General features: G+C 29.6%; 2 protein-coding genes across 2 annotated transcripts; one reads left to right on the top strand and one right to left on the bottom strand.

Annotated features, from left to right (window-relative positions):
* Nucleotides 1-24,386: 24,386 nt before the first annotated feature.
* LOC135954959 (organic cation transporter protein) lies at nt 24,387-31,829 on the top strand. The gene is made up of 6 exons (XM_065505218.1): nt 24,387-24,816; nt 27,553-27,799; nt 27,870-27,973; nt 30,526-31,295; nt 31,372-31,553; nt 31,625-31,829. The coding sequence occupies exons 1-6, from the start codon at nt 24,590-24,592 to the stop codon at nt 31,799-31,801; spliced, it is 1,707 nt and encodes a 568-aa protein (XP_065361290.1). The 5' UTR covers nt 24,387-24,589; the 3' UTR covers nt 31,802-31,829.
* Nucleotides 31,830-34,517: 2,688 nt separating this feature from the next.
* Nucleotides 34,518-116,646, bottom strand: Chs2 (Chitin synthase 2). The gene is made up of 13 exons (XM_065503070.1): nt 116,422-116,646; nt 116,181-116,347; nt 113,312-113,438; nt 110,508-110,708; nt 107,699-107,877; nt 95,980-96,561; nt 92,844-93,072; nt 51,409-52,490; nt 49,904-50,051; nt 45,531-45,679; nt 44,798-45,328; nt 35,363-35,621; nt 34,518-35,293 (listed from the first exon to the last, which is right to left on the bottom strand). The coding sequence occupies exons 1-13, from the start codon at nt 116,513-116,515 to the stop codon at nt 35,121-35,123; spliced, it is 3,921 nt and encodes a 1,306-aa protein (XP_065359142.1). The 5' UTR covers nt 116,516-116,646; the 3' UTR covers nt 34,518-35,120.
* Between the last annotated feature and the right edge of the window lie 5,339 nt (nt 116,647-121,985).

The raw sequence follows: 121,985 nt of genomic DNA, 5'->3' as shown, positions 1-121,985 counted from the left end.
TTTCATTTTTACAATGTCTGCAGTCTCTTTAGTGTATTCAACACTTATCGGACGGCAATAACGAGTGGATGATGGACAAGGATTTTCCCAAATAACTCTTTCTCTAACACGTAATTTTAAAGGAACTAATGTTGTTAATAAGACGTGAGAATCAGTATCTGTTGCATTTAAATAAGACTGTTTCCACTGATTATGTCCAGTAGTTCCATCAAGACCCCATTTACTATAAAGATTCAAGCTATTTTTGATATCTTTAACATCAATACTTTTTAATAGCCGTTCACTAGTGTGCTGCAGTAAAGACTGGAGATTTACAGTTGCGCTTGTTTCGGATACTATTATATTATTTGGGTAGCACAGTTTTTTGGCTTCTTGCACTAATTTATATGAGGGAAAGGATTGATTGGCCTTTGAACGTATTAGCTGATAGCTCTCCCAAGTAAGCTTTGCGTCACCCATTATTAATTACACCCAAGGCTTCTTCTGGTGACATCATGGAGTTTTTATCAGTTTTTAATGTTTTATAATTACTTGCGAAATTTTCATCTGTCACAAGGTTCTTCAAGAAGTTCGCATCATTTATTTTTCCATCGGCACGTAAATTCATTTCGGTAGCAAACCTGAGAACTTCTGTTTCGTTTTTAGAGCGCAAATCTTCAGTCTTTTCACGTTTGCGACGTGCCGAACATTGATCAAATGGTAAGGATGGACGACCTTTATTTTGAGTTTTAATTTTAGGAAACATAATTGAAGAATTTAACCACATTTTATTATTTTTAACGAACGTGTCTCCTTTCCTATTCGCATCTTTAAATTTTTTTATGTATTGAACTTTAAAATTATTAAATTTTCTTAAAAATTTAACACTTTTCACTGCCACTTTAAAGTTTTTCTCTAGCTTGTTCTTTAATATTTCAAATTTTTTATTTAGTCTTGAAATCGGAATATTTTTTATCATATTGTGAATGTCTATTTTAATCACTTGGACTGAACTTGAATTTGTCTTAGCTGACATTTTGATTTGTTATGAAAACAGCGGTCAAAATTAAAAATAATTTATAATGGAAGCCTTCTTTGAGAAATGAATATTAACAAAAATTACGTTTTTCAAATTTTGCCGATATAAAAACTGGTATTTTTAGCGTTAGTTTAAAAGTTAAACTAATGCTAAAAATAGTTTAAAAATTTTCAAAATCTTATTTGCTAATAAAAAATTTATTGCTATATATTATTTAAAACTATTTATCAAAGATTTATAAAACAACTTTTCATACAAAATTTGTACTTCAAACTTTTGATAAACGTTTTTGAATAAAGGCCCAAAATTTTAAAAATTTAATAAAATCGAAAACCGCAAAAATCCGCAAAATGTTAAAATAGAATATTATTCTATACATTCCCTTCTTTAATCAACATAAAATAGTTATGGGCATTTTTGCTCATTTATGCTACTTTTTTCCTTCCAAAGAACTTTTTCATGTAAAAAAAATTATAATAATAGTTTGTTCGGAATTTACCAAAATTTAAGTACGTGCATTCATAATTTCTTTAAAAAAAGATCTCAAATCAGTTCCCAACAACATATATCAATATTATTATTACAAAAAACTATTTTATTCAATAATGAATAGGACATTTTAATAATCAAGTATACACCTTAATATTCCATTTTTAATAGATATTAAATGTTGTATTTTTTTCTTACGTTTGGACTGCTGCTACTCTTAAACCAAAGCCTTGAAAAAAAATGTTCTGAACAAACTATATGTAGAAAAGTGTCCTCTTTCCAATGACATATCATTTGTTTTGTAAAACGCATTTTTCATTTTTCATTTATCGCCACAAGTCACCATATAGCTGCCCCTATGTGCAATGCATCGTTTTCATAGGATTTGGAGAAATCTCATTTTCTAATCTTTGTAGCCATATTGCTTCTTGTATAGCTGCAACCATTGACATGAACTCCGCTTCAGTTGTGGAAAAGGCAACAGTTTTCTGACGCTCGGTGCACCAAGATATAGCACCAGATTCAAGAGTAAATAGGTACCCTGCCCAATCTGCATCACAATACCCAGTCAGTTCATCATCACATTTAGTGTATATAAGACCTTTATCTAAACTACCCTTGAGATATCGCATTACACGTTTTACTGCTTCCCAATGTGCATTTCCTGGATTCCCACCATATCTGCTTAAAATATTTACTATATAGCAGATATCAGGACGTGTTACTTGAGCAGCAAACAGTAAACACACATTTGACATTTGTTTTTTTTCATCATTGTTCTTAGGACAAAGTTCAGCTGATATTTTCTGATTACAATCGACTGGTTTATTAACAGGGTTACAATCTTCCATACCAAAACGAGTCAATACATTAGAAATATATTGAGATTGATCTAACTTTATTGAATTTGAGTGCGAGTTACTCGAATTCCTAATATAGATGAAGCTTCTCCCATATCTTTCATTTTAAAGTTGCTCATTAATTTTTGTTTAACATCGTTGATTGTTTTATTATCATTTGCAAATATTAAAATATCATCCACATAAATTGCAACAAATAAGATTTTGTTTGCTGTTACATGATAATAAATACACTGATCAACTTCACTTCTTTTAACATCCAAATCTAATAAAACTTTGTTTAGTATATAGATTTCTGAAGTTTACATACTTTTCCTGAGTCATCATATACCTTCTGGTTGCTTCATATAAATTTCTTCTTTTATTTACTTCTTTTTTATTAGATAGATAACTTGCATTAGTTGTCATATGTGATGTTGATTCCGAATCTACATACCATTCGTCTGAGTTTTTACTATTCGAAAATAACGCCGCAAATAATATCGAACCATTGTTTTTTAAACAGTTTTTTTGTTTTTTCATTGTTCACCTTAAATTTTTCTTGTTGGGACAATTTTTACTAAAATGACCAACTTGATTACACGAATGACAATTAAACTTTTTATTTTAAAATTTATTTTTTTATTAATGCATTATCACTACTGTTGTTATCAAACTTTGCATCTTGAAGCAACAAGTTCTTGATTGCATCCATAAGCGTAGCTAGACTATTATTCTGGGGTGGGCAAGTGCCCTTCTCAAATAGTAAAAATAAACAATTTTTTTATAAAAAAAAAAAATTTTTTATTAAAACAAAACTAAAATATCACAAAAAATCAGTTTGCTAACATAACTTATTCATTTTCAATATTTAAAACTGTTAATTTATTTTATAAAATATTTTTATAATTTTTTTTATATTTAAATGCGGTTTTTTTAATTTACCTCTTGATCTAAACTGTTATTTGTTCCTTATTATATTAGTTAGACAAAATACTATTTTTGAGTTGAAAAGATTTATTTATATCTAAACTCTCTATATTTTAAAAAGGGAATATTGTATACATATGTATATATTAGAGTTTATTTGTGACCAGGTCACTTCATTTGTTTTTCGGGTATCATCACTTTCTGAAGGTTTTTGCGTAAATAAAAATAATGGCGTCATTTTTTTTGGAAAATTTTCACTCCTTGTGGTGGTTCAACGCATCTAAAGACGCGGATTTTGAGCACATTTTTCTGTAGACAAAAACGGTTGAATATATTGCAAATCTGATTTCATCAATGGATTCTACATAAAAAATGTATACAATTGATGTTTTTTGAATCCTTATAAATAGTTCCAAAAACCCACAACAGGCAGCGCAAATCAAATTTTTGAAATTAACTCTAATATATATACAGTAGCCCATGAAAGTCTACATACAGGAAAAATTATTATGTTACTTTAATTTAAAGCAGTTTTTTTAAGTTTTTTTTTATATGATATATATAATAATACATATCTTATGTCGATATGTAAATAACGCCCAAAAGTTCACCGTTATTAGATTTAATAACTAACTTTTTGGTGGGCGGGGCTATTAAGTTTCATAATATTTTGAACATTAAAGCCCAAAAAAGCAAAAATTCTAATAACGGTGAAATTTTGGACGTGATAGGAAATGTTGCTAAACCCGCCTTAAGTGATGTTGTTTCAATCTTTTTTAGTGTGAATTTATTTTTTTAACAAATATATTTCATTACTTTTAACTTACAAATACAGCTTTCAACGAAAGAAATTTAATTTTAATTCCTGTATGTAGACTTTATTAGGCTACTGTATATATATTAGAGTTAATTTCAAAAATTTGATTTGCGCTGCCTGTTGTGGGTTTGTGGAACTATTTATAAGGATTCAAAAAACATCAATTGTATACATTTTTTATGTAGAATCCATTGATGCCTTTGTACAAATAATTTTATAAATAAAAAAAAAACTGTTAAAGTTATGAACAGAAGTGAAGAAAATTTTATTAAACAGAATTCATATACATATAATTTTATATTCAAAACATATTTAATTTGAAATTAACTAAGTAGAAAATAACAAGTTAATTTTCAACAATGCGTATGAAAACTGTCAGTATAACTATTAGTTAACACATAACCAGACTTCGTATTACTGGGGGATAGAGATATTTATAAGAGTAAGGAAGTGGCCTTTAGGTAAATAGGGACCGATATTCACAAAATCTAATAGTATGACTTGAGAATTAAAATTACGGATCTCTGTAAAATTTTAGTTCGATTTTGATATTTTTCAGATATTTATGAAGATTAATGTGTTTTTTGGAAGTGGTCATTATATGGGATGCGCATTTATATATCATGGCACTATATTTCGAGAAGATATTGCTATGGGTGCTAGGAGAAATCATGGACCGATTCTTACCGTTTTCAACAGAATTTTCCCTTTTGGCGAGTGCAAAATTTTCTTTGAAATTTTCTATAAATGTTATTAACAAGGGCCAATTCTTAGAAACATGTTCTCTAATTGAACTCAGGACATTTGGCCAAGCTAGTAATATTAGCCGATACAATATTAAACATACTATGGTTTAATTGGTTACATTATAGAACCGTTGGTTCTCTAATGGGGGTCGCTATCAACATTCCAGGGTGGCCGCGAAAATAAAATTCTTTTTTGTCAACATTCGATCAAAAATTTAAATTTTTGAATCTTAACTCTTCAGAATTCGATAATATTTGGTATACGTGTTTTCCATGGCCATACACAATTTAAAGTTCTCCATAATTTCAAAATTCACATATTTGTAAAAATTTATTTACGTTCTTTTGTGTATGTACATACAGTGTTGGCCATAACTAAAGCACCCCCTCAATGGATTTTTTCAAATCATATTTTTTTTGATAAAAACGGCTTTTTTGGGATGTATTTGTATATATTTTATTAACTAATACTGTTAATGTTCATTTAATATTCATTTAGTAAAAGATAAATTTATTAAAAATTAATTTAAAATGATAAATCATATAAAAACTCAAAACGCATCGGACAAAACAAAAGCACCCTCTTATAAGATGTTTAAAAATTTGACTCGGTAGTGCAATGTGAGTTATCGGGAATCACAATGAATGGACTTAAAAATTCCAAAAGGTAAAAATATAGGAAGACGTAGTGAGCAAAATTTAAGTTTTGTACAGTTTATTGTGAAAAAAAAAAACAATTACAAGGAACAAGTACTCCAGTAAATTTAAAATTAAAGTTATTGAAGACTGGAAGACGGGCTTATCACTACATGAATTTAGTAAAAAATATTCAATTAACAGATCAGTTATTTCCAGGCTCGTTTCAAAATTTTTTAAGACTGGTCGAAAATCTCCGGTGCATTCTGGAGGTCGTTCGTGAAAAAAGACACGATATTATGATTTCTTGATCAAAAGAGCAATACAAAAAGATCCTGCAGCATCAGCTATTCAAGTACGAACAAGTTTAGGATTATGCGTTAGCGAAAAAACAATCCGTAGAAGAGTAATAGAAGCCCGATTATTCAGCTGACGACCAGCAAAAAAACATTTCTATCAGCTAAGAACAAGAAAGCTAGACTGAAATTTGCCAAAGCCCACATCGACTGGAGTGTCAAAAATTAAAGACAGTACTGTTCCCTGCCGAATCCAAATACAACTTAAAAAGTTCCGCTGGAATAAGGCGTGTACGCAGACCAAAAGGAGGAAGACTGAATCCTAAGTATTGTAAAGGAACAATTAAACATGGAGGAGGTAATGTAATGGTCTGGGGTTGCTTTTCTGGTCAAGGATTTGGGCCAAATCATAAAATTGATGGGATTATGGATCGGTTCATGTACCGTGATATATTGAAAGCTGTAATGTTGCCTTATGCCCGTCAAGAGATGTCAATTATAGGGAGCTTCCAACAGGATAACGATTCTAAGCCCCCTCCAAAGTTTGTAAGTCTTGGCTACACAGCAATAAGATTCGAGTTCTTCATTGGCCTGGTCAATCTCCCGATCTCAATCCTATTGAGAACTTGTGGCACATTGTTAATATGAAAATAAATCGTGAAAATTGTTGAAATAAGGATCGGAAATTTTCACGATTTATTTCATGCCGTTAAAATAGCCTGGGAAGGAATATCGCAAAACGCCATAAAAACATATTATCTTCTATGCCAAGAGATGTTCTTGTGCCATCCAAAACAAAGGATTTGCAACAAAAAATTAACTAAAATTTTTTTTATAGTATATCCTTGAAGGGGTGCTTTAGTTTTGTCCGTTTCATTTTCTACCTTAAAATATTTTTTGATTTTAAGTTACCTCTTATAGAAAGGTTAACTTTGAAAGTATTTGTTTATCAATAGTAAACATATTAACAAATGAAAATAATACATAATTGCTGAATTCACAAAACCCCTTGTATCATTGTATCGAGTGTATTATTGAATTCAAATACAATAGTGTAAGCTTGTTGTTGGAAATTTTCATACAAAAATTAAATACACTTATACACTTTTATTTTGTATGTTTTTAAAAAGTTGCATTGGTTTACAGCCGGGATCGGCAGACATATACTACTACATTTTGCACTTGTATAAGTGTAAGAGCGAAAAAACAAGAAATGAGAAATAGTTGTACTCTCATCTTCACTACAAAACAGGCATGGAAAACTGAACATGTTAACTAACATATTTGTCTAGCAATTATTGTGTATTAAAAAATAATAATTTACAAGAAACTTCTAAAAACCCAATTAAGCATCTAAAGGTGAGAGAAAAAACATTTCAAATAGTTTATAGTTCTAAAAACTACTTAATATGTAGTGTAGATGCTAAAAAGGGTACAACAATAATATGAATTATCCACCTCTGCATTAACATTTATTCATAAACAAAAGCAAGAAGCGAGCGACAACACAACCTTCTTCTGTGACAACTCATATGAGACTGAATTGTGTTTTCTATGCGTGTGAGTAGTCTGTGTAAATTTAGTAACGCCCACAATGCACAGTGCATAGGAGTTGCCGATCCCGGGTTTACAGCTATGAATTTCTCTGAGCACACATAGTACCCGTATATGTGAGAGAGTAATTTGAAAAAATGAGAGTCGGTCTACTAAGTGACTCTACTTGTTATACATACTACGCTTTCAAAAACATTCATACGATATACAATGGGTGTTCACAAAATAATAAACAAAAATTGTATTTAATACAAGATACACGATACAAATTGTTGTGAATTCAGCAAATATATATTTAAAACTTTGATTTTATACAAAAAAATACCATATGAAAAAATTCATTGAGGGGGTGCTTTAGTTTTGGCCAATACTGTATGTTTATAACTAACTGTCCAATTTTTATAACATTTTCTTAATCTCTGATTATTTTTTATCGCGACGATTGCTGACAGTTCTCATAAAAAATTATATTAATTGGAGTATATTGTTACGAAAACCAGAGATAGGAAAAATGAGGCTTAGTTCCATATAAATCCTTGAAAGTTTATTATTACTAAAAAAAGGATAATAATCAGATAGAATAATTAGTACGATTAAGGTTCTTCGAAGAAGAATATCTCAAAATTCATGTCCTTGATTTTTGCTTTTTATTTTCAGAAAAATTAGCTTATACTGCTGGGAAAAACAAGCAAAAATTGGATATTGGATTCAAATACAATTTTACCTATGAAGGCAAAATATAAAATATATTAAAATCTTTAGATCTATTATAATAATATACATACATATGTATGTATGTATAATTCATCATATTTTAATATTATTTGTCTGCTTTTACACACAGCAAGTTTACTTGAAGCAAGTCTCTTCGATTCCCTTTTAAACTTGCTCGACTGTTTACACACAGCAAGTCTGTGTTCAATTTTGTATGTCAAAACCTAATAGGCACCATAGTGAAAATGAGAAAACAAAAGAGAATTGAAGAGACTTGCCAGTACAAGCAAGTGTGTACCCTTCTTCCATAGACAACAACTAGATAGGTATGTCTCGGTTAGAGAGCAGGTAATCGGGACTGCTTTTTGAAAATCCCGGGGTTCGGGATTTGGTAAAGAATCCCGACCTGGGGTTTCGGGATTTTCGGGAAATCTAACATACCGAAAATTATAAGAAAGAAACATACATAATCATGTCTTTACAATTGAAAGAACATTTTTTATTTAGCAATTAATTTTTATTAGACGTTAAAAAGCATAAAATACTTGCATGAGTACATTATATAAGAAGAAATTACAATAATGTATGTACATTAGGGTGGGTAGATTTTTTCACGAAAAATCGAAACGCATTCTACAGAAAATTCTAAGAAATTTTCCCCAAGAAACCATAGGTCTAAAATCAAATCCTATCTTGCGCATTTCGTCTTTTAACCAATGATATTTCAGTTTTTACTTTTTTTTAATAGTTTTTTATTGGATAAAAGACGAAATTTCTTATAATTTTATATCACTTATTCTAAATAATATCTCAAATGTCACCCAATAAGAAAAACATGAAACATTTTATTAATTCTATTGTTGAATAGTGTTCAAATAAATTTGATTAATTTCACTATGCGACAAATGGTAGGGGTCAGTGATCGGCGGGGGTTTTGGCCACCGGGAAAAGTTATATCATTAAAAATAAGTTAGACATGTCCCGGCGTTTCGCTGGGTCAGGTCTAGGAATCGAGATATATCGATTTAAAGTTAGTAAGTATTTTGGCCATCTAATGTCCGAATATCGCAAAAGTTATGTTCAACAAAGATATTAAGCTCAACGCCGGCTACAATATAGTCAATAAAGAAAAGTATTCTGTTTTTCATAATTTTTTCGTAAGTTTTCTTACAAAGCAAACTAAAATCTAATACTATACCCAGAGAAAAAATATAGTTGTACATGTTAACCATAACCATTTAAAATTGTTTACAAGTTATTTAACAATATTATGGTTACTGCAAATGATTAACTTCTTGAAAATTAATGATTAACTTCTAAAATCCCGAAAATTATAAGAAAGAAACATACATAATCATGTCTTTACAATTGAAAGAACATTTTTTATTTAGCAATTAATTTTTATTAGACGTTAAATAGCATAAAATACTTGCATGAGTACATTATATAAGAAGAAATTACAATAAAGTATGTACATTAAAATGTACACGAAAAATCGAAACGCATTCTACAGAAAATTCTAAGAAATTTTCCCCAAGAAACCATAGGTCTAAAATCAAATCCTATCTTGCGCATTTCGTCTTTTAACCAATGATATTTCAGTTTTCACTTTTTTTTAATAGTTTTTTATTGGATAAAAGACGAAATTCCTTATAATTTTATATCACTTTTTCTAAATAATATCTTAAATGTCACCCAATAAGAAAAAACATGAAACATTTTATTAATTCTATTGTTGAATAGTGTTCAAATAAATTTGATTAATTTCACTATGCGACAAATGGTAGGGGTCAGTGATCGGCGGGGGTTATATCATTAAAAATAAGTTAGACATGTAGGAATCGAGATATATCGATTTAAAGTTAGTAAGTATTTTGGCCATCTAATGTCCGAATATCGCAAAGTTATTAAGCTCAACGCCGGCTACATATAGTCAATAAAGAAAAGTATTCTGTTTTTCATAATTTTTTCGTAAGTTTTCTTACAAAGCTAACTAAAATCTAATACTATACCCAGAGAAAAAAATATAGTTGTACATGTTAACCATAATCATTTAAAATTGTTTACAAGTTATTTAACAATATTATGGTTACTGCAAATGATTAACTTCTTGGAAATTAAGTTTTGCTTTTAGATCCCTGTTATCAGAATTAAATTCATCGTGTTCTTCTTCGGCGTATAATTTTCTAATCTTGCTTGTTTTCTCTTTTTTGAGATACCATGGTGGTGATATGCATAGGTGGTGAATTATTTTAGATAATGCCTTGTCTGCAACTTATTTATAAATTATTCTATATGGAACTAATGATTTTACTAATTGTAGGTCTTGGTTGGATTCCAGGGCTTGTGGTATATTAATTATATCAGTTAATCAGTTAATGAATATTGATCCATTAAAATATGTACATACATATATATTTTGAGCATAGTTGGGGGTAGTGCACTAAATGTTGATCGAAATCAGCATTGCACTATCACTCACTAAAATTGCAAAAAATTTAGTTTGCACTATTTTTTATCTTTAGTGATAATGCTTAATTCTTAACAAGCACTAAAAAAAATAGTGATAGTGATAATTTTTTAACTATCACTAAACGAAGATTTAGTGCAAAAATCTGCACTACAATTAATTAGCAATCAAAAAAAGGCTGCATTAAACATACTATCACTAAATTTTCAGAAATGAGTAGTCATGAAATTGTTGAATCCAAATTCGAAAAATAAAATTTTTAAATATTTTTTGTTATTTTTAATGAAATATTAGTCTTATGTTTTAAATTAGTGTACAGGAATAAACTTAAACCATTTTGAACTTAAAAATTTAGTGCGCAATTTGAAGTTGCACTTAAATTAGTGCATACAAAAAAGTAGCAATAAACTGATGATTGCATTTTTTTAAATCAACTAATTTAATTTTGAGTGCAAAATTTTGCACTATCACTAAGTATTAGTGCAAACTGCAAAATTAGTGCACTACCCCCATCTATGATTTTCTGGCAATAAATGGCTTTTGCCATCCATCTGGCATGATATAGTTTCAGGTACTCTAAAAGTGGTAGACGTCCTTGAATAAATTAGGCAAAGTTGGATGAATTCTTTATAATCATCCCTGGGCTGGCGAATTTTTAATTGTTCAAATAGATAATTTGAAATTTTGTTCCGGATTACTTATTTTATTTCTAAAATTTGTATATTCTATAACTGTTTTGTCTAGATTAGAACACACAGTCTGGAATTTTCGAAAAATGTCTGGTTGAGGAGTGGTGGATCTGCCCATTTTGCAATTAAAAACTTCCTAACAGAATATGGTGGCGACATGCTAAATAAAGACGTTTTTTCTCTAATAATTGTTCTCGCACAATGCAGGTTCCCCTATGGCGACCAGCATTTACTGCCGTGGTATTAAAACACATTGCCTGAATTTTTCCAACTACTCCCCACTGCTCAATTATTGATAATACAGCTTTTGCCTGAGTAATCCCCATATTATTTTCAAGGAACCCCTATAAACTGTTTTCATCGCGACAAGTAATTAAAATCGCTAGCCTCTCTACATTTTCTTTGCGATTTGAGAGAATTTTGACAGAAGTAACTGACAGATGCCTGTTGACATAAGAAGTCGTGCCTTTCAGTTAATAGCCGGGAAATTCAAAAAGTCGCGGACTTATTGACCCACCCTCGTATCTTCCATTATGACATGAGAACATTTATTTAAATTTATTCAAAATAAAATTCTGTTTAAATAAACATTTTCCATTGTAGGGGAAATACACTAACGTAATTTCATGTGTACTTTTACAATTAGTTAATTACTACTATTTTTATTTTTTGTTGTCATTTTTTATTGTGTTTGTAAAATAAGTCCCATAAATATTAACTAGTTTGAGTGAATATTTTAGAGAATTTTGTAATGCAGCAGCAATTCAATAAATAATGAATCAAATTTAATAATGAATTAAATCTAAATGAATTTTAAATACATACATATACATATTGTACATTGAGCGAAATTTTAAGGAAATTTACTATTTACTACTTCATGCAAATTTCGGTATCTCTGCAATACAAAGTATTTTTGCTAATATTTAAATTCAAATACATATGTAAATCAAAACGTAAGTGAAAGTACGTTTGCTGTGAAACTGCTTGTGCTGTGTGATTTGACATCTTCTGTACAATTTTGAAAATTGTATGTAAAACCGAAATTAAAAAACGAACATGAGTTATTTTACAAGTGTTGCCAGTGAAGGATATTTCATAAGAAATTTGGTTCAGTGTACACATATCGTTACACTAGAATACGAAGCAAATCTATTGTTGTGAAAGTTTGGTTAACAATGTTTTATATTTATACTAACGATATAGTTTTTTTCTCTTTTCCTGCAGAGATCAGATGGGCCTTTGATTTTAATCAATCAAAAAGCACAGAACTGGAGTTCAGTGTTGCCATTTTAGCACTTTCGGTGGTAGATTTAGCAAATTATTTAAAAAATATTTTGATTAAATAATTTTGATATTATAAAAGAGCTTTTAAATAAGTTGTGCCTCTTGATATTTATAAAATCTATGTTTACATCATTTACCAAAATTCAAACGAAATATGATTCGTGATTTAATGATCTCAAAATAAAATTGTAAACTATTTCTTAAATCAACTTTAAATCCGATTTTTGGATTATAACAAGTACGAATTCGTACTTAAATCTAGTTCAGAATTCATGAAACAAGTTCATTTTGGGATTAATTCAATCTAGGACATTCTTAAATCAATCCGATTTTTGGATTATTTCAATTACGAATTCGTGCTTAAATCAAGTTTAGAATTCTTGAAACAAGCTCATTTTAAGATTAATTCAATCTCGGCAGTACTTAGGGAGAGTTAAAATTAAGATTTTTGTGCTCGATGAATCCGTACATGAATCAAGTATTTTGTACTCGGTATAAGAAAATCCGTACTTACCGTAGTATTGACACCGCTCCGGATTGATTTAAGTACGGACTACTCAATTTTTTTTATGAGTGTATATTAGAGTGTCCCTTAAAATTAAATGTTTGAAATGTTGAAACGGTACCCGTTGAAAACTTTCGTAATGTCCTAAAATACCACCAAAAAAATACCACCAACTCGTGCCGACTTTCGATTTAGTTTTGAGGTGCATTTACAAGGGGGAAAATGCATTTTTTCAGTGTTTTTTTTTTTAAATTTTACCATTAAATAATTACTTTTGCAATTTAATTTAAAAGAATCGAAATATTAAAACAAAAGTTTATTTTTACTTAAAATATATCCATATTTACTAGAATATTAGTTTTTATCTTCATAGGATACAGTTAACCTATTCACAGGTATAACCAAACGACAGTTTTTTAAAGACATATTTTGGCGAATGAGCCCAATTTCCTTACTGATATTATACCCTCCACCACCATAAGTGGTGAATGAGGGTATATATAAGTTTGTCATTCCGTGTGTAACATTGAGAAATATTCATCTGAGACCCAACAAAGTATATATATTATTGATCCTTATGAAGTTCAAAGTCGATTGAGCTATGTCCGTCTGTCTGTCTGTGTAAAACACGCTCACGTCCAAAATAGACAACGAAGATTAGTAAACATGCAAGAAAAATGTTTATTGTTCTCCTGCAGTTTGGTATTGAAAATCAGAAAAATCGGTTCAGTGGAACCAGATTTATATACCAAAATGTGAGACAACTTAAAAAAACATGATAATTTTAAAATAGTTTTTGTTTTTTGTGCAAATATATTGCAGATAATACCATCAAATTTTACACACGTTATTTTTATCTTAAAAGGACTAACTAACTCTGGTAAAAATTATAGGAATCGGTCCATGATTTCTCCTAGCCCCCATACAATTTTCTTCCCGAATTATGGTTATATGGTCTATAAATGCCTACAAAATTACAGTATCTCCATAAAATTCAGGAAAAAATAGTTTCTTGCTTAAAAAAATCACAACACCTAATCGGCTCATATTTGACCATAGCCCTCATATACAGTTCACTTCCGAAAATCACTTAAATAAGCATAAATGTCTTAAAAATATAGCTATTAACTTTAAATTCGTCAGAAATAGTCCCCATATATCGCTATACCTAATTCTATGAAGATCGGCCAATAATTGGTTATAGCTCCCATATAAGGACCACTTCCTAAAAACACATTAACCTACATAAAAATTTAAAAAATATCAATATCAAAACAAAATTTTATACAAATCTCTAATTTATATTTAGAAATCATACTACAGGATTTTGTGAATATCGGTCCATATTTGACCATAGCTCCCATATGAGGTCCACTTCTGAAAATCAGTTAAGTACTCATAAATATCTTATAAATAGCTTTATCATGATAAAATTCTACACAAATAATAAGCAGATACATAGAAATCACTGTACCAAATTTTACGAGGATTGTCCGATAATTGGTCATAGCTCCCCGATAAGGCCCATTTCCAAAAAAGATATTAACCTTCATAAATATTTTAAACAAATCGATATCAAAATGAAATTACGCACAGATCAGTAATTTGTATCCAGTAATCATACTACTGGGTTTCGTGAATATCGGTCCATATTTAACCATAGCTCCCATATAAGGTCCACTCCTGAAAATCACTAAAATCCTCATAAATTTCTTACAAAAATAGTTATCAGGTTGAAATTCGAAACAAATTTATTCAATATATACAAAAATCGATGTACCAAATTTTATGATGATAGGCCCATAATTGGTCATAGCCTCAGTTGATTACTTGATCTCATCAAGTGCAGTTGTCTTGTGCGTAATCGTCCAATTTTGTTTAAATTATTGTGAGACTAGTGTAAAACAGATCAGTAATTTGTATTCGAAAATCATAATACTCAATTTTGTGAATATTGGTCCATAATTGGCCACAGCTCTCATATAAATACATAAAAATCACGTTAAAATATTTTATGACAATCGAATCATAATAGGTCAAAGCTCCCATATAAGTCCCACAACCAAATATTCTGAAATTTGTCTAAATATATTTGTATACCCTTTTTTATAATCTTTTACTTCAATTCAGGTTAAAAGGGAAAAATGTTGATCCAAACGTATTAACTAATTATTAAGTATATAAATTCTTAAATTTCATACGTTCTAATAGGGATTTCAGTTATAAATTGCTGAATTAGATACAATTATTTGTACATTTGAATTAGAATGTCGTCTGGGTAAACTAGTCTTTCTAACTTCTAATTGTGATATTATTTCAGTTGTTATACCATCATATTTAGGTGGAGGGTATTTAAGATTCGGCACAGCCGAATATAGTACTCTTACTTGTTAATTTTAAGTAAAATCTTTTCAGAATATTATAGTCCAGGTAATTTTAAATATAGTCTGAAAATTTTCCTAAAATCGGAAAATGTTAACCCTTAAATCGTCAAGGTCAAATTTGAAATTTTTCAATATTTGGAATTTCTAATGGAAAGATAGCGATATGTTATATATTTTTGGGCCGATTTTGATGAAACGGAAGAAAAATATAACATGAAGTCTAGTATTTACAATAACAGCACAAAAATACTAATTAACCCTTAAGAGAACTCGGGGTCAAAATGACTGTTTTTCTGGATTTAAAAGTTCACTAAATACTAAATAACAAATATTTCGTACCTTTATTTTCATTGGTTTAAGTCCTAAATTAAACATTTTGAATGACTTTTTTTTTAGAATTGTAACTTCTCGAATCACTCATCTACAGCAAGGCGTATTAATCAGGTGAGAGCGTCTCGGCAACAAATACAACAAAGACAATATTTCTTAGTTGTCAAGAGACTGAGAATGTCAAAAGTAATATGGCATATGAAAAATATAAAAATCAAACAAATAAAAAAATAAATGAATTACTGGTAGTTTTTTATATGAAAAATATAAAAAACCAACAAATAAAGTATCATTTATTGGTAGTTAGCTCTAACACGGTATTTTTTGGAAGATTCAATATTAAAAACGTCGAACGGGAATAAAAAGTTTGGTGATTCCAGTGGAACTATCCAGCTATCCATTTAGCTATGTCCGTCTGTCTGTGTAAAACCCTCGCACGTCCAAAATACACAACCAAATTCTTCCAAGGAATTTGGTATTGAAAATCAGCAGCAAAACAAATCTCATGGACTAAAATGGTAGTCAATCTGTAAAAAATTTGATGAATTTTCACCAAAAAATTTCAATATTGCTTATTTTGTTTACTTTTTAAAACAATTTTCATTTTTTTTATTATTTTCAATTCAAATATTGTGAATGTCAACAACAAACAGTAAACAACTTTTTGACACTTTCAAACACATCATAAATAAATAAACAATAATCAGCTGGGCCCGTAACTTCACCTTATTTAATACACCTTGATCTACAGTAATCGAAAGACTCCCTTTATCTTTAGTTATTTGTCGAATTTCAGAAACAATACAATTTTTGTAAATCACACTGTGACACAAAATCGAACGTTTCGATTCGGAATGGGATGAAACCAAAAACAAATAAAAGCTTACGTTTTCCATAATAAAACCCTCAAGGCTTTTTTTAGTTCAGCGCTAGATTTTTTTTACACGCATTTGAAGTTAGTGATTTTGGAACGCTGCACAGTGGGTTCGATGGTACCCAAAGTGGCGATTAATTCATAGAAGCCGTAGTTTTAAAATATAATATTTTTTTATTGATGAGTTATTATAAGAACATAAAAACACAACATTTTAGAAAAAAAAAGTCAAACAAATTTTTTTTAACCCTTTATTATTTTTTGGAAAAAAAGACCTTTGTTCACAATTTATGCTGTAAGTTTGGAACGGAAAGCGATAAATTATTGAATAGAATTGGAAATTAAAACATGCTTAACGTGCTATTAAAAAATTTAAATTATAAATTTATTGTATGTATTGTTATTAGTATAAATTTAATTTAAAATCCAATTTTTGTTTTACACAAAATTGTATAAATTTACAAATTTTTTCAAAAAAGTCACAAAAGAGAATATTATAATTTTTTAGTAATGAATAATTATAAATACATAAAAACACAGCACTTTAGAAAAAAAAAGTTTAAACAAATTTTTTGTTTAACCCGTTATGTATTCCAAATAGTATACATTTGTATCCAGTTTTTCTTTCACTAAATTCAGTAAATGTAAAATTTAATCTGAAAAAAAAAAAATTCAAAAGTTTTGGTGAAATTTTTGGTTTCGTTTTACCTTCTTAATAAAAAATATATTCAAATATTTGTATTATTCTGCATTCTCAAATTCACCACAAATATCACAATTATCATAAGCTTCATTATAATCATTATCTTCATCATCATTATTATAATCTTCTTCATCATTACTATCTTCATCATTGTTATCATTTACTGGTCTTGTTAAATAAATGACATCCATAGTTTTTACACAAAAATGAAAATATGTATAAACAAATGGGCGGGCATTGTCTGGACTATTCTAAAATCTATAAAACTAATTTCAACTATTACTAACTGAATACTTGTGGCCCATTAAATTCGGAAATTATCCCAATTTTGGATATTTTTTAAAAAAAATTATTAAAAATATATACACATAATTTTTATAAAAAAAAAATTTTACTATATACTTAAATACCTGATGTTGAAGGTTCCATTATAAAAGATTTACTTTTAATAGATTTAACACCAACAATAATAGCTTGAATTGTAAAAATTTCCAATTTTTTCACTTTTTTTAAAAACAGCAATAATTTGTTAACTTTGACCGCTCACTGAAAAGAAAGTAAACAACTTAGTTGATTTATTTTTACAGCTAGTGATGTAGAATTTTATCTACTTTTACCCTATATCAAAATTTATTATAAAAACATTATTTCTAATTTTCAATTAATCGCCACTTTTATACCTAACAAGAAAGAATCATTAAACAATTGATAAAACAATGCCTATTTATTTTTATTAGCCTGGAAAGTTGTGGTATCTTACTATTTTTGGGGTCGGGGAAACCATTTGTGATATTTATTTTTACCTAAAGCTCACGCTAGAGGGCGCTGCACAGTGTTTTAGGAAATAAAAGAGGGAAATAAATCTATAACTTCTAAACGGTTGGTCCGATTTTAATGAAATTTTACATGCGAATAGAGAAAGTGTTGTCGAATTAAAGTTTTGAATTAGGACCTCATGGGCCCACCTAGGACGCGGGTAGCGGTTCCCAAAGTAGGACACCTTGGTATGTTAAATATTTAATACAATGCTAATTCTTCGTTTGCTGTCTAATTTAAAAGAAAAATACATGTGTAGAATCTCCTCGTCGAGCACTACTTTGTCTTAACTATCATTTAGCTCTTATAGCTTAGGAGATATTCGCATTTGAAAATTAAATTTTCTACATTTTTACCTACCCTAATCCGGTTTTTTGATAACAGCGAGTCCAAATATTTCCCGATTTTAGATATTTTTCTTTTATTAAACTGGAAACAAACATGTATGTCAAATAAAAAAAGAATTGTTTCAAAATCATTACCGAGTCTAACTTTGGACTCGGTAATCCATTTGAATTTGAAAAATAGAAAAAAGGTAATTTTTCGCTAGTTTTTTGGGATAAAAGTACTTTTTATCTTTTTAATTTATCTAAAAAATTTCTTAGAAGTTGTATCACAAATTTATACTTTTTGAAAAGCTAACTTTACATCAAATATCATAAATGAAAAAAAAATTTGAAAATTTTGTATGCCGAGGGAAACAGGTCCATTCAAAATACAGCTATTTTTATACCCTTCAGCTTCGTGAGAAGGGTATATATAAGTTTGTCATTCCGTTTGTAATTTCTACATTTTTCATTTCCGACCCTATAAAGTATATATATTCTGGATCCTTATAGATAGCGGAGTCGATTAAGCCATGTCCGTCTGTCTGTCTGTCTGTCTGTCTGTCTGTCTGTCTGTCTGTCTGTCTGTCTGTCTGTCTGTCTGTCTGTCTGTCTGTCTGTCTGTCTGTCTGTCTGTCTGTCTGTCTGTCTGTCTGTCTGTCTGTCTGTCTGTCTGTCTGTCTGTCTGTCTGTCTGTCTGTCTGTCTGTCTGTCCGTCTGTCTGTCTGTTGAAATCAATTTTCTGAAGGCCCCAGATATCTCCGGGATCTAAATCTTCAACAATTCTGTCAGACATACTTTCGAGAATTTTGCTATTTAAAATCAGCAAAATCCGTCCATAAATAACGGAGATATGAGCAAAAATCCGAGACAACCTCTGAAAATTTCATCAAAAAACACAATGTATTGCATGCTTTGACAAAAAAACAACAAAACGTATGTTTGGATGTGCAAGTTTTGTGTATTTTGCTTTTTTTAGTGTTTTGTTTCTTTTGGCGTTGTTGTTGTTTTTTATACAACTAAACGTTTGTTTGGTTGTGTGTTGGTTTTTTTTACAAAAAAGCAACAAAACGTATGCTTTGCGTATTTTGTTTTTTTTTTGTGTTTTGTTTCTTTTGGCGTTGTTGTTGTTTTTTATACAACTAAACGTTTGTTTGGTTGTGTGTTGGTTTTTTTGTCAAATAAGCAACAAATCGTATGTTTGGATGGAAGCATATGCCTTGCGTATTTTGTTTTTCTTTTGTGTTTTGTTTCTTTTGGCGTTGTTGTTTTTTATACAATTAAACGTATGTTTGGATGTGTGTTGGTTTCATTGGCTTGCATATTTTGTTTTTTCTTTTGGTGTTTTGTTTCGTTTGGCGTTGTTGTTGTTTTTTGTGTTCTTGATAAATTTAGGATGCTGTACGCTGAAAGTGGGCAATGTACATACATACATATATACTAATTATAAAAAATAATAATGCATCCACAACAAAGGTGAAGGGTATATAAGATTCGGCATAGCCGAATATAGCACTCTTACTTGTTTTATATAAAATTAAAATTTATGGCAAAAATTCTCAAATCGCATAGTCGGTATTAAAATATAGTAATCCATTTTAGATAGCCCAATATGTTCTTAATTATTTTGTAAAAGGGTTTCGATTTCCCCACCCCTATTGTGGATAATATAGATAAAAAACTAAAAAATCCCATTTTTGGTATTTTTCAAGAATTTTTTTGTGAATTATATTTAAACAACGCGTTGTTTAAGTATAAGGTGGACTACATGTTGTCAAAGCTGGAAAAGAATAAAAAATAAACAGAAAATTTAGATCATTTTAATTAGGATTTATTTTAATCGGAAATTGGTAGTATCTATATTAAAAAGTTTCAGTTATTTTAAGTCTTAAAACCCAGTTTCGGCCGTCTTTGTTATGATCTTGTATTAAACTTCACATTTGTCTTATTCGTTGTATAAAAATATCGTTTTATTCATTCAAATACTCAATATTTTATGGATATTTGAGAGTTTAATAACTCGTATAAGATACCACTTACTAGTACATATGTGCATACAGTAGCCCAATAAAGTCTACATACAGGAATTCAAATTAAATTTCTTTCGTTGAAAGCTGTATTTGTAAGTTAAAAGTAATGAAATATATTTGTTAAAAAAATAAATTCACACTAAAAAAAATTAAAACAACATCACTTAAGTCGGGTTTAGTAACATTTCCTATCACGTCCAAAATTTCACCGTTATTAGAATTTTTGATTTTGAGTCAAATAACGATCTTTTATTTTGTTTTTTTGGGCTTTTATGTTCACAATATTATGAAACTTAATAGCCCCGCCCAAACAAAAGTAGGTGTGACCGAGAATAAATTTTTCGTTATTTTACTCAGAATCAATAAGTCTAATAACGGTGAACTTTTGGGCGTTATTTGAATTTTTTTTTTGCTAGAATCGACATAAGACATGTATTATTATATATCTCATAAAAAAACTAAAAAAAACTGCTTTAAATTAAAGTAACATAATAATTTCTAATATATGTAGACTTTCTTGGGCTACTGTACATAAGTGCAATTTAAAATATACGATTCAATCGTTTTACGTTTTAGTCTCCGTTGATACGAGAAAGAAGTTGGAATAACTATCGGTCGTGCTATCGAAATTGTGAATATTCGGTCTTTTTTTTAAAGAATTTCAAATATTAAGAGTATAAATATGTAATCATTTAATTACAAAGTTTAATCACAAAATAAGTATTGTGCACTAATAGTATTTTAATCAATATATATTAATCATATGTGTTAACCTAAAAATCCACTTGTTGTATTAACACAACAACAACAAATCTGTGAGTCAGTGTTGCCGATTTCTGTGGAATTATTAAACAATTGGACAACATATGAATAACAAATTTCATGAAATATATTGGATGTTGTTTATTTTTAAGTAATTTAATTTCATAGACACAATTATTTAATTAACTACTTATGTTGATTATGAAGAAGAAAATGTGCTGCAATTATTCAAACATGTCAGCGACTCATATAAATCTTTGAATTCTCCCAAATTAATTTTTCTGTTTAGTTAATTGACGTTCGATGTTTACACATTGCAAAACTTTTGAAAAATTGGTAAATTTCACCAATCACGACATCAACATGCTGGTGCAATCAAAACATATCAAATAAATTTTTATACTACACCAGCAACAGGTAAAATCACACCACAAGCACACACACGTTTAATTGAATATCGCCTTCACGTCATTGCGCCTGCAAGATGGTGCCATCTTTTTGGACTATTAGTTGAGTCCACTTTCTATAAATTCGCCTTGATATACATACATCCATATACATATGGGCTTTTCCACCGAAAAGTCCACCCAGACCGAAAATTAAAAGTTAATCAATTCAAAACAAATTTCGCTCCAAATAAGTTTTATATATGCGGTAATCATGGCACCTACTTTTATGATAATCGGTCCATAATAATTCGTAGCTCCCTTATAAGGCCCGCTTCCGAACATAAATTACGTGACCTAATTCAATGGCGATCGGTCCATAATATAGCTCCCATATAACACCAACTTCCGAAAATCATTTACCAAAATAAATTAGTGGAATTAAGAAAATGTTTCTCAGTGTAGGGTATATTATATGATCATGCTTGACCGACCATACTTTCTTATTTGTTTTCTTTTTCTTATTTCTTAACCAAAAAATATATCAAATGGAAATTTAAATAACGTAATGTCATGTCATGTCATGTAACGTCACGTCAGATTTAATATTTTATAATTTGGAAAATAAATTTATATTATTCCAAATCCTACTACAAAAGGTTTTTTTGCCCAATTCGAAGTGCTATGCAATTTTATAATGAAAGTCAAACTGCACTTTTGTTTTTGGTAAAGTCACGCAATCGCATATTTTTTGCTAATATCTTCAACTCAAATTGTTGCAATATTTTTTCTGAATAAAGTGGTACTTAATTACTTCGCAAATATAAAAAAACTTTTCCCAAATTTAAATTTTTCATTATATCGCACTCGTTCAACAATACTGTATTAAGTCAAAATTTTAAAATGTTCAGTAGAGGGCAAAAACTGTTTGTGATTACATTTTAAGAGAATTTGAAAATCCGAAAACATCATATTAAGCAAACTCCATTTGAAAATATATTTACATTGTTTTTCTTTAAAATTTTTGCAATTAGTGCAAAATAAATCAATTTTTTGAGTTAATACCATTTTTCTGAAACTTCTCGATATTTTTTTGTATTATTTTATCAACAAAACAGTATCAACTCAAAATACAACCAAATTTAAATAAAAAAATTTGATTATTTTTAACTTGAATAAAGGCTCAATTCAAAATAATACATTTTTTATGAAAATATACGATGTATTTCTATTTAAATTTTTGTATTAACTCAAAATAATACCTTTTTGTTGATACAAGGTAGTCACTAATTATCACGAAAATGGTCTCATATGTGGTTTTCGAGATGAAAGAGTAATCGGAATACGTTGAAATTTTTACAGTAGATAGATAGATATTGATGTTGTTAGTTGATTTCTTGCAAAAAGTGAATTTTTAAAAATTTTGAGTTAATACAGTATTGTTGAACCCATATTGGATTATTATTTTAGGTCACTTCCGAAACTTCATTATAATTTCTGATCTTATGGAAATCTTTGAATTTACACAATTTTCAAAACGTGCACAATTTTATTTCGGTCCCGGCAACACTGCAGTGAATAAATTTACACACATACTTAATTGTAAATGGTAATACATGTACTTGTATATCGTTACCTAAAATGAAAAATATCTTATAAAGAAATAATATAAGTGTCGAATCTTATATACCCACCAATATAATACGGGATCCGATTTTTTATAAAAACATTTATCTGGTTCACCCGATTTGGTTTGTTTTATATTTTTTATTACTAGAAAATATCAATGATAAATTTCACTTTGCTAGTAGATTCATGAGTCTTAATCTTATTGAGAACAAAATATGTACTGTGGTAAGCCAAAACTTTTTACCGGTTCAACCTATTTTGTTCATATTTGGACATATAAGTTAGCTATTACCAATAACTATTTTTGCAAAATTGTCAAGGTCTCTATATTTATACATATGGGCTTGTATTGTATTTATTTACATACGATCTAACATTTTTGAATACCAATCATTTCTGATAAACAAGGAAAGTTTGGCGAAAATTTCATTCATCTATGTCTTTCTCTAGGCCCTATCGTACCTTCAATAGACAGACGAACAAAGCTAGATCGTTGTGGGTCTACGTTTTTAGTTTTATTTGAGACTGTTTGCTTCGACAAAACATTTCAAAGAGTAAAAGTTTCAAATTTGTGCCAAAAATGTTTTTGTTTCCCGTATAAAATTATTCAAATGTTTGTAGGCCTTTTCCCATTTTAAGTAACGTCATGCTCTTATAAATGTAAGTATCAGGGATGGAAAATGAAATTTGTGTTTGGCATCAAAAAATTAATCAAATAGTACTGATTTCTCATTACGTTTGTAACACCACATTAGTATATATTCTCATAATTGACCCTACCCCCCATATAACCACTATATCAGTAAATTATGTATGTATAACGTCATATTGATGGTGAGTATACAAGATTCAACTAAACTTTAAAATTTTAATTATTTTCATATAAATGTAGCTTCGTATTTCAAAACATCTATAAAAATACTGATATACTGAAGATTTTGTACAGACAATACTGTTATACTGAAGATTTTCTATAGGAAAATACTGTTACACTGATGATTTCTTCCGAAAATTTTGATATACATGTTGCATAAAATACTGAAAATTATTTGAAAGTATCAAATGAGTTGAGCGGGTACTTTTGAGTATGAAATATTATCAACTTTTCCACCCCTGGTAGGTACTTAATACATAAATATAAAAATAAACACTCGGCACTTAACAGTCGGTTAGTTTGTTTACGAATTGTAAAAATAAGATGATAAAAAACAAAACAAACTAAATATCAGAGAACTGAAATTTGTATCTCTCTTAATTGAGAACTCTCTCAAATTTCAAGTATTTCTAATCTAACAGTACCTAAATCAAATTATAAAGTGAACAAATTTAATGAATTAAGTATTAAGTGTCAATACAATTATGACTGTCAATGATCGAGAAACTGAACAACAGCACGATAATGCTACGGAAACATTTGAAGAGCATTATGATGGAAGTGACGACAATTCATTGGATGTGATATTAGTTCGTATTGGAGAATTTGGACGTTATCAAATGTTTAACTATGTTCTACTTTGTATACCAATGATTTTTAATGCGTTTCAATCCATATCCTATGTCTTTACTGCTAGTCCTGTTGTATATAGGTGAGTTATTGTTTTTGTTCTCTTTCTTAAAAAAAAAATCAATCTCATTTAAATTTAATTCAGCTGGTGATCGCAATAAGTATCTGTTTTATTTGTATTTAAGAGAAAAATGTTTAAATTACGGCAATTAAAAAGACAAGTAATAACAATTGGGAAGTGGTGAAAATGTATCAGTAAATAAAATTATAGTGTTATATTCTGCTGTGCCGAGTACCCTCCATCTAAATATAATGAGAATTTCAGAAATTATACACTAGAACAACGGTTCTCAAATAGGTCCTACAAACTTTGCAGGGGTCCGCGAATAACTCAGAAAACCATTAAGCTTCAACACTTTACATATTCTAATTTATTTTCCAATTTTAATTTAACTAAACATAATTTTATTATTTCTCAGCTTTGATTTATACATATCTTCTTTTTTATATTAAAATTTTGACAGCACATGATTTTATTCTAGACTTTGCACGATATTTTGTGCAGGTAAGTTAAAAATGCAGTTAACCTTAATGCACTTACCTGCTGGTAAATGCATTTAAGTTTACTGCCCAAAAAAGCAGCTAACGGCAAATAATTTAAATGAAGCTTTGTGTTTTTCCGTATAAAAATAACGACAAATTTGATAGATTTTTCATTTATAAATTGATTGTTCCCATTATTAGTTAGTCTTTTTGAATTTCAATCTGTTATTTCTCAATATTAATTTGATTTTCTCAATATCAATTTGTATTAACTCAATGTCAACATAAAATAATGTAGTAAAAAATTAAGCTTGACTTCTTAATTTTTTAAAAGAATTTTCGGTTGTATTTTAATATTCATAAAATCCAGTAGTCTGATTCTATTTTAATACGAAAATGAGTTTCTCAGTGCTTTTTTAAATGATAGATACTTAAATGGCCAACGCACAGTGGTATAGAAAAAAAATAAAGGAAATAAATCTGTAACTTATAAACTCTTAGTCTGATTTCAATAAAATTTGACGTTCGCAAAAAAGAAGTGCTGTCGAGTTTAAGTTATGAGTTTGGACCTCATGGGCCTAACATATGCGCGGCCAGGGGTTCCCAAAGTAGGACACCTCGATTATGTTATATTTTTAAAACGATCCTATTTCTTCATTTGGGTTCCGATTTAAAAAAAAATTGCATATACAGAATCTCGAGCACTATAAAAAACTTCGTCGTAGCTATCAATTATCTCTCATACCTTAGGAGATATTCACATTTTAATATAATATTTTCAACATTTTTACCCACCCTACTCCAAATTTTGATAATACCGGGTCGAAATTGTTTCCTATTTTCTCCATTTCATCCATCTTATTGGACTGACAACAATAGTTGTCAGTCCAATATTCTTTTTAAGTTATCTAAAAAATTTCTAGGAGGATGTATAAGGAATTTATATTTTCTAAAAAGCTAACATTACATAAAATATTATAAATTGAAAAAAAGTTTTAAATTTTTAAAACCGAGGGGACCAGGTTCATCCAAAAAACGTCTATTTTTTTGTAAAATTCAACTTTAGAGCAGAAATTCTCAAACCGCATAGTCAATATCAAAATATAGTAACCCGCTTTAGATTACCAAATATATTCTTAAATAATGGGTTCCGATAACCCCGCCCCTGGTATGGATATTATAGCCAAAAAACTAAAAAAATTCTATTTTTGGGATTTTTCAACACTTTTTTGGGAAAACCAGAATAAAAGTATATTGAAACCAATTTGGACCAATACTAGTATTGATATAATATAGAGGGACCAATCTGAGATCCTTGGTACCAATTTTGATTGGCGACCTAAACATCAGAAAAGGAAACATGCTGCAACCATTAGTCTATTTTTTTAAATCGTCATTTAAATCCGTAGAATTCAAACACCAATGTCAATGTCTCTAGGCTTCAATTCGTATGGTACGCAATTTCCCTGGCTTTGGATGAATCCAGCTGCTCGCAAATGTTTTGAAATTGCTGATTGAGTAGCTGTTCCCAATGATTCTGCAAGCTCTTGTTGTCGTTGTCCTGGGCGATCTTTGTCGCCCGTGTCAAAATCACCACTTCTGAACGTCACAAAACATATCTCACGCGTTAAAACCGATGGAACACATTCACCATAAGCTTCGGTGTGCATCAGCGGCACACGCTTTGTTGGTAAAAAATTCGACATTTTCGAAGCAAAAAAACTTTGTTGTTTGCACTATAATTGTATTAATCAATAACTAAGTGAGAATAAATGACAGGTATATATAAGCTTCAAAATGACGTATAAGTTATAAAAAAGAAAAACCATGTTCTATTGTAAATCCCGCAAGAGACCTGGAACCAGGTTTGAGTAGCGAATATCATGTGATTGCTAGTTATGTTATCTAAAGCAGATCGATATAGACATTTTAAAAAGTTCAGATATAAACATTTTAAAAAGTTTACCTTGACTGAAAATAAGTTAATAACTACAGTGCACTCGCGATAATATGAACCAATTAAAACCAGGCCAGTTCACTTTTGCAAGATTGTTCATATTTGCGAATTGCATCTAACTCCCATCTACAGCTAGGGAAGTCCAAAAAATATGAAGCAGTTGAATAACAATTTAGCCACTACCCTGTTGATTTAGATTTCAACTTTGTGTAGATAGATAAAATACGTTAAAAAGCCAAAATAAGCTTCCAGAATTAAAAAAGTTAATTTTTTATTTTGTAAATAATAAAATTTAATACCTATCAATATGTTTTCTAGATGTAATATTTCTCAGTGCGACGGTCCAACTAGTCAGTATTGGGAGCCTTGGCTTAATTTTACAATTCCACAAAAGGAAAAACAGTATGACAAATGCAATCGATATGTATATGATAAAACATTGGACGATTACTATTCAGCGCCATCTACATCCAACTGTGTTGAACGTAATTTCAACAAATCCATGGTCGAGATGTGTTATAATGGATTTAAATTTCGTGATACAGAATATACGACGGCGAATGAGGTAATTATTATAATGATATTATAATATTAAATTTCTAACTCATGCATTTAATTATTAATTGCGGGATTAGTTTGGATTCTTTTGCTCTGACGAATGGAAGCTTACATTGGCTGGTACTATCAATAATGTTGGGCAATTCATTGGCATACCGCTAGGTGGTCTACTTGCAGATAGGTAAATATGATGGCATATCTAAAAATTAAACATTTATTTTTTTGATTTAATAAATAAGGTTTTTTTGTACTCTTCACCATGAGTGGTAAAGGCATAGAATAAATACGTAGAAAGGAAGGAGCGAGAAATGTCGATATTTTCCATAGATATCATACATTTTGTCATTTTCCCTGAATTGGTTTAATTAACATTTAAATTATAAAGTAATGTTGGCTACCGATGCAAAACGGTAAAAAGGTAACTGTAACGTTAACGGTATTTTAGCGGTATTTTAATGATAACTGCAAAATTTCATCCTGAATTTAATTATTACACAAATTAAAAGTAAGATGACAAAGTATTCTATTATATTTTAAACTAGTTGACCGCCCCGGCTTTGCCCGGTAGCATTTACTAATGTTAGTTCTTCAAGTTTCTCCAACCCACATACACCTGCCTGTTCTTATTTATTAGCAAATAAAATATCTAAATTTGTATTGCATACTTTAGGGAGCTTTTTTATTACAGTTTACTGAAACATTTTTTTTCAAGTTTTACCCGGAATTTTTGAATTTTTTTTCTTTACAAACCATCTCCAAATCAGCCAAATCGGTCCAGCCGTTCTCACGTGATGCCATTACATACATGGACCATTTAATTTTTATATATATAGATTCTGTATAATTTAGTAGACTCAATTATTAAAATTAAAAAACTTAATTTTTTTAAAATTTCAAATTATTTCTAGAATATCGGTAATCTATTTTGAGGTGACGGTATTTACGTTTATATCGGTAATGGTAATTGCAGTCATTTCGGTAACTATAGTTGAGTTGAAAAGGTATTTGAGGGGTAACGGTAGCCAAACCTGATCTGAATTTTATTAATCATAATTCTATGTAAACAATGACTCGAACGACAAGTCCAACAAAAACTTAAAAGTGTTTCGATACAGATGAATCCAATTTCTTTCTGGGATTGTATCTCGAGATTGAGGAACATGAATTCGTAATTCACTTAAGTTGTTCATAAGAAAGAACGCTTGAATTAACAAGAATGTTTATCAAATTCATTTCAAATCTAGAAAATCGGCCCACAAATGGTTGAGATATAAGCTCAAAATCACGACCACCTCGATTTGTGATCAATATCTAGATTACTAAGTCATTTATATAGACGGTATTGATATCTAATGATAGATATTTCAAACGCCACACAGTGGTTTAGAAACTAATGGAAAAACGTACAATGTCAAAGGGGGCACGGTTTGTGGTACTTCTGAGGACAAAATAAAGGCTTTTTATATAAGTATTTGATACTGTTGAAAACATATGACTTGAAGATTGATATTTTAGTAAAGTTAAATAATTTTATACATTTTTGGGACTTCATTTACCTTAAAAACTATAAAAATATAATATGGGGATTTTCCACGAATAAAAATATAAAATTTGAATTAATGTAAAATTTTAACAATTAAAGATGTCATAACAAAATTTGGAACCAATATAGACTCAAATATCCTTAAATCAATGGCATTCGAATTTTTGAAATTTTTTATTTTCAAATAACGAAATTTCTAAAACGGGCAAAATGTCTTCCAAAAACTGAGTTTTTTTTAGAAAAGTGACTACTGTGACGTTATTTTCCGCGTGATAGTAAAAACACTTAGTAAGTATTTAAGAAACATATGGGGTTATACAAATATGGAGCTGTTTCGTGGATTCGTGCTTTGCCTTTTTTAGAATTTTTTACTCAAACAGAAATTTTTTAAAAAAATTGGCCAAGTTTGGATAGGTCTGGGGGGTGATATGTCCGTTTAAGTGAGCCAATTTGTCTTTAGACGCTTTTGAATTAAGTTGTCTTTCGGATCATATAAAAATTCTATATAGTCCCGAAGAAAATTTTTTTCTACAAAAGAAAAAATATATGGGCTTTTTTGGGAAAAAACGTAAAAAATATGGCCATTTTACAAGTTCCAAATTTGGATGCGTATAACTTTTTATAGGGAACAGATAACTGTTAGCAGGTTTTTTTAATTTATTTAGAATTTTATCGCAATATAGCCATATCTAAAAAATGATAAAAAGATCGAGAAAAATTAAAAAAAAAAAATCAATAATCCTGAATATCAACTAATAGAGATAACTACACTTGTAAGCGTATTTTTTGTAGACCTTCTCAAGGACTATTTATATTTAAAATTTCAGCTCATTCGGATCACAAATGAATTTTTGGCGATTTTTTTAAAAAATTTGAGACCCGAGGTGACCAACTTTGAGGGGCTACGTACTGGCCCCCATTATCGCTAGGAAGCTGAACAAACGTAAATCATCTCGAAAATACCTCAGCTCAAACCATGTGAACTTTCGTAATAATACATCCAATAATTCTCAAGATACCGAATTATTTAAAAAAAGTTTCTCAACCACTGTGCGCCATATTAATTCGGATCTGCAATGGGTCAAAAGCGGGAAAAATATTTTTTAAGCCGACCCAATTTTTTCACCAAAAAAATTTTGTTCACCAAAAATTATTTTAAATCTTTATATCTCATACATGTTTTTATTTAGATTCGGCCGTCGCACTATGTTGGCAATTGCTGGATTTCTTAGTTCCATTATGGGCATAATACGATCGTTTTCGACAAATTACTATATGTTTCTATCGTTTGAACTGCTTGATATGATTGTTGGAAGTACATTATTTCCTACTGCATTTTTATTGGGCATTGAATTGGTTGGTCCGAAACGGCGTGTGGCGGCCGCCACAATCATCACGATATTCTATTCTTTGGGCGAAGCATTATTGGGCGTTTTAGCCGAACAGTTTCAAAATTGGAGAACTCTTCTTCGAGTGCTGTATATACCAGCGGCATTGCACATATTTTTTCTAATCCTATTGCCCGAAAGTGTGCGTTGGCTTTTGAGTCAAGGTAGAGAAGAGCAAGCTGTTGCAGTACTTAAAAAGGCGGCTCACATTAATCGTAAAGTTCTGCCAGAGAGTAGTTTAACAAATTTGGTAAACTCTAATAAAATCAAATTGGAAATGGCGAATGAGAGCAGTTACCCCATTTGGTTAGCAACTAAAACGTTTTTCTGGAGAATTGCGAATTGTTCATTGTGTTGGTTTACACACACGCTGGTGGCATTGGGATTGAGTTTAAATTCGGTAAATTTAGGTGGCAATAAATACAAGAACTTTATGCTAAATGGCCTAGTGCAAGTGCCAGGTTTAATACTTCCACTTTTCATAATGAACACAATCGGACGACGTTTTTCTTTATGTGGTTCCATGTTGATATGTGCTCTGTGTATGATTGCAACGATACTATTTGGAAAAGGTAACAATTACATGCATATATGTATGAATAATATTATGTTTAGATGTGTTTATTTAATTAATTGTTTTATTTTAAGATGGTAACTCCATTGAACTGATATTATTTTTGATTGGTAAATTTGCTATAACTTGTAGTTTTCAAGTTTTATACTTTTTTACCTCGGAAATATTTCCCACAAACGTACGCAATAGTCTTCTATCCTTGTGCTCTATGATTGGTCGTATTGGATCTATGTTGGCACCACAAACTCCATTGCTGGTAAATATTGAAGAAATAAATAAAGTACACATGATTTCATTAATTAAATCAATAATTAAACTTTTACTTAGGCCAATTATTACGAATATGCCCCACAAATACTATTTGCTGGATTTGCTTTGGTCAGCGGTTGTCTGACATTATTATTTCCAGAAACGGCCAATAAATCGCTGCCAACAACAATGGACGATGCTTGTAACTTAAAAAATAGGCCAAATGAAAAGCCAGAATCTGATGAACATTTCTAGAGCCATTTTGATCTGTAAAATGTATTAAAACTAATAAATACTTACTAACATATGCATATTCTATTAAAATATATATTTTTTGCTGCTGATCTATCAATGTAACGGTAACGGTAATTTGGCTTATTTCATTAACGGAATTTTAGCGGTAACGGTAATTCCATACTGAATTAAAGCTTCTATCTTCTTTTATATAAATAAAAATCAATTGTCGTTCGTTGGTAATTGCATCAGTTGAGAACGGCTGGACCGATTTGGACAATTTTTTTTTTTTCAAATTTTCGTCATAGCCTAACTTAGGTTTTTACGGAATGAAAAGCTGAACTCGCCCACTTTTACGCCCACTTTTTTCGATTCATCTAAAATCGAAAAACGACTGCACCGGCTATTTTTTTTTGTAATGTTCGTAGTAATCCAATTTAGTTTTTACTGAATGAAAAAACTTGGACCGATTTGGGTATTTTTTTTGGGAGAATGTATTAAAACGAGTTGATCGACCGCCATGTACAAGTGTGCCGGAAAGATGAATTTGCCCGAACGCTGCTATACTCCGAAATGCCAAGATATTGCACTTGGAATCAATCGTCAAAGAAATTTCAACGGCGGAAACAACGAAATCCAGTTGAAACTGAGCGAGGAAATTTACAATGAGACTTTGATATTAATTGAGGACATGTGTTTGATGATGTCGAACAAGGTATTGTCCGATGTACCACGCAATCAAGACTTGCCAAGCGAGATGACAATGCGATGTCTTGAGGGAATAAGTTTAACCCTTTGTCGATCGACGGTACTTATAAGTACCATAACAATAATAAGCTTACAAAATGAAAACAAAACATATTTTGACCCTCTTTGCCCAAAAGTACTTTAAGTACACTTTCATCTTTGGAATGATATATTTTTTTTGCCTATTGGCAAACTCGCTTATCCAGAATAACGGTGAATTATTTCATGTTCTCATTGTGGTGTTTATTTATGTTGTAATGACAAAAGATACTGTTTCGTAAAATACCATAAAATAGACTTGTAATAGAAAATTTTATAAAATTTACAAAACTATTCAATATATTAATAATATGTCAATAAAAATCTATGAGTTTTTTTATCATTTGGCTGATGCTGACCCAATGGTACCAGGTCCCTTTCGGATCCTTGCAGGTCTATTCGGTCCTCCACAAAGTTTAAATTTTGTAAATAACATCCTGAAGTCCTTATTTTCAATATTTCATTAAAAAATAAAACTTTTTCAACAATTTAAAGCCTTGGTCCACAAGGGGTTAAATAAACGTTCCACTGTTGAATCGACAACAAAAATTTGCGTACGATACTCTTATGAAAGTTGTGAAATATGGCACTGGATGTATTTTTTTGGACGATGCCGGTGGAACTGGAAAAATTTTTTTGCTGGTGTTGATTTTGGCAACAATTTGTTCGATGAATGATATTTCACTTGCTTCATCCGGAATTGCAGCTACATTTTTGGAAGGATGTCGAACTGCTCATTCAGCACTCAAGTTGCCATTGAGTATGCAAATCAATGAAAATCCAACGTGCAACATTTCCAAGAACAGTGTGGTGGCCAAAGTTTAACAGCAAAGCAAACTGATCATTTGAAATGAGTGTACAATGGCGCAAAAAAGTTATTGGAGGAATTAGACAAAACGTTGCAAGATTTTCAAAATAAACAAAGCCGGTAGTGCGATGATTCTGTTGGCAGGTGATTTTCGGCAAACAATGTCAGTAATTCCACGGTCAACGCCATCGCGATGTACTTAATGCATGTTTGAATTCGTCCGTTTTGTGGAAACACGTCAAGAAATTCAAATTGACTGTGAACATGTGTGTCGAGCTGCAGAACGATCAATCTGGAGAAGTATTTTCCAAGCAATTCCCTGCAAAATCCCGGTTGACATTTCGACCGGCTGCATTCAATTTCCCGTTGTTTTCTGCCAGTTCACCGAATCAAAATCCGAAATGACTAGAAAGTAAGCAGTTATATAACAGATAATAAATAAGTCATTATACGACAACTTTTATGTAGTGCAATCAGTATGTAGTAGTCATTGAAATGTAATTGCAAGTTTTTGTTGGGTAGATTTTATGGATATTTATACCCTACTCCACCATAGTGGGGAGGGTATAATGCTTTTGTGCAGATGTTTGTAACACCCAAAAATATTAGTCTAACACCCACCTTAAAGTATACCGATCGACTTTGAATGACTTTCGTAAACTTTGTGCGCAGAGTACAGGTCGTAGTTTTGAAGATATTTCGATCAAATTTGGTACATTATTTTTTCGGCCCAAGGACCAAGCCTATTGAAACTGGCTGAAATCGGTCCATTATTTCACCTAGCCCCCATACAAATGTCCTTCCGAAATTGGACTTTATCGGTCATAAATGTTTAATTTATATATGTATCTCCACAAATTTCGCTCCAAATAAGTTTTATATATACAAAATTCATGTCACCAAATTTTGTTACGATCCAAAATTAGTCATAGCTCCCATATCGAAAATCACTTTAACGTGCCTAAATCGCTTAAAAATTTTGGTATACACACAAAATTCAACATAGTTAACTTTCATACAGACATTAATCACACGACCTAATTTCATGGTGATCGGTCCATAATTGGTCATAGCTCCCATATAAGGCCCACTTCCGAAAATCTCTCAAATATATAAATTATTGAAATTTCAAAAGAAAAATGATTTTGCTCTTTTAATTAGTGTAGGATATTAAATGGTCGGGCTTGACCGACAATACTTTCTTACTTGTTTTATTTGTATTTAGGGTTTAGTATATGTGCGTATGTATATAATTTCGGTTACCCAAACAGGGCGATTATTTGTTATGACATTTTATACATTTGTCTGTGAATCATATCATTATAAATGTAATAAAGTTTTATATAATGCAAATATGTACATTAGGGCAATAACTTTTTTACATGTTTAGCAAATATCAAAATGGCCCTAGCATAGTCGAATAGACCATTGAATGTTATTTAAAAAAATGGTATTATTTTTTCGCGGTTGTCCAACAAGTTCACCCACAAAACGCGGTAAAGTTTGGAGATAATTTTTTTTATTTTTTTTTTTACCAAAAAACGCAAATAGTAACATTAAACAAATTAAATTTGAAAACATTTTAAAAAATCGTTTTTGTTTTAGGTTTTTATACCAAAATGACCCGAAAAAAAATGTTATCATAAATAACACAACATTTGCCATCGCGTGTTGCTAGGGCCAAAATTTGGTTATAGCACTAATGTACATATGTATGTATCATAATATGTATAATAATTGAGATATTCAGACATTCGTATTGTCAAATGCCAAGTTATTGTGACCTTGCATTGGATTTCTATTGAAGTCTGTATTGCGTGATGTTTGTTTAGTTAGACGACGCTTTGCGACAAATCGCGTCTCATTCAACATCATTAGGGATTTTCGACTCATGGAAATGTGTTTCATATTAATATCATCTGTTGAAGGAGATAAGAAAATTCCAAATGAAATGTTAATCTACAAAATGTTTCACAAAGTTTACGTACCATCACCCAGAAATCGTCGTTCGAAATTGCGCGGCAGATCACTGTAGTCGTAATGACTCCTATTACGATTTTCATGCAATTTAAATATTGTTTGACGCCGTACCATGTGTTGTTCAACCTCATCATTCAGTTCGTTTTGGCTGGCATCGTTTACGGTGTCATCTTCATCATCGTCATCAAGACGTTTTGGTCTTTGTAGTTGACGTGCAATATGCACAGCATTACCACGTATTTCTTGAGCTGCATCCTCTTCCGTTATCTTAAACGAAAATTAAGCAGAGTGCAACAGAGCAACAATAATAAATATACTTAGTAGAGTTAATTTGAAGTTTTCTATTCATTTTGTTATGCATTCATTCATGTACCATGTCTGTATGTATGTATCTTTGTATGTGGAACTCTACTCACTGTTATAAAAGAGTTCTAGAAAATGAACCTTGGAAAAAGTGCATTTTTATGTTACACCAGGTGATGATGAAAATAAACTTTCTACAAGTAGATGAAACAAAAAACTTTAATTCAATTTAAAATGTTGCCCAAATACTTTCGACATGAACACAATATGAAATGTTGTTCTTGTGTGTGGCAGGCAACACACTTAAAGTTTCTGTATGAAACAATACCTTTGCCGGAAGCGGGCCAAATATTGAATAAAAAAAAATATTACTTAGGGTTATGTATCTGTTTTTGATTTTTAATAAAACTTCCATCGGTGTTACACATTCTATAAAGCTAGCTAGCTTATCCCTAATCATTTAATTTTGTGTGTTTAACTTATGCATATAATTAAATATAACTAGAAAGGATTCCTTGATCCGCTTGAATTTTAGTAGTTTTTCCAATTAATTGCTCTTTAATACTTTAAAATAATAAAAGGGAGTTGTAGATTTTGAAACTTCGAAATTATATTCATAAATTTCGTTTATAACCGTTAACTTGTCTGAACAATATGATTTTCGATTGTTTGAACATATTGTCCTTCGATTGGAATTTAAAAATGTTGCTAGATTTCATTGTATAATTTCAGAGTCCTTAGAAATAAGGATTGTCTCAAAATCGACATATTTATGCCTGCTCGAACAATAGGGTAGCTAGATAATAAAAGTGAAATAACTGGACAACTGAAAAAATTTACCTGGATTTTAAAAAATAACTGGACAATTTAAAAATGCACTTATAGTCCAAAAAATTAAATTTTATTTTAAGAAACGTAACAATTAAAATTCAGTCTTTAAATCATCAAAATTTAGTTTTATTAAAATTTCAGCCTTATTAGATCGAAAAACATTTTTTCTTGTGAGTGTAGATTATTTAAAATACATACTAGTACTTAAAAGTACTTTCACAAAAACCATTGCTAATTGTTATGGAAGAAATAAACGACATCAATTTATATAACTTTTACCTCGCAGGCATCAAAAGTTAGTGTACAACATGTCGTTGTCAAATAAATTTGATATTTTAAATTTAAAATTATATCATTGCTCTAAGTAGGTAATAGTATTTATTAAAAACTGATTGGCTTCTACTTTGAAAATTTTTGTTTCCAGAGATGAAATCTTTTTTAAAATAGTTACAACATATGTACATAAAATTCCTTCCATTATCTGTTATACCACGATAAATAAATTTCCAGACAACTTTTCGACAAGAGATTTTGCCTTTTTATAAAAAGTACAGCCTTTCGGCTGGCCAAGAATAGAGTAACTTCGGGTAATGTGGACTACCGTTTTGTTTTTTCTAAATTTTGGCCACAATATATATGGATATTAAAAAAGATGTGAAGCAATAAATTAGCTAATATATTCTCTAATTGTTTTTGCAGTTGAAAATTTTTTACGTCAAAGGATAAAAAATTTATGTGAAAATATTGAAAGGTACCCAAAAACCAGCATTAAAAAAATTGGAGGGTAATATGGACCACTATATGAGGGTAATGTGGACTAGTATTTGATACATAAAATTCATGAATCAGCTGATCATGAATGATTAAAAAATTTAATTTTAATATATTATTATTAATACAAACTAAAAAGTCGCGTTCTTGGCTTAGATAGATGGCATACAAAGTACATAGTTATTGTCGGGTAATGTGGACCAGTAGTACATAATCAAGTAATTTAAGTGGTCCACATTACACGAACTTGGGCTACAGTGGTAAACAATTATTTTTACCTAATAATCTAAATGTGCTTAAATTCTTACCAAATATATGCAAAACTACGTGTCCACTTTAACTATATAAAACAACCAAACATTAAATTCTGCCAAGTAACTGTACCAAATTTTGTTTCTTACTTGAGCCGAAAAAAATGTTGAGCACGCGCATTAATTTCAATACAAGAATAAAAAGCCAATATATCAATTACTCATGAAAGCAGATGTGCAATTGTCGTTTCAAACAAATTGTAAAATGTACGACAAATCAGTTTTATCATACCTTCAATAGTTTCTGAAAAAAGACACTGGTCCACATTAGACGCATAGTCCACAATACCCGAAGTTACTCTATATTAATCGGTCGAATGCTGGTAGAGAGAGAATGACATCTTGAATGGACATGCGGAAGATGAATAGTATACCTATTCACTACTAGCAAACACGAAACAATCTTTTAATGTTTTAATAACGATATTTTCCAGATCAATTGACAAATCATTTGAAAAATTTTTAACACTCATCCTCCTCTACTATTTAGAATCATTGTAATTCTTAAAAATATTAATCTTAAGAGGCTTGTATTGTAAATCTGCAGTTTAGGTTTCAAATGAATATAAAAAATGCACAAAAACATGAGATTTATTGAAGAAGTTGTCAAAATGAGGAGGAGGATGAAACTATTTTTCATCTTCTTTGTCATTGTCCGGCATTAGGAGATCTACGCCTAAGGTTTCTGGGGCATCGTTCCCTTGATAGTCTCTCTGAGCTCTCGAATATGAGGCTTGAGGGCATTAGTGCCTTTATAGGTAGAAGTAATTGGTTGAAAAGACCAGACACGGGGATCACTTTAGAGTGACCCAATGATCGCCGACTCATTGGCACGTAAATTCTCCAAGATCTCCTCCCTCTCTTTTTCTTCTTACATCTCCTCCTTAACTTCTTCAATCTTCTTCTTCTCCCTTTTTCACTTATATCTGTCCCTCTTTCTTCTTCTTTCTTCTACTTTCAGGTAACACAAAAGGACCATTGATGGACCCATGTGAGCTGCTCTTTCTCTCTTCCTTATTTCGTGGCTGCCTGGAAAACCTAACCTAACCTAACCTATGAGATTTATTAATTTTAGTTAACCGAAAATCAACATTTTAAATTAACCGGTTAGCAAAAAACCGACATTTCGAAGAAAAACCGGGTTTTCGGTATATAAACACTAGCAATATCGTGTTTTAAATAGACTATATAGTCTTAGAATTTCATAAGGATCCAGAATATATATGTATATTAGGGTGGAGCGATTTTGATTTTTTTTCGTAATCGCTTAGGAATACCTGTTAAAAGTTGCATTTTTAACTCCTAATTATACACAAAAAATTTCATTTGGTGGATCGTATATATAGAGGTGCAGAATAAAATGTCTGTAGAAAACGGGGGGAGTGGATGTCCTCTATCAGTAAAAAAAATAACCAAGTGATTAGGCCCACTTTCCTAAGCTAGAAGTACGATTTTGTGGATTGGGTATAAAAATATCCACTTCGGCATATGTGGGCTGTAAAACGTATGAAATGTGAATTTAGTTTTACAAGTAAACATTTTTTTTTTTTTAATTATTGGATATAATTATATTGGCCTAACAATACATAAAAATATTTATATTCAATAAAAACTAAAGTTTATAAAGTATAAGGTTGTTTAATGACCATATGAAAGTAGGCAATTTTTGGATTTTCAATTGTGTTGGGATATAATTATATTGGCCTAACAATATATAAAAATATTTATATTCAATAAAAACTAAAGTTTATAAAGTATAAGGTTGTTTAAATAGGTCAGTAATATTTTGTACATTTAACTTACTCATTAAAAGGCAACTTTATATCGCTATACCATTGAAAAAAAACAAAAAAAAATTTCATACATTATCGCTCCACCTTAGTGTATATGTACTATTTTGATGGTGGGTACACAAATAAGGACTTAAAGAATTAAATCGCATTTCTAAAGATAAACAACCGATGCACATTCCATCACATATACATTCGACAGATGCTGCTCTATGAAAAAAAATTTAACTTTTTGTAGGAACAAACATATTTGAGAAATATTAAAATAAAGCTCATTTTTATTTCAAATACATATGCCAATTAGGCATATAACTAATTTTGGGGAAATTTTTGGCATACCACCACATGATGGTCAATATTGTATAAGTAATGAAAATAATTTTTTTATGTCATTTTGAATCAAAAACATCACACACCAACACTATTTTCTAAAATAATCTAAATTTTTTTTGTTAAAAATTATATAAATATTTTTTTTTTTTTTCCTCATTTATAATTATCTTTTGATGTATGTCCGCAATTATTTTTAAAATAAAATATATAGTATTTCAATATAATTGAAAATATTGAATGAAAAACTTTATTGCGTTTGGTGCGTGAACTTTTTTAACAACCGCGAAAAACTAATACCGTGATTTTTCATATTTTTTAATGCTCTATTCGACTATGATATGCCAATTTGCATATTTGCAAAAAATGCATATTTGGGAAAAACGGGAAATTTAAAATTAATTAAAAATACTTTAATATATTTAAATATGACATCTCTGCTTGATGAATGGCTTGTTCCAAATATTAGTGGAGGTTTTAAACACCATTAAGGATACTGTAGAAGCATTAAGCCGAAATGTAACCATTTTTCTGATAGGTGATGCTATAATGAAAACTCTTTATGAACAGCAGTTATCTAAAAATTCTACGATTTATCAAAAAAACGGTTCATTCAATTAAATTAAACCTAAAAACTTCAACATTATAAGATAAATTATAATATAAAAACACAATGTTAAAAATTTATGGATAGCAAATGTATGAACGTCTATTTGACCACAATGTTCCCTCATCTGTTCAAAGCGTTGATGATGAGGTTTCCGAAATACAAATGGAGCAAAATTTTAAAAACCAATTAGAATATTCAATCAATATTGAAAAGGAAAGCCCTAAACATTTAAAATCAAATGCTGAAAGTTTTAAGCGGGAATTAGATTTATTTGAAGCAAGTAGCAATCGGAGAATACATTTTGATTGTTTTTAAATGCTTTAATAACGATAAAGCCAACACATGTTTAAAGCGAAAGAGTTTTCTCGTCGAATGACTTATTGAAAGCATTAGTAATTTTGACAAATCAATTTTTAAAAAAATAGTTCTATGGCGGACATATAACATAAAAATCAAAAGAAAGAATCTAAAAAGTACATTAAAAATCCCATTAACATATTAATCGACATCGAATTATAAAGATACATTCACAATTTCTAAAATTTTGTGACACTTAATTGCTCTGTTACTCTACTATATCATGAATACCGCTAATATATAATTTTATAGTAACAAGTGATCTCCAAATATTTTAACAAACATTTTTCGGTTTTATGTGGGTAAAATTGAATTATAATGTATTTTTTTTCTTTTTTTTATTAAAATGACATAATTTTATAAAATAATTTTCTTTTTTACTTATTTTTCTAGTTAAAAAAACATTCCCGGAATTTTTCATTCCCGTTTCCCGGGAAATTAAATTATCCGGGAAACCCCAAACCCTAATAGTAGTGCTACCAAAGCTCTGAAAAAATGTAACTTAATTGTACGTAACAAAAGACCTTAAGTACTTATGAAGGATAAAAGAAGTAATCAAAATGGTCATAATCACTATTATTTTAATAAATAAAACTTTTTTCTTCTTATTTCTAGGCGTTTTGATATTTTTCCAAAAAAACCGGTTAACCGGTTATTATAAAAAAACTGAAACCGAAACCGAAACCGAAACCGGTATATATTAAATTGCAATTTTTCGAAGAAACCGAAAACCGGTTTCTAAAAAATGTCGAAGAATCGATCACCCTAGTATGTATGTACCTTTTAAATAAAGAATTAACATACCACAATTCTACAGGTCAAGAAAATAACAAAAACAAGTAAGAAAGTATGGTCGGTCAAGCCCGACCATATAATACCCTACACCAAGTAAATGAGCAAAAAGATTTTTCTTTTAAAATATCAATAATTTATATTCGTTAGTGATTTTCGGAAGTATAAAAGTTAGCTTTATTTTAATATTTCTCAAAATATGTTTGTTCCTTCATTTCTTGTTCTAGTGGCCTGGGGTCTTTTTAATAACTTTAACATTTTTTAAAAAATGTTTGTCCTTTATATCTTACTAGCATAACCCGGTGCACTTCGCTACCCCTACCCTAGTAAAATTAAAAAAATATGAATGGAAATACGAAAATAACACATACAAAATTTGAGAATCTCTCAAATACAGTTAACTTGATATTCGAAAATAACTAACTAATTTTGTATGGGAGATACCACTCCACTCCACTGCTCTGATCCCACCCATTTTCAAACCTTTTATGTAAATATCAAACTTTACTTTAAGTTTCCTTTATAAAGGAGGGGTCTAAGCCGATCATGCTAAGCTAAACTTCGAATAGGAAGCAGGAATAAATTCGTTTTTAGCTAATACAGAGTTTAAATTCTTTTAGCATTATAGCTCTCCAGATATTCAATATTAATTATTTACTTTGTGCCACAACCACTAATGCAATCCCGACCATTTTCAGCCAATCTGTGTAAAATGGTAAGAGAGCTATGCGGACAATGTTTGAAGAAACCTCTAATCTAATTCCGTCTATATTCACACGCAGAGAAAAAATATAGTTGGACATGGTTACTGTAACCATTTCAATATTGTTACAAGTTTTTTAACTATATTATAGCCACAGTAACCATTTACATGATTGTGGTAACCATAATATGGTTAATTTATGATTCACATGATTGTATCAACCATATATATGTTTACAACAAATATATGTTTGTGACAACCATTCATAATCTCGGCTTAAGGCTTATCATAATCTGAGAACAACATATTATGATAAAATTATCCATCATAAATATGGTTGCCACAAACATATATTTGTTTACTATAACCATATATATGGTTGATACAATCATGTGAATCATAAATTAACCATATTATGGTTACCACAATCATGTAAATGGTTACTGTGACTATAATATTGTTAAAAATCTTGTAACACTATTTAAATGGTTACATGCTTAAACCATGCTTAATTATATTTTTTCTCTGCGTGCAGCTAAACTCCGCACAGTAATACGAAATTAATTCACTAAAAGTTTAAACACTTTTACAATTATAATTCTACAGATATTCGAAATTACTTATATACTTTGTATAGGGTGTGCCACGCCCACTATTCCAATACCGAACAATTTCAGTGAAACTATACAAAATTATAAAAGAGCCATTTAGACTAAGTTTGAAGAATCTTGCAATTATTCACAAAATATTTAGAAATAACTATTTACTTTGTATGGGAGGCGACTCACCATTTTTTCCAACCCATCCCATTTTTGATTAAACTTCATGCAGTGATAATTAATTCGAATGAAATTTGAGAACCGTCACAATTATTGTTCTGCACATATTATAAAATGATTATTTACTTATGTACAATTACATATTTACCCCCATATGCATAAATAGTTTTTAAATTTGTCAAAGGTTTATAAAATAAATTTTGAATGGAAATTTGATAAATTTAAAAATTGTTTATGCATATGGGAGTTAGAAAATAAAAAAAACACTTTCAGAATATATTTTTGTGACTTTAAATTACTAAAGTCTTCTTCTTTGTTTTCTATAACAACTCTCACTTAAAACAGAGCGAAATCAATACTGTTTATTTGTTCCTCTTATTTATTTACAACAACAAATTGGACAAACACACATTGCTTTGTTTACACCCAGCGGGAAAAAATGATAGGACTTCAATTTGTAGGCCTTCTAAAAGGCATACTTACACATTCTAAAAGATCCGATACTCATTCCACCCTGCCTGCTCTTAGAAGGTGTTCAAGAAGCCCTATGAATCCCCTTCTAATAACAAGTGAGCTTGTTGGCTGCCAACAGCCCATCATAAGTAGGCCTTCTCTCAGCCCTCTAACAGCAGCGAGTATGCAAGGCCTTGGCTCGCAATGACACGCCGTGTAAAATTGAAATGATTTTGCAATGCGGCAAAATGATTTTGCAAGTCCTTGTGTCTGCAAAATGAGGCATTTAGGAAGGCCTCTTTACTGCATCTTTTTCCCGCTGGGCATTTTAGCTTAAGATTCACATGTACACGTGTTTGCATATGTGTTAGTAACATCTTTAAACGCTTATAACTCATAAAAAACTGAACCGATTTCAATAAAATATATATTCTGCACTTCTGTGAATAAATCCATTTAAAATGGTATATTTCTTGCCCAAATTGAATGTATAATGTGAGCGTAAAAGGGGTCTAAAGAAATCGACTTGCCTATTAATATTATGATTAGAACGACAATTACGTACACATATTGATTATTTTAAATTAAATTGCAAAAGTAATTATTTAATGGCAACATTTCTACAAAAACCGGAAAAATTGCATTTTTCCCCTTGCAAATACACCTCAAATCTTCAGTATCGTTGCACCACTAGTTATCCTATCATCCTAGCATTTTACATAACATGTTTCTACAATACATAGAACAATTCTAATGGGGGAAACGTCCTGTACCTTGGTATTTTTTTCGTCCATACAATCTTGGAGCACACTAACCTACTCCTACATATTTTAGTTTTTCATTACAGTTTACAGGTGTTTCTTTAATATGCGTTCATACAACTACTAGCTTGCCACAAATGTACAGATAAGTTTTCAATCCCGATTACATGAAATTTTAGGTTAATAAAGTGACACTTAAGGTACGTTCACAATTACCAATTATTTTATAAAAAAAAACTGATATTAGATGACTTTTTTAAGAGCAAATAACGTCAAAATAAATGATAATGGTCTGTCCAATGGAAAGAGAAATATCGATTTTTTAGTGGTTATGCTTTTTTCGTCAAATGTTTCAACAGTGTGAACGTATCTTTAAACTATTAACAAATCAAATGTTTGTTTAAATGTCGTAATTAAGTTTGATTTATTAATTAAAGATATTCTTAATCTGCAGCTGGCGCAAAATTCTAAGAATTAATTAAAAAAAAACCTAGAGATTTATTAAATTTCATTTAAATCGTATCTATGTATGTACTACTAATCAATGTAGCGAACCATAGTTTGGATGCACCTGTTTTTTTACTCTAATTTAAGTTTATGTGAATGAAAGAAGAAAAAGTAAATAGTCTTTTGAGTAGATGGTTTTTCTTACCGTACTTGATGCTCTAAACCAATCCAATTTAGTTGTAGCCAACAACTGTGAAATGGTTGCGAAACGATGAAAGAACATTGCAATAAACTGTATTATGAGAATGAGACCAAAGAAGAGGACAAAACATAGACCGATGGGGTCAAGCTCCTTGTAACGACGATAAATATAGATTTGTGAGTTTATATCATCGTATGTTATGAAGTCGACCGGGTCAATGGGCCACTCCAAGTGTAAGTAATCTTTCTTTAGTTGAAGCAAAAAAACAATGAGAACGAAAATTGAATTTATCATGACAAAAGCAAATGCAAACATGTTGCGCAGTTCCCGTAGGCTGTCAGCAATTTCAGCCTTCTTCTCTTTTGTGTGAAACATTGGCTTCAAATACAATTTAATTAAATCCTTCCAGAAACGTTTTTCACGCAATGATATCTCACCCAGTTCAGAGTCAACAAGTAGGGGATCATTAATCCACCCCGGTATGTAATGTCTCTCTTTATTCTCATCATCTCCATCAGACGCATCATCGTCATCCTGAAAATGTATACAAATGTGTAAGAAAGTGTTTTTAAGCATCCTCGTACCTATAGGTAGGTAGGTAGGTAGGTATGAACTTCTGAATATGAATATGTAAATGAAATTGTACAATAAAGTGTGTGGCATTGAACAGACAATAGAATTGATTAAATCATAATTCAAGTTTGCGTTTGTGTGTACTTGTACATTTTCCAATTACCTTTTTTGGGGCAACCTCACGGGTTCCCCAGGATACGTCATTCATATTGAAAACAGAGTAGATCAACAACAGCATATACATTGAGGGAATGGTAATGTAATAAATAAATCCACATATCAGAGCACCAACTTCTTGGGGATGTACAATTCCTGTAATTTATATTCGTATGCAGCATTGTAAACAAACAATTGAAAGTGTAAGTATAAGTATAAGTACAATAGGAACACATTTTATTTATTCTACCGAAGACCCATAAATATAAAAAGTATTTTTTTTTGAGCATTCACCAAAACAAAAATTTAATTTAATCCAAACATTTTTGAATTTAAAGAATCCATCTCAAAACGGATAGCATTTATATTTGCATATGATCTGCATATTTTGCAGATCATATACATTTTTACTCCAGATCCTTACCGCTTCAAAAATATGACTTCTTGAAAAAAATATTTCACAAAAGTTGGGATGTTGTGATTTTCGATGCTCTCAAGACATACATTTGTTCTCCGTCATCTAAAACCAAATGCTTACAATTTGAGCAAAATCGGATAACATTTAGAGGTTGAATTGTATTTAATGTTTCGAGTTTTTGTTCAAAGTAGCAATATTTTTCATAAAATTGAAAAAATCCAATTATAAATAGTTTTTGCATTTCATTATCATAAAATGCATTTCCACCGAAAAGTCCAACGAGACCAACACAATAAAAGTTATTGGAAACACTTTTTTTTATCATATTAAGAATTTAATTTTAAAGAACCCCAAAAATTTTGCATGAAAATAAACTAGTTCAAATTTAACTAAAAATCACTAATATCTCTATTATTTTACCTTCGAGAGCAAATTTGGATAGGAAGTATTCATTAATTACATGTTTTTAGTTCTAGGCAATTCCACTTCATTACCATACAATGTCCAGCATATTTTTTAAATAAGTGTATACTAATTTCAATTAAAACGTTAACAATTTATAAAATATGAAGGCAATAAATAAAAAAAGTTAAGTGATTAAATACATAGTTTGACGTTTTAGGTGTGAACATTGGAAACTATCTCTAATAATTGTACCTGGTAACTGATTGTACCATGAACTGATGCAAACAAATTTTACATTTATTCATAACAAGTGTTGTCAACTTGATAAGTCATTAATGGTTGCTTGTTTTAACAAGTATTTTTGAAATTTATGTAAAACTGAGATATTTTCAAAATCATTGGCATTGTTCTCATATAACAATACAGAAAGTAGAGTCAAAATCAAAATAATGATAGATTGGTATTGAAAATGTGAAATATCGGTCCATGATTTCGCCTTTACAAATGTTCCCCGGAATACAGTTTATTGCTAAGTACTCTGAAATTATACTGTAAAGTATGGCGAAAATTGGGCAATATTTGTCCCTAGTCCATGTACAAGGTCCCCCTTAGAAAATTACTTGTACATTCATAATTGTCATATAATAATTAATATCGTAATGAATCCTTCTACAAACTTTTCTGATGATCGGTTCATAATTTACCCTACCCCCATATAAACCCCAATATCAGACAAATATTTTATTGTAACATATTGATGGTGTATATCACAGATTATTACAGATGTGCAACAAATGACTGTTGTCAAAAAGTTTTCAATGATTGTGGTTTGCAGAGCGAGAGAAAGAATACAATTTTCAATTTGCCCCTCTTTTCAAACCACAACCATTTTGACATTTTCTTTTGTTATTTTCCTATTGCCATATTTCTGAAACCAGCCGATTCGTATCTGTATAATTTGTGGTGTATATACAAGATTCGGCACAGCCGAATATAAATTTCTTATTTGTTATTATGCGAAACGTTTTTGCAAAGCATGTTTATGTATAATTTCGTAGAAAAAGCAACGGAAAAATATATCAAGATGGAAAAAATGTCCCGTGTGACATTAGGGTGGCCCTTAATAAACGAAAGTAGGATTTTGGCCATTCTCACCCCCCAGTTTGGCAAACATTAGTAAAAAAATCATCCTGAAAAAAATTTTAGGTAGATCGGTTTGGGTTAAGACGTGCCGTGCCGCAAGCCCTCTGAAATTTTCAGATGCATTTACAAGGGAAAAAATGCATTTTTTCAGTTTTTGTAAAAATTTTGCCATTAAAAAATTACTTTTGCAATTTAATTTGAAAGAATCGAAATGTGTACGTAATTGTCGTTCTAATGAGACATAAAAACAGAAATTGGTCAAAAAATGTTAATGTTATTAAAAATTCGCCAGGCAATTAACGTGTCTCAGGCAACTAGAACCAGAAATGTAGGAACAAAATTAACATATTTTGATAAATATTAAAATAATAGCTCATTTTTACTTAAAATATAGCCATATTTACTTGTATATGAGTTTTTGTCTTTGTAGGATACCGTTAACCTATTCGCAGGTATGACCAAACAAATAAAAATTTTTAACGGCAGTTTCAAAACTCCATTTTCAAATTTTTAAAAATTTTGTTAAACAAATTTCAGAATTTTTTGATCATCTCATTGGGATTTATTGAGAATATAATAGGGAATAAAAATGTGAAAAAATTATGAAAATATGTCTTATAGTTTTTCCGTTCCTGCGATTTAAATTTTGGCGAATGAGCTCTATTTCCTTATTGTTATGAATTTTAAGTAAAATCTGTTCAGAATATTATAGTCCAGGTAATTTTAAAAATAGTCTGAAAGTTTTCCTAAAATCGGAAAACGTTTACCCTTAAATCGTGAAGGTCAAATTTTTCAATATTTGGAATTTCTAATGGAAAGATAGCGAAGTATGATATGTTTTTGGGCCGATTTTAATGAAACATAAGAAAAATATAACATGAAGTCTAGTATTTATAATAATAGAACAAAAATGGAAATTAACCCCAAGTGCCATTAAGGGTTAATTTCCATTTTTGTTCTGTTATTATAAATACTAGACTTCATGTTATAATTCTCTTAAGTTTCATCAAAATCGGCCCAAAAGTAAATAACATTCCGATATCTTTAAATTAGAAATTCCAAATATTGAAAAATTTGACCTTTGACCTTCACGATTTAAGGTTTAGCGTTTTCCAATTTTAATAAAACTTTCAGAGTCTATTTAGAATTATTTGGGCTATAATATTCTGAATCGGTTTTACTTAAAATTCATAACAGTAAGGAAATAGAGGACATTCGCCAAAAAATTGCCATATAATTGGTTTTTCTCGAAATTTTTAAAATTTAAATCGCAGGTACGGAAAAACTATAAGAGATATTTTCATATTTTTATTCCCTATTATGTTTTCAATAAATCCCAATGAGATGATCAAAAAATTCTTAAATTTGTTTAACAACATTTTAAAAATTTGAAAATAGAATTTTGAAACTGCAGTTAAAAATTTTTTATTTTTTTATCATATTTGCGAATAGGTTAACGGTATCCTACGAAGACAAAAACTCATATTCAAGTAAATATGTTAATGGCCGTCGAATTTTTAATAACTTTAACATTTTTTGACCAATTTCGGTTTTTTATATCTCATTAGAACGACAATTACGTACACATTTCTATTCTTTTAAATTAAATTGCAAAAGTAATTTTTAATGGCAAAATTTTTACAAAAACTGAAAAAAATTAATTTTTCCCCTTGTAGATGCATCTCAAAACTTCAGAGGGCTTGACGTGCCTTAACCCCAACCGATTTACATAAAATTTTTTCAGGTTGATTTTTTTTACCAATGTTCACCAAACTGGGGGGTGAGAATGGCCAAAATAAAACTTTAGTTTATTAAGGGCCACCATAGTGTGACATGTGGTGTTCGACACTGATTAAAATTAAATTAAAAAGCATAGGGTAACATAGAGACGAGACGGAATTGTCAAAAACCTAAGTCTGTTGTCTAAAACCTATCTCTTGCAACAACAAAATACATGCTAGTCAATGTATTTTGTTGTTGTATCAGCAATATTATTTGTTGTATTTTTGTTGGACAAATCAGAGTGTCTCGTCTCTATGTATAATTCTCTATGTTAAAAAGTTTAACCTCTTCAGACCGGAACATGAACCGATTGATACAGTACTTTTTATGTATTTTTTCTTCCTTCTGTTGTTATATAAAATACTCGTTAGTTTTTTTTATCAAATTGTTCATTGGAAATAATAAATAATAAAATAAAATGTGCTTTAATTACCGATCTAAAGATTATGAAGTTAAACAAGTATTAATCCCAGGGCATTAGATTAATTTTGAACAGTTTTTTTTAAATATTCTAGACGTAATATTATTCGATCGGTAATTGAAATTAAATTTCATTGAAATTAAATTCCATTGAAAGTGTAAATGATAAAGCCTGTCCGTTTTGCGATGAATTCTACTCATTGCTTATTTACCTGCTATAAAGATTTGCAAGAATACCAACAGAAAGAATAAGGAAGCTGGTGCCAAAGGACCATCGTCAATCATTTGAATGATAATACCAATCAGAACAGCCATCATAACTAAACAATACATGGAACTGATAATAAAAGCCAATAATAACTGAAATTATAAAAAAAACAAGTAAGAAAGTATGGTCGGTCAAGCCCGACCATATAATACCCTACACCAAGTAAATGAGTAAAAATATTTTTCTTTTAAAATTTTAATAATTTTTATTTTTGAGTGATTTTCGGAAGTGGGCCTTATATGGGAGCTATGACCAATTATGGACCGATCACCATAAAATTAGGTCGTGTGATTTATGTCTATATTAAAGTTAACTATGTTGAATTTTGTGTGTATACCAACATTTTTAAGCGATTTATGCACGTTAAAGTGATTTTCGGAAGCGGGTCTATATGGGAGCTATGACTAATTATGGACCGATCGTAACAAAATTTGGTGACATGAATTTTGTATGTATAAAACTTATTTGGAGCGAAATTTGTGTAGATACATAGATAAATTAAACATTTATGACCGATAAAGTCCAATTTCGAGGGGACATTTGTATGGGGGCTAGGTGAAATAATGGACCGATTTCAGCCAGTTTCAATAGGCTTGGTCCTTGTGCCGAAAAAGTAATATGTACCAAATTTGATCGAAATATCTTCAAAATTGCGACCTGTACTCTGCGCACAAGGTTTACATGGACAGCCAGCCAGCCAGCCAACCAGACGGACGGACGGACGGACATCGTTTAATCGACTCAGAAAGTGATTCTAAGTCGATCGGTATACTTTAAGGTGGGTGTTAGACTAATATTTTTGGGCGTTACAAACATCTGCACAAACGCATAATACCCTCCCCACTATGGTGGTGTAGGGTATAACAATAATTTAATTACATGTAGTATACAAATAGTATACAACTCTGCTGTTAACACAACATAAAATAATAAATATAAATCCTCCAATGCGATAGTCCGACCAATCATCTACTTAGCTTGAACAACAACCGATTAAGGAAACTGACACAAGGCAATAATAGCAATAGATTGGATCCTTATGGCAACATCATACATGTATCCGACGACCCGCTACAGCAGACCAATCATCTACTTTGCAGGAACAACAACCGTTTAAACTGATACAAAAAAAATGGCAACATCGTACATGGAACGCACGATAACTAGGACAGTGCAATCTACATGGGAAATACGCGAAAAACAACTGCAACAATTCCTATAAGATGGAGATGCTTTGTGGAAGCCAAGTGGGGTAATGGAGAAAAAAAAATGTGATAGTCCGATCAGTACCAAATTTGAAATATGAATTAAAACTAGGAAACATAGAAACGAGAAAAATTTCGGGGCACTATACCGATCGGATCATTAGGTTTAAAATTTTATAATTATTAGCATTCATTTTTCAATCTTTCAAATGTGCAATACATATGTTAAACATTTTAATTTTACCTGAAATTTTTGTTTCAAATATACACACGACAATATAAATGCCAACAACGGTACAAAATTCCACAAAAATGCCGTCCATATACCGGTACTGAAAACAGTAACCAACGCACCAACCATCATGAGAAAAATAGTACCAGGACCCAAAATGGTACCAACCATCAACATCGCCTGATAGATAATGTAAGGCATTGATATTGAACTATTATTTTTCACCACCATATCCGCATCAGACAGTAAATCAAATATATTGGCTATGGTGGAGGGAACCCAACGACGTCGTTGGTTGTAGAATTCGTTAAACATTTCCGGTGCATGAGTGTAAGCATCCGATGCAGCTGAGTATTCAACACGCAACCCCTGTTTAAGGATGAGCGTACAAAGCCAACGATCCTCTCCCTGATCGTATTGAACATAGTGCATGGGCTCCTGCGATACTGTTGTATACTTTTTCATTACGCTGTTCTCCATTAGGGCGCTGCCACGAAACAAACTAAAGCAGCCAGGACTACATAATACACAGCCAATAACATGCTCTGTTGCCTTTTGCAACCAATGACCAATGGCGTATTCAAAGATTTGATACCAAACCATGGGGCCTCTACCAACGGGATGGATACGACCACAGGCGGCACCCAACTCATCTATGGCCTTCATACGGTCTATTAACAGTTGTACAGCCTGTGGCTGAAAGTCAATGTCACCATCAAGAGCCAGCAAAAATGTATTTTCTGCTACGACTGTCTTACGCTTGGCTGATACTGATTCCAATTCCATTATGCGAAAGCCCAACAAATAGTACATGTACATAACCTGTGACCAGCGTTTCTTATGTCGTATTTTATCCTTGTTTTTTAGATGGGCAATCATCTTTGAACGACCAGGCAGTGTCCACACTAAACGACCGCCATAAGGTGTTTCAATTTTTACGGGTGGCTTGATTTTTATATTGACACCATACACCTCAAATGCAGCTTTTTCAATGCTGGTAATCAATAATTTAATATATTCATTGAGAGGAGGATTTTTAGGATTCTCCACATATTTTTCGTCCAATATGAATGCATCATCAAAGAAAATGTTTGCTAGAATGCAAAAAAAAAAATTAAAACTTGTTAGTTGCAGTGTTTGTAAATTATGTGAAATTTTGATGGACGTCATCTAAAATGCAAAATAAAGTAACATCACTTTTCATAAGTTTACAGGAGAAGCAAAAAACTATATTAAATTGATATTGAAACAAACTGTTCAAAAGTGGATTACAATGAAACTAGAAATATATGATTTTATAAAAAAAATCGTATATATTCCAAATTTATAAACATTTATACTTAAAATTCCCCTTTTCAATATAAAATATACTTTGAAATAGGTCAAGCCAACTTTGAAATTTGTACAATTAATAATGGTATATAAAAGGTATTTTAATGCCCGTAATTTCAACAAATATTTAGATATCTATCAGTACCTAGTTAGTTACGGAGTAAAAATATTTGGTAATTTTTACCCGTAGATAATGATTTGAAATTAATGTCAAGATACCTTTTAGGTAAATTTAGCTGCTGGGTATTTTACATGGTAGTTATCTATTTGTTGAAGTTACTGGCATAAGCCACGAGTATTAAACGTTTATAAATACAATTTTATTAAATGTTGCCTAACAATAGTTTATAAACAAGTTTAAAGCTTTTCGGTATACTACACTTGGTTAAATTGAACGAAAAATTAAGTTACTGACGCACAGTGGGGGAACTGAAAAAAATTACCCTTTGCTGTAGAGGAAGTATTGGTAAGTTAAAGTTTTGAATTTGGGCTTATAACACCAAGGGGGCCGTGCCACAATGCCCCAAAGTGGGGCACCTCGGGAGTATCAAAAATTAAATTTTTGTTTGCGATCCGATTTGAAAGATTTTTATATACATATGTATATGGAATCTATTAGACGAGCCATATATTATCTCTTATAGTTTACGAGTTATTCGCTTTTGAAAAATCTAAAAAAACTATATTGAACATAAACTTTACACAGGAAAGCAATTTGTTTCAAGAATCACACTAGCTGATTTTTTAAATAGCGGTCCATAATTAATAATAGTTCCCATATAATGTTCAGTTTCTTGAGTCACTGTTAATAACATTACTGAGATGAATTTCAACCATATACATATTTCCAAGGAAATGTTCATTTCAACTCACAATAGTTTTTATAAATTCAATTATCCAAAAATGTTTCCATTAACTTAAACAAATATGTTAAATAGTCTACAAAAATTTTAAATGCTATAAAGTTTAACACTTTATTTATTACCATTCCCACAACTATTTTAAATGAGATTTCGTAAAAAATGCAACCGTTTGCTTTTCATCTCCATATTATTCGTATCTCTTTAGCTATTTTTATAATATGCATATGTATCCTTACTATAAGGATTCAAACATATATGTATGTATATTAGGGTCGCCAAAAAAGTTTAATTCATTCTAAAATAACGTTTCTCAGAATGTGTGTTCTGGTGTAAGTATTTGGTGATAAAAATTTAGTTTTTTAATTTAGTAATTTTTAAGGAGACAATGAAATATTTTTTTTTTTCATATTTTATTTCTTGTATCAAAATAATGTGAACTATCAATAATTTGTTCAAATCATAAATCTAAATATTAATTTTTATTTACGTCCCACCACAGTTGGACGAAAACTTATGTTCAATTTATAGATCATATCATCAGCGCAGGTCTGTTGGATTCCTTCTTCTTAGTCGGATGTAACCATTACTTCTCATTAATGTTGGTGCAAGTGGGTTTGGGTGAACTTCTAACTTTTCCAAATATGACTCCGCTTGTTTTTTTATTTCATTTTTCACCAGGTGAATGTTAATATTTCTCACATACCAAGGCGCTGCTGTTATCATTCTTAATATTTTATTTTGGAATCTCTGAATTTTTTCAATATTAGAAGCTGAGGCCGTGCCCCATAATTGAATTCCATAGCACCATATGGGTTTCATTATTGAGCTGTACAGCAAAAGTTTGCAATCTAAACTCAATATCGAGTTTTTACCAATTAGCCATTAAATTTGTAGTAATTTTAACTTCATTTGAGTCAATTTCGTATCTATATGCTTTTTCCAGGTAAGACGTCGGTCTAGATGCAGACCTAGATATTTAACTTCAGTTTGTTGAGGTATTATATGATTATTTATTAGGATTGGAGGGCACGATTCTCTACGCAATGTGAAAGTGAGATGAATACATTTTTGCTCGTTTACTTTTATTCTCCATTGTTTTAACCACCTTTCTATGTCGATTATATGGTCTTGTAAAAGTACAGATGCTTTTTGGGGTTTTTATTGAATGGCTGGTATAGCTGTTTCATCAGCAAAAGTTATGTTAGTTCGACTGTTTGTAGGCATATCACAAGTATATAGCAAATATAGGAAGGGACCCAGTATACTTCCTTGGAGTACGCCTGCTTCAATAGGCTGTGGTGAACTTATGAAGTCTCCCTCTTTAAGAACGAACCTTCGATGACTTAAATCACTTTCTAGAAGCTTGTGTGTGTTCACTGGTAAATATTGTTTTATTTTTATCGATAATCCTTCATACCATACTTTGTCGAAGGTTTTCCCAAACCTTCTACAAAGTATGGTATGAAGGATGCAGAAGAGAAGATGAAGAGTGCAGAACAATATTTTTTTTCTTCAAATGTTTTGGATATGATTTCTACCAACCTGTGAGTTTGTTCTATGGTGTTAGGTTTTTCTCGAAATCCGAATTGATGAGTTGGAATATAGTCAACATGATTCACTATCGGCTTTAACTTGTGTATTAACAGTTTTTCGAATAGCTTTGATATATTTGACAATAGGCTAATGGGTCTATATGATTCTACTTTACTGTGATCTTTGTATGAAATATAAATCTAAAAATATTCGAACTTTTGTAATTTAAAGTTTTTTGAATGTGTACATAAAATTATATTTCATTTATCTCACAAAATAAGAAAAAAACATTAAAACTGTTAACCATAAAAAGAAATAATGATATCCATGTTGTGATTGTCTTGACATATAAACAACATCTGATCAGAGAGAAAATATGAAAATTGAGTTTCGAAAAGTGGACAAAACCGGTTTGGGAAGTTTATAAAGTATTGTTTTAAACTACAATTAGAGATGCAAATCGGGACTGATTTTTGAAAATCCCGGGATTCGGGATTTGGAAAAGAACCCCGAAATCTCAATCCGGGGTTTCGGGATATATAAATCCCGAAAATTATAAGAAAGAAACGTACTACATAATTATGTCTTTACAATTGCAAGAACATTTTTTATTTAGCAATTAATTTTTATTACACACTAAAAATACAAGTGAATTACACAACAAAATTAAATATAATTCAGAAATAACACTAAAGTATGCAAATTGTACATACTGGTAAAAAAATAGTACCTTAGTAAAAATATAGTGTTTATTTTAAATTGCTTCTTAAGAATATTATTGCATCTATGGTTTCATCTACCATTCTGGAACGAATTTTGTTTTTTTTTTTTTTATATAATGTTTATTTAACCAAAATTTATATACATTCTTAAACTATAAATAAACAAATAGTAATACTTAAATTAATTTATATACACTATCTCATAAACGGGATCTCAAGTATATTATATACATTAATACTATCATTTTAATATTATATAATTATGTAAGTTTAACAAAAAAAAAATGTTAATTTATACAACTTACTAGCAGACCCGGTGCGCTTCGCCACCCCAATTAGAAGAATGAAATAGTACTATTAAGTCTCCCTTTGTGAATCTAATTGTAAATGTCTAATTTCATATTTCTGGGTCCATTATTATAGAAAATGCAAAAGAAAGTAACCACTAAAGTCACCTTTTGTGAATTCAAATTCATTTAAAATCATGTGTGCCTAAAATTATTATAAAATATTCAAAAAGTACCATTGCAATAAACAAATAGTACCATTGATTATCACTTCTGAATTCGCATTCACTAAACCATAACCCGTCAATTTTGAATTTTAAATTTGTATAGCCTTTCCTATATTATCAACTAATTTTGTTTCTATAACAATTAATATTTAAAAATTATCACAAAACCCAAAAATAAAACGAAACCGCGGTAAAGTACCATTAGAATATATAAAAAGTACCAAAAAGCCCCCACTTGTGGTTTCCCACTCACTCCCATATAAGCTTAATTTCATGGTTTTAGGTTAATTGGTGAAGAAATTACAAAAAGTACCATTCGAATAAAGAAAAAGTACCAAAAAGTCTATCCCTAGAATTCTCACTCACTTTAGAACATATACGATTAATATCATGTTTCTAAGTTCATTGTTATAAAAAATTCAAAAAAGTACCATTAGAATAAAGAAAAAGTACCAAAAAGTCTCCCCCTGGAATTCTCACTCACTTTAGAACATATACGATTAATTTCATATTTTTATGGCCATTATTACAGAAAATTCAAAAAGTACCGCTACAATATACAAAAAGTACCAAAAATCAGGCACTTGTGGATTCCCACTCACTCCGGTCCATATAAGGTTCATTGGTGAAGAAATTACAAAAAGTACCATTCGAATAGAGAAAAAGTACCAAAAAGTCTCCCCCTAGAATTCTCATTGACTGTGTATGCTTAATTTCATGTTTCTAAGTCCATTGTTATACAAAATTAAAAAAAGTACCATTATAATAAAGAAAAAGTACCATGAAGTATCCGCTAAATTTTCAATCACATAGGACCATATACGCTTAATTACATATTTCTAGGTCCAAGTACCATTATAATATAGAAAAAGTACCAAAAAGTCCAAGTACCATTATAATATAGAAAAAGTACCAAAAAGCAGTCACTTGTAGATGCCCACCCACTCTGGCCCATGTAAGCTTTATTTCATGTTTCTAGGTTCATTGGTGAAGAAATTACAAAAAGTACCATTCGATTAAAAAAAAGTACCAAAAATCTCTCCCTAGAATTCTCACTGACTTAGGACCGTGTATGCTTAATTTCATGTTTCTAAGTCCATTGTTATAGAAAATTAAAAAAAAGTACCATTATAATAAAAAAAAGTACCATGAAGTATCCGCTTGAATTTTCACTCACATAGGACCATATACGCTTAATTTCATGTTTCTAGGTCCTTTATTGTAGAAAATTCAAAAAGTACCATTATAATATAGAAAAAGTACCAAAAAGCAACCACGTGTGGATTCCCACCCACTCGGGCCCATGTAAGCTTTATTTCATGTTTCTAGGTTCATTGGTGAAGAAATTACAAAAAGTACCATTCTATTAAAGAAAAAGTACCAAAAAGTCTCCCCCTAGAATTCCCACTTACTTAGGACCATATATGCTTAGTTTCATGTTTCTAAGTTCATTGTTATAGAAAATTCAAAAAAGTACCATTAGAATAAACAAAAAGTACCAAAAACCCCACAATTGTGGTTTCCCACTCACTCGGTTCCATATAAGCTTTATTTCATGTTTCTAGGTTCATTGGTGAAAGAATTACAAAAAGTACCAATCGAATAAAGAAAAAGTACCAAAAAGTCTCCCCCTAGAATTCTCACTTACTTAGGACCATATATACTTAATTTCATGTTTCTAAGTCCATAGTTATAGAAAATTCAAAAAAGTACCATTTGAATATAGAAAAAGTACCAAAAAACCCACACTTGTGGTTTCCTACTCGCTCGGTTTATATATAAGTTCTATTTTATGTTTCTAGGTTCATTGGTGAAGAAATTACAAAAAGTACCATTCGAATAAAGAAAAAGTACCAAAAAGTCTCGCCCTAGAATTCTCACTCACTTAGGACCATATATGTTTAATTTCATGTTTCTAAGTCCATTGTTATAGAAATTTCAAAAAAGTACCATTAGAAGAACAAAAAAGTACCTATAGTTCTATAGTACCCTATGCCTAACACAAACTTCACTCAGATACAAATCAGCTAACTTTAATGTCGATAAGTGCAATAATTTAAAATATTAAAAAAGTACCATTAGGAGAAAAGTACCAATTTCCCTTTTCTTCCTCGAACACCCCTCAACCTTTAAAAATATTCCATTTTGCCAAAATTGTTTATGCTACAGACATGTCTCAAAATATTAAAATCTGTGTTAATGTGCCCAAGAAAAAATATGTTTTAAAAAAGTACCAAACTGTTTACCCGGATTTGGCACAATATACACCTTGGCATTCGAGTTCCAAATAACACCCTGTTAGTTAATTTTTGTATGCATCCAGGAACCAGTGTTAAAAAAATTATCAAAATTGGCTTAATAATTTCAATAAAATGTATTTTTCCGATTTTATCCCCTTTTTGGTACCTTTTTTATCCCCATTGCTTTGGTAAAATTTAATTCAAATAAATTTCTGTATCGTGGTGGGAGCTCATAATAAAATATTCGTATGTCTATGTCAAATTATAGAAAAACATATTTTATGAAAAAGTACCAAAAATAAACACAATTTTTATCCCTTAAGGGTTCGAATTTCCAAAAAGTACCAAACTTATATTTTTTATTTTTTGTTAATTAAAGAATACGATTTAAAATTTGTTTCTATGTTTATTGGTTTAAAAGATACATAGGGTGCAAAAAAAGTACCAAAATACAGTTTTTACCCGTTTTCTCCCCTAAAAGTTTCGAATATCCAAAAAGTACGAAACACCTGTCAGCTTATTTTTTAAATGGAGTAACATGCTATTTTAAGTTTTTTTGTATCTTTATTAGTTTTGAAGATATAAGGTTACCGAATTTACCCGTTTTTACCCTTTTTTACCCCCTAAACGTTCGAATTTCCAAAAATCCCTTCTTATCGGATCGTTTTGGGGAGGGAGGAACCCACAGATAAAATTTCGTGATTCTAGCTTCAGCCGTTTGGGCTGTGCGATGATGAATCAGTCAGTCATTCAGTCAGTCAGTCAGTCAGTCAGTCAGTCAGTCAGTCAGTAACGTTACTCTTTTATATATATAGATTGTAAAGAAAAAATGGCAAAAAAAAATCCTTACTTTTATATTACAAAAAGATAAAAAAAATATAGTTAAGGGATAAAACAAGAGAATGGAAATTATTAAGTGAGCCACCAATACTTTCCATTAATATTAAGATTTATATCCTCTGAAAATATAATAGTATCAAATCTGCTATTGTCCGCTGTCAGTTGGTTTTCATAAATATTTTTTGTAGTGGCTCGTCTATAAAAATGGTAGAATATAGGAATGCCAATTTCGTTTTGTATAAAACCATTTCTATCTAGGTATAAAAACGCCTCTGGTGGTACATATCCGGTTTGAAGACTTTTCTCAATATATTCATGATTGGCGTAATAAGGTGCCATAATCAAATTATTGTCGTAGCATTCTAGACTTTTTGTAATGTGGTTTCTTATTACATGAATTATAAAGTTGTCAATTCTACTAACTTTTGCATAATTATATAACTTCCTGTTAGATATATATTTTAAGTAGTTACTATTTTGTGATCTATAAAGAGAAGTACAACTTCTCAAACATTTTCTTTCAAAAACTCTTAGTTTTTCCATATATGCTGGGGAAATGTTGAACCATATTTGGCAACCATATATTAAAATTGGGCGTATTAGTGATTGGTACATAATTATCTTTACTTTTGTATTTATATATTTTGAGATGAAAAGTTTCCTATACATGAAAAAAGCCTTTCTGGCTTTTAATATTTGAGCGTTAACATGAAAATTAAAATATAAAAATTTATCTAAGTTAATGCCTAGATATTTCACAACATCTTTATTTGGGATATTTATATTGTTATTATCCTTGATGCCAAAAGATTTCCAATTCTTTTTGATGTTAAAATTACACTTCCCTACAGGAGGGCGAAAAAGAATGGTTTCACATTTGCTAGAGTTGATCTTCATTTGCCAGTCAAATGCATACTTTTGTACTACATTAAAATTATTTTGTAGGTTTTCATTAATTCTTGAAATATTGTTATCAGCATGATATACAATGATATCATCAGCAAAGCCAATTATGTTATCAATTTTGTTTAAGAGATCAAATATAAATAAGTTAAAAAGAACAGGAGAGTTAACAGTTCCTTGTTGTAGTCCATTAACAATATTAAATTTTCTTGTACTAATCTTATCCTTATCACATACTATAAAGGTTTTGTCATTTAGCATATTATGTAAAAGAATAATAAAATGGGTAGGAAATTTGTAACTTAACAATTTATATATTAAACCAGGTATCCATATACTATCAAACGCTTTTTCGAAGTCTATTAGACAAGCACCTGTGCACAGGGATTTGTTTAAATTCCAGTAGATATCTGAAACTAGCAAATGTATCGCATGAACTGTTGAGTGTTTATGTTTGAACCCGAATTGTTTATCATTGTTTAGTTTGTTCTTTTTACAAAACAACATTAAATTATTATTGATACATGTTTCAAAAACTTTGGAAATATTAGGGAGCAAACTTATTGCCCTTAAATTTTTGGGGTCACTATTGTCTTTATCTTTCTTTGGTAATACTACCACTTTAGCCGTTTTCCATGCCACAGGGAAATATGAATTGTTAAGTATATTATTAAAGAGAGTGCAATATTCATAAATGATCTCCTCTGGAATATATTTTAAAATAACATTGGGAATTTTATCAATACCTGATGATAGCTTTTTCCTTAAATGTTTGAAAGTGTAAATGAGTATATCTTTACTTGTAAAAAAATCTTCATTCAATTCATTGGACTTTTTGTGGAAGCTAAATGTAGTTAAAGTTGATTTATTGTATTCATATTCAGTTTTATTTTCCAAAAATCTGGAGAAACAATTATCAATTTCAACCTGTAAACTATTTCCTTCATCAATTTCCTTGTACGAGTGAATTTTTTCCAAAAAGATACCAATTATATTTAATTTTTGTTTATCATCTTTTACAATAAATTTATTACTATCATTTTCTCTTTCTAAATCTTCAGGATTAATCCCAGCATTTCTTATCCACACTTCATTCTCTGGAGCAATTTTAATTATATTTATGTCAGAGTTATTAGTTTTAAATTGTTTTCTAACCTCACTGAACATATTTGATGAATTTTTGTGATCTAAGGCTCTGAGTTTCCGTTCAAAATGGTTATTAACTGTAATCGAAAAATTATCATTTATAAGTTTTTTTATTAATTTTAATTTAGTTTTAAGAAAATTAAAATCTGTCTGAGACAAGGCACATTCTAATCTATTACATCTTTTGATGATAGTTACTATTTTGCTTTTCTCCGAATAAAGTTTTTTAATAATTGGATTTAAAAATTTGTCTACAGTACTATTGTCCTTGAACTTAGGAACAGATTTTTCTATTGAACTTGTTATGGCATTATTTAATCTAAGTAAATAAAAATCTATTTCAGGATTGCTAAGATTTCTATCATTAGGTATTTTTCCATTATCATATAGTTCAGATATCATATTATTTCTAAATTTTTTCCAGTTTGTTTTTTTGAAATTATATTTTAAATTAGGCATTTCCTTAAAGAAACTTAAAGGATGATCATTAGAAACACTCAAAACCTTAATTTGCACAGCATTATGATCACTATCATAGTCAAATGTTTTTAAACAATTTATTGTGTTATTCTCCCTTTGAATATTCAAACGGGAGTCAGCTATACATATGTCCAAATATGAACCACAACGAGGGTACAGAGGCGTATAATACACATCTGAACATAATTTCATTAGATAGAAGCCACTCTCTTAACATATTTCCCTTAGTATTGGATGAGTTGTTACCCCAGTCATTATGTTTGCAATTCAGATCTCCGGCTAATATATAAAAGTGGTTTGGATTTTGCAAATCTAAGGATTGAAAAAGTTGGAATAATTCTGTCTTAAAAGGACCGCTATTATTCCCAGAGGGATAATAAGCTGAAATAACAAACAATGTACGATTGGCTAATAATGGTATTTTTATTATGCAAGTTTCCAGTTGTTTAAACGAATTAATAGTATTATTGGTATATTTATTAAACTTGATACAATTTTTTATTAAAATTGCAGTACCACCACCTGCTTTGTCATTTTGTCTATCCTTACGTATCATAATATAGTCCTTAAAATTTAGTTTATGTCTAATGTTCAACTTTGTTTCATTAAGTAATACTACGTCTGCATTACATTTATTTATAAAGTTATTTAAGTCATATCTTCTACTTAACTTTATTATAGAGTTAACATTAATTTCAATTATATTTAGATTTTTCTCGATTATTTCTGCCATTTTGATTACTTAAGTTTCTAAGATAGAAAAAATTGTGTCTATTCTAGCAACTTGTAGTTGCAATTGTTTATTTAAATTTATAATTTGATTGGATAAATTTTGCATGGATTGGTTTAGTTGTTCCAAAACGTTTTGAATGGAGTTAGTGTTGTTTACATTTTGTAAGTTATTGTCTTTAACTACGTTAGCAAAACTCATATTAGTACTTATTGGTATTGAAGTATTATTTGTTTGCATTTGAGACAACTCTTGTTTTTTAGAACGCAGCTTTTGTTGTAGTTCCTTATATCTTTCGCATCCTTTATATGATGCTGGATGGCCGTATTTTTTGCATAACACACAATATAGTTTTTCTTTTTCATTTGCAGGAATATTCTGAAGGGAACATTTACCAATATCATGTTTTTCGTTACATTTAACACATCTATGAGGTAAAAAGCAATTAGATGCACTATGAAAGAAACTCTGGCAGTTTCTGCATTGCGGTATTTCTGATTTTCTTAGATTTTCCCAATGAACACATCGATAAAGTATACATTTAATTGATTTAAGTTCGCTAACTTTACTTTCTTTAGTTATTTGTACCAGATAAATTGGAAGTGAGTATTTCTCAGATATTGATTTCTTCGTTGTAAAGGGGCTAACCTTCACGAATTTCAAATTTGTATTCTGAAATTTATATAGCTCATTTAAAATTTCGTTTTCATCAATATTGGCACATAAGCCTTTTAGTAAATAAGTCTTTGTTTTAACATCTTTTGGGGTATATGTAAAAAACTTAGTTTTGCTCTTTTCAAGATAAGCTTTAACTCTAACATAGAGCCAGTTTTTGACTTCGTATTTAAATATGAATTACACATCTGCTCAAAATAATAGATACACCAAAATTTATTTTTTAAAAACGAAAAAAAATAATGGTATATTGTAAAATTATAAAAAAAAATTCAGTCGATTTTTATTTATAGTTAAAAGGAGAGTAAAAAACAAAAACAAAATATTTCATAATTAATAATAAATATTATAAAGTAAATTAAATTTCTTAAATTTCGAAAAATTTGGTGCTCATAATAATAGATACATTTTTAAAAATTCTTATTAAACAAAAGCTAATAAATTTTATCTTAAAAAAATTAGTTTATTATTAAAGTAAAGCTAGTATCCAGTATATCCACCTTTGTTTTGTAAAACTTTCTCCACTCTTCTGGGCATACTGGATATCAAGTTCTGACACTTCTCAAATGGAATCTCGTACCATATTTTTTGCGTTTTCTCCCATAAATCGTCTTTATTTTTGAAAACTTCCTTCGAAAGCCTTATCTTTAATTCACTCCACAAGTTTTCTATTGGGTTTAAATCAGGGGATTGGCTGGGCCAGCTTAAAACAGGTACGTTATTCTCCAAGAACCAGTTTTTAACTAATCTTGAACTATGTTTTGGGTCGTTGTCCTGCTGGAATGTCCATATTAATGGCATATTTTCCGATGCATATGGAAGCATTACGTTTTCCAATATGTCTCTATACCCACTAGCATTCATGGTATCTTCTATTCGGAATATCGGACCAACACCATTCCATGAAAAGTAACCCCAAACCATTATGTTTCCCCCGCCATGTTTTACCGTCTTTTTTGTAAATTTAACGTGGAATTCTTTTCCTTTTGGTCGGCGTACATTTCTTTGGCAGTCGTTTCCAAACAAATTTATTTTTGTTTCGTCGCTCCATAAAATATTTCTCCATTTTTTTTCGCCTTCACACCCGGACCATTGTAAGTGCTCTTTAGCAAATTCTAATCTTGTCTTGATATTTTTTTGGCGCATTAGTGGCACTTTTCTGGCAATTCTTCCCGGCAATTTAGCTTGTAAAAGACGACGACGAACTGTTTGTGGACTGATTTCGTTACATAGCTCCGCAGAAATAGCTTTCGATGATATGAAAGGGTCTTTTTTAACCATAAGGACGATCCGCCTATCTGTTTCTGGACTGGTTTTCTTTGGTCTACCGCGAGTTTCTCTTTTTTGTTTTTTAGATAAAGCATTTTGGACAAAATGTAAAGATCTTCCTATGCTCTTTGCTATTTCCCGTAATGATTTTCCTTGATTTCTCATCGTTTGAACAATTTTTTTCTCATCTTCGGTACAATGATGATTTCGTCCCATTTTCTTCAAAAGAGTCCTATTTTTTATAAAATTGTTGCTAAAATTTAAATTATACTTACTGTTTCACGTAAATAGGAACAAAAAATTGCACAAAAAAAATATTGTATATAAACAAATTACAAATTACTGATGTGTATCTATTTTTATGAGCAAATAATTTTTTGTAATTCAAATAAATTCGTTTTTAAAAATCAACATGAAAGCAAATAGTTGCCAGATTTTTGACTGACATGACATTGCCAGATAGAAATTTTAATAATATGATGTATTCTTAACGTTTGCGAGGAAATTTTCAATGTTACCGCCATTTAAATTTTTTCCAATTAGGTGTATCTATTATTTTGAGCAGATGTGTATATTTAAGTTCTATTTAAATGCGAAAATGAGTTTCTCAGTGCTTTTTTAAATGATACTTAAATGGCCGACGTTGGTCATTTAAATTCTATTTAAGTTTCATAAACTACCATATGTTTTTTACAGCTGACTTTTGTTGTTTGGTTTTTTTTCACTCTATTGTAGTAAAAAAAAAAAACAAACAACAGCGTCTTGCTAAAAAAAGCGTCTTGCAAAAACTACAATTCCGATGCGGGGCAATTGGAGCTTCTTTTGTGCATTTTCCTACCAATAATTTTATTGTTTAATAAACTTTTATTTCTTATTGGGCAAAATGTATCAATTTTTATTTTGGTTGAACAGCTGTTTTAAGCAAAACTATCGATAAATTTTTGATATTTAAATAACAAGTCAAAAACTGGGCAATAGTCTTCCATAGACAGTGTTGCCATCAATTTTTTGAAGAAAACTTTTTATTTCAAAAAAGAAAACTTTTTTTTCAACAAAAAAACTTTTTTAACTACATACATACTAAAATTACAAAACCCAATTCGTACATATAATCAGCCTGAGATGATTTATGTGAATTTAGTGGTGGAGACACTTCAGCATCTAAATAAATCAATTACCCCATTTAGTAAATGAATTTGTTAACATCATTTTGAAATAAACGGTTCAACTTATTGATATCATAAATTTACAATTTTCCAAAAAACTTTTTTTTTTAAAAATAAAACTTTGTGCGTCTCAAAAACCTTGCAAAAAAAGGGAAAACTTGACATATGGTAACGCTGTCCATAGATAACATAAAGAGAGAGATTTTCTTATTATTACACTCTTTAATTTTAAATTTGTTTATTTTAAGTCCATCTCTAATAAATTTGATAAGTTCATTGGGTTCCACATCAAAAATATTTAGAGGTGGGATTTTAGTATTATTGTTTTGTTTTTTTTTTTACATTGGTTATTATTATTTGTGTTTTCTTTGTCATTGTTGTTTTCATTACTTGTAGTATTGTTTGAGATAGCACGTGAAGATGTTGTTGGTTGTTCGTGCTCTTGCACATGTTTTTCAAATATCTTTAAACATTCTTGATCACAGTTTGTATCATTATCAAGAATTGCCCAATAATTGTTTTTTTGTTGTTTAGCTATTTGTTCGCATTGCATTTTGCTTTTTCTCTTTCTCACATTCTCAGTATTTTGAATTGTGTTTTTAGTATAATCATTATTGTTTACACAGTCATTATTTGCATCTTGAGCATTACGCTCACTCATTTCTTTTTATTATTATTTTTTTTTTTTGTATTTTAAGAGTCTCTTTCTCTTGTAAATTCTTTTAAACAATAACAAAATTAATGTTAATTACAAAATAAATGCACAACACTATGAATGCGTTGAAACATAAATTATTTTACATCGAATAAACGATAAATAGAAATCAATCTCCGCTTAACGACCTTCTTCATTGACCGTCACGATCGAACTCCGGAACGAATTTTGTTTCCGACATATGCTGCTGCCGACAAATATCTTTAACATTGGCAAAACCGTTTGCAAATACTTATAGCAAATCTGGAAGTTGCAAATCTGCATTAAATTTGGTTTCATTATTGTTATTTGGGTTTTTATACCCTCCACCACCATAAGTGGTGAATGAGGGTATACATAAGTTTGTCATTCCGTGTGTAACATTGAGAAAAATTCATCTGAGACCCAACAAAGTATATATATTATTGATCCTTATGAAATTCTAAGTCGATTGAGCCATGTCCGTCTGTCCGTCTGTGTAAAACACGCTCACGTCCAAAATACGCAAAAAAACTTAGTAGAGTTGCAAGAAAAATGTTTATTATTGTCCTAGCAGTTTGGTATTGAAAATCAGTCAAATCGGTACAGTGGAACCAAAGTTATGAATTAAAATGTGGGACAACCTCAAAAAAAAATTGATAATTTTCACATATTTTTGGTCATATTTGTAAATATATTGCATCTAATATCATAAAATTTTGCACTCGTTATTTTTATAATAAAAGGAGTAACTCTGCCGAAAATTATAAGAATCGGTCCATGATTTCTCCTAGCCCCCATACCAATTTATTCCCGAAATATGGTTCTATGGTCTATAAATGCCTACAGAATAGGAATATCCATTAAAAATTCAGCAAAAATAAGTTTCGTGGTAAAAAAAATTATATTACAAAACTTTTCGTGGATCGGCACATATTTGACCATAGCCCCCATATAAAGTACACTTCCAAAAATCTCTTAAATAAGCATAAATGTCTTATAAATGTTGCTATCAAGTTGAAATTCGACATAAATAATCCCCGTATATACCAAAATCGCTGTACCTAATTCTATGAAGATCGGCCGATAATTGTTAATAGCTCCCCTATAAGTCCCATTTCCGAAAAAGATATTAACCTTAAAAAATATTTAAAACATATCGATATCAAAATTAAATTATACACAGATCAGTAATTTGTATCCAGTAATCATACTTACGGATTTTGTGAATATTAGTCCATATTTAACCATAGCTCCCATATAAGGTCCACTCCTGAAAATCACTAAAATCCTCATAAATTTCTTACAAATATAGTTATCAGGTTGAAATTCGAAACAAATTTATTCAATATATACAAAAATCGATATACCAAATTTTATGATGATAGGCCCATAATTGGTCATAGCCTCCATATAACAACCACTTCAGGAAAACACATTAACCTGCACAAATACCCAAATAAATCTATACTGAACCAAAATTTTACACCGATCAGTAATTTGTATCCAAGAATCGTACTACAAGATTTTTTAAATATTGGTCCATAATTCGGCATAGCTCCCATATAAGGTCCATTCTTGTTAATAGCGTTGTTTATATGAAATTCTACAAAAATAGCCCTCAAATACTTAGGACCATAATAGGTCATGGCATCCATATATTAAACCAAAATAGTACACAGATCAGTAATTTGTATTCAAAAATCATAATACTGAATTTTGTGAATATTGGTCCATAATTGGCCACAGCTCTCATATAAATACATAAAAATCACGTTAAAATATTTTATGACAATCGAATCATAATAGGTCATAGCTCCCACATAAGTTCTACAACCAAATATTTTGAAATTTGTCGAAATATATTTGTATACCCTTTTTTATACTCTGTTTCTTCACTTGATGTTAAAAGGGAAAAATGTTGATCCAAACGTATTAACTAATTATTAAGTAAATAAATAGTTAAATTTCATACGTTGTAATAGGAATTTCAGTTATAAATTGCTGAATTAGGTACAATTTTTTGTACATTTGCAATAAAATATGTTCTGCGTAAACTAGTCTTTCTAACAATTGTTATATTATTTCAGTTGTTATACCATCATATTTAGGTGGAGGGTATTTAAGATTCGGAACGGCCGAATATAGTACTCTTACTTGTTTACATTTATTAAGGTATTTATAGATGGCAATACTGAATATTAATATTTGTCAAAAACTCAATTATCATAATACAATTTCATCGTCTAAACAAAATTTGTATTAGATTTTCAAAAAATACGAATGATTTTTTTTAATTCAAAATTTATTTAAAACAATTCAAAAACTTTTTATTTTCATATGTATCGGTAAATACATGATATGTATTTCTAAATACAAATAAGGCAAACAAAAATGTTAAGAAAATATAAAATAAAAATAAAGTTTGGAGAAAAATATCAATCAACAAAGAAATAAAATATTAGTGTAAACAAGAAATGTTTTTTCGAAACGATTTCTTGACATACCGAATGATTTCAATAATATTTTAAATTTGAAAAGTTTTAATACTCAGTATTGCCGTCTATAAATACCTTTAATAATATCTTTTAGCTTTGTGCAATTAAAATATTTTAATTTTGTTCGATCAATTCTTTTTTCGATTTGTTGGATAACTTACAAAAAAAGGTGAAGAATTGATTTTCCAGAGCCCCACTCAAAAATACCGCTCTCTTTTATTAACTATGTTTTAGTAGACGTTAACAATTGAACATCACATTGCGATATTCGGGCATGTAGATGTCAAAATTCATAAAATATTTAAATTTAAACAAAGTTGTAAATCGTTGTTTAAATTTAAAATTTGTTTATGTAAAAATTTAACAAAATTTAAAATTTGTCCCAAACATCACAAAATACTTTTGGAATATCACGAGAACTCACATATTCAGATTTCATATGTTTCCTTCTAGAGAAATATGAAAATAACCATTAAACCCTTAAAAAAGGACATTTTCATACTTTGATACAGCTCGCCAAATACTGACGCCAGGACCAACATTTTGAGAAATGGTCTCATCAAAAAAGCTAAACTTTGGTATTATTTGTGGACATCAAGAACATAGAAACGGGACAATACTAATATACATATATACCTACTCATATGCGGCATTTCCACACATGTACATTAAGTGTGACGACTGACCAAGAATGTGAGAAACCTTCTAGCGCCAGTTTCTGAAATATTTTAAAATTGCAAAATTAAAAAAAAAAACTATAGTATATTTTCAGGAACATTTTAGATACATAAATATTTCCGTTTAGAACAATAAATAAATAAATTATGACGATTTGATAATTTGTAATAATTTGTACAAATTATCACTGGAAGTTACGGGATTCCGTTCGTTTACTTTTAAAAACTTGTAACGAGAGAGAGAACATCATATTTTTTAATGGACATTTTTTGTCCAGTAAAAAATATCAACATAAAAAATATTTTTAGAACATATTGTTACGTTTTAACCTTTTCAAAACGTTGGTTTATTTCCTTTAAATAAACCGGATACTTTTGATTGCATTACGGAGTATAGCCGCGTTCGGGCAAATTCATCATTCCGGCACATTTCAAAAAGTCAATGTTGTAGATGTCGGTCTTGCTGCTCACGATCATTAAAGAGCTGAGATTTTCAGCTAATGTAATAAAGTACACTCTTTGACCATTTTCCAGATGTACAGCTAAATGAACAACAGTTGGATGTCTTTCATGAATATTTCGTTACTGCTAACATAGCGGACTATTTTAAATTGAGTGAATTCAAAGTTGGAATTCTCCGCACTAACTCAAATCACAGCTATGTCATTGCCTTTGGTCACATATTTGCAGATGTATTTGATGGATTTCACGGAATGGCAAGATTCGACGTTGATATGTGCTTTTGGAGAGTAGTGGCGAATACGGAACAATCCAATGGATTAAATTAGTAAAAAATTAATTAATAAAAGTGGCTGTAGACCACCACAGTTTCTTTATGTAAGAAACTGTTGTGGACTATTGTGAATATTAAAAAAATAGCCAAATCGGTCCAGGCGTTCTGCGATTTTAGATATATCGTAAACAAGTGGGCGTGGTCAAGTTAATTGGATCACTACGAACATTAAATTAGATTAGCCAAATCAGTGGGCGTAAAATTTTTATTTCCGTAAAAATCTAAGTTGGACTACGACGAACATTAAAAAAAAAAATTCCAAATCAGTCCAGCCATTCTCAACTGATGCAATTACCAACGAACGACATTTGAATTTTATTTGTATAGATAGATGAAATGGTTGGGAAGTTCTGCCTCACCTGTCTTATAGTCCAGACCTTGACCCCTGCGACAACCATTGGTTTCGATAGATGATGAACGCTTCACTTTGGAACAGAGTATCCGATATTGGCTTGATTCGTTCTTGTCCGCAAAATATGAACAGTTGTTTTGGCTCGGAATCCATATATTGCCAGAAGGGTGGGAAAAGGTCATAGCTAACAATGGCCAATACTTTGAATAAATTTATAAATGTTTCAAATTAAAAGCTAAAAATTTAAAAAAAACACCGCATTTTTAAGTCATACACCCTACATAAGGTGTATTTTTCTGTACGTAATGTCTGTTGTGGATTGGTCTCACTTCATATGCGGCTATTTTGTTTATTAACAAACCCGTTATCCAAAAATTAGCTGAATACAATTTTGCAATAAAACATCGAGTCAGTTTCCAACTGCTCTAGAGCTTGTGGCTTTAATTCCTACACCAGCTGGATCCTATATTATATATTTATGTAGGCCAATATCTTAGCATAAAATTTTCCACGTGCCCCAAGACAGAGCCCCAATTCCAGCGACCGACGACGAATCGATAAATTTTGATATTTTTGTATACTTTCGTTTATAGCGGCGATATTTTCTTCAGTACCACTGAATCATTTAGAGAGTATGTGGTATGAAATCTATCCACAGTTCGATAGATGGATTTTTGAAAATTAAAAAATAATATTTTAAAACCCATAAAACTACAACAAATTTCCGGTATTAATTATATTCATGTCATTTTATTATTTTACTTCGATTGGGGTGTGAATAGGGTTTGGGGTCCTGGAATTCCCGCCCGGGAAATCCCGGTATTTCCCGTAAAATTATTGTCGGGAATTCCCGGGAAATTTAAAATTAGTTAAAAATACTTGTTCCAAATATTAGTGGAGGTTTTAAACACCATTAAGGATACTGTAGAAGCATTAAGCCGAAATGAAACCATTTTTCTGATAGGTGATGCTATAATGAACACACTTTATGAACAGCAGTTATCTAAAAATTCTACGATTTCTCAAAAAACGGTTCATTCAATTAAATTAAACCTAAGAACTTCAACATTATAAGATAAATTATAATATAAAAACACAATGTTAAAAATTTATGGATAGCAAATGTATGAACGTCTATTTGACCACAATGATCCCTCATCTGTTCAAAGCGTTGATGATGAGGTTTCCGAAATACAAATGGAGCAAAATTTTAAAAACCAATTAGAATATTCAATCAATATTGAAAAGGAAAGCCCTAAACATTTAAAATCAAATGCTGAAAGTTTTAAGCGGGAATTAGATTTATTTGAAGCAAGTAGCAATCGGAGAATACATTTTGATTGTCTTTATAATGCTTTAATAACGATAAAGCCAACACATGTTTAAAGCGAACGAGTTTTCTCGTCGAATGTCATATTGAATGCATTAGTAATTTTGACAAATCAATTTTTTAAAAAAATAGTCCTATGATGGACATCTAACATTATTTCTATGATATAATAGCAGTATGCACAATGTAGAGTACTTTCTATAGCAAAGTAGCAAAAGAGCAGTTTAGCAGAAAACAAAATACATTAGAACTACTTTTTTACTGCTTTACTCTTGTTAAACTATATGAGGTAATTTTGAATTTCATATTTTTGTTTTGAATTGAATTTAATTTTATTTTAAAATATGTATATTTTATATAAAAAAATATAACAGAAAAATCAAAAGAAAGAATCTAAAAAGTGCATTAAAAATCACATTAACATATTAAGATACGTTCACAATTTATAAAATTTTGTGACACTTAATTGCTCTTTTACTCTACTATATCATGAATACCGCTAATATTTAATTTTATAGTACAAGTGATCTCCAAATATTTTAACAAACTTTTTTTGGTTTTATGTGGGTATTAAATATATTCATTGTAATGTATTGTTTTTCTTTTTTTTAATAAAATGTCACAATTTTATAAAATAATTTTCTTTTTTACTTATTTTTCTAGTTGAAAAACATTCGCGGGATTTTTTCATTCCCGTTTCCCGGGAAATTTAATTATCCGGGAAACCTCAAACCCTAGGTGTGAAGCTCACCGGGGTAAGTTAGTATGTATTTTTAAAAGTATAATCGTAAAAATATTTTTACAGATTTTTTCATATATTCTATTGTCAGCCTAGTATGTAGTATCCACATTAGGGTGGCCCTTAATAAACGAAAGTTGGATTTTGGTCATTCTCATCCCCCAGTTTGGTGAACATTAGTAAAAAAATCATCCTGAAAAAATTTTAGGTAAATCGGTTGGGGATAAGACGTGCAAGCCCTCTGAAGTTTTGAGATGCATTTATAAGGGGAAAAAATGCATTTTTTTCAGTTTTTGTAAAAATTTTGCCATTAAAAAATTACTTTTGTAATTTAATTTAAAAGAATCGAAATGTGTACGTAATTGTCGTTCTAATGAGACATAAAAAACAGAAATTGGTCAAAAAATGTTAAAGTTATTAAAAATTCGCCAGGCCATTAACATGTCTCAGGCCACTAGAACAAGAAATGTAGGAACAAAATTAACATATTTTGAGAAATATTAAAATAAAAGCTCATTTTTACTTAAAATATGTCCACATTTACTTGTATATGAGTTTTTGTCTTTGTAGGATACCGTTAACCTATTCTTAGGTATGAACAAAAAAATAAAATTTTTTTAACGGCAGTTTCAAAACTCCATTTTCAAATTTTTAAAAATTTTGTTAAACAAATTTCAGAATTTTTTGATCATCTCATTGGGATTTATTAAGAATATAATAGGGAATAAAAATGTGAAAAAATTATGAAAATATCTCTTATAGTTTTTCCGTACCTTCGATTTAAATTTTGAAATTTTCGAGAAAAACCAATTATTTGGCAATTTTTACTCGAATGAGCTCTATTTCCCTACTCTTATGAATTTTAAGCAAAACTTATTCAGAATGTTATAGTCCAGATAATTCTAAATATACTTTGAAACTTCTACTAAAATCGGCAACGTTAACCCTTAAATCGTGAAGGTCAAAAGTAAAATTTTTCAATATTTGGAATTTCTCTTGGAAAGATTTCGAAATGTTAGAAATGTTGTATATTTTTGGGCCGATTTTGATGAAATTTAACAAAAATATAACACAAAGCCCAGTATTGTCAAAAACAGCAGAAAAATTAATATTAACCCTATATAGCACTTTGTGTTAAAATGACCCCAAAACTTCTAAAACCATAAAAAAAATTATGATTTTAAAAGTTTGGGGCCATTTTAACCCCAAGTGCCATTAAACGTTAATTTCCATTCTTGTGCTGTTATTATAAACCCTAGAGTTTATGTTATATTTTTGTTAAATTTCATCAAAATCGGCCCAAAAAATATACAACATTTCGTACATTTCGAAATCTTTCCAAGAGAAATTCCAAATATTGAAAAAATTGACTTTTGACCTTCACGATTTAAGGGTTAACGTCTTCCGATTTTAGTAGAAGTTTCAAAGGATATTTAGAATTATCTGGACTATAATATTCTCAATAGGTTTTACTTAAAATTCATAAGAGTAAGGAAATAGAACTCATTGACCTAAAAATTGCAAAATAATTGGTTTTTCTCGAAAATTTCAAAATTTAAATCGCAGGTACGGAAAAACTATAAGAGATATATTCATAATTTTTTCAAATTTTTATTCCCTATTATATTCTTAATAAATCCCAATGAGATGATCAAAAAATTCTGAAATTTGTTTAACAAAATTTTTAAAAATTTGATAATTGAATTTTGAAATAGCCGTTAAAAAAAAAATTTATTTTTTTGTTCATACCTAAGAATAGGTTAACGGTATCCTGCGAAGACAAAAACTCATATACAAGTAAATGTGGACATATTTTAAGTAAAAATTAGCTTTTATTTTAATATTTCTCAAAATATGTTAATTTTGTTCCTACATTTCTTGTTCTAGTGGCCTGAGACATGTTAATGGCCTGGCGAATTTTTAATAACTTTAACATTTTTTGACCAATTTCTGTTTTTTATGTCTCATTAGAACGACAATTACGTACACATTTCGATTCTTTTAAATTAAATTAAATTACAAAAGTAATTTTTTAATGGCAAAATTTTTAGAAAAACTGAAAAAAATGAATTTTTTCCCCTTGTAAATACATTTCAAAACTTCAGAGGGCTTGCGGCACGTTTTATCCCCAACCGGTTTACCTAAAATTTTTCAGGATGATTTTTTTACTAATGTTCACCAAACTGGGGGGTGAGAATGGCCAAAATCCAACTTTAGTTTATTAAGGGCCACCCTAATCCACATACCCATCATGACCAGGGAAACCGGAATCGTGCAACCTCATGTTTTTTCCTGTACTTACTATGAAGTCGTATATATCTATCGTATATATTTATCCGTTTTATAACATTTAAGATTCATCTTAAAATATAGTTTGTTGTATAGTATGTAGTAATAATGTTTGGTACAGCCGAATATAGGTTTTCTTTTTTTTCTAACATTTTCTATTGAATCTGTCTAAACATAGTGTCCCAGCTAAAATAGGAGTTTCATTTAAGTAGGTTTGTAAAGGTTTGTATTACCCCTTACAAACCTGCTTACAAAATGCATGATTTTTATATGGCGATTTCCCACCTGGAAGCATTACTCTGCAATACAACCTGCTTTCTTGTAAGCAACATGAGTAAGTCCATTAATTATTTAAATACCTGCTTCTCTAAAAGGGATAACAGTAAGCTTTTAATTTGTTTAAGCTTACATTAATACAAAAATGCTTTCGATAGTATTGGCTTATTTGTTGCTTTATTGGTAAAGCTTCTTAGTAAGCGTATCAACAGCGCTTAAGACCTGTTTTAGCTTCCAAAAATACAAAAAATTTTACTAGGGTCTTAAAATGTAAATAAATCGCTTTGGAAACTTCTAGGAAAATACTAATATGGCTAACAGTAGCTACTGCCAAAAATCTCATCAAGTGATATTTTTTGAATATGGAAACCAGCTATTTTGTAAAATAGTAATCATCAGGGAAACCAAAATATGCAAATGCATGTTTTTTCTGGTGAGTCTAATGAGCACATGGATAAGATATTTACACGTTTCAGAACTATTTAAGAATTTTGGCATCGATTTGTTAGTGCATATTTTTGCATATTTTACCCATAAATACATATTTTTGCATATATTTATTTTAAGAGCATATTTATGTCATATTTTGCGTTTTTAGAGCATATTTTACTGTTTAATAGCATATTTTGAGTTTATCAAAAACAAATATTGTCTTACTTATTTTTCGCTGTTGTGTTACAGGTTTTTACTTCCTTTGTTTAAAATTCAAAATTGAAAAATAGATGGCTTTTCACCAAAAAAAAAAATTTAAAAAACAGAAATTTTTTTAAAATTTTAAATAACAATTCGAAAAATTTTTTTATCCAAAAAATGAAAAAACTGAAAAAAATGTATGTTCACCTAAAAATATTTAAATTTTTTATTTTGAAGTATAATTAGGTGAAGGGTATATAAGATTCGACACAGCCGAATAAAGCTCTCTTACTTGTTTTAATATAAAATAAGCACTATTTTAATAATAGCTTCATCTAAATATCAAATTTTAGTTCTAATTCAAACTTAACCGTTCTAAGTGTTAAAGAAATATTGTCTTTTAAATTTGCTCCTGTAACATCAGTTGATGTCGAAAGAACATTTTCTATGTTTAAAAATGTTTTCAGATCCAATAGACAACGATTTTTATTTGAAAATTTAAGTAAATTTTTTTTGGTTAAAAATTTTGTAAAAGTTTGTTTTTTTAAGAGCATATTTTTTAAATTTCAAGAGCATATTTTAAAGTTTTTACTGCATATTTAAAGCGCCTAAAACGCTTTTTTTAGAGCATATTTCCGGTTTCCCTGGTAATCATTCTATAATTTCTAGACAATTGTACAGTTCATTAAAATTATTGGATGCCAATTTTAATCACAACTTTGTATTACTTTTGATAATGTACAGGTTAAACTATTTCCGTACTTCAACGAAATATTTGAAATTTACTTAAAGCAACTATTTAAAAAAATCGACATCATTTCTTGAAAAATTTAAATTTTTTCTTATTTTTTCGATAAGCAAACTTTTAATGAAATTCTATTGATATTTTATAAATTATATAAATTTTTTTAGAGCTTAATTTATTAAATTTAAAATGTCCATTTTCAGTTTTTTTCTGCATATTTTATGGACATAAAACACCATTTCTGGTTTCTCTGATCATGACCAAACTATCAACTCTTTGGTTGCTGTATGTACGTTTTACGTATTCATATGTGTGTTTAAAGTACATAGATACATATGTATATAATCTTACAAATATTTGTAAATCTGTTTCAAAGTCTTCGTAAATAATATATTATGTTGTTTCCTCCCTGCAACCGAGAGTTGCCGATCACATTTATATAATTATTGATAATGGTATTTTGTTAAAAATCCAACTCGTGTGTAAATGCGGCTGTGCCGGATCTTATATGGGTATTTCCCTGGGTCACGAACGTACGTTCGTACGCTTTTGATGTCCAAAAAATATAGAAAACAAAACATTTCCTAGCATTTTTGGTAGCTCTATGTTTAGTGCAAAAGATGGATTCCATGGACTTTAAATTTTCATAATGATAGTTATAAACATGTGGTAACGAACGTACGCAAAATAGAAGTCAACTTTAGCTGACAGTAGTGAAATGAAAAAATCTGCGAAATATTTAAAACCGATTAATTTATTTTAAAAGTATATTACTGTAGCTCTCTATTCGGTATTTACACAATAAAATATCTCTATTGGTTTTTGTTTAATTGGCTTAATTAATTAGCTGGTCGCGCACGTACGGGTCGCGAACGTACGATTTTTCCATATGTTTTTTATTATTATCACCATGCGTTTTCCCATAAATATCTTCAAATTTCCTTAAAAAATAAGTAAGAAAGTATCGTCAGTCAAGCGCGACTATCAGGTATGTTCTGCAAATCACATTTTATAAAAGTGGTTTGAAATCACATAAAAGGTGTTCTGAGCACATAATTTTGTGATTTTAAAACGTTCAACAAAGTCTCTAATGGTTTCAAATCACTTGGTTATTTCTGCGGTTATTGAATGGAAAATATTAAAATAAATTAAACAATATGTCCTTTATTAATTTTCTTATAGAATTACTTGTTTTATTAAAAAAAACACCTAAAATTTAATAAAAATCTAGAGACACCTTTTCTGCTGTAATAAGTTTATTTGCTTTTGTGATTTCTTTTGTGGTTTCAGGTTTGTTTTCAGTTGTCAGCTGTTTATGATTTTCGAAAATACATGGAAGCTTGCCGGACTAAAATTTTTTAATGTTTGTCTAAAATATGTTCAATATCTTTAAATTAATTATAGAATTCGTCATAAAATTTATAATATTTGTTAGATTATATTATAAGTTATCAATATGCGTTAAGTTTTTTGCGCTAATTGGAAAAAAATGCAACAAAGTTGAAGCAAGTGGTAACCAAAAGCAATTGTGTAATGTGGCAGCTTTACTGTTTTGTTTTCTTTTTGACATAGTGGTTGAGCTTGCGCCATAGTTTTTGCAAAATTTTTATAAAATGTAGTTCCATTCTTTTTAATTCCATTAAAGATATAACAGAAGCTCCAGGCATTTTTTTATTTTCACTTTAATATTTCTACAAAATTATTAGCAAAACAAAACATTTAAAATAAACGAATCAGCTGTTTTCTTGTGCTTTCGAAAATTTAAAATCACACCGAAAAATATAATAACAGTGTGATTTACAGAACAGGCACAAATCACACGTGTGATTTTAAAACGGTATGTGATTTGAAATCACGTGGATTACAGAACATACCTGTATATAATACCCTACACTAAGTAACATTTTTCTTTTGAAAATTCAATAATTTATATTCGAGAGTGATTTTCGAAGTGGGCCTTCTGGAAGCTATGACCAATTATTGACCGATCAACATGAAATTAGATCGTAGTTAATGTCTATCTGAAAGTTATTTTTGTTGAATTTTATGTGTATACCAACATTTATATAAGATTTATGAACGTTAAAGTAATTTACGGAATCGGGTCTTATATTATTTGTGTTGAATTTTATTTGAATAGCTAAATTTTTAAGAGGAAGATATGAAAATATTACGATATGTATATTAAGGTATGAATGGAAGTTTTTCGTTAGGTTAGTACAAAAAAAAATTTTGTCAAAAGTTTGAGGTCGATCGGTTAAAAATTGCCGTGCCGCACGAGGGTTAAAGTTCGTGAGAACATTTACATGGGAAAAAATTCTATTTGTTCAGTTTTTGTAAAAAAATTTGCCATTAAATAAATACTTTTGCAATTTAATATAAAAGAATCGAAATCGATTAGCTTTTATTTTAATATTTCTCAAAATATGTTAATTTTGTTCATACATTTCATGTTCCAGTGGCCTGGGGAATTTTAACATTTTTAACCAATTTTTGTCTTTTATATCTCATTACAACAAAAATTACGTACACATTTCGATTTTTTTATATTAAACTAGTTGATCGCCCCGGCTTCGCCCGGTAGCATTTACTAATGGTAGTTCTTCAAGTTTCTCCAACCCACTCACACCAGCCTGTTCTTATTTATTTGCAAATAAAATATATAAATTTGTACTGCATACTTCCGAGTTTTACACGGAATTTTTGAATTTTTTTCTTTTTTTCAAACCATCGAACCATTCGAATCGAATAAAAAATCAGCCAAATCGTTCCAGCCGTTCTCACGTGATGACATTACATACATGGACCATTTCATTTTTATATATATAGATTGTAAAAGTAATTATTTAATGGCAAAATCATAGAGAACACATAGAGCGGAAACTCTGCTGTCAAAGACCTAACTCAGTTGTCAAAAACCTAAGTGGTGAGAATGTATTAGTAAAAAAAACTATGTGAAAACAAACACAACACTCGTATATGTAACTTTTTTGAGTAATTTTTTTGTTTGAGTTTTTTTCTAGTTTCCGCTCTGTGTATATTTTCTCTATGGGCAACATTTTTACAAATATTATTTTTCCCTTATAAATGTTCTCACAAAATTTAACCCTCGTCAATTTTGAACCGATCGAGCTCAAACTTTTGTCAACATTTTTTTTATTTTTTGAAAAATCGAAAATAAAAAGTAAGGTCCACCTTAATGTATATAATTAAGACATTTATGAGAGCTTAACTATTTTCAGTTAGGGCAGTTGTATGAAATAATGGATCGATTCAATTGACTCAGAAAGTGATCCTTTGCAGATTGGTATACTTTAAGGTGGCACTATATTAGCACTAACCCAATATACACTCCCCACTATGCTGGTGTAGGGTATAAAAACGATTTTCGCATACATTTGCCAGCCATTTTCAGTTTGCATACTTTAGGTTGCAAAATATATAATAAAAATTTCGAAATTAATTTGAGAATTATAACAATATTTTCATATTGTGGAATGTGTGAAAATATTACGATCACACGATATTGTCGATCACTATCTACAATATTATAAATGTGACCAGCAAAAAAGTTTTATTTATCCTGGCAAATAATGTGAAACTATTTTTAAATGTAGAAAAATCGATTTCACGTTTTTACCACTAAATAACTCTTTCAAAATATTTTTTTTTGGAAATTTCCACTTTGACTGGTCATAACTTTTTAACGCAATTAGTTTCAATCCAAAGTTAGCAATAATGCAAACATGATTTATAAAAATTTAATAATTTAGAAATTGTTTGCTCGGATTTAACCATATGTCGTATATACATTAATCGGATACACATACTTCTCAGAAGTTGGCATTAAAAATTAACAAAATCGATTCATTAATGGCTTGCGAGAATCCTCAATTTGTTTTTAAAAAAAAATGACTATTTAAATCTCCCAGCTTAGATCTAATTGAAATTGTTTGTCTGTTTTAATACATATGTATGTATGTATATCAACCAAATCGTTCTATTAATTTCTAATTATGTAATTCTTCATATCTGAATTTACCACTATAACCCCCATTTTCTCAATATCTGGTTATCGTTTTTCGTGACGATAAACCTCCAATTAACATTTTTTTGTATGAGAACTGTCAGTTTATCGTCACGATAAAAAATAACAGAGATTGAGAAAATGGGGGTAACTTGTATTTGTGCTTGTATTAGTTCGTCGGGACATTACGACAAATTAATAAAATTAGCTTATTTTTGCAGTCATTTAATTGAAATTTATTTGAGAGAATCCATTACAAATTTATTAACTATGTGTTACGGATAAATTAAAGCGTTAAATAGGAGTTAAATTTAATGAGGTAAATTTGTAATATCTTGGCAACTCTGCACAAAGTTCCACAATAGGAATGACAAAAAAAATACAAAGGTTTGCACTATTTATATTACGTTTGGATTTACGACTTGAAATTTATTACGAAAAGTAGAAAAAAAAAACTAAATAACTCTACAAATGAGTGCCACCATTATACGTCATTCCTAACGTGACCAGATGCTTCTTATCAAAATGGTGATCTTAAGATTCTAAAAGCGATGTTTCAAAGTTTATATATGTTAATTTGTTGTACTATATCACTTCCGAGAAATTTCAAACCAAAAGTAGTCCAACTCTTTGACAACAGTACCTAACTCTATATATGTGTTAGTAAAAAAGTACCTAACTCTAAACATGTGTGAGTAACTAAATTACACATGTGTTGGTAACTTTTAGATTTTCTACAGGCAACAGAGTTTTATAAATATGTTCTAAATTAGAGTTTGTATGAATTTCCAATACCAAAAATTGTAACTCTGTCCTATTGTTTATATTCTACAATAACAAAAAATTACATGTCAGAAATTCCAAAAATATTTTTGTTCTTGATTTGTGCAAAATTGTGTTAAAATTTTAATACATTTCATTTGTTTACATTTCTCTGAGCTCACACGGTACCCGTATATGTGAGAGAGTAATTTGAAAAAATTTAAAGTTGGACTACGGTATACTTTGTTTCAAACATTAATAAATGAAAAACTGAAATTGAGGTTTCACCCATTCCACATTAAAACAGGGATTTAAGGGGTTAAAATGTTCCGCAAAAATATTATCCGTGAAATTAAATACACCAAAAGGGAAAATTCAACCAGAAAGTCTGAAATAAGACACAACAAAAGAGAGCTTACGGTTAATTTCGTATTTATTAAGAATTTGGATAGGAAGTCTTCATTAATTACATTAAGGGTACTCATTTAAACGCTTAAGTTTCCCATTTGTGCAAATGGGCAAATTTGCGCGACATGTTTCATGAACCCACCTTTTCAATTTTGTGCAAGTTTATACAGAAAATTTATATTTGTCAAATAAAAATACATAAATTCAACAAAAGCTTTAATAATTTTTTTTTCAAATTGTATAAATTTTAATTTTAAAATGTTGAATGAAAGTTAAATCTTTGGAACAAACGGTGGTATACATAGTTTGGAGGACTTTGTTTATGTTCTAGCTGTTGGTTAATGTTTTCATACACAATGTCATTTAATACAATCATTCTGTTCCAAAGTAACACAATTTTCACATGCACACAATTTTTATATTTTATTTGATTTTTATTTCTTATAAATAAAAGTAAACAAAAGCAGCTGATTCATCAAATGCACAATAAATACAAGTTTGCGAGTCTAAATTGTCGCGCAAACTTATCGGAGTTGTGCAAACGAATTTCCATACATTTTTTGACATTTCATTTGCGAGAGTGTAAAAATGCACAGATTGCACAGTTTGCGAGGCTTTTAAGCGTTTACATGAGGACCCTTATTTTTTTTAGCTCTAGGCAATTCCACTTTATTACTATACGCATATTTCAGCTATAAGCGTTCTTCAATGATTAGAAACCACTTGACCTACCACCGTTAACCGTTCATGGTATAAAATAACAAATTTAGGCTATTAATTTCATTTTAAAATTTAACATCAATTAATTTTTATTTAAATAAAAACAATAAAAAAAGTAAGAAAGTATGGTCGATCAAGCCCGTCCATATAATACTCTACACTAAGTAAATGAGCAAAAACTTTTTTCTTTTAAAATATCAATAATTTATATTCGTGAGTGATTTTCGGAATTGGGCCTTATTTGGGAGCCATGGCCAATTAAAAACCGATCACCATGAAATTAGGTCGTATGATTTATGTCTATATGAAAGTTATTTAGAGTAACTTCGGGTAATGTAGACTACCGTTTTGTTTTTTCTAAATTTTGGCCACAATATATATGGATATTAAAAAAGTTGTGAAGCAATAAATTAGCTATTGTATTCTCTAATTGTTTTTGCAGTTGAAAATTTTTTCCGTCAAGGGATAAAAAATTTATGTGAAAATATTGTAAGGAACCCAAAAACCAGCATAATTGTTTTTGCAGTTGAAAATTTTTTCCGTCAAGGGATAAAAAATTTATGTGAAAATATTGTAAGGAACCCAAAAACCAGCATTAAACAAATTGGAGGGTAATATGGACCACTATATGAGGGTAATGTGGACTTGTATTTAAAACATAAAATTCATGAACCAGCTAATCATGAATGATTAAAAAATTTAATTTCAATATATTTTTATTAATACAAACTAAAAAGTCGCGTTCTTGGCTTAGATAGATTGGTTACAAAGTACATAGTTATTGTCGGGTAATATGGACCAGTACACAGTGCGGCCAAAGGCATCTTTGTCCGGCCAAAAGTCGTTTCCGTTTTGGTGTATTGAGGGACTTATAGTAAAATTTCACGGATAATATTTTTGCGGAACATTTTAACCCCTTAAATTCCTGTTTTAATGGAGTTTGTTGCTCTTTTTAAAAAAAGGACAGAAAAGACCCATGCCTTGAGGAGTTAGAGGGTTAACATATTCTACAAAAAAGTTCTCCGTAACATTTTGCATAAATTTGCTGAATACACTTTATACCTAAAATGTTCTTTAAAATAAAATTCTTAATAAATGCGAAATTAACCCTCGTCTCTATTTTGTTATTGTTTTATTTCTGACTTTCTGGTTGAATCTTCCGTTTTGGTGTATTTAGGGACATATAGTAAAATTTTACGGATAATATTTTTGCGGAACATTTTAACCCCTTCAATCCCTGTTGTAATGGTGTTTTTTGCTCATTTTTAAAAGAAGGACAACAAAGACCCATGCGTTGAGGATTTAGAGGGTTAATATATTCTACAGAAATATTCTCCGTAAAATTTTACATAACTTTGCTGAACACATTTTATACCTAATATGTAAGGATCACATGGTTTCTTATGACGATTTACAATAAGAATGTGCCAGAGTTGGGAAACTTTAACCCCCCCTCAAATGAAATTCAGATGTAAACTTTCAAAACGCCGATACACGTGTCTGTTTTTTCTCCTCTATCAAAATTTATTGGTCGGACCTCGTAATTTTTTTTGGTGTTGTATAGTGTTATTAATAAAATTTACAAAAATTCAAAATAAGTTGACAAAGGTGGTATGAAATTACATTTTATATTCTCTGTATTTCAATAAACTCTATTATTGAAATCCTAAATTTCTGTTTTCATAATTTAAAATTTTTACGGTATTTAAAGGTAACTGTATTTACGATTATATCGGTAACGGTTTTTTAGCCGTAACGGCAATTGCTGTTATTTATTTTTCTATTTTGAAAATGTTTTACAAATATTATGCTCAGATGTTAAAACGTTATCCTGGTTAGACTAAAATTCGTACTAGAATTAATTATGATTGTTGAGTAGTTAAAATTATTGTATTAGTTATACAATTTTTCAAAATGAGTAAAAATCTTTCTTTTGATTTGATTAAATTGTTCCTTGAAATCACAAAAAATACACATCCTAGAGTGGTCACATTACACATTCCATTTACAGATTTTTCATACATTTATTTCTTAATTCATATAACACCATTCTTTTGTCCTACATACTGGTAGATATGAGAAAGTATGCACGTGAAAAATAAAACAAAGTAACTGAATGAATAAAATTCTTTAAAATAAAAACGAATTATTGTAAAGTATCAGACAAGCAACCATGGTATAAAAACATTCCATCCTTTTAAGGACGAAAACGAGAAAACAATGACAACACATACACATCTCATACACATACAGTACCGAAAACACAAAACTTTCGATTATTTACAATGACAAAAATATCTGTAACCATGTGAAGGATAATACCTGATGAAATGTAACTGCTAATGAATCTATCGTCGGCAGAAATACAAAAGAGATATAACCAAACTTCTTTGGCAAGACTGACTTTATTAGATGTAAAATTTTTAAACCAATTTTATTGTTTTCAGTTTGGAACCGACTTTTTCAGTACAGGCAGTTTAGAAAGTATTTCTTACACATTTGATTTTAGGATTTAAATTATGGTTTAAAATGTAGGTAGTTGTGGTGACCCAGCAAAAACTCTACTTACGTGGTAAGGCAGCAAGTAATATTTCGAACAAGACATAACTACTTATTATTTGACTGAAGCACTAGTTATTTTTGTTAGCGATTTGAAAAAATTCATGGGTCTCTCTTACAAATATACTTATATACAAATTATTCGATTTTTCTCTTGTTCGAATAATATGAATAATTCGAATAAGAGATTCGAATTATTCGATCACACGTTTAAAATTAATCGAATTATTCGAATAATTTAAATTTTTTAAAAAAGTAAAGAATGAAGTTTTGATGTCGGTTTTTTAATATTTTATTGTTAAAGAAAAACAAAAACTAACGTTAAATTTAACAATTCAAGTATTGATAATTTAAAAAAAAAACATTCGAAAACAAAGTACATCATTAAATTTTCATCAGTAATATTCTGATCAGATTCCCTCCCGAACAATCAACAAAACAAGTGACTAGCAAACTCTTTAGTTTTCCGTTTTGGAGCTATGCTTTAAACAATTTGAGCTAGTTGGACATGATCCTGAAATCAAGTACAATATAAATGTATTAAAAAATTTTGTATGTCGTTCATACAAAAGTTTGAACGAGGACTTTTTCTAATTCTTTAGTAAATGAATTATTGACTATTTCTAAATTATTTATAACAAATTGTATTATACCCTCAAGCTCTATCAATTGTTTAATCAAGTGGTCTTAGAGAGTTACACAAATATGTCCAAAGTTTGATATCATTGTCAACGTAATCATTATAAATGTCATCGCCAATATCACTTTCGATGATCGTTTCAAAATCACAATTGGCCATCACTTTCAATACCACTTTAATCTAACTTAATATTTTCTTATTCTTAATAATCAAAATATTACTTTAAACTATAACCCTGTTTTTTAGGGTTAACGTTTTCCGATTTTAGTAAAACTTTCAGACTAGATTAAAAATTAATTGGGCTATAATATTCTGAATAAGTTTTACTTAAAATTCATAACAGTAAGGAAATTGGCCTCATTCGCAAATAATAATGTTTCTCGAAAATAGCAAAATTTAAATCGCAGGTACGGAAAAACTATACGAGATATTGCCATATAATTATATTCTCAATAAATGAAATTTGTTTATTTAATGTAAGAAAGTACTAAAAAGAGGGATCAATTAGACCCGTTATACGTTCACTTTTCAAAAAAGTTGCAAAATCCATTTGAAATATTTTTAGAAGGACTACAATACCATTTAAATTTAATTTCTGGGATATGGGATACAAAAAGTACCAAAATTCGGTTTACGCCCGTTTTATCCCCTTAAAGTACAAAAATCTAAAATCTAATAACCTAATGTAGTATTTTAGGGCCTAAAACCATCTTCAGAAATGAAACCGTTTTCGAGCTGATCGGTTGATTACACATTGAAATTAAATAAATTACTTTTTTCGTTTTATACTAGTGTTGAACGTTTTGTTAAGCATAATTTTTTTTAGAAACCATTTACTTAGTAAACAAATTTTGCTAACTTGATTGTTTCTAGAAGATTTCAACCCAAATATTATAAAAATACCCATAACCCAATTTTTGAAAAAATGCGAAAAAGTAGCTTTTGTTCTGCGGCTCAAATATGGATACATTTCAAGTAAAAATTAGCTATTATTTTAATATTTCTCAAAATATATTAATTTTTTTCTACATTTCTTGTTCTAGTTTCTTGAGCCTGGGGATTTGTTAACAACTTTAACATTTTTATCCAATGTATGTCCTTTATATCTCATTAGAACGACAATAACGTACACATAACGATTCTTTTAAATTAAATTGCAAAAGTAATTATTTAATGGCAAAATGACATTTTTCCACTTATCCGATTTCGCCCGAATTTGCAGTTGTCTGATTTCGCCTAATTTTTCATGATAAAACAATGCGTATTTTCAAGTTAATAACTACTTAGTTCAAAAATTCGTAGCTTTACCTTTAATAGATTTCCAAATTCAGACTTTAGTCCACCACTGTGCGGCATTCACATTGTTTTTTTGTGTTTACTCGCTGCTTATTTATTTAAGTTAACAATGGTTTAAACATAAGCATATAAATTAATATAATATGAACAAAAAATTAATGGCTTCGACTTTGGTTGACCAACTAACGTCGCGTTTTTAAGTCAAACACAATAGAAAGCTGTACTAAATGCAAACTTTTATTGCCGACCTGTATAAATATGAGTACCTACTCTACTAAATAAAATAATGTGCCGAGTAACGACCACTTATTACAAAATAATATACATATGTGGTAACTATTTGCCATTACCAAGTCACTGATGCAGAGTGGTTTTGAAACTTTTTATTTTGGAAATAATTCGTTAGCTCGTGATGGATTCGAAATATCTAAATGAAATTTAAAAAAATTAAATAAAATTACCAAACATTCAGTTATTATCTTGAAAATATCTATATAAGTATGCTATATCTTGAGCTAATATATTTTTATTGTCTGATTTATGACCGACTTGTTCCGGCTTTTTTGATGTGACGAACCTACCTTGGGTTGTAAAATTTTTATTAATAATATCAGTTATATTTCTAATAAAATTGAAAAAAGTTTTATACAGCTAACTTAACGTAAATGCCAAAAGTTATTAACCTATCTTTGTATATAAGTTCTAAATTTTATTACGTTATCATTATCGTTCGATATCATGAAATTTCAGGTTTCATGGTAAATGTTATTTTGTAAATTAGTTGGTTAAATTTTTTCTTTAAGATGTTAATGCTCAAGTCCTAAGGTTTTCAATAATACCAACTACGAACCCATGTAAATACAAATCTACTCAAAAACACCGCAGCTCTGATTGTTAATTAAATTTCATCTTATAAAATCGTTTCCAAAATAAAATGTTTCTAAACCATTGGTAGGTATACAAATATTGATGTCTTACCGATATATTTTATCTCCTATAACAAATTGTTAGGTTAGAAGGGGGACCATACGCCACTTTTTTTTGAGGCGATTTAAAACTAAAACCACAATACATGTTCTTAAATTTTGTATTGTTTCGGATACTTAGATATGTTGGCTCTAGTTTTATTCATTTCAATCTTGCCTATCTCATTTCAATATACATATTTTTATAACATTTCTAGACTGATCAAAAACGCCAAAGGGATGGGGCAGATTTGTCATTTCTAAAATAAAACAAATAAAATCCAAAAATTCGGTATTTTACTGTTTTGTACCTTAATTCACAAAAAAAATTATAATAAACCACACAATTATAATAAACCATACTGTTACATACCTTGGTATTAACTTGGATAGACGACTTACTTGGCGTCGTCATATAGAAGCCAAGAGACTTCACATGAAGTTAAGAGCCTCTAGCCTTCACTGGTTACTCAATCACCAATCAAAATTAAGCCTTGACTATAAAGTCATCCTGTATAAATGTGTTTTAAAACCAATCTGGACATATGGAATCCAATTGTGGGGAACGGCCAGTAATTCCAGTATTGAACTTATACAGAGGGCCCAATCGAGAATTCTTAGGATAATGACAGGTGCACCTTGGTACATAAGAAATGAGAACATCCATAGAGACCTACAAGTACCGTTAGTTAAAGACGAATTCAAGAATGTCCGTGAGAAATACATCATGAAATTGTGGAACCACCCGAACCCGCTTGCAAGACATCTCACACAGACCCAAACAAGATCAAGGCTTCGTAGAGCCGATCTACCACCCCGCTAAGATGTGGCCCTTATGAACATCAACGCTCCCGTCAGAGAGCATTTAGTTTTAATTTTAGTTATAAGATTTTATTACTTATTGTCAGGCCTAAGTAAGGCAGATTCGATAAATAAATAAACGTTAAAATAAAAAAAAATAAACCACACAATTTTCAACAGTAATTAAGATTTTTCATTTAATATTCAGAAAAGCTCAATTTTAAATTAGATTTTTCATTTAATATTCAGAAAAAAACAATTAATAATGAGAATTTTAATTTGAAATTCGGAAAAGAACAATTGAAATTGAGTATTTTAATTTATAATTCAGAAAAAAATTGATAAAGAGAATTTTCATTTATATTCGGAAAAGAAAAATTGAAAATGAGAATTTTCATTTAAAATTCGGAAAAAAAAACAATTGAAATTTAGAATTTTTACTTTAAATTCAGAGGAGCTCAATTAAAAATGAGATTTTTCGTTTGAAATTCAGATAATTTCAATTGAAAATTAGATTTTTCATTTGATATTCAGAAAAGAACAATTGAAATTTATAACTTTATTTGCATATATAGTTACACCCTTTTGCATTTCAAGTTACTTATGATTATTATTCTTGCATATATAGATATAATGTGCTACACATTTCTTTTATTATTAAGGATAATATGTTAGATTTCTCTTTATTTTTGCGATAATTTAAATAAAACATTTTTATCTCGATAACAACACTTGTAAAAGATTTATCAGCGTTTAATAAATGATTTTTGTTGGAACCAATTGTCATCCGATTATCAAAGGATATTTAACATATTTATGAGCGTTCAAGAGAAATTCCGGAAGAACATATGCAAGGGCTCTTAACTATCATAAGAGTCACTGATTAAAAATTAATTATAGAACGATCTTGAAAAAAAAATCATCTCAATTGAAACCAATTTAATTGCTATGGTGTAGGTTTTGATACAGTCGGTCATGCCGGTCATACATACATAATATGCATGAGTGTATAATTAAATTTATTTTACCCTACACCGACATAGTGGGGGAGCGTATTATTTTGTAAAGAATAATTGACCATTAAATAATATTGTATCGTATGGTAGATAATGTTAAAGTTCATATGCCTTTATTTTAATCAAAGCCCAAAGATACAAAAATAAAATTCGTTAATTCATTTCAAGCATATATTGTACATACAATAATGAAATGTATTTACAGTCAAATACTTAAGTCATGAAATCCAAATATAAAAAGTTTTGTGCTAAAAAAGGTTTAATCATAATAAAATGTTTATTATGTAAATGGTTTTCAAAACGATCAGCTAACTATATGAAACTTTTCTATATTTTATCATAAATAAAACTGATATTCACAAAACTTGAACTAAAAGAGATAAGACACAGATGTAATCACAATTTTTGTAGATATTTTCAATATACATATGTATTTATAATTGATAATAAATGATTTTTGGTGAATTTAGATTAAATAATTACATTCTCAAAACTTTGCGTGTATATAGTTCCTTCCCATTCAAAGATAAAATTCATTACCGAATATTCTGGGAAATACTACTTATAAACAGAGTTTTTTTATATTTCGTTTAAATTGATTTGATAAACCGGCAACAATGCCCTGAGGCACTCTTCACTTTTTTGCACCTGGTTCCTAAACTTAATTTGCAAATTGGTTTCTGATGGCTGTCCAAATACAATGTATATGATATCGAATTGTTAGTGCATATTTTTTTCAAATGTTGTCGACTAACTTCTTTCAAATCTTTTTTTAGCACACATTTGTTTGACGTGTTTAATCTTACTCTTTTGTAAGATCAAACAGCATCAAATAAAATAAAACTAAATTTTTTGTTTTGAATCATCCAAAGTAAAATATGTTTTTGAAATAAATAAAAGAATACAAATATATTTTATTTAGTGGTAACGTCTTTTTCGTCAAATATTTGTCATGTGTGACCCTACCTTTACTATAATTTAAAGAGTTCTAACTGCTGGGAACTCTGTTGTGTATTTTTTGAGTCATTGAGCGATCCATAGTTTTGTAATTGTAATTGCATATTATCTAAATTCTAACGTCATATTTTGATTTTTTTAGCATATTTTGGAAGCATATTTTCCAATAATAAATGCATAAAAATCCTACTTATGGTCCTTTATGTTGTGTCATAAAATGCATGGATAATAGGGTATTCGATTATTCGATTTTTCTCTTGTTCGAATAAAACGAATAATTCGAATAAGAGATTTTAACTTGTTCGAATAATTCGATCACACGTTTAAAATTATTCGAATAATTAAATTTTTTTAAAAAAGTGAAGAATGAAGTTTTAATGTCGGTTTTTTAATATTGTATTGTTAAATAAAAACAAAAAATAACGTTAAAGTTAAAGTTAACAATTCAAGTATTTATATTGTTAAAAAACATTCGAAAACAAAGTCCATCATTAAATTTTCAACAGAAATATTCTGATCAGATTAACTACCGAACAATCTACAAAACAGTTGACTAGCACCCTTTAGTTTCCGTTTTGGAGCTATATATGCTTTAAAAAATTTGAGCAAGTTGGACATGATCCTGAATTCAAATACATATAAACGTATTAAGAACTTTTTTATGTCGTTTCTTTAGTAAATTAATTATTCACTATTTCTAAATTATTTATAACAAATTGTATTAAGATAACATCAACGTTGCGAATCTTTGATTAATAAAGTGGTCTTTGGGGAATTACACAATAAAGGGAATCTGTCCAAAGTTTGATATCATTGTCAGTGAACTTGGCTAATTTGAAGTCAGGCAGTGCATGATTGACGCATTTACAAATACGCAAAAAGTTTATTACCATGTTAGACAAATATGTTCAACGATGTTCAAAATCATGAATAAGACGAACTCCCTGCTTTTCTTGCAACAAAACGTTAGTTTGCAATATTTGTGTTTATCATTCGATTTATTAAATATTTTGCAACACTTACGTACGCTGTTAATAACATCACTTATATACATATACAGCCCAATTATGAATAAAAATTCCTCGGGAGTTTTTTTCCCTTTACTCATTTTTCCTATTCAAATTCAATGGGAAAAAACTCCCGCGGAATTTTTTGTTCATAATTGGGCTGATATTTTAAGATCATGGCCTTCATCTATTTCAATGTAATCATTATAAATGTCATCCTTAATATCACTTTCGACGACCGTTTCAAAATCACATTCTCCATCACATTCAACTCCACTTTAATCTAAGTTAATATTTTGATTATTAATTGCTATTCTTCTATTTGGGCAGCTAAATAACAAATATTTTATTCCGTACCTTTTATTTTCATTGGTCAAGTCCTAAGTTAAAATTCTTTAAAGATTTGTTTTTAGAATTGTAAGTTCTTGCAGTAATATTTATAGACGGAGCTATCGGAACACTCATCTACAGTGATCGAAAGTCCCTTTGCCTTTGGTTATTTGTCGAATTTCAGAAACAATACAATTTTTGTGAGTCATTATAACTTATTTAAATTTGAAATTATGAAAAATTTTAAGCAACTTAATAAATTTAAATATATATGTACATTTATTCGTTTTATTTTATTATTCTACATAAAATTGTTCGAATTATTCATTATTCGAAAATGGCCATTTTTAAATTGTTCGAATAATTATTCGTAAGAAATTATTCGATTAATCGAACGATCATTAGTCGAATGAATACCCTAATGAATACTCTTACAGTTTTAGTGTGTCCATGGACATTATGACATAGATAGACTTTTGGCTATCACTGTAAGTAGGCGTATCACAATAAGTACAATATGAAACATTTTAAGGAAACTTACTTTCCAATTCGTAGTATTCATCATCTGGCTTTCCTCCATTAATGTGTATTTTCGCCATACGTCTTGCACATTGATCCTCATCGAGACGTACAATGGATTTTAAAAATTCCATCATTTCTTCTTGTGTTTCGTGCCACATTGTTGCACATATAATAAGCTGTGGGATTTTATCTGTTTCCAGAATATCTGTATTGGCAGCATTTCCATTCGCTGCAACATTGTTGTCTTTCTGTAAAGACATGAAAATGTGTGTTAAAAAGCACACTCTGTTATTAAATTTTAATCAAATTACTTTATAAAACGGTATAAAATAATGAATTATAGAATTATTCATAATTAAATTTTTGTTTTATAAACCTTTGATAAAAAAAATTTGATTATGAATAAGATTCTCTTATATGTACATATATCCTAAACAAAATACCAAGGAGCAACTCTTCAATTATTATAATTTGTTTAACATACTATTGTTACGAATTTGCAATAGCAATTTGAATTTAACAGTTTGTAACGACTGCCTGCAACATTCTTCATGTTTATAAACATTTCCATCAGTAGAAACTTCTACTTATCAACAATGTTGATAGCATGCGGTTGAGTAGCATTAGTCTTAAGTATGCCAACACTAAATATTTATGCTGCTGACATTAACATCGAAAGCTCTAGAATTTGAAAATATATATAGTTTTGACCGTTAAGAACAATCTAGGCTACTTAGATGCAGATGGCAGTGTGTATAAATAGTGAGTGCGGTTGCAGTAGTGAATGAGTTTAATTTGAAGCATCGTTAAGTAAAGACATCGACTGCATTGCCAGTGTGTACTTACTTGTACATTATAAAGTGTGTGTAATTCTGCGAATTTATAAACGTATATAAAAACACTGACCCCCATTTTCTCAAAACCTCCAATTAACATTTTTTTGTATGAGAACTGTCAGTTTATCGTCACGATAAAAAATAACCAGAGATTTAGAAAATGGGGGTGAGTGACTATTTAATTCATAAATTGAAAAAACCGGTTTTTAAAATTTACGCTTTTTCGAATTATTCGAAAACCGGTTTTTTGTATATGTCGAATATTTGATCACTCTATGTACATTTTTTTTTTTCATCATTTATTTATTGTATCTTCATTATTTAATGAACTAACAATAAGTGGTTCAAATCTTATATATAATATTATTATTTAATTAGTCCAGCCAGTGCCGGACGAAAAAATTTTGTGTTCATGGTTGTTTTGGTTAAATTGGCATTCTTCCTTCTAGGTTAGGTCTGCTGTGTCCCTCCTTCTTAATCGAGTGTGGCCACGGTTATCTAATATGTTGCGGGCCAGCGCGTTTGGGTGAACTTCGTATTTCGAATTATATTGTTACGTTTTAACCTTTTCAAAACGTTTGTTTATTTCCTTTAAATAAACCGGATACTTTTGATTGCAAATAAAAGCCGTTTAGTAGTTTAAAAATTGTAACAACTCTTTATTTATTTAAAATGTACAACAACATAATTAAATAGTAGCTTAGGGTTTTTATACACGTTTATAAATTGGCGGAAATACTGACACACTTTATAATGTACAAGAGTTCGCTGGAAAATACAGCACACTTTAAGGCACTCAGTTGATGTTTATTCGAATAGCGTCTCTGATAAACTCACTAACGACTGCAACCTCCGCCACTATTTATAACACTGCCGTCTGCACTCTAGATTGATCTTTAACTGTCAAAGCTCGTATATTCGAAGACTAGAGCTTTCGAATACACACGCCATCTCTGGTGAACTTTCTACAATGTTCTTTAACTGTCAAAGCTCGTGTATTCGAAGCCTAGAGCACATTCCATCTCTGGTGAACTTTCTACAATGTTCTTTAACTGTCAAAGCTCGTGTATTCGAATTCGAATATACGAGTCGCAGCAAATATTCTGCGTTGCCATACTTACGATCAATGATCAACTCAAAGCTTTTATTTAATGTTAATAATGCCCACAGATATGTTACAGTTTGAGAGGCACTGCTTTCAAATAGCATTATGCAACTTTAAATCAGACGTCAAAATCGTTACATTTGAATTCAAGTGCAATTTCGTAACAATATGGACTTCACTTTCACAGAATTGCTATATTAGAACCCATGACTTTTGATTGAAAAATACTGTATGGTAAGTAGAGTTTTTCTATTCCCGCACTTTTTCATTTCCCGGGAAATCAGGATTCATTTTGAAATTTCCCGGGATCCCGGGAATTCCCACCTAGAACAAATTATTCAATTTTAAGAATGTAGACTTCGTTAAAAATCTAAAAAATGTCTTTGGTTTTAAAATGTAATAAAAAAATACAATAAAAATTTAATATAAAGATTTCTAATTTTGGTTATATACAAACTTGTCACCATTTGTCATTTGTATCGGAATGGCTGCAATTTCTATTAGATTTTGTTCTACCTTCGTTAGATTGCAATTAATTCTGTTAATTCGCAAAAAATAAATATTTTATTTTTTTTTTAAATAAAATGAATTATTGCATTGTTTTGCTTATTAAATCAAAAATTAAGTAAAGATGTTATTTAAAACTTGATGATAACCCAATAATAATAAACAAAATTCAATTCCACGGAAGGTGGTTTTATTCCCAAAATTTTAGTTTTAATCTTTGTGAAAAAGCAAAACACTAAAAAAACTACACTTTCGATCGGATAGAATTTTATGATGATTTTTTGGAATATTTTGAAGAATGAACTTGTTATTGGTCTATTTGGGTTGAATCTTTTTTCTTGTATGAATCTTCTGTATTTGTTTTGAAGCTTTAAGCTTCTTTTAGAGAAAAACAAATTGAATAAAATCACATAAAACTAAGGGAATTCTCGCACAATTTCCCGGGATTTCGGGATTAAAAAATTTGAGGAATTCCCGGGATTTCTCGTCACGGGAATTCCCGTAAAAAACTCTAATGGTAAGATTCGGGTTAATACAAAAGTTTATCATTTTAAAAATGCTCATTTCATACAATATTTTGAAAATCCTCATAGAAAAAGTAAAAATTTACTTTAATAAGATTACATTTCGAATGACTCATATAAATAATATTTAGTTTCAGTGTGGAAATTATTACAAAATTTACATAATAAATGCAACAAGCTCACCTTAATTGACAGGTACTCTTCATTCCAATCCATAATGCGTCTGTTCAGTGTTATACATTGCTCGACCAAAAAACCACAATACCACGGACAAATGAACAGTTTTTCGGTGGGTAAATTTTTATCATTTTTTGGACGCCATATATGATTTGTTATCCACAATTGTGACAGCCACCACAACAACCAAATCCAAAGGTAATCTTTGGCGACCACATTTAAAAAACTCCATGCATCGCTGCCAAATCCCGGTGACATTGCAACATTGAAGGACATATAATTTGGAATGTATCCATCAAGTGAGCACACATCTGTTTCGCGCAGCCACGTTAAAGCTACTGTGGTGACCACAGCTAGTGGTGTAGCCAGGCTGAGTGGCAGAGCGTAACTGAATTCCTGGATTTTTATTTTACATGCAAATTTTCCAAAAATATAACATAAATATGATGATGCCACTTGTATAAGCAGGATGTAAAGAGGCGCATTTGTATTTGATTGAATGATAAAGTTTTCCGTTGTTCTTGTTGTTAATGGTGTCGATGTCGCTGATGATGTTGATGGTGTTGGGAGTAAATCAGATGGTAATGCCTGTAAAATTGATGATTTTGTTAAATTGTGCGTATCGAACAGATTTGAAAGGAAAACAAAAAAAAAACTGTCTAGATTAATTTAAACTTTAATTCAAATATCGGTTTCAGAGACTGTAAATGTTGAGGGGATTGTTTTATTTTATTTTAGTTTAGTTGTTGTTGCCAATATTGTTGGGTTTCTTAAAGTATCGATTACAACAAACCCATTAAATAAACTTCATTATACAAAATACAACACGATTTACACGAGTAAGTATGAAACAAAATTTTCTTTGATAATTCTTTAACTTAACAGAGTTCACGCTTACTTAATTTCAGATTCATTAAATATCTAAATGAAAATTCCATCAGTATGTATGTGGTAGTAATATAAATAACAATAAAACCAAATTATTGATTAATTTGTATTTATGTACGGTTTATTCGCAAAAAAGTTTTTCACACTGTAAAGTGGAACAGAATCAAAATATGTTGGAAATAAAGTGGCTATTTCTAACTGGTTGTTGAGATGAAATGTGAGTAGGGAAAGATGTAGCAGAGCAATGTTCAAATTTAAGTTTTAGACTTCACGAGTGGTCTGAAAGTAGTGCACATCAGATATGTGACATTTTGAAATGAAATGCAAAGTTTTTGTGTTTCTGCTGATTCCGATTATTTTAATATATTCTTTAGTTAGCAGTTATACACACGGAGCAGTTATAACCTACACCATCACAGTGCGGGAACTGAAAAAAGTGGAAATAAATCTGTAATTTCTAAAGGAATAACCCGATTTTAATAAAATTTCAGATGGCGGTTTTGATAAATTTAAGTTTTGAATTTGGGCTTAAAACAATAAGGGAGCTCGTCCTCCCCAAAGTGGGGCAAAAATGTCAAATTTTTTTTCGCAATTCGTTTTGAAAGATTTTTTCACATTGTTACGTTTTAATCTTTTCAAAACTTTGGTTTATTTCCTTTAAATAAACCGGATACTTTTGATTGCAAATAAAAGCCGTTTAGTAGTTTAAAAATTGTAACAACTCTTTATTTATTTAAAACTAGTTGGCCCGCCCGGCTTACTTTAGGAAGCTTTTTATTACAGTTGACTGACTAAAAAAAAGATCCGAGTTTTACCCGGAATTTTTTAATTTTTTTTCTTTTTTCAAACCATCTCCAGAAAATTTCTAATCGAATAAAAAAAAATCAGCCAAATCGCAGAGCCTCCAACCATTTCACTTTTATATATCTAGAAGAAGATGTACAACAACATAATTAAATAGTCACTCAGTGTTTTTTATACACATTTATAAATTCGCAGAAATACAGACACACTTTATAATGTACACGAATTCACTTGAAAGTACAGCACACTTTAAGGCACTCAGTTGATGTTTATTCGAATAGCGTCTCTGATAAACTGAACTCACGACTGCAACCATGGTCACTGAACATTCTACAATGTTCTTTAACTGTCAAAACTCGTATATTCGAAGTCTAGGGCTTTCGAATACACACGCCATATCTGCTGAACTTTCTACAATGTTATTTAACTGTCAAAACTCTTATATTCGAAGTCGAAAGCTTTGGAATTCGAATAACGAGTTTTGACAGTTAAAGAACATTGTAGAATGTTCACCAGAGATGGCGTGTGTATAAATAGTGACCATGAACGCAAACATTCAGCGTTGCCATACTTATGATCAATGATCAACTCAAAGCTTTTATTCAATGTTAATAATGTCCACAGAACAGTTTGAAAGGCACTGCTATTTGAAAGCATTATGCAACTTTAAATCAGCCGTTAAAATCGTTATATTTGAATTCAAGTACAATTTTGTAACAATATATAGAATCTTCTTGACGAGATCTACATCTCTACTTCTAACAGAAGTTACAGAATTATTTCCACTCTTTTTCAGTCCCACCACTGTGCGGCAGTTTCAAAATTCCATTTTCAATTTTTTAATAATTTTCAGAATTTTTTGATCATTACATTGGGATTTATTGAGAATATACTTAATAGGGCATAAGAGCAAAGTATGACAATACCTCTTGTAGTTTTTGCGTACTTGCGATTTAAATTTTGAGAATTTAAACTAATTTTTAGCCATATTTTGGCGAATAATAACTTTAAAATTTTTTAACCAATTTGTAACTTTTATATCTCATTAGAATGACAATTACGTACACATTTCGATTATTTTAAATTAAATTGCAAAAATAATTATTTAATACCAAAATTTTTACTATTAATTTTTTCAAAACTTCAGCGCAAAAGTTATATGCATCTAAATTTGGATCTTGTAAAAAGTACCGTATTATTTACGTTTTTTCCCAAAAAAAGCCGATATATTATTTCTTTTGTAGAAAAAAACATTTCTTCGGGACTATATAGAATTTGTATATGATCCGGAAAGATAACTTAATGCAAAAGAGTGTAGAGAAAAGCTTGGCTCACTTAAGCAGACATATCACCCTTCCTATTGACCGATTAAAGTCACTTTCAATTACGACCTGTACTTTGTTTACATTGCAGCAAACCAGCTGCAGGAAAAATAAAAATTTCAAACATATTGGGAGTAATTTCAATCAAATGAAAAAAGTGTTCTACAAACAGGTCAACATGTATATATGGGATTAAAGAGGACACTTTGGCCTTTCTTCTGGTAGTAAAATTTGTTTAACCCCTTTTCATCCTAAGAAGTTCTATTCCACTAAAATTAATATTTAAATATTAATTTTAGTGGAATACTATATTAAAATATAGTAACTGAGAAAAAATTTATAACACAGCAGGTATAAACGGTGCAAAAAAACATTAAATACTATTATCGTACCAACATAATAAACAAAATTCAGCCAATTATTGATAATAGATTTCGAGTAATGATAATTTATTTCTGATAAAATTTACAAGAATCACATTTTTTATAAAATAACATAAACTATTTTTTTAACAGCATGCCATGCCCACAATTACGCCCACCAATATTTGTATCTTATTTGTTTACCTTAGTTCCTATTGAATGGTATTAAAATTTTGGAAATCGGAGTTAGCAAAAAATTAACATTTGGCGGATGAAATTAAGTTCTGAGCCACCGTGCGTCGCAGTGTTGTGAGCGTGGCCATAAATAGATAAATCGAATTTTGGAAATTAGCAAAATGGCTAATTGTATTTAATAGAAGACACTTCTACTAATAAGTATCAAGAAATATTAAATTAAAATAATAATTTTTTCCAAAGATATGGCTCCTCAAAGTTGTGTTTGAAATAACTGCAATTTTATATAAAATAGGATTAAAAATTAGCATGTAATTCATAGGGTTAAATCATTGAATTTAGTTGACAAATAATCAAAACTTGTACTAGATTAGTTATTGTACTATGTTTTAAGTATATTAACACTATTTTTAATTACATATCGAGCCCTTAGCGCCAAATTATCGTAAGCGACATTTTCTAAATATTTTTTTATTGCTGAAATTAAAATTTTATGGACCGACTGATGTTTTAGTATTCTCAGAATATCAAAATTGATAATAACTACAAAAATATTGGGGGTAGAATTTTATCGTAAGTCAATATCTACATTTTACAGTAAAGGAATTTTATCGTAAGCGACACACAGTGGTATAGAAAAAAAAGAGAGAAATAAATCTGTAACTTCTATATGGTTACTCCGGTTTGAATGAAATTTCACATGCGCAGAGAGGAAGTGTATTCAAGTTTAAATTTTGAATAAGGGCCACATGGGCCAACATGGGGCGCGGGCAGGGGTCCCCAAAGTAGCACATTCGGGTATGTTAAATTTTTAAAACGATCGCATTTCTTCGTTTGTGTTCTGATTTCTAAAAAATTACACATGTAGAATCTCCTCGTCAATCAATACAAAAAACCTAGTCGTACCTATCAATTATTTATTATAGCTTAGGAGATATTCGCATTTGAAAATTAAATTTTAACATTTTTACCCACTTTACTCCAGTTGTTTGATAATAACGGATCCAAATATTTCCAGATTTTCATTAATTTTCCTTTGTTGGAATATCAAGAAATGTAAGTGTCAAATAAAAAAAAAAATTGTTTAAAAATACTGACCTAGTTTGAATTTAATTTTTAAATATTTTTTTTAATTATTTAAAAATTTTCTAAGAAGATGTATATAATTCCTCAAAGATATTCTCAGGAGCATATTAATATGAAAAGTGATGATAAAATTGAGGACACGCTTGCAGAAAGCTACAAAGATGCTGATAGACACTGAAATTTGTTAAATGTATTTTAACTCTTCTAATGTATCTACTTACTACATGTAACTATTTTTAACTTAATAATTTATATTTTTTTGAATTCATTAATATTTAATTTAAATAAATAAATTCAAAACATAAATACATATATATAGAATTAAACTTATTATCGCTTTAAATCAAAATAAACAAGAAAAATATAAATATCGTAAGCGACAAGTTTTTTCCATAAAAGTAGCCTAATATAAAAAAATATATCGTAAACGCCATAATTAATGCACAATGTGAACAAACTATAATTTTTTTGCTGCCAATAAATAGCTTGAACGAAATTATAATATATCTCATCAAAACATTTTTAATTCTATGTATAAATTTCAAAATAATCAAAAAAAAACCTTCTTCTGTAAAATTTGTGTTTTGTCGCTTACGATATTTTGGCGCTAAGGGCTCGATATGTTAACAGCATTGTATGTATGATGAACAAAACAAAACAAGATTTGTTGTGAAAAATAGGAATTTAATAGTGATAAAAACAAAAAATTTTAATTATTACCGGTATATTTTTTCTTTTATTTTATAGTAAAAAGTATGTAAATTTATAAAAATAATAATTGTTATTTTTAGTGTCAGCCCAAATGAAAATGCGAGAAGGATACGAGTCCTTGAAATTAAAATGGCCAAATTTAAGGTGTGATTTATATTATATATTGTGTATAGTTAAACATTTAACTCATTAAATGTGAAGAAAATTTATTTTTTGCTCCTTTTTAACTTTTTTAAAAAAGGTTATTTTTGAGATATGTGTATCCTTCCTTCCTCTGAATTGAACTAAATTTTGACTAATCATTAACTATATTAAAATTAATGTCTGAACAAAATTTCATTAAGTTACAATTATTTTTCTCACTGTTATTGCAATTTTTTATTTCAGGATATATGGGAAAGACACAAATCCGTGAAGTTTAAATGACCAAATTTTATTTATGATTATATTTTGCCATTTAAAACATTTCTGCCAAATTTCATTGCTTTGCGATAACTCCTTCTAGTTTTGGCCGCTCGTTATATGAACTCGACACTGTGCGTCGTTGCGCAACCAGTTATCGTTATCCTATCATCATAATTTTTAAACAACGTGAAAAATTCAAAATTCTCAATTTAATTTTTTTTGGAGTACTCTAATGTACATACGTTATTACATTGAACATTATGACATATTTTGATGCCGAACACAAATTTAATTTGCCATCCCTGGCCAATATGTTTCCCGTATAAATTGAAACCACAGTTACTGTGTTTCTTTATTTTTTTTCAATTTGATAAAATGGATTCTCTTTTTGTCATTTATCCTTCTGTCATGGTTTCTATGCAACTTCTACCATCGATCTGTGCACTCTACGAGCATTTATAAAGTTAAGGAGGAATGTATACATTAGACATGCCCTTAAAAAAAATGTATTTACTGTGGATGGAACTTATTTTGTTCTAACTATTGTAACATTTATGTGAAATTTAATAAGTGGAACTTGTGGCAGAAATCGATTGAAACTTGTAAAATTGTGTAAATAATGTAGGGTTGCCAGACGAAAGCAAAGTAGTAGCTACTTAAAACTTTAAAATTCGAAGCAAATCAATTTTTAAAATTTGATATTACGTACTTAGAGCAATAATATGATTTCAATCACTTTTATCGTGGGATAACTTATCAGAGCTTACAAAGTTTTAGAAATATCAAATATAATTCACGACATGTTGTACAATGACTTTTGCTGCATGAGAGAAGCCTTTGATAATTTGCCGCAATATATTATAATTGATATGATATGGTCCATTTTTTTTATAAATGCCATAAAAATAACTTACATAATCATAATATTAATAGGCAAGTCGATTTCTTTAGACCCCTTTTAAGCTCACATTATACATTCAATTTGGGCAAGAAATATACCATTTTAAAGGGATTTATTCACAGAAGTGCAGAATATATATTTTATTGAAATCGGTTCAGTTTTTTAGGAGTTATAAGCGTTTAAAGATGTTACTAACACATATGCAAAAACGTGTACATGTGAACCATAAGCTAAAATGTAAACAAAGCAATGCGTGTTTGTCCAATTTGTTGTTGTAAATAAATAAGAGAAACAATTAAACAGTATTGATTTCGCTCTGTTTTAAGTGAGAGTTGATATAGAAAACAAAGAAGAAGACTTTAGTAATTCAAAGTCACTTAACAAACTATATTTTGAAGGTGTTTTTTTTTTGTTTTCTAACTCCATAAACAATTTTTAAATTTATCTAAGGTTTATAAAACAAAATTTCCATTCAAAATTTGTTTTATAAACCTTTGACAAATTTAAAAACTGTTTGTGCATATGGGGGTAAATATGTTATTGTACATAAGTAAATAGTTATTTTATAAATGTGCAGAACTATAATTGTGACGGTTTTCAAACTGCATACGAATCAATTTCTTATCACGGCATGAAGTTTAATAAAAAATACAAATTAAATTGTTATTTCTAAATATTTTGTGAACTATAATTGCAAGATTTTTCAAACTTAGTCTAAAGGGCTCATTTATAATTCTGCATAGTTTCGCTGAATTTTTTCGGTATTGGAATAGTGGGCGTGGCCCTATACAAAGTAAGTAATTAATTTCGAATATCTGTAGAACTATAATTGTAAAAGTGTTTAAACTTTTTACGAATTAATTTCTTATTACTGTGCGGAGTTTAGCTAAATATAGACGGACTTAGATTAGAGGGCGTAGCACCTCCCATACAGAGTAAATATTGATTTCGAATATCTGGGTAACCAAAATGGGAGGGGTCGGAAAAGGAGGTGAGTCACCTTCCATACAAAGTAATAATTGCAAGGTTATTCAAACTTTGTCCGCATAGCTCTCTTACCATTTTACAGAGATTGTCTGATGTTCGGGATTGCAGTAGTTGTCGTGGCAAAATGTAAATAATTAATTTTGAATATATCGAGAACTATAATTCTGTATCAATCAAATTATTACCATTCTACGGAGGTTAGCTAAAAACGAATTTATTCCTGATCCCTGTACGAAGTTTAGCTAAACGTGATCGGCGTAGTAGGAATGACCCCTCCCTTATAAAGGAAAGTTAAAGTAAAGCTTGATATGTTATTTTTTTACACAAAAGATTTAAAACTGGGTGGGATCAGAACAGGGGAGTGGTATCTCCCATACCAAATTAGTTAGTTATATTTTGCATGTGTTATTTTAGTACAATTGTACGTAGTTAGGTTGTATCAGAAATCATTCATATTTTTTTAATTTTACTAGGGTAGGGGTAGCGAAGTGCACCGGGTTATGCTAGTATATATAAATAATTGAAAGAATTATTAGTATTTTAAATAATCTATACTCATAAGAAAGGCTGAAATTTGAATAAGGCTAAATTTTAATGAAAGTTGCAAACATTTTAAAGCAAAAGAGTTAGTAAATTTTGTAAATAAAAATACAAAATATATTTGGCAAATAAAATAGTTATATATTTTTATGTAATTTAAATTAATATATCTTCACCTAAAATTCAAAATAACGTAACATCACTTTTTACAATTTTATAGGAGAAGCAAAAAACGTTATAAAATTAAAACTACTTGTGATATTGAAACAAAATTTTCAAATTTGGATTACAATAAAACTATAAATATATTTTATAAAAAAGTACACTTTATGATATACGTCTTACGTTATTTTGAGTTGATGTTTTCTAAAACCAAAAAAAAGTATCAATATAAATTGGTATGAAAAAAGTATAGAAACTTATTTAAACATTTAAAAACATTTACTTTATTAAATTTTCATAAAGATTGCCAAAAAAATCTTGCAACAAATTTATTAAAAAATATAAGGAAGCTACCTAAAATAGTGTAAAATTCTATTAATTAATTACTCAAAGCGTATACGTTATTTTGTTTAAGAAAATCATGCAATTGATGGTATGTTGTTTGAATTTTGGTTATTCATACATATACAGTTGTGGACAAAACAATGGAAACTTTTCCAAATATTTCATTAGTGGCCTAAAATCTGAAATTATTTTTTTAAAAAGCTAGTTACAAAAAGGTTTTGTAACTAGCTTTTGAGATAAACTAGTTACAAACAACCAGTTTTTGCTAATGCAACTCTGTTTATCAACATTTTTCTGGCAACGCTGGTGAAATTTGACATTTGCTCAAAAATAAAAAAACAGTTTTCTTTAAAAAAAGCCCGACTGTAAGAAAAAGTTTAAAAAATTTATTAAAAACGTTTTTTTTTATATAATATGGACAGCGAAAATAAAAGGTATGTTAATATGTACATATATATGAACGTGCAGCAACGTTTTTTCGTAACAACGTCCATATTTTTATTAAATTTTTTATATTGAAGTCAGCTGTTTTATGACTTGTCAAAAATAAACTACTTAACTGTCTAAAATGCTGATGTAAACGGTATAGTTTATGAAAGTAGCTTATGATCATAAACTAGTTTGAAAATTACAAGTGTAAATGCACTATAACATCGTTTAATATGGTTCTGTATCCTATACCTGTCATGGTATCTTTTATAATATGAATTGGGCCCATACCTTGCCCTGAGAAATATCCCCATACCATAATATCATTTGTGTAGTTTGGATCTAATCTTTTTCCCTTTGGTCGTCTTACAAATGTTCTCCCATCACTGCCTCTTAAATTGTATTTGGATTCGTCGGAAAAGAGGACAGTATTCCATTTCTGTATCGACCAGTTTAAATGATCCCTGGCAAATTGTAGACGAGCAGAACGGTTCTTTTTAGAAATGAGTGGTTTTTTCACAGGACGATAGCAACCAAGACCAGCCTAATTTGCCCTGCGACTAACTGTTCGGGTACTTATTTCTAATTTTAGGCTATTAACAACCTCTCTAGGAGTTATTTTTGGGAATTTCTTGAACTCTCTCGCTATTAAATGATCTTGTCTAGGAGTAGTCTTACGAGGTCTTCCACCTAAATGTTGAGTTTTTACTGAACCGGTCTCACGAAATTTATTGAATATTTATTTTTTATTTTTTAAGTCTTCACAAATCTTAACTTTAGCCATTTTCGTTAACTTTGAAAAAAAGCAATTATGCGAAGAACTTAGAAAAAGAAATTGTGAAAAATTACCAGAATTTAAAAATATTATAAAATAACTGTAAACAGGTTGCTTTTTACATCGTTCTTTTAAATATTATTTTTGTTTTACACTTCTTTCTTGCAGAAGTTTAAAAGTTTCCATTGTTTTGTCAGTAGCGAAATAGTGAATATTTTTAATTTTGTTCCCTTTTTTCAGAATATAATTAATTATGTTGTTTGTTTTTCAGTTAATTTATATAAATAAAAATAAAACTATACAAGTAAAATACTAAAAAAAAAATTATTTTAAAAATATTTGGAAAAGTTTCCATTGTTTTGTCAACCACTGTATGTAGTGAATCGTAATCTATATATATAAAAATGGATGTTTGTATGTGGGTATGTATGTATGTTCCGAATGAACTCAAAAACGGCTGGACCGATTTTAATGAAATTTTCAGGGAATCTTCAGAATAGCTTAGCGGGTAACACTGTAAAGTCAGATTTTTGATAAACGGTCTGTGGGCGGAGGGGCGTGGCAAAATCATTTTTTTTAAATTTACCGCTAATGCCATCTATTCGGTCTGTAAGCGAAAGGGTGTGTAAAAATAAAATTTTTACATTATACCGCTAATGCCCTATATTTCATATGTTCCGTATGGAGTCGAAAATGGCTGGACCGATTTTGATGAAATTTTCACGGAATCTTATGTAAAGCCTTTTGTGTAACAGTGTAAAGTCAGATTTTAATTTTCGGTCTGTAATAAACAATTTGGTTTACTCTTGCATATTAGGTGCATGAATAAGAAATTTCCATACTGAATTTTTGAATTCATTGGAACCAGCCGACATGCCACTGCATGTATTAACATTGAAGGTTGGTTCACCGACTTTGTTTGACACTGTATATTAAAATCGAGATCGATATGTAATATAAAACAGATGTTTTCTAAAGGCCAGCAACGCGGACCGGGTTCAGCTAGTCAATAATAAAATTAATTTTGAATTTTTTGATGATACGTTGTTTTGGATTTAAGGTGACGATATGTACATATGTAGGACTAAATTTAACGTTTCTTTATATTTTATGTTATTTTTTTTTTATTTTTGTAAAAACAACTTAACTTAAATTTAACTTTTTTGAACTTTTTAAAATTGTCCAGTTATTTTTTAAAAATCCAGTTAAATTTTTCTTATGGTCCAGTTATTTGACTTTTGTTATATGGCAATCCTAAAATAATGGTACATTTTCAGATTTCATAAATAAATTTCCTATTTAAATAATATTTTCTTAATGTTTGAAATAATTCATATCTTCAAGAGAAAATTGCCTTTATAACAATAAGTTCGAATGGAAAATTAATATGCGTTTTCTCTGATCATATATTGAGCAAAAACTACTAGCTTACGCATATTTTACTCGTATTTCTGTTTAGAAAATAGTTGTTTACTCATGTTTTGCATGCAAAATAGTGGGTAAATAATACAAAAAATGCCGTTTTCGTTGAATATACGGCATTGATTTATTTCAAACGTTTAAAAAATATTAATTAAAAGCAAAAGTTTTTTAAGAAATCAAAAAAACTACCGTTATTTACCAAATTTTAGAAACTTCAATCCTGCGAAGGTTCTAGTTATCCGATTGCACTTACATTTTCCAATATGTAGTTAGTTTTAGCTACGAATACAAAATATGACCCATCCATTGGAAATCTATTTTTATGGGTATGTCTAGTATAAATGTATGTTTGTATGTTTTCTCAATGAATGTATGTGTGTGTGTACTTTACCCTTTTGACTAGAATTTCATGTGGATTCCATGCTTCGGTAAACATTGCAAAATATTCCTCTATGGGTTGACCATGAAAGCTGAATGCAATTAAAGCAAATGCAACCATTTTTATTGGCGATAAATACAAATATGTATGATATCGAGACTTGGTTCGTCGTACCACTTTTATCAAGTTTGCTAAAAATAAAAAGGAGAAAAAATTGTGAAAATTAACCAAAAACGAAAAGAGAATTAAACAAATAAAACATAAGAATAAAACAAGCAGACTAAGTGAAAGGAATGTAGAAAGTGTAGATAACATAGACAGTAATGTTGCCCTATTAAATAATTAACTGATCATTATGTTAAATATTAAACAAATTCTTAGACGCAATGCCAAAATTACTGTTAAATAATGACATATTATATTTAAAATCAAAACATGTATTTTATATAATTGACAACCGTCTGAAGCATATCTCACTTGGATCCAAGCGTAGGTCCCGTTATGATACATTGTGGCTGTTGCACAATGTCTACCTACAAAAATATTTTTAATGAAGTCTCAACTATGAGCGTTTGCTCCTAGGATGGCCGCTATAATGTGGAATTTAGTTAGATCGAATTTAGTTAGATTCATAGCAAGTCGTGTCCTCTGCTTATCCATATTATGACAGATTTGTCTGGTCTCTTCGCATGTGGGCTCTCTCTTCCATCTGGCTTTGGCATTGCGATGAAGTTTGTGTGAAATTACATAGTTGTTTACCACTCAAGAGAGGAATGCTAATATCACTACCGAATTAGAAATTAAAGATGTAATACACACATTCCCTAGGAATACATTGACCGCTTTACTATCAGTAAATATGTGGATATCCCTACTATATATCCCTTGATATTGGACCAAATTATTTCAATAGAGTTAAGCATTGGCGAATAGGGACTCGATCGTAAAAGTGTTGCTGGATAGTTGTCGAAACTTAAAAGATGTCTTATACCAGGACGAGTTCAGATAACTGAATGCCCAGGTCTTGCCATCTATCAATAACTCGTTTCACCCATTCGTTTGAGCTTTCTGCAATGAGCGAACCTCTGCGAATATCCATTTGAATAATGCCTGCGGTACCAATTGCACCTATTTGGTGGATGGTGAGGCCACGGGAAGTAGGTATCGAAAGAACTGTAGACCAACCATGTTATCTTGGTCTCGTCTATGCAGACCACCTGCTTTCCACATCTGATATAATCGTTAATTTTGTTAACGTAGTCGGTACATTTATCTTTATTAATTTTTGTATTAATGGAAATTTGTTGAAGACTCCCTCTATTATCTATAATAAGCAGTATTATTATAGATAATAGACATAGAGCGGAAACTCTCCTGTCAAAGACCTAACTCAGTTGTCAGAAACATATGTAAGTGGTGAGAATTTATTACTAGAAAAAAATATGTGAAAATAAAAACAACACTCGTATGTGTTTTTTTCTAGTTTCCCCTCTATGTATCTCTATGTTATATACTTTTATGGAATTGATTGATTGATTTTTAGTTTAAAATAATTTATATAATGTTTCTCAATTTTATTTAGAATTTTCTAAATTTCAATTGGAATGTCAATTTGAATTTCTTAATTTGAAATCGAAATTCTCAATTTCATTTGGAATTTTCTCAATTTCATATTGAAATTCTCAATTTCAATTGGAATTTTCTAAACAAAGTATACCAAGTAGTCCGACTCTCAATTTTTTAAAATTACTCTCTTACATATACGTGTACCATGTGAATTCAACACCCTTGTGAGAGAATTAAACACATCAAAATACTTGAAATTTTAACTACTATTTTCCGACTAAATAAAGGCCGAATCACGTTACTACACGTATACACAATATTTTACGAACTTTTTGAACACTTTGCAGGACACTTTTATTCCCGAAACACGTTAATTTTGCTAAAATGAAAAAAATATTTTTTATTAATTTTTGACACATAATTTTATTTGTGGTAGAATTTAATTTATAGACTCTGTTCTATAAATTTTTAGTATTGGAAATAGAAGAAAATTTAAATAAATTAAAATTTAAATATTTTTATGGAACTCTGTGTGTCTGGTGAAAATTAAAAAGGCACTAACACATGTACATTTTTGTTACTAACACATATTAAAAATTAGGTACTTTTTCGCTAACACATGTTTAGAGTTAGGTACTGCTGTTAAAGAGTAGGACTACTTGTTATACTTTGTTTCTAAATTTAAAGTCGAAGAATAACAAGAAGGGAAGCCTCTTCTCTCTCTTCTCACATACAAGTAGTATGTGAATTCAGCAATTCTAAAACACACTTTCACCATCACATGATATTTTTATTATTTTTTTCCACACATTTAAACCATTTAAGAATAATAACAAGAAGTGAAACGCTGTCAAAAACCACCTAAGTCGGTTGTCAAAAATCACAGCTTTTATAACTGATCCCGGTTTGAGATTGTTGAAAGCACACTCTATATCGTAGAAGACAACTAAAGAATGTTCGGTTTTGTTCAAGGATCCTTCTACATGGGTAAGTAATGAGTGTAGGGCAGTTTCTGTAGATCTACCCTTCGTGTAGACATGTTGATCCTTGGTTAGAGTACCTGATACGAAAAATTATCTAATATACAAATAAATTATTATTTCCAATGCTTTAAGTAGTAATGATGAGATGCTTATTGGTCTGATGTCCTTAGTCTTAATATGAGATGAAATTCCTTTCAAATATTGTTGTTCAGTGTAGAGTATGATAACCAAATATTTGTGGTGCATGAAGTATTAGTATAGTGTATACAAACCTATGCTCGAATATGAATTGATATAATTCTCCCACCAACGGAATGATATTAATATTAATGGTATTGCCAATATTTGCACTTCTAGTGAATCGTTGATGGCTGGCCACAAAACAAATGCTGTTGCTTGTGCTATCAACGCCAAAATGCTAATGGAATAGACAGCTATAGATTTCCAATGGTTATGGGTTCCCATTAAAATATCTGCAATTAAAATTTGATAATTTAATTAAATTTAATTGTACATGTAAGTGTGTTGTAGTTGGATTCATTTGTCTGTAATATGTAGATTTAAATATAAAAAATAAAAGATAATATAATATAAATTTGTTTATCTATCTATTTACGTTCTACTTACACAGTACAACACATGATTTTGGCACAAAGTATACAGAGATGTCAAATTTGATGTTTCAAAAATTCAAAATCATATGATAGGGCAGTTCTCTTAAAAAGGGATAGCAAATATTTTGTACTACAATATCAGTGATGTGTTAAAGCAAAACGCTATACATAACGCGAATATGGTAGTCAAAGTAATAAACAAAACAAAACGATGAAAAGGGCAGTTTATAAAGATAGAGACAAATAGAAAACGATATTATTTTCTGTCTCGTGACGCCTCTGTATACTTTGTGATTTGGGGACTCAGTTCTGACAATTGCACGTGAAAGTAGATCCAAAAATAAGAACTTCTGCGTCATTAGTTTTGTCAAGTTGGCTGCCGTAATAATTTAATGGCCATACGCATTTTTTTCTCAAGGTGGATTTTTTATCACTTTTTCTATATTTTAACACGGTTATATCTCGGTATACCGTACGGAATATCTCTTTTGAGGCTAAATCAAAGTTGTTTATATTGAATAGGTAAAAAAGCGGAACATACCTACCCGAAAAAAAGTGCATCTAGTGCCTAAAAATCACAAAAATGCCCATTTTTTAACCTCTTTTGCTCAATAAGTGGATTAAAAATCCAATTATGAACGAATCACCATGAAATTAGGTCGTGTGATTTGTGTCTATATGAAAATTATTTATCATGTATACCATAATTTTTAAGAGATTTATGCACTTTAAAGTGATTTTCGGAAGCGGGTCTTATATGGAAGCTATGACTAATTATGGACCGGTCATAATAAAATTTGGTGACATGAATTTTGTATATATAAAACATATTTGGAGCGAAATTTGTGTAGATACATATAAAAATTAAACATATAATACCGATAAAGACCAATTTCGGGAGGACAGGAGCCACCATACAGGCTAGGTGAAATAATGAACCGATTTCAGCCAATTTCAATAGGCTTTGTCCTTGGGCTAAAATAAATAAGTGTAGCAAATTTTATTATGCTCGGTCCATAATTAGTCATAGCTCCAATGTAAGACCCGCTTCCGAAAATCACTTTAAAGTGCATAAATCTCTTAAAAATTATGGTATACCTACAAAATTCATGATAAATAACTTTTATATATACACAAATCACACGACATAATTTCATGGTGATCTGTCCATGGATTTTTAATCCAGTTATTGAGCAAAAAAAGGTGAAAAATTGGTAAAAAAAAAATTTTAAAAAACGGTAATTAATGTGATTTTTAAGGCACTGGATGCACTTCGGGTAGGTATGTTCCGCTTTTTTTTACCTATTCAATATCAACAACTTTGCTTCAGCCTCTAAAGAGATATTCCGTACGGTATACCGAGATATAACCGTGTTAAAATATAGAAAAAGTGATAAAAATCCACCTTGAGAAAAAAATTCGTTTGGCCATTAAATTATTTCGGCAGCCAACTTGACAAAACTAATTATGCAGAAGTTTTTATTTTTTGGCTACTTTCACGTGCAATTGTCAGAACTGAGTCCCAAAGCAATGAACTGAAAAATGTTGTACTGTGTTATGTATTGTATATCCAATTGCAAATGTAATACATAATTTGGCTTGAAGGAATTAAATCTGTATTTACAGATATATTACCTCAAAATTCAATAAGAGTATTCAGATGAGGTTCATATTGGACTAGTGATGAAAAGTATTACTCAAAAGTACCTACTGAACACTTTCAGAGTTGCATTTTTCTTAAACATAAATAAAAATGTCCATAACAAAATTGTTTTATTAACTTTTAATAATACTAAAATTGTATTATGAATAAGACGTATTTCAATAAATATATTTATTATAATTTGTGAAGAAATATGAAAGACTGGATTGCCATTTTTTTAATGATAAACTTAGAATTTTTATTAAAAATCACTATTTTCAACCATTCGGAGTTGTCATAGAATCCAATCATTGTCGGAATCGGTTTTGAAAACGACAGATAAAGTACATTGGTCTCGTGAAATTGAAAGTGATTGGTTTTACATTCGATCTAGAATTAAATTCCTTATCGATTAAACAAAAAAATACATCGGATTTCATAAGTCAAATGTACCTTTTTTGTCGTTTTCAAAACCGATTCCGACAATGATTGGATTCATTGACAGCCCCGATTGCCTGAAGTAGGGTGCACGTTCATATAGATTTAAAAATGCATCATTAATAATTATAATTGCTGAATCTAGTTCTTATCAATCTTATATATTTTTTTAAAATCGTTCCGATAAATTTACAAATTAAGCTTCATTATAGTAAAAATGTGTGCATTTTTTATACTCATTTAAATATTTTGAATTTTATTATTTTTCACAACTAGGCGGATTGATTTTTTGGAAAATACTTTTTTCCGTATTATTTTAGAGTTTGTTAGATATAAAATAATGATTTTATAAATTATTTTAAATTACGAAAATCATACTTACTTAATACTGCGGGCACAAAGCAAACGCTATTGCATAAAAGCAAAGCCTTTGTCGAATCCAAGTGGGCAAAAACAAAAAATGTCAATATTCCCAATCCGATAACATGAAGCAATTCAAATGACACCACCTAAAAATTAAATATAATAAAAAATCAGAAAATAAACAATTGGTAAATTCACAAGGTTAAAATAATACTACTCTGTATGCTATGTTTATTGTGTTATCGTAAGGACATTATGACAATATGACTGCTAAGAGACCTTGTGAATTGACCAATTATATTAAAGTTATCGTCATAAGATGAAGAAAAAATAAAATTCACTGCCCCCTACCCCACGATACACTTTTTTCATATTCTTATATGGGGGATTTCATGTTAAGTTAATCAACTGTTAAAATCGGTGTCTTCCGATCGGGATGAAATTTGCACCAAGGTTAGTGCAAAAAAGTCAAAAAATATTTTGATTTTGGAAAAAAAATATTTTTTTTAAATTTTTTTTCGAACACATTTTGCTAAGAACAATAGGTAATAAGTTACATGGTTGAGAAAAAGCACCTGCTTGACCAAAATGTCAAATTATGACCACCTTTAACTCAGAGAGTTCTTGACCGATCTTGTTGAAAAATTGTGTCAGAAGTCATCGATTTCAAAAGTTGGTTGGTTCACTTAACATGAAATCCACCACATATATACAATTGTATTTGTTGAGTGTCTACACCATTTTCAATTGTATTTCAGAAGTTTCTAATTGTATTTCAGAAATTTCCAATTGAATTTCAGAAATTTCTAATTATATTTCTGAAAATTCCAATTCAATTTCAGAAATTTCCATTTATATTTCAGAAATTTCCATTTATATTTCAGAAATTTCTAATTATATTTCAGAATTTTCTAATTATATTTCAGAATATTCCAATTATATTTCAGAACTTTCTAATTGTATTTCAGAATTTTCTAATTGTATTTCAGAATTTTCCAATTGTATTTCAGAAATTTCCATTTGTATTTCAGAATTTTTAATTTATATCTAAAATGTTCCTAATTGTATTTCAGAATTTTCCAATTGTATTTCAGAATTTTCTATTTGTATTTCAGAAATATCCATTGGTATTGCTATTAGAATTTTCTGAAATACAAATGGATATTTCTGAAATACAATTGGAAAATTCTGAAATACAATTGGAAACTTTTTAAGTATAAAATAAAAATTCTGAAATACAATTGGAAAATTCTGAAATACAATTGGAAATTTCTGAAATACAATTAGAAATTTCTGAAATATAATTGGAAATTTCTGAAATTGAATTGGAATTTTCTAAAATATAATTAGAAATTTCTGAAATTCAATTGGAAATTTCTGAAATACAATTAGAAACTTCTGAAATACAATTGGAAATGGTGTAGTTATTTTAACAAGTATATGTCCTAAGCTAAGCTGTCCGATGACTGGTCCGAAATTTTAATTACTTGATCAACTACATAACTAGTTATTTTAACATGTACGGGTGTAAAATGACCTCAAATAGTCAGTTACTTCACGCTTAGTTACGTGGCATATTAGTATAATTAAGCTAAAAGAAAATAAACTGTATGATAATTATATCAACACAATTTATATAAAACCAGTTTGTACGAATTACTCACAAAATGTTAAAAGGGACTACACTCTAGCTTACTTAGAAGCACTTAAGTGACAATTGTCTTCACCCTAGATTACCTGGAATGTATAAAGTAACCAATTTTTCTGCAATACAAAGAGCACTCAAATGAGCTAAAAATATAAATGTTGACAAAAAAGTTAAAAAACGGTTATTCGAACCGGTTTTTGGCAGAAAAAAACGAAAACCGGTTTTTTTAAATTTAGCTTTTTCGAATTATTTGAAAACCAGTTTTTTGTATACGTCGAATATTTTGAGATATCCTTTGTTCACGGATGATTATCTTTACTATATAATGTTTTGATGGGAAACGGATTTCTTGAGAACCTTAAATTTTGTATGGCCATGAAAAACATGTATGCCAAATATTATCATATTTAGAAGAGCAAAGTTTCAAAAATTAATTTTGTATCGAAATTTAACGATTGGCCCCAATATCTATGAAATAGCCCCTATCACCGGGGTCGCTTACTTCACACGTTGGGAAGCACTGCTTTAAATGATAAGAGAAAATAAAATGAAAATGCATTAATATGTCAAAAAAAAAAATGTGATGAATGCCGTCTGCTGTGTTTTGCTTTTACACGATCAGTATGAAGTACATATAATGATAACAGCTGTCGGTCTCTTTTGCTTTGTTAACATACAAATGCATACCAGATTTAATACGACTTGATGGTTTTTGAAAAATTGTTTTTACAAATAACGTTTAGATTATCCCTTTGGTACAATGTAAAATGACATTTAGTATTCTACAAGAATTTTGTTACCAAGTATTCCAGTTTTCTCCCTGTTTCCTCAGAGTAAGAATCTATGTAGGTATATATGTGTGGAGTTTGGACAAAACATCTTAAGTCGAGATAAGAAAATATCTTAGTTTTTTTTTTATAATAAAACTAACTTTTCAAAACGCTCCGTTTACTCTAATCTGCTTCTTCTTACGAATATTATTTTCTGAGATATCATAAAAAAACAAATCAACTTATTTGGAGTTGTTGTTGATTTGTTTTTGACAAAACAACTTAATTCGCAAAAACTGTTGAATTTATCGATAATTATTATATTATTTATCCTTTTTATAATTCTTTCATACAAATAATAAAGTTCTTCAAGGACAAATAATCAAATATTGATCGATAAATTCAACAGTGTTTGCGGAACAAATAAAAAAACACTTAAAATAACATAATAATATGGATTAAAAACATACCAACAATACTTCTGGCCAGGTAGGCGATTTAACATCTTTGAAAATACAAATCCGTAAAGAACGGAAAAACGTAAAAACTTCAGGAGCCGAAAAGGAAAATATCAAAGCCCATATCCAAACAAATTGTTCTTTAACTGGAAGTTTTACATAATAGTCTCCTTTCATATCTACAATCCAATTGAAAATAATATTCTTCAAATTCAAATATAATAGCTGCTATTGTGAAGATTTTAAAACAAACCAATATTGTTGCAATATTTAACAGTAGTGTTAGATTTTATGTGAGCCACCATGAAAATGTATGTCATTTTCGATAAAACTGCAGATATTAACATAATTATGAACACAAGCAAATACGTAAACACCTTGAATAGCTTTAAAAAGACGCCCAACTTTGTCCAATTAGCAGCAGAACCGGTTGCTCTTTTTGAGGGAGGATCTTGAAATGAATCCCATAGCGGTGGCTTCTCTTTATTCTTTCTGTTAAATGATTATATTTTATATTTTTTTAATTCAGGCCATAAAAGTCTAAACTGCACTTTACCGATTTCTATTAAAATTATCATCATCGCCATCCCCTTCCGAATTCATATTTTTGTATGATTTTAATTGACTTAATTATTTTTTATTTGTTAAAATGTATGGCTTTTTGTTAAGTGTTAAAGAAGTGTTCAGTTTGAAAGATAATAAAAAACTGAAAATAATTGATAATGATCGAAGACATTCAGATGTTACTGGCAGCATAGTATTTATCTCTTAATTGAATGTAAGATAAAGACTGTAATTGCCGGTCCCTCAGTTTATAATAAAATATTTTTCAAATGAACAAAATTTTATTTATAATTGCATACAAGCAGTCATAAACTAAACGAGTATAGAAATGAAAATATATTGATGTACTATGTACATATTTATATACTAAAATATTGTTTGCATTCATTTTATCTTTTTAAAAGTACAACATTTATTGATAAAATAACTTTAATAAACATTGACTGACAATTCAAAGAAAAACAAACATGTTTGAGAGTTTAGTAATGGGGAATTTTTAATGCAACTTCTTCAACATAAATCTTATTTACAGGTTTAACTGATAAATTTATAGCATCAGCGTGAAAAAATATCCCTGCAGTTTATTGAATGCACGATAGAGCCCATATCGAAGGACTTAGTGGGACAAAATTATTCCTCGAACATTCTTCATTGATCACAAATATTATTTGCTATTTTCTTTAAATATATTGCAGATAATACCATACAATTTTACATACGTTATTCCTATAATAAATGGTATGAATCGGTCTCCATACAAATTTCGTCCAAGTATATGGCTCTATAGTATATAAATGCTTATAGTATATCAGTATCCACACAAAATGTATCAAAAGAAAGTTCTATGAAAAAAGAAATCACAAAATGATTTTTTGTTTGAATCGGTGCTTGTTTGATCATTGCCTCCATTTAAAGTCCCCTTCCAAAAATCACTTAAATATGTATATGTAAATCTCATACAACTATCGTTATCGAGTGATCGATGTTTTCTGGTGTTCTTAGCGGTATGTTTTCCTAGCAATGAGTACTGATTAGGGTATTCATTCGACTAATGATCGTTCGATTAATCGAATAATTTCTTACGAATAATTATTCGAACAATTTAAAAATGGCCATTTTCGAATAACGAATAATTTGAACAATTTTATGTAGAATAATCGGAATAATTGGATTTGAATTCAGGATCATGTCCAACTAGCTCATATTTTTTAAATCATTGCTTCAAAATGGTAACTAAAGAGTTTGCTAGTCAATTATTTTGTAGATTGTTCGGGAGTTAATCTGATCAGAATATTTCTGTTGAAAATTAAATGATGGACTTTGTTTTCGAATGTTTTTTAACATTTTCAATACTTGAATTGTTAACTTTAACGTTATTTTTTGTTTTTCTTTAACAATAAAATATTAAAAAACCGAAATCAAAACTTCATTCTTTACTTTTTTAAAAAATTTAGCAGCTCGAAATCACATTCAAATCAATTTTAAAAAATTATATCAAACCAAACACGACTTTTAGGGCTAATCAGTCATGATCCGCAGAATGTGTGCTTAGCATTATAATCGCCAGCAGCCAGGAAACGGGGGCCTAGTGATTTAAAAAATCTATTATATTGTTACATTTTACCTTTTCAAAACGTTGGTTTATTTCCTTTAAATAAACCGGATACTTTTGATTGCAAATAAAAGCCGTTTAGTAGTTTAAAAATTGTAACAACTCTTTATTTATTTAAAATGTACAACAACAACAGAATTGAATAGTCACTCAATGTTTTTTATACACGTTTATAAATTCGCAGAAATACAGACACACTTTACAATGTACACGAATTCACTTGAAAAACACAGCACTCAGTTGATGTTTGTTCGAAAAGCGAGCTTTCTAATACATACGCCATCTGTGGTGTACTTTCTACAATGTTCTTTAACTGAATATTCGAATTCGAATATACGGTCGCAGCAAACAGCGTTGCAAACTTACGATCAATGGTCAACTGAAAGCTTTTATTTCAATGTTAATAATGCCCACAGATATGTTACAGTTTGCTATTACAGCACTGTTATTTGAAAGCTGTTATTTGAAAGGCTACTTTTAAATCAGCCGTTAAAATCGTTAAATTTGAATTCAAGTACAATTTCGTAACAATATTGACTTTCTGTAATTGAAAATCTAGTGGGTGAGTATATCGATGAAATCACTAACTTTCGATGTAAATCTTCAAGACAGACCGAAATAGCTTGAAGATAAATTTCGCAAAGATCACACATTAAGTAGTGTTTGATTCGAGTTTTAATTAAAATTGCATCAATAATCCACATGTACACAACAGTATACCTAATTCTATGAAGGACGGCTCATAGTTGGGATTAGATCTTCCGAAACACACATTATCAAAAATAAATATCCTATAAAGATCGGTATCCATGTAAAATTTTACATCGATAGACATAGCTCCCACATAAGATCCACTTAGAGGGTGAAATTTTCTCGCAAATATTCTTTGCTGATCAGAAATCGACAAGATCGGTCCAACCAAAAAAAATTCCGATGTTTCAAATACGTGGAGAACTAGAAAACCGATATTTTCCATAATTATTGCTAATCCACAAATAGGTTTAATCGTTGAAAACTTTTGGATCAAAATTAGGGTTCGGTTTTTTTTAGTTTACCTGGAATTCCCGATATTTCGGGAAAAAATGCAATTTTAATAAAAATATAAATTCAATATAAAAACATAGTTTATTAAAATGTTTTATACTTCTAATTATCCTACATCATATTTAAATATTTTATTTATTTTAATTACACACGAATTTTTAAAAGGATAACATTTATTTTAAAAAATTGTTACATATTTTATAAGTACATTTTATATAGAATGCCATTTACATTGCAATAAAATGAAAGAATTTTGCATGCTTTTTAATAATTGTTTACATTCTAGTTTTTCTTGTACTTGAATTATGGATATTGATTAGGGGTTTTCATGAAATTTATTAAAGTTTGATTATTTTGACAATTGAATATACAATTTTCGTTATAGGTTGAATTTCAAATACAAAAATTATTGAATAGATAATTTTCGTAACCCTAAGTCTCCACGTAGCAATATTTATTGCTGCAATTGTCAAATTTGATTGCGTCAATGAAATTTGCGAGTGTAGACCGCAAATTGCCATATGTAGCAATCCATTGCGCAATGATTGCTCTGCTGATTGTCTGAGCAATTATTGCTAAGCAATAAGCTGTCAGTTCAGTTGTCATTAAAGTAAAATTTCTTCTTTCTATGATTCGATGCGATTAATTCATCCATATTTAATTTATTTAAGAACCAAAACAAACAAAAAAACAAAGAAATTAGTGAAAAAATCATTTAACGTAAAATAAACCACAGTTTTTCATAGAACTTCTCGCTTTGAAAATGTTGTATTTGTGACGAACGTTTTCTCCACCTAAAGCAATCAGCAATTACTCTGCTGTTGCTCTGCCGACGTTATTGCTTGAGCTTAGCAATAAAAATTGCTACGTGGAGACCTAGGGTAATTGAAACACAAAAAATAACAAAAATGTGTTTTCAATTACGAAAATTATCTATTCAATAATTTTTGTATTTGAAATTCAACCAATAACGAAAATTGTATATTAAATTGTCAAAATAATCAAATTCAAAACTCAAAATTCAATAGAAAATATCAAAAAATTTAGTTTTTGATCAAATGAATACTTGATTTAATTATGAAATAATTGAAACTAGTTCAATATGTGACAAATATTTGAATTGAAACGGTTTAAGTATTAGTTTTTTCTGTGAGTATTTTATTATTTGTAACGCATGTTGTATTTTTGTCTGGGACGCACAGAATATTTTTTCATTGGTCAAAACTCTGTAACTTATCAACTGATTGAGATATTCTGATATAATATAAGAAAATTACTTTTTTCTAAAATAAAATATTTATGTTTAGCAGCATGCTTGCTGGAATTTCCAATATTTTGACTAAATATTTTGGCTATATTAATTTTAATATGTTAGCACTAAAAGATGACAACAAAAAATTAAAATCAATTCTGAGCCACCGTTTTCGCGACAACGTATATTATTTTTAGAACATAATTTTTTGGTCTGGTAACATTTTGCAGGCAATTTGATAAATACGAGGTTTTAAAAATATCGGCACATGATATTTTAAAGTTAAATATCAAAATAAAGGAATATTTCTCTATTTCCTTCCATCTGAACATGTGTTTGATTCATACATTTTTGTTTGTCCATTTTGCACAGCCAAATATAACATACTAAGTTTTTTTTTGTATAAAATGTAAGTGTTTTTTAATTAAATTTTTTTTAGGCATTTTGCAAACAAAGGCTATGATGCACTTTTTTTAAAATGTTCGTGATTTTTGTTATATCGTGCACCATATATGGGCATCAAATGAAGGAGGATACTTTTGATTTTCAGAATATTTATTAAAATTGTTATGACGTCCAGAAGTTCATTTTAAATAAATGGATATGTAATATATGATACCAAAGATCCCAGAGGTAGAGCATGAGGAGTCTCGGCAATTTTAATAAAAGCTCGAATCAAACACTACTTAATGTGTGATCTTTGCGAAGATTATCTTCAAGCTATTTCGGTCTGTCTTGAAGATTTTCATCGAATCTTAGTGATTTCATCGATATACTCACCCCCTAGATTTTCAATTACAGAAAGTCAATATAATAGATTTTTTAATTCACTCGGCCACCGTTTCCTGGCTGCTGGCGATTAAGCACACATTCTGTGGATCGCGACTGATTACCCCTAAAGGTCGTGTTTTGTTTGATACAATTTCTAAAATGGGTTTGAATGTGATTTCGAGCGGCCAACCTACTTACTGGCCTACTGATTCACGAAAAATACCGGATGTTATTGATTTTAACATGATGAAAAATATTCCTAGAGAAATTATTCAAGTTGAACGCTCGCTGGAACTATCTTCATATCACTCACCCACTATTGTTACTTTATTGAGCCCCCGAGAAATTGTATCCCCGACTGGAAATTTAGCGATGGCAGGCTCAAATATAAAAAAATATTTCAGTACACATTGCTCGGAAAACATACCGCTAAGAATACCAGAAAACATCGATCACTCTTTTTTCAATTTCGATAAAAATCTCAAACTGTCTGCTCAACATGCTCACCAAAAACCCCCAACAAATCAGATTTAATAGAATTTATTCTGCAGATGTCGAACGTCTCCTAAGTGAA

This window comes from Calliphora vicina, chromosome 3, assembly GCF_958450345.1.
Source record: "Calliphora vicina chromosome 3, idCalVici1.1, whole genome shotgun sequence".
In the NCBI taxonomy this organism is placed as follows: domain Eukaryota; kingdom Metazoa; phylum Arthropoda; class Insecta; order Diptera; family Calliphoridae; genus Calliphora; species Calliphora vicina.
The sequence above is the reverse complement of the archived record's forward strand: the minus strand, read 5'-3'. Positions and strand labels throughout refer to the sequence as shown.

Excerpts from the sequence above, each read along its gene's own strand:
- LOC135954959 (XM_065505218.1), top strand. The coding sequence starts at position 24,590 with ATGACTGTCAATGATCGAGAAACTGAACAACAGCACGATAATGCTACG. Across the intron at positions 24,817-27,552 it reads GCTAGTCCTGTTGTATATAG|ATGTAATATTTCTCAGTGCG; the intron begins GTGAGTTATTGT and ends TATGTTTTCTAG. Across the intron at positions 31,554-31,624 it reads CACCACAAACTCCATTGCTG|GCCAATTATTACGAATATGC; the intron begins GTAAATATTGAA and ends ACTTTTACTTAG.
- Chs2 (XM_065503070.1), bottom strand. The coding sequence starts at position 116,515 with ATGTTAATATCTGCAGTTTTATCGAAAATGACATACATTTTCATGGTG. Across the intron at positions 93,073-95,979 it reads AAGAGTACCTGTCAATTAAG|AAAGACAACAATGTTGCAGC; the intron begins GTGAGCTTGTTG and ends ATGTCTTTACAG. Across the intron at positions 45,680-49,903 it reads CTTGCAAATCTTTATAGCAG|GAATTGTACATCCCCAAGAA; the intron begins GTAAATAAGCAA and ends TATAAATTACAG.